This window comes from Rhipicephalus microplus, chromosome 2, assembly GCF_043290135.1.
Source record: "Rhipicephalus microplus isolate Deutch F79 chromosome 2, USDA_Rmic, whole genome shotgun sequence".
NCBI classification, from domain to species: domain Eukaryota; kingdom Metazoa; phylum Arthropoda; class Arachnida; order Ixodida; family Ixodidae; genus Rhipicephalus; species Rhipicephalus microplus.
Genome location: NC_134701.1, coordinates 171,628,655 through 171,772,833, shown reverse-complemented (window position 1 = coordinate 171,772,833; position 144,179 = coordinate 171,628,655). Strand labels below are relative to the sequence as shown.

General features: G+C 44.8%; 1 pseudogene; it reads right to left on the bottom strand.

Annotated features, from left to right (window-relative positions):
- Nucleotides 1-50,598: 50,598 nt before the first annotated feature.
- On the bottom strand, nucleotides 50,599-113,756 carry LOC142792729 (cell adhesion molecule Dscam2-like; annotated as a pseudogene).
- Nucleotides 113,757-144,179: the final 30,423 nt, after the last annotated feature.

Sequence of the window (144,179 nt, the reverse complement as noted above, 5' to 3'; positions counted from 1 at the left end):
CACGCGCTTGGGCTACAGGTGGCTTATAAAATATATTGTCTCTCTGTCCAGTTTAGGCCAAGGGGTTCGTTCTGTGGTCTGCGGTCGTCAGGAGATTTTCAGCATTCGCCGCAATCTGGCCTTGGGTATTTGGAATACATATAACGGAAGGCCATCTTCCTAAAACGATAAAGTTCAGACAAGCACCCTTTTACACCGCATGCACATCTGCATCGTGGCTTTCACGTAATTATAATCAAAAGCGATATTCTTTGCGAACAAAAAGCTGTATGACGATTTATGAAAATACAACCATGTTCACTTGGATACAAAGCAGTTTTGTTATTTACAAGCATTTCATGAAACATAAACAGACATGTATGTTCCCATTAGCTATATACTAAACCCATGAATGAAACTCGCAGTTGGTTTTATAGGGTGCTATTGATACAATTAGCAGGAAAGTGGCAAACATCCATGAGAGTAATGTATATTAAACGCGTTGTGTCTCATCACTCGTTTTAAGCTGTTTTAATCATGAACCAAATCTCTAAATAATCTTTCCTAGATAGGGTGAAGAAACCAAGTTATTGGAACATTTTGTGAATAAATGTCTTCTTCACTGCGGTGCCAATTATAGTTTAGGCCGAACGTATAAAAGAGCATGTGGGGTGTTGGGAGGGAGGGTGAGACAACTTCGATGGCTTAAACGGGGCTGAGGATGCGACACCAGAGTTGGAGATGACAGGACGAACGGAAAACAGTTAGCCTTTTCTGGTATAAGCGAAGACGCCGCCTCCGTCTCTATAGTCATCCTTTGTTTTTCGCTTGTGGCGTTCGCCTCTGCATCCTTAGCCAAGTGATGGCGCACGCGCTATCATTTCCCACGTTCTGTGTTTCTATCGGAGTTCAAATTAGCCAACAGCTGCGTGCGTGCGGACGCTAATGAAAGGCCTTGAACTGCGGCCATTTTTTGGGTCCGGCACTGTGGTTGCGTTTGTGGCACTCATTATGTGAACCAAAATCAATAACGAAGCCAGACAGAGCGAAAATGGTACCAGTTCTTGTAGCTTCGTTCTAATGTTGCACTGTACTGAGTACTGCATTTCACTTCACGTGCGCCTCTCTCGTTTAACTGCTCTCATTATTTAGCAATGTTTCTCACAGCATGAAATAACGAAAAATGATTGGCACGTTGTTTGGTAACGTAGCCCTAAATATAATAACAACATGGTGTTTCCAGCATTTGTGGTTTCAGACTAAATAATTCATAGGCAGGAATAAAATTCTTGTATATTTTTTGGCACTGAAGCCCTTCACACAATGAAAATACATTTCAAGGTCAGCACACTAGAACAAAATGCACAAAAACCATTCTTCTTTTTTCGGTGGTTCATGTGAGTTTCTAAATTTTTAGCTATTAGAAGCTTTAATATTTAACCCAGCTCAGTGGTTCAAGAGATAATGGCAATCTAAACCAAATCTAACCGAAAGGCGGATATGAAACAAGGAGGGAAGCAAATTAACAAAACATTCACAGGCTATTAAAATACTGCCAAAGGCGAATTCTGTGCACAGCCCCTTATTGGGGCTAAGACATGTGTGCTTGAAGTTTTAGCTTTCAGAAAGGTATTGACTACGCAATAAATCATAACATTTGTGAAATATAACAGCGCCTGCAGCGCCAATATTCACCTTTGTACGCATAGCGAAGCACCTGTCAATGTGCTATTTGCTGTGGATGGGATGACGGTGGAGAAATATGGCTGATTATTTTTCACTAGATGGAAAGCATTAAACCACATGATCAATGCACATTAGCTTTGCGTGATAACTGGCTTTTGTTTTGCTCTTCTGTCGCACTCTATTACATAAGTTAACGAGCCCCGCCGTGGTGGACAAGTGGCTAAGGTACTCGGCTGCTGACCCGCAGGTCACGGGATTGAATCGCAGCTACGGCGGCTGCATTTTCGATGGTGGCGAAAATGCTGTAGGCCCGTGTTCTCATATTTGGGTTCACGTTAAACAACACAAGGTGGTAGAAATTTCCGGAGCCCTCCACTACGGCGTCTGTCATAATCAATTGGTGGTTTTGGGACGTGAAACCCCACATATCATATCATAAGTTAACGAGATTTCTTGCCTGACATGACGCTTCCGTAGGGTATTTTCACAAATGTGTTTCAAGCATGCACCATTGTGGTTCTGTGGTAGGATACTCCAGAGCAGTGTGCTCTGGAGTAGTGTAGAGCAGTGTGTGAGCAGTGAGTAGTGTAGAACAGTAGAGCAGTGTGCTCTGCACACTCTTCTGGAATACTCCAGAACAGTGTGCTAAAGTACAACTTCAGTTTCGGATCGGGTATTTTAATAATTTTTTTCTCACTTTATGTCGGCCGGTCACGCCCCCCGGTAATCACGGCAATGGCAAAGAATAACACGCAACATCGGTGCGATCTGTCCCCCAGGATGACAACACTACATGATGTTGAAAAACGACTTCAGGGTCATGGATACCCATGGTTATAGGTGCGGATGCTTCGTTGATGACGGGAAACATCAAGAGTGGCCGATGTCGTGAGGTATAATTTTTTTTGTTTCCTTGCTTCACGCGAGGTCGATGCGCACAGTGCCTTTACTGACGTTGTGATCTGATAAAAGCTTTCTCTTTAAAAGTTGCCCTTGAGTGCCTGTTGGCTTAGGCAGTAATTGATATATTTATGTTAGCTAGCAATGAGGCGCTTATTATCAACGTGATATTGTCCTTGTCTCTTGTACGCGCTGATGTATAGACATGACTGATGCACGTTATTAACGTAAGTAAAATGCCCTTTTCAAAACATAATTGGATGAGCTTTTATCTAAAAATATTAAACCACAGAAAGAATGCATGTGTCACTAGGACGAAGGAGAAAACAGAGAGGTGGCACACTCCCCGTCTAGATAATAGGCCGGTCGCAATTAGGTGATGCGCGCATATTCAAATATATGCAACAACTAGGTACGGAGTGAGTATAAAAGTGGGAATCAACAACCTGTAACATCTCATATCACCTATCTCTATCACAAAGCTGAGGCTGCTGGACACAGCCTTACGTTTCAGTGGATACCTGATCATGCTGGTATTTTGGGAAACAAAGAAGCTGAAAGCTGCCTGAAATGAACTACAATTCAAGAAGTTCATAAGAATATATTTCTACAAAAGCCGGCGCTTGCAACATCACAAAAAGATATGCCTACCAAAAAACAAAAAAGGCCACCTTTGGCATTCGTCATTTCAAAACGATAGCTTTCTCTACTGTATTGGCCCTAAACTGAATGCGGTACTCTCCCACTCATTCCCTCGCCACCAAGAGTCGTTATATGACCGTCTTTGAATGAACGTGGCATACACGAACATTCAAATGTACCGAATAGGGCGTACCACGAGTTCATGTTTTGATAAATGTGGCGGCATAAAGACAGTGCAACACATACTACTAGAATGCCCTGCGTACCCCGATGAGAGGCAACTGTTCGAACAAGACATGAAGATGATCTGCCACAAACAATTAACGTTGCGCAACATATTAGGTCTTGTGCGCTGACCTTCAGAACATCGTCGGGTTGCTCTGCCAATGATCAATTCCTTATCTGAAAATGGCCTTGTCGGAAGGCTCTAATGATACAATATCTCCCACAGAAAAGCCTTGATTCAACTAATACCCTAATTGTCAATAGTTTTATCATGTTCACTCAGTCACAACTTTTACCTATGTTTTTTTTCTCGAGATATGTACCAAAATCTTTCAGCGTCTTTCCCCATTGCTATACAGAGTGACTTGCCAGCGATATATGGACGCCGGCAAAAATCTGTTTTTCCTAATGAAGAGTCTCTCCTTCTCTAAGATGTAAGCAATCTTTAGGCAAACATTAAGAGTCAATATAGTCTCATGCTGCGTGTAGCTTTCAACGTAATTTTCTTATGAATAACAAGACAAAAATCGCAAGAAATTCAGGGAGCTTCGTAATACAAGCTTCGTAATACAAGATTTCGACTTCTTGAACTTGACTGGCCACTTCACGCCAAAAAAACAACAACAAAACAACAACGAATGCTTCTTCACCACCATGAAACTTCAGGCTGGGCGTAGTACAATCCCGCAGTGGTTCCTGATCGTGGAGTTCCTACTGATCTTTTTACCACACCGGTTGTGTGTCAGGTAAGCGTGTATGAATTACCCACCACAAGTCGGCAGTTTTTATAGAAATTCGCAAATTCGAAGCGCAACATGCGCACTGCTATTTTTGTGTTTTTGTCGACTTGACACTTATTTGAGCCCATTGAGATACTCGTCATCTGGAGCACGTTTTGTCTGGTTCCTTTCCGCTTCAGATTTAGCGACCAAGTGCCGGGGCAGTGCAGGCGAGAGTAAAAACGGAGTTTTCAGCGTGGCGCTGATGCCCTCTCTGGCGCGGCGTAGAAGTTAAACACCTGTATCTAAACCAGTTTTAGTAACATAAAGTTAATTATTGCGATGACCTGGAGGTTATAGAAGTTAAATAGAATTTTTGGTCTCATAAGTTTAAGTTAAACTCTTTGTGAACTCTTTTAGCAATATCTGAAGTCTGTATAGAGCACTTCATTGTGAGCATGATCATACCACGTCAGATCTATGGGTGAAACACAAGTGCGGTCCCTGAAGTGTTTTACGCGCTTAAAGTGAGGAACTGGCCGTATGAATATAATGGTGTTTTTCACCCTGTACAGTAGGTACTGAAGAAATCTCAGCGTTAAAAGACTACAGCAAACTCCATGTTGCTTTTAAACTATTAAAGCATGGACTCGTGGTCCAGGCTTCTCCATACGGGAGGGGGTTACAATTCAACATTTTCACTATAGCTTAAGCAAATGAATTTTCGACATTAATTCCACGACAAAAGCGCAAGAAGTGTTTAGAGGTGTAAAAGAAAATTTATTGATCACAGAAATGTCTGTTTTTGTCCTTCAAAAAACACCCGATTGATTATTTTCCTTTTTACAACAAATACTTTCCACTACCAAGCAGTGATAAGCATATTCATGGTTAAAATGCATTAGGTGAATTGACTAGCCTAATGGGCATGTCATGGTCGCACTACTCAGAATTTTGTGATGTATGCCACTGCTCTAAGCGAAAAGATAATACTGTCTGGTGTGCCTTTCACAGAAAACGCTATAAGATTGCCATTTACAAGAAGTTCTTCGATAAGCCATGGTAGCATAGCCGATAAACAGTGGTGCTGCTAATCCCGAGTACGTAGGTTCAATTACCTGAGACAAGGACTACGCTTTTCTTTGAAGCTAAAAGGAAGAACATTCATGTTACACTATTGGGGCTGCACGAACACGTTGGGGATACGGTCAGAATTGTCCGTGGTAGCTCACCATGACCCGCATCATCATCATGTCGTAGTCTTCACGCAAAACATTTGAAATGTTTAAACGTTCTCTAAATTACTTTCACATACCTTAATTTTGTTCTCTTCCAGTTAGTCATCTGAAATATTTCACTGCCTGATGCTGAAAATGCAGACACGTAAAAAACAGACTTGGAAATAGTACAACCACAGCTTCGTACACGGTAACGGGGCCTCCTTAAAATCATGAACCCTCCGAAACCTGACAAGTAAAAAAAAAGTCTAGATGTAAGTGCCCGAAATAAATCGGACATAATGATATCGTATATCGGTAAGAAGGCAACGATCCTAACCGCAATCCCTGGCAGCGAGCTCTTCGCGAACAAGCCATTCTGGAATAGAGTTCTTGCGTGCCTAGCATTCCAGCTGACAATGGAAGAAAATTTTCGGAATGCAAGCGTATCTGGGGCTCCTAGCTATGGAGAGAAAGGCAGCCACGCTCCCAAGGCTCTCACCTTTTCCTGCACGTCGGCTTTTCATCTTCTTGCTGCTTTCTGTGTCTGGGATTGCGTGCGGCACGGAAGCTTCTGACAGAAATGCCATTGAAAATGAAAAAAAAAATGGAAACGAACTTTGGAAATGGCAACTGCGCTGATAGAAACGTGAAAGCCAGGTGCTTAGATTCTCAAGCACGGATTCAGAAAAAACCAAGAAAAATGTCAAAGAAAGTGTACATATCATATTATCTAGTGAAATATTTATCATGGTTGAATCCAGTCTTTCGTGAATAACTATAAGCTCCCTAAAATCAACGCTTAATCTTACAGGAGGAGTAAATGGAACGCCTTGCTTTTCACCTTTGGTTGGAAAGAGAATGCCTAGGCTTGCTTTGTGAAGCATAACCCTTCTTCAATGCACACTTATTGCGAGTCTTGTGTATAGCTAGACCAAAATAGCTTGAGATTTTCAGGTGAGTCTGGTATTGAAAAACGCAAAAGGAATGTCTAATGACATTGCGTAGATTTCTTTTTTCAAATATAGAATACTTTTCCAAAGGAGATCGTGAAGACAAAGCAAAACCTTGATTCGAAAAAATGGTAATGCGAATCTTTGCGAAGTTCTTTATTACTTCAGGTATATTCAGGACGCTAGAATGCTCATAGCAAAAAAAAAAATCTGCCAGATCCCATGAACTGCAGGAATTGACGGTATGCAAAACAGACAGCAAAGAGCTGCGTGCACGCCTTGTTTTGTCTTGGAGGCAAATGAAGTAGTTCAAGTCATGGCATCGAGTTCAGTGTATATTGTATGTTTGTAATGTCGTCATGCGTACAAAATCTGGAATAAGGTGCTAATGAAACGCATAATGTCGTAAATAAGAATGCATTAGCTCTCATTTATGTTCGTCATGCCCTCCCGTCATCCAACAGTTTTTTTTGGTCTGTTCCTAGTTAACAAAAAGGTGGAAATCTCACCAGTACAGTGCCATATGTAAGTTGTGCCATACAGGACATGCAGATCAAAGCATTCATGTTAGCACTTGTCACTTATGTTCATATTGCTCTCACATAGCGCAATGCCAATTTTGGTGTACATTGAGCTAAGCAACCAGGCACGAGCGTATCATGGTCGTAGTATGTAAATCTTGTTGTACATGACATGATTGTCATGAATACCATGTTACTACGTCCTATTTCTGTTCGTAATAGAATCACTTCAAGCAGTAACAATATTGATTTATAACGAGTCAATGAAATGGCTGGGAGTGCATCAGCTGCGTGGCATATAAATTATGTTTCAGAACCTCCCGGCCTCGTTCCAGCAGAAGAATGCGACAAGCACTGCGCCAGCATGTGAGCGAGCGCCTCAACGCGTTTGACCAGGGACTGGAAGCCCGCTTCAACGTTCTGGACTGAAGCCGATGCTAAAGAAGGTCAGTGTGACTTTGAAAGTCGGTGTCGCCTGACCTGTTTGCGAAATAATTCATCACAATGTTGTGAAATAACTGAATCTCATGAGTACTAAGTTACCTCCTGCCCTTCGTGTTCGTCATTCAGTCACGTTACGCAGTGAAATATCTGAAATATTTCACTGCCTGATGCTGAAAATGCAGACACGTAAAAAACAGACTTGGAAATAGTACAACCACAGCTTCGTACATGGTAACGGGGCCTCCTTAAAATCATGAACCCTCCGAAACCTGACAAGTAAAAAAAAAGTCTAGATGTAAGTGCCCGAAATAAATCGGACATAATGATATTGTATATCGGTAAGAAGGCAACGATCCTAACCGCAATCCCTGGCAGCGAGCTCTTCGCGAACAAGCCATTCTGGAATAGAGTTCTTGCGTGCCTTGCATTCCAGCTGACAATGGAAGAAAATTTTCGGAATGCAAGCGTATCTGGGGCTCCTAGCTATGGAGAGAAAGGCAGCCACGCTCCCAAGGCTCTCACCTTTTCCTGCACGTCGGCTTTTCATCTTCTTGCTGCTTTCTGTGTCTGGGATTGCGTGCGGCACGGAAGCTTCTGACAGAAATGCCATTGAAAATGAAAAAAAAATGGAAACGAACTTTGGAAATGGCAACTGCGCTGATAGAAACGTGAAAGCCAGGTGCTTAGATTCTCAAGCACGGATTCAGAAAAAACCAAGAAAAATGTCAAAGAAAGTGTACATATCATATTATCTAGTGAAATATTTATCATGGTTGAATCCAGTCTTTCGTGAATAACTATAAGCTCCCTAAAATCAACGCTTAATCTTACAGGAGGAGTAAATGGAACGCCTTGCTTTTCACCTTTGGTTGGAAAGAGAATGCCTAGGCTTGCTTTGTGAAGCATAACCCTTCTTCAATGCAAACTTATTGCGAGTCTTGTGTATAGCTAGACCAAAATAGCTTGAGATTTTCAGGTGAGTCTGGTATTGAAAAACGCAAAAGGAATGTCTAATGACATTGCGTAGATTTCTTTTTTCAAATATAGAATACTTTTCCAAAGGAGATCGTGAAGACAAAGCAAAACCTTGATTCGAAAAAATGGTAATGCGAATCTTTGCGAAGTTCTTTATTACTTCAGGTATATTCAGGACGCTAGAATGCTCATAGCAAAAAAAAATCTGCCAGATCCCATGAACTGCAGGAATTGATGGTATGCAAAACAGACAGCAAAGAGCTGCGTGCACGCCTTGTTTTGTCTTGGAGGCAAATGAAGTAGTTCAAGTCATGGCATCGAGTTCAGTGTATATTGTATGTTTGTAATGTCGTCATGCGTACAAAATCTGGAATAAGGTGCTAATGAAACGCATAATGTCGTAAATAAGAATGCATTAGCTCTCATTTATGTTCGTCATGCCCTCCCGTCATCCAACAGTTTTTTTTGGTCTGTTCCTAGTTAACAAAAAGGTGGAAATCTCACCAGTACAGTGCCATATGTAAGTTGTGCCATACAAGACATGCAGATCAAAGCATTCATGTTAGCACTTGTCACTTATGTTCATATTGCTCTCACATAGCGCAATGCCAATTTTGGTGTACATTGAGCTAAGCAACCAGGCACGAGCGTATCATGGTCGTAGTATGTAAATCATGTTGTACATGACATGATTGTCATGAATACCATGTTACTACGTCCTATTTCTGTTCGTAATAGAATCACTTCAAGCAGTAACAATATTGATTTATAACGAGTCAATGAAATGGCTGGGAGTGCATCAGCTGCGTGGCATATAAATTATGTTTCAGAACCTCCCGGCCTCGTTCCAGCAGAAGAATGCGACAAGCACTGCGCCAGCATGTGAGCGAGCGGCTCAACGCGTTTGACCAGGGACTGGAAGCCCGCTTCAACGTTCTGGACTGAAGCCGATGCTAAAGAAGGTCAGTGTGACTTTGAAAGTCGGTGTCGCCTGACCTGTTTGCGAAATAATTCATCACAATGTTGTGAAATAACTGAATCTCATGAGTACTAAGTTACCTCCTGCCCTTCGTGTTCGTCATTCAGTCACGTTACGCAGTGCCAACTTTGGTAGATTTCAAGCTAGCGAAACAGCCACGAGCGCATCATGAGCATGACGACAAAAGGCATGCCACATGCCACAATCGTCAGATAGATAGATAGATAGATAGATAGATAGATAGATAGATAGATAGATAGATAGATAGATAGATAGATAGATAGATAGATAGATAGATAGATAGATAGATAGATAGATAGATAGATAGATAGAATTCGTTGGGAACAAGAGAATGGACTATAGCTAACACGAAAAGAATGGTGATGATGATCATGATGATGATAAGTGGAGTTCAACGTCCCAAAACCACCACATGATTATGAGTGACGCCATAGTAAAGGGATCTGGTAATTTCTACCTCCTGGAGTTCTTTTACGTGCACCTAAATCTGAACACACGGCCCTACAGCGTTTGCACCTCCAACACAAAACAATGCGTACTCTGTGTGTTAGTGCGTTCGTGTGTTTGCGTGTACAAGCGCGCGCGCCTGTGTGTGTGTGTGTCTGAGTGTTTGCGTCTGCATTCGCGTTTGTGTCTTTGCACACCATGACACAAACGTAAGTGTGTCATAACAAATAGAGCACCTAAAACTTTCGCAAGTCCCAAAACCAACGGCGACTGAAGGGAGTCGATATTTCGATGTCAGCGCTGTGAAATAAAACTAGGTCCAATGAAACACAGGAACAAAAAATTGCCATAAGTGCACCACGAATGATTGCAAGCGGGAAGGCTATAGACAAGAAAATTGACAAAAAGCAAACGAGGCAGTGGAATCAATAGCACCTTGTCGCACGCAAGCAGAGCGCGAACGAGCAGCGATTCTGAAAAATCGAAGGTTTCTCCCAACGGTTGGCGCTCAGTATCCGGGCGCCGTCACTGAGGCAATGGCAGAGAACAGCGGCAGTGGAAGCCGGAAAGCGAGTTCGAGTGAGACGGCACGTCCTCTACTCCAGTATTGGTCGCGGATCCGGGGGCGTCGTTGTCGGAGCAACCCGTTATTTGGCCTCCACGTTGAAGCCAGCTGCGGGCAGACGTGCGGTTGAGAGAGCTGCCGTCCACTCGAAAATGCACGCTTCGGTGGAGCGGTCTCTTTTGTTTTTGTCTTTCTGCTGCTTCTGTTGCCGATTGTTGTTGTTTTTTTTTTTGTGAACGTATTCTGACTGGCGCGTTCTTTCGCATCTCGGGTATCCGACCGGCTCTGGCCTACTGCGTTGTGTTTATTTGTACAGCGCGGGCAGCGACAAAGGGGGGGGGGGGGGGGGCGACGTGACTGGCCGTTTTGCTCTTGGTGCGAAGGCCAGCCGTTTTCGGCCAACACGGCAATTCTCGCACTTGTTCTTGCCACACCGTCGACGACAGTAGAGCGGCACGGAGAAGTGGCGACTGCTCATTCTGGACGGCGGAGATTGAAACGCATGTTTTCTTTGCGAGCTCAGTCTTCTATTTATGCTTTCTTTTTAGATACGATAGTCTTTCTTGGGGACATTCGACGCGAAAATTTTGGTCTGTCTGTCTGTCTGTCTGTCTGTCTGTCTGTCTGTCTGTCTGTCTGTCTGTCTGTCTGTCTGTCTGTACATCTGTCTGTTTGTCCACTCTTAACAGCACCGGGTACTTGAAACGGCCAACCCCTTCCGCAGCGCCAACCAATGTTGTTCAAGCTTCCGCGTTCATGCTTGTGCAATTGTCAACTAAAAAGCAATTATTGCACATGTCTGGGGCACCATAACAACACGTATATATTCTGCATGTGCGTCTTTTACTAGAAAAGGCATACATAAGTAATTTTAGGGACCGTAGCGCTTATCACGCTGTGCTTACCATGCAACGTTTGCACGAAAAGGCGAGTGTTTTTAACACTTTGCTAAGGTTGTGGCATCTACCCTTCACCTTGCTTTCTACACCTTATCACCTCTGAGATGGGCGCACACACCTGTCTCACAGCCACGCACTTTGTTTTCAAAGAAAACTGCCAGATGGCACTCATGTCTCACATGTGACTAGACTGCATGCGCTCGTTCGCCTCCGCTGCACGCTCCAGGTACTCTAACGCAGGGCCTATGGAATACCATTGATAAATTTTCTTGCGCAGAACATCAAATGAATGTTTTGTTCACTCTCTCCTCCCGCAAGACTATGGTCTTTCGACGACATTTGCAGATTAACATACAGATACGGAGCCAATTTTTTTTACGCGTGACTGCAACACACTGCTTCATAAACAAATTTCTTTCTTGCCTCCTACTGCTTTATGCCTGATCGATCACCTTCGGAATGATTTCATTTTGGTGACAAATTGCTCGATGCCCAGTGAACCATTGAGTTGACCTTGCGGTGGCATGCAATGGTTCTTCTCGTGCGTCTACTCTTAAATATTTTATCACAATAGCATTGTATTAGCACTATTGTCATTAGCACTATTGAAAACACGCAATTCACAGCGCGTCAGTCTACTCAAGTTACGACCCTTTATAGAAGCAGACATCACCCCGCGCACATTAAAGAACGCTAAGAGTGTATGCAACAGCTACTGAGAAGCCTAAAAAGCCTTACGTAACATCACTCTCAGTGAATAATGATGTGAAACAAGTTACTTGAGGTTAGTTCTATCGGCACGCCCAAAAAAGTCGCGTCATGATAGGCCCACGGAGACCCAAGGCCATATTACCCGGGTACTGTTCTCCTTGCGGCGTTGACCCATTTCTGTCAAATGTGCGGACGTCAATGCATCATCGCTTTGTGTTTTATCATGGCGAGGCCATAGCCACCGGGTCGATGAACATAATAGATGCACCACATTGCTTCTGGCGTGAAGGTGTCGCTCAGAGGATGGCTCATACTTCCATGCCTCTGAGAAAATGCCGCGGCGGTCAAAAGCTGATAACTCAAATAGTGCACAGTCCGTGTCTGGCACTGCTGACTAGCCCGGCTGTATAACCAGCTATTCACGTTCTAGATCAAAGTGCACCAAATTTCATCAGAGAAGCTGTTCAGGCAATCGTTCATTGTGGGTAGATTGAAGAAAACTGATATCATCGCCACAGGCATGTAAAACTGTGCAGCCTACCACAAAAATATTATCACAAATGAATATGTGGCACAATAAATGGACTAAATACTACTCCACACTGGTCCACTAAAAATTATGACGGCAACAGTTAGCCCAACAAATGTCTTCGAAGCTGTGGCGACGAACTGAATATCCTCAGAACGTACAACGGCAGTATGCAGGAAAGAGGGAAAGGCAGTGGAGGCTGCGAGAAGGCTCCGAAACAATAGAAAGTCCATGGCAATGACAACGTGCCCAGGGATATATAAGTGGTGTCAACGTCCGGTTTAAGCAAGGGTGTCGGTTTTTGGAGTTCAAACAACCGCATTGTGTGTATGAGACTGCGATATGATTCAAAACTCGCTGCTCCAAAAATAAACGTATAAACAACGTAGCATCACTCATTTAAAACCTCTCAATAACGTAGAAGGAACGTAGAACTTGCATCACCTCTGGCTAGGAGGAGGAGGAAGCGACAAAAAGCAGAAGGCTGGGAGGTTAATCAGAAAGACATCCGGCTGGCTACCCTACACTGGGGGATTAGGAAAGGGGACAAGAAAGATGAGAAAGAGGGACACGAGGGGAAAAAAAACGGGAGAGAGACTGACAGTAATTTAACTGCAGCGTGTAGAACTGCACCGCATGTCAGAGGCGTTCACACAAGCCTGCCTTTCTCAGGAAACACAGCAGGGCTTTCACTGCCTTGTGGGCTGTCGAGGCATGTGGACGTTGCTGTAATAGCACCTGCACAGAAAGAGGCCAAACATCCAGTCGCCGCATTGCGTTGACAAGTACTTGTCTATCTGAGGCAAATCGAAGAAAATGGCACAGCAGGTGTTCGACATTTTCGTCAGTGCCACAAACATCGCACGCCGCACTGTCAGTAATTCCGATTAACGTGGTATAAGATTTCGTGAAAGCAACTCACAGCCAAAGGCGAAAGAGAAGCGAAGCTTCGCGTCGATGTAGGCTGGGTGGAGGCCAGAGTTGTAGTGATTGATTGATATGTGGGGTTTAACGTCCCAAAACCACCATAAGATTATGAGAGACGCCGTAGTGGAGGGCTCCGGAAATTTAGACCACCTGGGGTTCTTTAACGTGCACCCAAATCTGAGCACACGGGCCTACAACATTTCCGCCTCCATCGGAAATGCAACCGCCGCAGCCCGGATTTGAACCCGCGACCTGCGGGTCAGCAGCCGAGTACCTTAGCCACTAGACCACCGCGGCGGGGTGAGTTGTAGTGAAGGGTCAAGCTCGTGAAGTATTGTACGTTATATGCTTGGTGTCTTCTACTCAGTCAGTGAGAGACTTCGAACCAGTTGATGCATCTGTCTCACCACGTCTGCTCTTGAAAGCGGAGTCGGAACGCTGTTTGTTTCTTCATGTGACGTGCGAGCAGCGTTATCTGCATATTCATTTCCGCTTATACCACAATTCCCAGGTAAACATTGAAAGACGATGTCGTGACCCTTTTGTATGAAGAGGTGGTGAAATTTCGCTGTTTGGTAGGTCAACTGGTCGTTGCATCCGCGTCGCAGAACGGACAGCAGGCACTGTAACGCTGGATTTGAGTCAGAAAACACGACCAGTTTACTTGGTCTTTCTTCAGAATTGATGAGTTCCAGTGCACTGCGCAGAGCCTAGAGTTCTGCCATCGTGGACGATCGTGGAAGTCTTAAAACACCGAGTAACCCCTTGTGTTGGTATAACCACTGCTCCACCTGAACTAGACGGCGCAGTCGAGCCATCCGTGCAAATGTGCACGTGGTTACTGTAGTTTTCAGTAGAAATAGACTCAGTTGTTTCAGGGCATGTGTCGGCAAGTTTCATTTTCTACTCATTCCTGAAATCATTAAGTGAACTCGCGGCCGGCTGAAGCTCCAAGGAGGAAGCAGTGGCTTTGATGCAGGTGCGTATGTCTCAGTAAATGATGAACGATGCTTGTAGACAGTGACACCGTATGTCGTGCGGGGCCTCTCAGCAGCCAGGCTTGCCAGGTGGTGAGAAGGGGTCCTGGCATAATGCCTGAGGTGCATGCGCATTGTCTCGGTAATAATATGCGTCTTTATCGAGTGATCTTGAGCGATGGCAATGGTTTCAGCCGTTGAAGTACTGCGGGGTAATCCAAGGAATATCTTAAGTGCTTGGGCTTGAATGCTCTGAATTGCGCACAGGTTGGTCTTGTCAGTGTTAGATATTGCAGGTAAGCTGTACCGTAAGAACCCGATAAACAGCACTATGTACAGTTGTAGCCTGGATGAATAAATCATAAAAACAAGCTAAAAGAAATCAGAGTGGTGTCCGAGATCGTCCAGTGTTCCTGTTGAGCGATGCCTGGCTGTATGTAAACTTTTATATTTTAAATGTGAAGCATTTCTTAGTGAAGTTCGTCAACTTTTAGCGTATCTATCTGTCTATCTATCTACCTATCTATCTCTCTCTCAATCTATCTATCTAGCCGCTTACGTTTGGGTGTTCTCGTGGTCACCTCTTTAGCTTAGCGTGAACCAAAATCAGCATGAGAGGATAAGATGTTTTGGCCGATATGACGCGCTGGTAAAGACTTGAATAATGTCACAATCCCGTCGCGTACGTCGTCAAACATTTCCCGTCAGACAGTGGCTCATACTCACGGGCGGGTACGTGCCGCTAGTAAGTGGGTACGTGCCACAGGTGACGACACTTAGTATCTACCCAAGAATGACAAGAACACACATGTGCAATTTTAACGCGTGAGCGTTAAGCAATACGCGACATCGCTATCATGGACCCAACAAAGGCATAGAATAAACGGAAGACTTGACATAGCGTTGGTCACCCAACGAATGCAAATAATAAATTTTGGGGTCCCAGCAAGAATCGAGCCCAAGCATTCTGCGTGGCGCTCAAGCATTCTACCACAGAGCTACGCGAGGTCTCGGAACTACTTTCCAAATAGACGCTAATCTTCGTGATACGTCAATAGTGGTTGCAGTGCTGCCTACCCAATTTTATAAACATTACATAGTTACACCTTTCACACAGCCATCACGTCGGGTTAACGTCAACTGTGGTGAGGTGCCATGTGCTGAAATAGATTTAGGTAGCGGTGTCAAGGGCCAGCATCTTCGCGAGCATCAGCGCTTCATATCAGCTTCTGGTGTTGCTAAAACACATTTCCAGCTGACCTCGTTGTCCAAGTGGAAAAAATGGTTATATGAACATCTGCAACTTTTCAAAGCATGTCTCGCTGTGCAACATTTGTACATATACTTATCGTCATTTTATGAGGTGTCGCAAAAAACAATACAACACAGTCATCGTCCCTCCACGTACTTCGCATAAAGTTGGTTCCCAGGTACGTGGGATCTGCCGAATTTTTTAGTACTCTTTTTTCTTTCTTTCTGATGTAAGGTGGCTAACCGAGTACAACTTTGTATTCCTACGTAGCTTGAAATCTCTCTTTTACGTTGTTGTTTTTTGTTAGGCTGCTAACCTCGAATAACCAGATGAGCTCGCTTCCCGGCTGCGGTGGACGAATTTCGGCTCAACTTAAATGTCAGAAAACCCTTGCACTGACACTTAGGTGCTCATGGAAGATTCCATTGAGATCCCTATTATTCTCGAATATCCCTTTATCACACAACCCATATTTTTGTCTTGAGTTTTAAATGAGAAGCCCTACAATTGGAATATCAGACTTCACTTTTGTTAAAAAATAATGGTTTACAACATACTACCACTTCACCTAACAACCAGTCTGTGACACACTGTATGAATCTACAACAGTGTTTCAAGTTACATCTTTGTAAAAAAAAGAAATGAAGTTTGACAATATTTCTGAAGCGTTTCGTTTCTTTCTTGCAGACACCATTCTGGTTTCACTGCGATACAGAAATTATTACCACAGATTGGATTAGTCCAAAAAGCAAGTTATCTGTTTATATGCCTGTTTTCAATGCTTCATAGGAGAGCTCGTTCCGAAATTAGGCGAAATATTTGTTGCTGAAAGCTTTTTTTGACACCCCCCCCCCCTCATTTTGTTTATGCCTACCTCCTATGAAAAGTTGGTACCTTCAGCAAAACTTATCGCTATGAAGGACCCGGTAAAGCACGCTAAATAACATATGAGTCATTATTACCACATGAGCGTACAGCGTTATAGTAATCAGACAGTTTTAAGTTTACTCACACAGAGGCAGGAAAACTCAGAAAGAGATCGGAGGCTTTAAGAAAGGGAGGATTGACCACCGAAGATAAACTAAAGAGCACGACAGATTTTGCGCTTGGCAATCTTTTCTTTGCAGCTTTGTTTTCTGGTCCCAATATTTCAGACGGTTATTGGAAGTCCTGCTGTGTTAATTGGGGCCACCGTAATATGTTACGTCCTCATAATCTTTCAAAGAAGAAAGAAACAGACAAAGGAAGGTTGAATGACGGCCATATTTCCCAATAAATTACTCGAAAAGCATGACGGATCTCAGCGGGAGGAAAACGCAGCAAGGCTAAGAAACCGAAATCGCAAAAGAGCTAGCCTATGTTAATAACAGCTACACCCATGCTCTCGGGTGCACTTGCCGGTAAAAAAACAAAAAAAAAACATAGGCACATGCTTGACGTCGATATGAATAGTGCAAATGAAACACTGCTTACGCAGGGTGGTCGCTGCTGCCACCTGCCATAAAGCTGTCGTTATATTTATGAAGGGCCTAGCGGCATGGGCGTGATAATCGTGACTGGGTTGTAGATGCGCTCTTCCCATGTTCTCGCCACCTGGTTCAGCGAGGAGCTAAAGACGCCGTCGCGCGCTAACAGCAATCCTTATTTGCAGTGTAATATTCGAAAGATACATAGAATAATACGATGCCAGTATGTTTTACTCTTATATCAATTAGTCAACGTGGACCATAGCATGGACGTTAGTAAATTTATCTAATTTTCTTCCCGTTATTGAACTCGCGAAAAGCATGGAATAACAACAACTCCTTTTCGTTGTTATAACGAATGTTTCAAGTATTCTTTTTTTTTCGCAAACCTTCAAAGACTGGAATAACCTCAGTAGCTATATTGTACAAGCAGATTATTTGTCCACATTTTATTTCCTTCCTAATCACTAAAACATTCTTAGTTATTTTATTAGTGAATGTGTAAAGCATATCAGTGTCACCGATTGCTGAAGTTTAGTTTGCGCATTTGATAAATGCTTTTTCTAATGGCTGAAGCTACATTCGCGCTTTTTTGTGTTTAGTTTTTGCTGTAGTCTTTTCGTGTATGTTAACATATATTTTGAGTGACATTAGGTTGTGTTTCTTTAATGTACTGTATTTAACCCTGCTAGAACCTCAGGAGGAATTGTAGTACAAATAATTAAATGAAAACGTAAACCTAGTTTTATACCTTGTATTGTCTCGCTGCACGCTACTGCTCAGCATATTCCATACAACATTTTCATGAAAAGCAGTTTGTTTTTCACACAATATATATACAGAAAATACACAATTTCTTTTGTGTTACTGTGTTATAATCACAATAAATGACATAGCAATCCTAATTTCACCGAAAACGCGAAAAATAAATTCAATAGCAATGACTTTTAATGCCACGAAATAAACCTAACAGCTGACTGTTTTGCGTTCGATTTCTCGTAACTCAATAAAGCAGTCGGGTAACGTGATAATCCGCTCCACGCACCGAAGTGGTTCTGTTTGTATAGTACTCCAAACAATAAGCGTTGTGCAGACGGCTAACTTATGAGCCATCTCCTGATGCGTGTCAAGATAAGAGTGTGCGCCAGTGCTCGAAACCATGCACTTATGAGGTACATTCACTGCTGCTGCTCGACCGAACCTTAACACTCCGCAGCAGCGTCCCATCACGCCCCTTTAGCGAGCTCTGCACGATAAGCCATCGACGCCAGGCCTTTCAGGGGGGCAATGTCATCGCATGGGCCATTCGTGCTAAGGAGAGGGCCGGTTGTTTTCATCTCTCATTTAAGCGGCGTTTATCCCCAGCACTGGCGCAATTTTACAAGCTCATAGAACAGAAGGTTTGCGGGGGCATTTAATCAATTTGTAATTTATACGTAACATGACGGCGAGGGCCTAAAGCTACCACAATTGTTCATATAATTCAATCGCAAAAAAAAATCGTCCATATAAAATCTGTGCGATAAATAAAAAAAATGCCAGCATATCCACGGAGTGAATGATGGATCGTTGGGCGAAGCATCCGTCCGTCCATTCATTCTTGCTTCCGTCCATCCATGCGTGCGTCTGTGTGGCCGCCCGTGCGTCCATCCGCCCGTCCGTGCATGCGTCTGTTCGTGCGTCCACACGTTCATCTGTGCGTCCATCCCTGCTTTCGTCCATGCATTCTCTCCTGCGTCCATCCATGCGTACATCCGTTCGTGCAGCCATCCGTGCGTCCGTCCATGCATCTGTCTGTGTGTCCGTTCGTCCACATATTCAACACTACAAGTACCACCCTCTCGCATTATTTCATCATATATTCCTAATATAGAAGCACCGCCATCCAGCGAACATTCCAAGGACTGAATGAGAGGAGGCACACGTGCACTACGGCTTGCACTTCGTGTCTACTTCCCACCTTTAACCAACTTGAATTCAAGGTATATACTAGTTCGCTGTATTCATGGCACTGTGGCCCAACGCTCGCTAAACCTTACTAAAACCTAGGAGGTCACGCCCAGCGAGTATAACCTAGGAGGTTACGCCCAGCGAGTACAACGTAGCAACTTTTTCTTGTCTTCTATGCGTTGTTGAAAAATAAAAAATTCACAGCTTTCGCGTTAACTAAAAGCCGATTTCTCCTGTCTCTCATTCCCTCTTAGCAGCCATTGGCATGTACATCGAGCACTATCGTTTATTGTTCAACAACGCACAGAAGAAATATTTCACTGGCACCACCTTGGAGGTCAAAATGTAATACTTGTTACACACAACTACTACTGCTACGAGGGACGAACGGGTGCCACTAAAAAAGATTAGCAAAACCTCAGCATTGCCATAGCGTTTGCCTTTTCAATTTTCTGAGTCATTGTCTTCGCCGTAGACCTCTGCCCTAGGGTATGCTACCATCGCCCCAGGTAACAAATTTTACGCGTTAGAAAATAACGGTCCTGCGGTCTGGTTCTTAGTTTATCTACCTTGTCTGCAAGAACACTCATGAAAACTGCGAAAATAAATCGGGTGCCGTTTTGATGTGCACTACAATATTGCTCTTAACTGTCAAATAATTATCACATATTTAATCATTATAATTTTTTTGAAACTAATCGGCAGCAGCTCCATTACTTTGTTATGGAACCGAAAGATGCGAAAGCTGAATAACGTTCCTTGCCACTGCACGTTATTCATATTTAAAGCTATACCGCATTGCTTCAGGAAAGAATGCTCAGGTAATTTCAGTTTCTGAATGTTCGATAACAGTTCTTGTGAATGGCGAATCAAACGAGTGCTCCGGCAATCTTTTAGCGACACCAATTTTACTTTTAAGAAATGTAAAGCTTCTCTTACCGCCATGTGGTAAGTTAGTGTTATATTCATATTCCTGGTAGCTCAGAACTATATCAGGCATGGGGCTTATCGTTTGGTACGCTATGGCTGTGGGTAATAAACAGATTAGCTTCTATCATTTTCTTCTTCCCTATGAGGCATTGATAGTGTACGACGGTCCATTGTCGTGCTCTTTTTCTCAAGTTGCTGTATTTAATGTTGTAATACAAAATTCGGGGACCGCTGAAAATACTGATTCATGAATTTGAAAAAAAAATTGTGCCTGTTCTTTTGAAGAAAAAAACTATATTGGAAACCAGTAAGGACACCTAAAAAAAGGGGGGGGGGGGGTTCTAGCCAGAAAATTTCTTTTTTTTTCTTTTCTTTTTGATCTGTGAAGACTTCTTCTGGATATAACTGTATATATTTTTCCCTGGTAGCATCGTGCTCAAAATGGGTGGATTAGAAATATTGCTTTCATCAAATTTTCTGTTCCGCCAAAAAAACTGTGTTCTGGAAAATTTGTTTCAAATATCGCAATAAATACCCAAGATGAGCACCTCCGCAAAAAAGTGCTTGGAGTTTTTGCCTTCGTAGCTTTCGTGAAGCTTGATAGAAAACAAAAAAGAGCGCGACATTTCTCAATAGCGTAAGTGGATCGACACTCTACGAACTATGTCACTCTTTTTTTCGAAAAGGCGATGCAGCGCTGTCAAGTCAGACAGGCTCACCGAACAATGGGATGCTCAATTACGTTCCGTTATCGAAATACGAAGCAGTGTCTGGTATTGGGTGGGGTTGTTTGCCGGTCGTTGCAACTCACTGAAAGTGCACGAAGTGCGTCGCTGTTCAATTTACGTCCCCGTATTGCTGTCAGGAAAAAAAGAACTAGAACTGAAGTAAGAGCGAGCTATTTTTTTTTCTTTTAGTCGATACAAATCCAGGGGCACCTTATTATTTGTGTCACCTTGCCTCAATTTTAGCGAAACAGCAATACTGGGCAGTATCGAACTCGGGGTGAACCTTAGAGAATACTGATGATTGACGATGAGGCGTCAATTGCTTATGAGCGTCGTTCTTGAAACCGCTACTAATAAATGTACCATTAGTAACGTGCACTCACTTCCTCTGTTTTAGCGAATTGTTACTCTCCCCGGCTAGCCCTTACTTGACGCTGGAGCATCCGCTTTCTACAGCGAGCGAAATTCTTTTGTGGCCGAAACGCAGTGTCGTTCGCACTGGATGCGCACCGCACCTCTGAATCAACCGAATTAGGGAGCTCATACAGGCTCCTTACGCTGTGTAGCCATAGCGCGCCATCTGCCGAGAGAAGAATGAACTACAAGGTGAGCACGAGATGGACGTGCTGTTCCCCGGATGTTGTCGGCAGCTCGCAACTTCAGTGTACCCATGAAATGTTGAATCTTTTTGTTTTGTACGTTTAAATGCTCGTTGCAACTCTGACGAGAAATGAGACTGCATCAGAAGGTGCTTGTGATTCACCGAGCAAAGCTACATAGGCACAAAAACTCGTATTTACCTGTCAATCCTAGCTCGTTTGCTATTTTATTCGACAAGTCGTTATTTACCAAGTTGTCCTTGTACTTCGGGTGGCGTTTGTCGCTTAGGACGGGGTGGTTGTGCACCCTTTCAATGAGCGTTTCTGCTGAGCGCATGTTACGTCACTGTGACACTACGAGCGAGTCGGAGATGATTGCCATTTTTCTTCCACAGCTAGCGCTTCACAGCTAGTGCTCCTCTTGGAATTCCACAGCTAGCGCTCCTCTTGGTTCACAGCGAACCAATCTGGCGGAAGACGCCTCAAAAATAGGTCCGAGTAAGATCGGCGTGAAGAGGGCGTTTTCGACGTATTTCGCCGCGGCCGAATCGCATTGTATCTGGCGTGCTTTCGGCGGCCGGAATTCTGTGTGACCAAGTCATAACTGTCCATCTATTCCTGATTCCTGTTTTTTTTTAATGCGAAGCAAAATCGATGCGGAGATCAATGATTTTTGCCGTATCTATCTATCTATCTATCTATCTATCTATCTATCTATCTATCTATCTATCTATCTGTCTATCTATCTATCTATCTATCTATCTATCTATCTATCTATCTATCTATCTATCTATCTATCTATCTATCTATCTATAGCGGCCTACGCTTTTAGCTCTCCTGGCCGTTTCGATAATGGGATCTGTACCAAAGTTGGAACGGCATAACAAAACTGTATGACGAGCAAAGGTGACTAGTCATAACATGATAATCATGACATGTGTGTCATGAATGTCATGATTCACATGTCATGGTCTAGTTGCTTTTTCGGTGGTTCCGTTCACATGACATATTGCAAAACTGGTGAGGTATAAATGACTGCTTGGCGAACATATGTGACAGGCCAAAATGTGAAAATTACGACATGCTGTCATGTGAAAACATGACTACATGCCACGCTCATGATGCGCTCGTGGCCGTTTCACTAGCTTCACATATACCAAATTTGGTATTACGTGACGTGAATGAATGACGAAGGTATATAAGTACGACTGATGCAAACATGATAATCATGACATGCGTGTCATGTAAAAACAAGAGTACACGCCACGCTCATAGTGCACTCGCGGTCGCTTTACTAGCTTCACATATACCGAATTTAGTAGTACAAGTTGTGAATGGATGACGAAGATATATGACTGGTGCAAATATGGTAATCATGACCTTCATGTCATGTAAGAGCATGACTACATACCACGCTTATAGTGCACTTTCAGCCGTTTTTCTAGCGTCATATATACCAAGTTTAGTATTACTTACGTGACGTGAATAGATGACGAAGGTATATGACTAGTGCGAACATCACAATCACGATATGCATTTCATGTAAGAGCAAGGTTACCTGTCCTGCTCATGATGCGCTCACGGCCAGTTCGCTAGCTGCACATATACCGAATTCAGTGTCATGTATGAGACGTGAATAATAACGAAGACATATGACTGATATAAACAAGATAATCATGACATGTGTGTAATGTAAGAAGATGACTACCTGCTACGATCACAGCACACTCACATCCATTTGGCTCGCTTCACTTATAACAAATATTGTGTTACGTGACGTAAATAGAAAACGAACACAAATGCCAGGTGCACAGATGATAGTCATGACATGGTAGTCATGCAAGGCATAATTTACATGCCTACCGCTGCTGGCGCTCGCATTGACAACATACTTGCATCTCATCAAGATACATGAGCGCGCATAACATTTCTACTTGTGTATACTATAATCTACGTCCGTCCGCATCATACCATTGCGCTAATTTTAAAGTGACATATCAACCTTCCTCGTTCGCTCTTCGCACATCATCGATTCCCATTGTACATGGGATCTGCGAACTTTTTCAGCTTGGTTACTCTAGCCAACCAGCTTTTGGTGATGAGGTTATTATACAACACAATAGAATCTCTTCTGCTGTTCATTACTTAATGAACTAATGCTTTTTATGGTTTTGGCATGACTCTCCGCTAATTACAGTGTTAAGGTGCATATGGGGCGGGGGGGACAAGCAGAACGATAATTCCATTTTTACCCTCTCTCTCACTAGCAAACAAAAATTGGTTTATAATGCTTACATGACTTCCGTTATTCGAAGCTGGCCACTTCCATACAATACAGCACACCATGCAGCTTTGCTTTTGATAAGTCAGATGGATCTTGAGTCAGGTGTTTCATCCATACAAATTCAGTGTGAAATCAGGATCAAATGTTGCAGCCGCTTTTTCTGGTGCTCAAGGGCATAACATATCTTAAAAGAAAGGCCATCGCAGTCAAATCGAAGATCGCTGTAATGCGCAGACCTTCCTGAAATTTCTCATTTCAATTGAAACAGCAATATAAGTTGAAAAAAAGGCTTTCATCGTCATGATGTACCATGGCCTTCAAGGAATAACATCACGAGGAAAACTAAATGTCAGAAACCTATACTGAGATGGGAGTTGGGGAGAGACAGAAGTTTCATTATGCTAGAAAACTAGGTATAGATACAAAAAAACTTGAGAGGGACGTTGAGATGACTTTAGATAAAAATTAACGCAGTTCGAAAAATCTGCGGTAAAAACCTGCGAACTTTCACAAGCATGCGCTGTCGAAGGTATTGGTTTTCTAATACTGCCTGTCAAACATAATTTGAGCTGCAGAGAACGTTCGATCGAAGGCGAGGATAAATAGCAGCTCAGAACAGAAGCTGAGAGCGCATTTTCCATTGCTGTCGGGCTCCTTTCAGCGGCATAACGAGGGGCATCGTAATCAATTTTCAGCCCTCACATTCTGTATGGTCATCAAGAAGCAATGGCAAGAACTTGGCGTCTTTACATATCTCGTTTTATTGCGATTGAAGATTTCATCCGCCAATCGTGCTTCCTTTGGAGGAAATGAGGGCTCAGCTGTAGTGGCCGTTCGAGAGTTTGCGGCTAAAGTATTTGGACAGACGCAAATAAGCAAGTAAAGAACACTTCGCTCGTGTAATAACAGTAATGCTTATATTGATAGCGTGCAAGCTGTCGTGCTTGAATATTAATCTTGCTCTCTGTCGGGTACATTCCACTTTAATGGGAGAAAATATAGCGTGTAAAAAAGAAACCAAGCGGCATTGGGCAGGAAGGATCTTCACTCACACACACACTCTTCGGCTATTTATTAAACAAGTGAGCAAGCTGTAATTTCTATGAGGTTTGTAGTCTGTTACTGAAGGCAATATTCTGGCACTAATGGTTGTAATATGTGATAGTAGCATGTGATATACAGGTATCAAAAGGCATTACTAAATGTAATAGCTTGGCAACATGAACTAATACAATTTCAGTTGCCACGTATGAACGATGATGGAAATAATTTTGGATCGTATTTTTGTATCGCTGCATCACCGGTAAATAAACTGAATTCAGTGGTCACACACAGCTTGTGTGCGCTGAATTCTACACAGTCCACATTGCTCCCCCACTGCAAAGTCTTCGAAATCGAAGAATTTCAAAATGGTTAACGCCTCCTTCAACAATCCAATAGCATTAATTCGCTGTGTTGTGTTGAGTGTGCAAACGAAACTATTTGCATATCACTGCCCTCTATGGGCTTGCTGCCTATTATGCATCTGTGTTTTGCGGTAACCTCTTTATTCGTTGTGCTTTTCCGGCAATGATGCAGCCCTAAGAATGCCCCGCCGCAGGGGTCTAGTGGCTAAGGTACTCGGCTTCTGACCCGCAGGTCACGGGATCGAATCGCTGCTGCGGCAGCTGCGTTTCCGATGGAGGCGGAAATGTTGTAGTCCCGTGTGCTCAGATTCGGGTGCACGTTTAAGAATCCTAGGTAGTCGAAATTGCCGGAGCCCTCCACTACAGCGTCTCTCATAATCATATGGTGGCTTTGGGACGTTAAACACCACATATCAATCAGCAACCCGGAGAATGCCTAGAACAAGGTGACTAGAACAAGGTAAATTTATGCCAATTTATCAGATGCCTGAATGAATAAAAGAACGTACCGACGCAAACTCATATCATCAAGATCACTGCCTTGGGCTTTGGTTCAAAAGTTATCGGCAGTCGCAAAATCGCTATTCAACCTCAGTTCTTATCTTCATGCAATTTAGTGATTCACCTGCAAGACAAGCTAGATATGTGGGACAACATATCACTAATTATGCATCTTAAAACAGATGGTTAACGTCGCACACTCGAGGAAGGGGGTGATTAATTAACATCAGCTTGGCACTGTTGCATATTGATGATGGTTTGCGTACGACAGAGCATGCAAGCAGTGCCACTGACGCTGCTCTGCACGTCCGTTGCAGATCGGTGCCATCACACGAGACTCGATCGGCGCACTAAATTTTGACAAGCATCTGTTTGTAAACTTTGGAAGGTTATGTGCACCGAAGTACATAGTCACATTCCACACATGCCCTTCGCTTTACGACCCCTTATCCCTCCCCAATATTTTTCTTTTGCGTTGATCATTCAGCGCACGCTGTGCACGCAGTGCGAAGATGTTCCTAAGCCGTGGAACAGACTGAGCCATTTATTCGGTATAGACGCAATTCCGTGGCTAGTTTTTTCACGCAAAACTAGATAGCGCTACCACATCAAAGCACCACGGCCTTCTCTTCGGCGGCGCGGCTGCGATGTGGCGTGTGGCCGTCGTTGCCCTGCAGCCTACGGCGAGAAACGGGATGCGCAGACTATGCGAGTGTGCGCAAACGTAGCAAAAAAAAATAAGTCTCGTTAGCAGTTTGCCAAGCCCGGTGTGTTGACGAGTGACGATGTGAGAGTATGTGAAACACCGGCACTCACCGCACTGTCTGCCATTTCACCACCTAACCCCATAACCGCTGCGCCCGCTTTGCGGGCCTGCAACCCGGGAGTGGCGGCGGCAAACCGGCCGGCCGTCGGCGAGGATGTAGTGAAAAGGAAAAGCCCATTAGATCGTGTTTTCAAACGTGGAAGCATTCATTAACCGCTGTGAAAAACCATCTATATCATCCTCGCACTCTGCTGATCGCGGCACCGCGTATGTTGGCGAGCCGCTTGTGATCATTGATGCGATAATTTGTGATTATTAACGCGATAGCCTTGTGGAGCTCATATCGCAGAAAACCCGCCGCCGGCGTCGGCTACGTTGGTTGTGAGCGAAAAATCGTCTTTGTCTTTGCGTCTGTGACCAAAAATTCAAGTTACCGAGGTAGCCGCGGGAGGTCGCTGCTTGTCCACGCGTGCGCAATCACCCTGAAAAAGACGTGCATTCGAAGAAAAAAAGAAGTGCTCAAGGTCACGAGGTGCGGTAGTTTCTTTGCCCTGCCACTCTTTCCTGCCTTGCTTCCAGTGGTTTTGTTGGGATGAGAGAAGAGATTATGCAATTGCGGCATGCAACAAACCTTTGTAACTCCACTCGCACTGGACGGATTCTTAAAATTTTGTGGTGTTAAATTTGTGAGGCAATAAGCTTTTCTAATGAATTCATTTCATGGTTGCTTGAAGAAGTGTTTCGGGGTCTTTTTAACGCATTTTGTTTGACAGGTGTAACGCCAAAAACGAGCCCATTCGGCAATAATAGCGCGCGCTGGTCGAATCTACTGTGCGCGTGTTTGTGCACGTGCGTGCGTGTGTATGCAAGAATACATATAAATAAGTATGCACTTAGCGGTTGAAGGGTGCGCTAGGGGACAGATTTCGCTATCGCGTGCAACTCTTAAAGGCGACGCTTAAACATCCCCAATTTTTTCTAAGTCCACTCCTAATTTCCTCCTTGGTTCGGCCACCAATCGCTGTGCCACCGTAGGGAAAAGGGGCATCAGCAGTGGCTGTTTCTAGGAGGTGCACTGAGCGCCATTGCACCATTCACAGCGTCGAAGCCAGTGCCATCGAGCTTGACAGCAATGACTTACCTGACGACGATTTTCCTTGCGTATTAAGGTGCAACATGAAGGCGAAGAAAAAAAAAACACTGAATCCTCCCTCTATTCAGGCAAGTAAACCATGAAATCTTCTCGGAAAAGCAAAGTTAGTATGAATATTACCGTATAAGATCACACTGCTTACAACATCACGTGGCTCGGCGGGAGTCATCAAAGCGGTGGTACTAAATGAAGTGATAGGCGTGAAAGGGAACTCGCAAAAAACACAATGTGGTGGCATCGACGTTGCACATGAGGCTACGCTGCGCCCGACACGTGTGCAGCGAAGGACGGCAAATAACATACTGCTGATCTGAGGACCTATAAAATCAAGTTGAGCGGGCACGTGCTCAATCGACCATTGAAACAATTTTAAAGCATTACATGGGAAATGAAGTAGTGTTTTTAACACCAGTGCTGAAGACTCTATATTTTTACTGATAAAATTCACTTTCGAATATAACCGCATTGATGCCTTTTGGTAGCTTTTTGACATGAATAATAGTAGTGGTTCCGGCACACCGCAGAATCGCTCGTTGAAATGGCATACTGCTGGTGTTCTGTCTTGGGTAAAAACATCCAAAGGCAAAACATCGTAGCGTAAGCAGTTGGAAAGTTCACATTTTGTTGAGTTACGCAGCTAGAAAACTTTGGCCACTAATTTTTAAGAAGGTGGGATCGGACTAATCTTATGTTTGATAGATATGTGGGGTTTAACGTCCTAAAACCACTATATGATTATGAGAGACGCCGTAGTGAAGGGCTCCGGAAATTTCGACCACCTGGGGTTCTTTAACGTGCACCCAAATCTGAGCACACGGGGCTACAACATTTCCGCCTCCATCGGAAATGCAGCCACCGCAGCAGGGATTTGAACCCGCGACCTGCGGGTCAGCAGCCGAGTGCCTTAGCCACTAGACCACCGTGGCGGGGCACTAATCTTATGTTTAATACAGCTACCCTTGTTCGCAAGGAACGTCTTCGTTTTTTGAATAACGCAAGAGCTTAGTTCAAGGTGCCAAATTTATAAACATTCGATGTATTAGGAAATTCGGTAAGCGTCAAATCACATAAAAAAGACTTACAAACGTATAAATGACCAAAGATAACAGAATCAAGAATGAAAATAACAAAGGAAGACATTCAAGTAGGAAAACCAGCTGATGTCATTGCGCACGATTTCTGCCTTATCTCTAGGGTAGCAACAATGCAACAACAAAAATTATTTTTAATATAGCATAATAAGTAGTAATAATGTCACGAGTTCAGGCATACCATGATCATAACGTGGATGAGAGGCATAGTGGCTTCTGTTTCACCGAGAATACTGGTGTGAAAATGAGGTTTTACGTGCCAAAGTTACGCTGATATTGTGAGTCATGCCTGATGATGTGGACTCCGGATTTCATTCAACCACCTCGCGTTATTTGACGAAGCTGCATAACTCTCGAAGCTGCAAAATCCAAGCCTCTCGAGAAACTTCTGTTGAAAGCGGGCGTCAGCTCCGGCAAACTTGTTTTACTTATTGACTCATCGACGCTGCTGTGCTCATATTGTTCTGCTCTCCGTTCGCAGTTGTCACCTGGATTCAATGTTTAAATTTATAGCTGGGCGTGGTGATTAGCAGTACCTGTCCGCCATTTACGCTTGTGTTCTTCGTCATGATTTAGCTCTGCTTGGAAGGCTGCTGTCCTCGGTAGTGTTATGCCGGCGAGTCCACACCGAACGTCCATGCCTCTGAAAACGGCAATCTGTGTCAAGGCCAGCACGCGAGCCCGCCTGACGCGAACAACTCAACGGCGTCATCACGCGTCGGCGCCGTTCTGTCGTGCAACGCACAGCGAGCCCCCTCAGCCCACGAGCCCTTCGAAGCAATCGGCGCGTTCCTGTCGGGCGAGTCTTACGCAATGCGTGGCGAAGTCACTCGTCCTTGGCTGCAACCACGCACAGTGGCTCCAGATTTGGTGAGAATGACGCGGCCCAGCGGCGAGCCCCATTGGAGGATTCTGACCTCACGGCTATCGGCGCTTCTGGTTGGAGATTTGGTTACTCAAATAATCCACCTGGTGCCTATAAAAAAAGCCCTGCGGCGCATTGTGAGCAGTAGACCTATGTATCAGTGACGAGAGCTAGGCTCTTCGAGTCTCTAAGCTGTCTGTCCCAGTGCCAAATTTGTAACACCTCTATTTTTATGCTGTACACAAACCTTGCTTTAGCTCACCGTTCTCTCGTCCGGTCGTCTATCAGGTCTGCGCAGAAGCAGTTGCGAGCTGAATAACCTACGCTACCAAACGGCTGGTGACCTTCCCAGCGGAGTTCGAAGCAGTGGCATCTTCGGGACCATGCTGCCGTCACCGTATTTCGCAACAGTAGGCAGTTGCTGCTTGCGCTAGGCCACCCGGGCCTGCTCTCGAGCCCGGACATCAGCGTAGGCCCGACGAATACTAGTTCTTTAGTTCATGATCAGCTATTGGCACCATTCTTGAAAAGTTGCTTCGTTTTTTTTTCGGTGAGAGCATGGTCGGTGAGAGGCGACCTGCACGCGCGGGCAGGGTGGGGCCCAATCACCTTTTCACATCACTCCTTTAGATGCGAAACATCTTATGCCGGAGGAGTTGTCTCGCAGCCCTGTGGTGTCTACCACCTCCATTGCGCATGCGTGACCCTCCACCTCTTCTCCTACGCTCTCCCTCTTTTCTCCCAATGCCGACGCTTGGAGCATCTGCTAGCCTACACTCACCCACCTCTCTGTCTCCTCTCTGTGCCCACTTGACCCGCGACAAGTATAATAGTGAAGTGCCCTGTAAGCCATAATTCTTTTTGAAAGAAAAAAAAAACAGTGAAGGGCTGATTGAACGTCTCTATGACAGCATGCGAACCTACGCAGCTGCTCGTTTTGTTGATGCTTTTGTTTGTCACAATACGCCTAAGCTGAAATTTGTATGAGGACTTTTAGACGCGATGCTTTTTATAGTCGAGCTCAATCTGGCGTGCGGCGTTACCACCATTACTGCACATGCGTGTCCGCTCACCATATCCTTGACTACGCTCCTTCCCTCTCTCACCTCACTACACTGACACAGGCAGCGTCTCGATAGCAAGTTTCTTGAACAAATAATATTGCTGGGGCTGCACAACCGTTCACTAGTCACCCTGTATAAATAGGCGCTGGGCATTGACCTCCAAGGTAGTGGTGGTGGAAGATTTCTCCTGTGCGGCGTTAAAAGATAAAAATCGCAGCGTGTGCAATAACTAAAACTAAACTGCGGGCCTCTGTGTGCAATCGGCGTCTTCGGTATCTCATTGCCCATTAGCAGTGATTGGCAGCTTCCAATTGGAAACAGAAGTGTGTTACTGCGTCCTCTGCGCCTCGCCAAGTTTCTTTCCTGGGCGACATCACCGCTAGTGTCAGTGTTGGAGGGAGCACAAGCTCTCAATAAAGGACATCGTTTCCCGCTCAAATGAACCACCTCCCCGTTGCTTCACATCCGCAGATGGTTACCTTTACTGGGAAACGGCATAAGTAATTTTTCACCTCCTAGATTATTTTCTTTTCGAGCTAACATTTCACATGAAACTAGAAGGTTTATGATGATGGAGCAACAGTTGCTCGCATACCATGGGAATGGCTGACTTTGGAAGACAGAACATACAAATACCATGAAGGGGCACTCTTAAAGCAAAGGGCATGCTGGGAGAAGGCTCTGCTCAGCCCCTTAATATACCAACGACGGTGTTCTGTCTAGCGAGCCGAGGAAGCCGCCTGAGACCCCGGGCTCATGGCCGATGCCTATAGGCTGAGGCTGAGGCTCACTGCAAGTCAACTTTGCTGGAAAAAAATAAATTTCTTTTTCTTCCCCATCTCTGTGCAGCGCGGTTGAGGTGCCCTCGCCTGACAGATGGCGCTGCACTTTTTAAATGCGAAGCATTTTTTTGCGTACTGCGAGCACTATTGGCGTCTATTTATCTATCAAGCCGCTTATGGCTGGGTTTTGCCGTGATCAGCCTCTTGACTTAGCGCAATCCATAATAAGTGGAGAACGGTGAAGTCGTTTGACGAATATGAAGCGTTGGTCAAGACATTAATATTGTCATAGTACCGTCTCATGCTTCGACACTTTCAGCCGGACAGTGCCACATACGAGGGGGTGGGTATGTTGTGCCACTAGTATTCGGGTATGTGCAACAGGTAATTGACACTTCATATCTATCCAGAAACGGCGAGAACATACATTAGAAGTTATGACGCGTGTGTTAAGAAAAAAACCTGACATTGGCAGCGTTGACCTGACAAATGCAAAAAATAAATTTCAGGGTACCAGCAAGAAATGAATCCAAGCATTCTGCGTAGCAGGCCACTATTCCACCACAGAGCCGAGCCAGGTCTTGCGACTGCTTTTTCAATTGACCCTAATGTTCTTCTAACGTGAATTGTGATTTCAGTGCTCGGGCCTCTCCAACTTTATAAACAATACATATCTACTCCTATATTCAGCCATCACGTCGGGTTAAGGTCAAATGCCCTTAGGTGCCGTGCGCCAACATTGATTTATGTAGCATTGTCCAGGGCTACCATGATTGTGACCACCACTGCTTCGTATCAGTTTATCGCTTCCGGTGCTGCCAGTACTCATGGTTCTGTTGGAATTGCTGCGGAAATACAAGCAAACGGTTATAGAAACATCTGCAACTCTTCAACATATGGCTGCGCGTGAAATATTGGTACATATATTTAGCGCAATTCCATAACGCAGTGCTCACCCGCAGGTCGCGGGTTCGAATCCCGGCTGTGGCGGCTGCATTTCCGATGGAGACGGAAATCGTGTAGGCCCGTGTGCTCAGATTCGGGTGCACGTTAAAGAACCCCAGGTGCTCGAAATTTCCGGAGCCCTCCACTACGGCGTCTCTCATATACATATGGTGGTTTTGGGACGTCGGTAAACCCCACATATCAATCAATTAACGCAGTGCTCAATACAAATACTAAAACACGGTCACCTTCCCTCCACTTGCTTCAGGGAACGTCAATATTTGAGGTACAAGAGATTCGCGGAATTTTCTTCATTTTTTTCTGTTTCATACCACGCCGTTAGAACTGATAAGCGCATTCTCAGTGGCGCGGCTGCGGAGAGATGAACGATGGTGCTCCCAATGGCGTGCATTGTGGGGTGGGTCGTAGAGAACGACGTAAAAGATGGAGCAGCCAATAAAGGCGTTTAGCGTTGCTTGCCACGAACGGCTTTTAATTCGCCTAGCGATATACAGCTTTCACTCTAAAAATGACGCAATTTAATGCACGAGTGCTGCACGTACATCCACCTTCATTCTTCTCCAAAATCAATATGTGGCCGCCATTTCATGGTATCGAACCTATGTCCTCGAGCATGATAGTGCGAGGTCACACTGCATCAGTTATAACAAAAAAGGCAAATTTCCCATGAGCCCTAACAAAGCAGTATAAACGGCTAGCCCTTCCGAATGATAACCACTTTTCCAAAACAGAATAATTATAAGTATGCGAACAGCTATATATGCTACGAAAGTAGACTCGCAGTATAAGTAAGACACTACTCGCGGTTTTATAGCAGAATTCGAATGACCAGCAGTTAAACGAGCCGAAGCAAGAGCAGCCTCGCCATGATTGGTAGACTGCGGCCGCAGGAGAACGCCGAGCAGTTGTAAAACTGTAGCACAGTTTCATTACTTTCCACGGATGTCATTCCGTTGCAGTTGTTTCCTCCTGGCTGATTTCCTATATAGCCTGCACGGGAAAACAGTGCCCGACCACGCTCAAATCAGGCAGGCAGCAGACATTATGCCAACTGTTTCAAACGTCGGAGCAACACACAAACAAGATGAAAGAGGAAGAAGGCTATTTTTTTTTTTTTGTTCGCAACATGTCTCGCATTTAACGGCTCCTAACTTGCTGAATCAGTCATGCGAGTGTTTTCATTTTTTTGTCAATGTACAAACATTTTATTGAACTGTTTTTGCCCCGTTTGGCCTAGCTGCATCCATTCGGTACTTTTCCTTCTATCCCCTTTTCATATGGAAGAAAAAGAGAGCGTGTGGCCGTGCTCATAAATTATGGCTGCCCCAGTGCCCCTCAGAAGTCAATAATTCTTAGCGGGTCTGTAAAGAAGCTGCACAAACAATGTTCCGCTCGTGGAAGAGAGGCTCTAGGAACAAGGAAATGCACTTTGGTTCTCATCAACGTAGTCTCTGGAAGAAACTTACTTAAGCGTGCCAATTTTACGCTCTGTTTTCTTGAAATTTTTGTGGACTTATAAAGAGTACAAGTATTTAGCGTCGCCTTTAGAGCAAGAACAACTTACACGTCAGCGAATGTGCAAGAAACTTCAAGGTCGTTGAAATATTTTTGGACGCAATCTGTCTCACGCTAGAAAAGATAGTGTAGAAGTTTAGGCAAAAATATTTATTTCACTGTTGACTAGCCTTCTTTTTTGCTTAGCAAACAAAAAAAAAACACGAATCAATGTAGGCCTACTAGTTATGGTGAAATATCTAGTGACGTTCAAAAGTAGGAACGTTAAGGTAGGTCAAGATGTGCTCGGCCCTACGCTCCCGTAGAAGCAGCAGAAATCCGCATGCACTGTGGGTCGTCAGTTCAAAGGCAGTTGGTATTCATTGCTGGGGCTTTGCGCGCCACTTCTAAGATGTTATCATGAAGAGGCAAGCTCTGGCGATTCCGACATTTCTGGGGTTTCTAAGATGTTTTGCTGCATTTCTCTTTCATCAAAGTTGGACTGCCGTGATCGAAATCAAACTCAAAACTTTCGAATCCCCATCTGAGCACCGTAGCCTCTGTGCCACCACGGCGGTCGAGTCCAATGTCACAGCCAAATACCTTTTGAAATGCTTCATAAAAGTTATATACCACTGTGAAAACAAGAAGACGAAAGAAACGTCGTTATGTTGTGAAATAAAAAAACGAGAAAAAAAGCCGCTTTCAGGAAAGGACTAAGAGGCAATGCATGAAATTTCTAAAAATAATGTCTTTGGTAACGACCAACAAGTGCGGCTTTCGTCGCAAGCGAAGGCAGCCAAAATTTATTGATAGCACTCGGGGGCTCATAGAACAAACGTTATATATAGACATTTTGGAGACGATTCGTTTGAATGGGAAAGTGGGACAATGTATTGGGAGGTCTTGTGAGACATAGTCCCCGAACAACGCAACTGAAGCCCCAATGGTCGAAGGCAGTCCCACATGATATGTAAAGCAGTTCAACCAGTGTCATTAGCGTTTAATGACCAATATGATGGCTATACCCTGTACGCGTTGAACTTAAGGGACCGAATGAAAAAAAATCCTCGTTATATTGAAGAATACCGGAACTGTTGTCGTATACTTATGTACGCCTTCGTAAGTGTGCATGTTTCACGTTTTCATTCTTTTTTGTTTTGTTTTTAGAAGCGAATGTTTTATAAAGACGTCTACGAATATACCGTAAAAAGCATCTAATTGCGGGTATAGAGAGGCTTTACATAGAGTAATCGTGTATAATATTGCCTGGCAAGCTGTCTTCTATAGCAACATGTAAACAGCCATGTGTTTCTTCGGCCAACAGTTGAAAGCAGCGCGAAGTAAACGCCGACAAAAAATCACACGGAACCAGTGCTATGTCACTTCACACAAAACAGCACTGGTGCCATGTTAATTCTTGTCAATGTTTAGTTCGCGCTGTTTTTAACTATGGATACGTACCAACTGGATAGCATTCACTTTCTTTAAATGATTCTTAGCTAAGCACTACAAGATTTAAGCTGAGCTCCTCCTCCTCCTGGATATTACAAAAGCAAAGATTCTTGCCTTTTTTTAATTAAACGTATATGAGGAGAGGTTGGTGCCAATGCGTGGCGCCGAAACTCCTCCTCTCTTGCTCAAAGGTCAACATCGCATATTTCGTAGCAAACACAAGGCTATACATATGTACATAGCACAACACTTACTCAATGAGTCCAAGTTTTTCAATACTGAGTGTCCACACCACACAGAAATGTGTCCACACTACACAGAAATGTGTCCACACTACACAGAGCTTTCTCCTAACTATATAGTTAGTAGTATACACACGAAGGAGAATTATCAGAAAAGAATCGCTTAATGGCGACAACCATTCGAACAAGATAGGACACGACTGCAGGCATGCAAGACAAGCTTTATTTTTTTCAAAAACTAGTATTGCGGGAAATTGGAGCCTGGAACGTTATACTGATTCCTGAGAGATACGGAACAGTACAATCAGGACGAAAATAAATAAACCTATATATTAATACAAATTATAGCAGACGTTCGTGATGAACTCACTGCGCGAGGCAGGTTTATACCGGGGTGCTGTGGTAACGGGGAACTGAAACACGCGGAGCAAGCGGGAGTCAATAAAGTACGCTAATCTCTTGAGATAACATCTCTTGGGAGAACAGTGACTTTCTGGTTAGGGCGGAAGCATTACATGCCTCATCAAACGCTACAATTGGTCGTCGTTAGCGCCATTACACAGCGTATCTATTTCGAGGGATGCCAAAATCAACATCACGCAATGCTTCATCATATGACGTCACGTAGCGCCAACGTTTGCGAGGCTATGACGTTATTATGACGTCACGTGACGGCATGATCACATATCATCGCAGCTTGGCCCAAAGTGAGCGGATTTTCGAGGCAGCGAAAAGTTACATGAAATGCATCCGAACCCACATGCAGTCCACAAACAAGTTGCAACTGCAGAAGGTTTACGAAAGTGGCTCTACAAGATCATTATTTCGACGAAAAAAATAAAAGCCAAGCATGCTCGGCACGTGCACAACAGTCATAGCGAAAGCATGAACAGTGGTCTTTGAAAGCCTTTTTTAAACATTCTTTGTATCCCTACTACAATCACACTTGCAGGTTACCGGCTACGCCATAAATATTTATCACTTCTGTGTACACACTAGCAAAACATTTCGTTGCAATTTTTGGTGCTCTGGCTGACGACGATGAATAATTATGCCCAAAGCTTTAGTAATTAGTAGTCAGAGCACTTGATGACACACTCGTTACTCGATTCGAATTGTGTGATGCCTGGTTGTGTATTGGTAGGTCTAAAACAATTTATTACGTATATTGAGGCGAATATTTTGCTGACATCAAACCAGCCTAGGATCAGTTTAAAACAGTTTCCAGCGCAGGCTTGGTTCAGTGGTAGAACACTGGGCTGGCCGGCAGCAGACCCGGTTTGAAAGCCATGATGTCCTTGGTGTATTTATATGCTATATAGTTGTTACGGACACCCGAGGCGCTGGCAGCGGCGATGGTGGCGGACAAGTACGGCGCCGTACGTGACCCTTGTTGTGATCTCCTGCCAGCTTTCACTGTTAAACTATCACAGCATCCATCATCCTTTCGCATAAGACGAAACGATGGTGAAAGCCATGTGCTTCTTTACCGCAAAAGCTGTTATGAGATCCCAAGAGTCACGTGTGCCGTAGCTGTCAACCACCGCCTCCGGTGTCTGTACCCACAATCGCAAGAAATTAGAAACAGAAACTCATAAAGAAAAACACCAAGTACACAGCGGGATTCAAACCCCAGTCCCCCGAGTGCCGGGCCAGTATTTTACCACCGAGCCACGCCGATGTTTGAAACTCCGTTATGACCTTGCCTCAGACAGGCTTGGTGTTCTTCTTATGTGATTATTGAAGGAAAAAGAAGAGAAAAGTGAGCCCTGTAACTGTCTGAATCAGAGTGAGACACCTCAACAATAGCTCACAAAAAAATGGGGGTAAGGAGAGAATAAAGGGATAGGATTAAAAGCTGTATGTAGAGAGAGCAAGGAGAGAGCAATGCGCAGGGACAGCGAGTGACGGAAGACGGGATAACAAAGATGGACACGGTCACAGGAGTCCGAGGACAGGGCACCACTCGGCGAGAGCTCTTGTCGGCGTCAGGAGATGGCGTAGGGGGAGCCATGTCGGGTAGAGCTGCACTGTCGTCGGAGATCGTGGCGGCACAACCAGCCAGCACGGAATCCAGAGAGCGAGACGCTTGATGCTGTTAAACGAATCGCGTTAATATGAGTAATGAAGCGTTTTAGATCAACCAAGACGCAATCAGGGGTCACACGATGCGAATTGCGTACGAAGTGCGTTATCAAATGCTCAGACTCACGGTTAATGAGGCTTCAAAAATAATCCTTTCCCTTCATCAGCGTGAGTTTTGAAAGACAGCTGCAAAATTTCTTTCTTGTGTGCACGACGCTTCTTCGCAAAACGATGATGAATTGCATAGTGAATGCCTTCTACTACACTACTACACAAACAGTATTATCATCTATGACGTAGTGGATAATCTGCAAGTGTATTTGTGGTAGTTATACAAAAAATGTTTAAAAAAGACTTCAGAAGACCACTCTTGCAGCTTTCACTGGGACTGCACTGTGCGGTCTACGCTTGCCTGGCGTTTTTGTTCGGACAGAAACATTTTTTTTTAATATTCTAGTTTGCGGTCGCCCGTTGCTTCTGCTTCTATAACATTTTTTCAGCGCATGTAAGCAATGTTGATGAGCTACACGTCTACGACATTCAAAAGAAACAGACGTTTAGGAGGAAGATGAAGCCCGGCGGGGATGACGTGACAAAAACGACACTGAAATAGCCTAAACGTGGGCTGCAGCCACGTCCCGTGTTGAAGAGTTCCCCACCAGGTCGTATGACTAATATAGCCTAGCCACTAACTACACGTGCTTTTATGCTTGAGAGAGTCAGTTCGATTTCAAAGACATAACAGCCACATTCAGGAACAACCGAAATGCAAGAAAATACTCGCTTACCTATATTTCAGTGCACTTTAGTTAAGCCTTGTTGTAAAAAAACAATTTAGACATTCGCTATAATACATGCATTATCACGATATTATAGGTTCTGCGCAAAAAAGGCTGCATTTAAATTCAGTATTTTATCGGCTACTGAAAGCCTGGTTAATGGAAAAAAAAAACGTCGTCAAATAATTTTCCAAAAATCTACAATATTCTAATATCCTCTCTAACAACAAAGTCCGCTGTACGAGACACAATTATCGAAGGCAGGAACACCGCTTGCAGCCTCTTGGGTAATAAGATCGTTTGATTAATGAGGGGAAAAGAGCGAGGACCCCTTGAGTCTCGTCTTTGATTGAGCCCAGGCAACAAAGCAAGCTAAGGCTGAAGACAAGGCTGAAGAGCCGATTATTTTAAGTTCGCGGTGGCTGTTAGATTAGTTAGCCTTCTGGGACAGTGTGGATTGAAGTAGCAAGAAAACGCAGATATGATTAGCCGTGCAGCATCTCTGAGAAAAACATATGCTTTGCTTCGAAGGTTTTATTGTTTAATATGAAGTGCAATGACCACACAAATCTCTTGGGCTTTTGCGCGTATTTCGTCGTATGTGTTCTTTTTTTCTGAACTAAATCCCCACTTAGGAGAATATTTGGTCATGATATACAAAAACATAACACATGTATAGTATTTTATTGCTCTAGAATTTCGAATGTTTTGTACTTATGGTAGATGAGTGAAATTGCACTAGAATTTCTGTTTCTACAGAAATGATTTCATTGATATGTGGGGTTTAACGTCCCAAAACCACCATATGATTATGAGAGACGCCGTAGATGAGGGCTCCGAAAATTTCGACCACCTGGGGTTCTTTAACGTGCACCCAAATCTGAGCACACGGGCCTACAATATTTCCACCTCCATCGGAAATGCAGCCGCCGCAGCCGGGATCCGAACCCGTGACCTGCGGGTCAGCAGCCGAGTACCTTAGCCACTAGACCACCACGGCGGGGCTTTCTACAGAAAATCAAACAATTGTACGCAAATGCGTGGTTCAATTGGGGCACGGCTGGGCAACACGAAAAAAGAGCGTTGCGACAGTGTCTTGATTGTCTTTATTACTGTATCTAGATGCATTTGAAGGATGTATATATATATATATATATATATATATATATATATATATATATATATATATATATATATATATATATATATATATATATATATACCTGATATATATATACCTGATATATATATATATACACCTGATATATATATATACACCTGATATATATATATATATATATATATATATATATATATATATATCAGGTGTGAAATACTTTTGGGATAATCTATTGAACCACGACATTGTGAATGACATGAGTATCTCGTTGATAATTTTGAAGGAAAATAATTTTGACCGGACACTCGTTTTCGGACTGTGCCAAGCCACGGGGCACTGCCGATTGGCAATACAGGGAAGGCAATGAAGGGTTTACAATATGCACAGAGAAGGCTTATAAGAATTGTAGGGAGGTTAACCTGTCTATGTGCAATCAGCTACTTTACAGACGGGTATATGGGAATAAGGAAGGAAAATACTGAAAGAAACAAAGAGAGACACATTGCACACAACACACGCAGTTCATGAGTGCACGGGTGGTTACTCAGTTTAAGTGGCCCATGCGGTAAAACGCCCGACGCTGTTTAAGTTAGGGTTGTGGAGGCAACATTAGCGACATTTGGCGATGAAAGCGGCTGCCTTTTGAGGCTGGTACCCCACCTATATTTTTGTCGGGCGGCCAGCCCAACGGCAGCTTCTGGGTCTTGTACAATTTTTTTAATAAATGTTGTTCGTTAGTCATCCGAGCAACTGATTTGACATAATGGCTTCTATATGCTGCATCATTATTCACAGTATTATTCGGCACTTATTAAAATCCTCACGTAGAATCAGCCTTTCTGAAACAACGATGCATTAGGTATCTGTTTTTCTCTATATCCTATCTCTATATCGGTATCGGTATCGGTATCTCTATACCGGTATCAGTATCGGTATCTCTATATCCCGGGATACATTTTTTGGTTTCGGGTAAATGCATTTTTGTAATATACCGTTACCTGAAATACTTTGAACAAAAGTATTTGTGATTTAGGCTTTCATCACTTGTATTTAGATATCGTATTTCCGGAAGATGTTTTTTGGGTATCACTGCCCAGCCCTGTATTATGCTGATTGCGTGAATGAGACGTGGGGAATGTAGCCTGTATTTAGAATAGCCAATGAAAGCATAGTTGAAGTCAATTGCTGACAGTACTACGGCCTTGGTTCAGTCGAATTTCAGTGTAGCTTTCACAAGTGATATGAGCGCCTGTTACACGAGATAGAAGACATGTCATTTAGTCTTAAGAAAGATGTTTAAAGAACAACACACAATTTTACACTATTCTTCCGTAATGAATAATTTCTTTTCTTTCGTTAAGTTGCACGTCTCAGTTTGTCTTGTCATTTCTTGTCTGGACATTTAAAACAATTTTCTTTTCACTGCTTCAGTAAAGAAAGGCACTTGTGAAATAGTCAGATAATTATTACGGTTAAGCGTCATTCAATGCAGGCATGTAAGCGTCCAATAATCACTTGTTTTAGACCTCTACATTCTTCCTTTTAGTACATTACCATCTGTCATTTGTTCATTGGTGGCACAGTAATGTAGATTTATAGAAACGGGTTACCGCCTCAGTTTTTGTAATCAGCAGGCTTTGTAATTGTACTAGAGAGCACAACTGTACCGCATTTGGAGGACCCTTATGCGAGCGTCAAGTGTATATATGGGAACTCTTCCTGCAACATTTTTAGCATGGCAATTTAAGCCAGGGGAGTAGTAGGCAGGCATAGCTAAAGCAAAGTTTACGGGAATATTCGAAAATTGCTTTAGTAAACTCATAGGCACCCACATGTAGCCTCTGCTTCCTACAAGTAAACATGTCACAACGCAATTTCAATAACGTGCACGCACACACACACACACACACACACACACACACACACACACACACACACACACACACACACACACACGCACACGCACAAATGATCAAACGTGTAAATTCAGAAAGGCAAACTAAAGAAGCCTCACCAACATAAAATGAAGCATTCCCGTTAAAGTGCCTGCTACCAATCGCTCAGATGTTTGCGCAGGTCGAGCAAGTAATATTTTCTCACCCAGTATGATGGTGCCACCGAACCCATTAGGCTACTGCGAAGCACTTATGTATATGGCCGCGCTTTTGCCAGCCGAGAAATTGCATGCTTTCAGCGGCGGCCTCTGCTTTGTCCGCACGCATGCAGGCGAACTGTTTCTGTCTGCCACAATTACCGTTTCGGGCACCTCCACTTTCGGTTCTCTCTTCTAGCCACGTCACTTGGGCCTCAAAGCACACAGTTCTCATGTTTCTGTATTCAGACACAGAACCACCGAAAACGATGTTACTCGCGAACTTATCACGATGACGCTCAGGAATCGGGTTAACGTTCAGTTCTTGTTCAATTGCTTTTCCGTTCTCGCATAATGGCTGGGCAGACATGCCCATTTCGACCTCTTTTTTGAAAACAGAACTACTTTTTTTCATTTCGCTACGCTGCTCAACTACCGTTTGTGTGAGTGCATCAGCGTCCTTATGCTCCACTTCCAGGAAATGTATTTTCCTTGCTTCGTTATGTTGCATGTGTAAATTTTCGCTGTTGAAACATTTGCGCCATGTAGAGTGTCCTTGTTCGTGAAGGTTTATTTGGAAGTATAGTGAAAGCGCACACGTGAATGTACTTCCGTGTGTTTGTTTTTTTTACATCTGCTCCACATTGGTGGTTCCCCAAGGAGCAGGCAGGTTTCATGCAAACAATGAAGGGACTAAGGTTAGTCAACGGTCATTTTGCATGCCGTGTGAGGAGAAATGAACAAAGGAAAAGCGTGGGGAAAATACACATAACATTTGTGACAGAACACCTAAAATAAACATTAAAAACACTGAGGTAGAAAAATGTACGTACAATGCAACAGGGGGAACTAAGCTTGATTTAAAACAAATGACCTATTAGAGTTCAAGAAAAGGCTGGTGCACAAAGGTGACTAGCAGCGGTCGCGCAACCATTTGCTACTGGTCGCAAGCAGTCGCGAACGGTCGCAAATGGTCGCGAAGCGACTGTTTTGGCTAGAAGCTTCCGGACCAATTTTTCAGTCGTGCGACTGCAGTCGCAAAGCTGCTCGAACCAATCAGCGATGCTCAATTTTCGTTATTTGGTTTTTTTATTGCGCTGGCTTCCTGCCACCAGATACAAACGAGTGTGTTCCTCCGGGTATGTGGTACCATGGCCACAACGGAATACTTGGATTGGAGATGGCGGGGAGCAGCAGCTCGAACAAAGTGTCGGATTTACGTGGCGGTAATCGTAAGAACGTAAACACCGTCAAAGTAACGAGAAAATAAATTGTGCACTATCTTTTCTCCGTATTCAGAACCGTTTTATTGTCTTCAACTTCATTGGTCAGCACTTTAGATGCAGCGCGTTTGGAACGCGTTTGTGCTTCATGCCTTGGCAACGGCTTAAGACACCGCTTTCGAGACGCGTTTCTGTTGTATTGTAAGCTGTGGCAAGTCAATTTAAACTCAAGGACCGTGTCTGAATACGTACAACTCTCGGAAATACTCCTCGTCGTCTCAGCGCAGCTCGGGAGGCAGGCGGCTCGCATGGCCGGCCAACTTCCGCGATCGAAAGGATGGTCACACCCACTACCGGCTTTTTAGGGGCGAATCTCATTATGGCGTGGCTTGGGCGTTCCTCGTAGTACGTAACCAAAAGTGGCACATACCCGAAATAAATATAACATTTGACCTCCAAGGTGGTACCGGTGAGAGATTTCTTCTGTGCGTTGTTTAACAATAAAAAATAGTGCTCATTGTACATGCTAATAGCTGCTAATGGGGAATGAGAGGGACGAGCATTCGGCTTTTAGTCAACGCGCATGCTGCGATCCCCATTAGCAGCCAATGACATGTACATTGAGCACTATCGGACAAGAAAAGGTTGCTGCATTATACTAGCTGGGTGTAACCTCCTTAGTTTTAGAAATGTTTAGTGAGCGTTGAGCCGCAGGGCCATGAATACGATGAGCTAGTATATACCATGAATGAATTCGAGGTGGTTAAAGGGGGGAAGCAGATACGAAGCGCAAGCCGTAAGAAATTAAAAGCTGAATCCTCCTGTCTCTCATTTCACATTAGCAGCCATTGGCATGTACATTGAGCACTATCTTACAGGAAAGGTTGCTACGTTATACTCGCTGGGCGTAACCTCCTTGGTTTTAGAAAGGTTTAGCGAGCATTGGGCCGCAGTGCCATGAATACAGTGAACAAGTATGTACCATGAACTCAAGGTGGTAGAAGGTGGGAAGTAGACCCGAAGCGCAAGCCGTAAGAAAGTGTGCGTGTGCCACCTCTCGTTTAGTCCTTGGAATGTCCACTGAGTGGCGGTGCTTCTATATGGGGAATATATGACAAAAAGATGCGAGATGGTGGGACTTGGAGTGTCCAATAGATGGACGAACGGACACACAGACAGATGCATGGATGGACGCATGAACGGACACAGGGGCGGATGCATGAACGAACGCAGGGACGGGCGCACGAACAGACGCATGGACGGTCACAGGGACGGATGCATGGACGGACGAATGCTTCGCCCACTCTCCATCATTCACTCCGTAGATATGCTGCCATTTTTTTTTTCTTTGGCGGCATCTGTGATGCCAGCGCGGACACCATGGCACAGCGCGTCAGCACCATGACAACGTCTTGTTCTTCGCTTGAATCGAACTTGACGCGGTTGGAAACGCTGTGCGAGAACGGACGAAAACAATAAATGTGGCGCGCCCGGTTTGCTCCGCTCACTCAGCTGGCGGCGATTAGCTGATCGGTGCCGGTCTCCAGAGTTCTCGCTGATAACGAGATCCGGACGTGATTCTCCGCTTGTGCAACTTCCGGTCGCTTGAATCTAGCCCACTCCGGTGTGAACATCAGTCGCTTTTTGGTCGCCAGTCACAAATGGTCGCGCAACCGCTGCTAGTCACCGGTATGCACCAGCCTTAAGAACGGTCGAAAACCTGAATACCAGATCGACAGACGCCGATGAGGTGCAGGGCAGGAGGCGGTGGAAAGGTGCTATGAAATGTGTTCACTTCTCGACGTGTGACGCTGTCGTGACGAAAGCGCTTGACGGCGTGGGCGCCACTGTGGAGCAATCAACCCGCATCGGAGCGATGCTCTATGCAGGGAATGGCCAGCCCACCCAGCGAACAGCTTGCGTCGAGACGCGGTGCTCGGCGCAACCGTGACCATTAGGGCGCGTTCACATTCGGGAAGTGAGGAGAAAATGAAAACGCTCGAGCGGCCAGAAGACCACGACCGCCCACATCGAACTTGTTCACATTAGTTTTGCCCCATTTCGCCGCCGCTGCCATCAACACCTTGACAATTAATTCATTTTTTCTGCTTTCTGAAAACTGAAGTTTATGCTAAATTCTAGTTATTCCCGCAAAGTAGTGAAAAGAAACGACTCGCACCTTTTCAATTGTAGTTTGAGGGGGTAAGCAAGCACAAACGACACGAGTGAATACAGCGGCATCGGCGGCGGTGGATTCAGCTGGCTGTACACAAACACGAAACACGCCAGGATGTACCGACTCGCTGCCGCTGCACCGTCTAATTCCAGAGTACTCAGCGATTTTAATCCAAACCAGGCTCTCGATTAACACATCCTCGTTGAGGCCATCACACGTCGTCGTGCTGCACAGGTAGTTTGCGATTCGAGCCGATGCGAGCCACCACTGACGCCATTGCCGCCATGTTGAAGCTGCCGCAGCTGGTTAGGTCACGTGGTTTGATATAGCGCAGCCAAGGCCATGAAGCGGAAACCAGATCAGTTTTCGGAGAATTCGGCTTTTAGTTAACGCGCACGCTGCGAATTTTTTATTGTTCAACAACGCACAGAAGAAATCTCTCACCGGCACCACCTTGGAGGTCAAAATGTAAGACTGTTTACACACTACAACTACTACTATACGACTACGAGGGACGAACGGGTGCCGCTATAAGGAGATTCTCCCCTAAAACACGCTTGCCCACTTCGCCGCTCCACCTGCGGTGTGGCCAAGCCTTTTATCAGATGAAGAATTTTCAACCAACTGGTATTGATATTTCTTTGCTGGGAGATGGGAATGAGGGTACAGTTGGTTGGTCTCTCTCTCTCTCTCTCTCTCTATATATATATATATATATATATATATATATATATATATATATATATACTTATATATATATATATATATATATATATATATATATATATATATATATATATATATATATATATATATATATATATGGGAATGAGGGTACAGTTGGTTGGTCTCTCTCTCTCTCTCTCTCTCTCTCTCTATATATATATATATATATATATATATATATATATATATATATATATATACCCCCAGCCCATTCGTATTTCGCCGGAGCATGCGTGACTCCGACTTGTGCTTTGAGACACAGACGTGGTCGCCCGTTCTCATGCGCTCATATCTTGAAGGGGGAGGTTAGTACGCATTGAGTTTTATTCGCAATGTTGGCGTATAGCTATAAACCATAAAAAGCTTATTCATTATATATGCAGAGGACACGTTTGAAAAAACAGAGTACTACTAGCCGTAAGAGCCAAAGAAGGTGTTAGTTTAAGTGACAACTGGCGGCTGTTGGTGTTCGTCTTATGTGTACCAGTTCCTTTCGTGCCTTTAGTGTTCTTTTTTTTTTCTTTTGCAATCCTGCTTGTTTTACTTGCATTTATCATGTGCCGTTTTTACATCATACCTCTACATTAAAGCGAATGTGAGCGTTGGTATAGAAGCTCCGGCGTTTTCGCCTACGTCGGTCTCCACTTTGTGCTCACCATAAAACGCAGGAGTGTTTTATGCCAAGGTTCTCTACGGCTCCATTGACGTAATTCCATCGCGCATATGAAGCTGTAATAGGTGGCCGGAAAAATCAGCAATCGCAGGGAACTGTATGATATGACGGCTTCCGGTTCGACGCACCGCACAGGCTATAGCAGAGGCACACGCGCACTTTTGTACCCCTTCGTTGAAAAAAGCACGTCTTCGTGCAATGTCAGTGCTTTATAAGTTGTAGAAATTGTTTTTTTTTTGTTTCTGCAACCGTGACTGCGGCAATGACCAGCTACGAAAACCATGAACAGTAAGGGAGCTTTTGATGGTACAAAAATGCTGCGCAATGCTTTTGTGCTGCTCGGAGGTACTGTCTGGCTAGCAGATCAGTCGATACAGAAGACAGTTTTCATTGATGGTACGTTACTGCTGATAAATAAAATCACCATTTTAAAGCTCTCAGGGAATGGGCATAACTGTAGCAGTGTGCTACGAGTTCATTCCAGGATCGCCACTTTGGCCGACATCGTGGGCCGATCGGCTTGAAGCTGAGCATTTATCGAGCGCGTTGAAATATCTTTCTTTTTTTTTTCATCGCATTCAGCGCGCTATCAGATGCATTTCTTGGTCGAAGCCAAATGCTTATAAGCACGCTGATCTTGGTTAAGCTGCGCGGCACGGCGGTAAATAAACAATACATTCAGACATAAACGGCGACGAAGAAGCAAACCTTTGTTTTTGTTTAATGAAGTTACTCCTTTGTGTGCTGTCCTGGCGCACTGTTTGACCCAGATAAACGCAAATGGGCTCGTCCAGTGCTTCTAGTAAACCTAATCTTGAGTGAAGGTTCCCGTGTTTTTTTTTTTTGTCACATATATGGGTGCAATGGCCGGCGCTCATCTCGTATGGCAGGTATAGATTTCACCCACGCGTTTCCATAATATTTTTGCCAGGCGCGCCTGTGCGACAATTTATTTCTTGGTAAACCATTCACATCAATTCATGCGTAAGCTTTTTATTAGTGCGGAATACACGCATACCTGTGATAAAAAGGTCTTCGCACGCTCTGGATTGAACGTTCGGTATTCAAAGGCTACTTGTCGCTGTGGCTCTCTACACAGCTGCGGCCCACCTCATTTTTTTTTCTTCATTCCTTGTGAAGTGATTTATGCGTTAGCCTTTCACGCTCGAGTTGGGGCAGCCAATGGCTGAAAACCTACCATGGTTTAGCAGGACAAAGATAAAGCGGCGACTGCGTGCGTGAATCCTGAATAATTTAAGGCGGGTCGACTACTCTCCTTGAACCGGAAGCCGGTAGCAGATGGTGCACCCCATAATTCCTTGCTCTTTTACTGGTCACCTATTCATAAACTGAAAATTGGAACGAAAAACTTGATGAAATGGTTCCGTCGCCCGAAGTAGAATCTACAACTCTTTCCTCGACCACGTGCTGTGATAACCAACACGGCCACAGAGCGTACAGTCCTGTTTCCAGGCCATGCTTCGAGAAACACTTTTTGATCCCCCAGCCCGTACGTTCTTCAGCTTGCTGACGGTGAGCTAGGCGCTTCAAGTACACAGGTAATCACTGGCGGTACTCATAGATCGGTAATATCAGCGTGTTCTTGTATTCACTAGCGCTATGGCACGAAGAGCGCCGAGGGTTAACTTTAAAGGTCGTCATACCGCGCGTTTCAATGCGCGTGCACCCTAATTGGGCTCATCGCTTGTGCGCGCGCTATCTCGTTGTCGGTGTTGTTTTTACGTCTTTTGCTTCCACCGCAAGTGTGCTTTGATGCTAAAGAGAGCCCGAAGGTCATTTGGCTTGCTGAAGCGGCTGCGTTTGTGACGGAGCATGCTGCTCACATACAAAGTAACTATTGTGAGTGTTCTTAGTTTGCCCTCGTCCTGTGCGTACTTGGGCGTTCGCTCCCTGCCTCCTTCTTGGTGTTTTAACACAGCACTCTAAGTTGATTGATTGAAATGTGGTGTTTACCGTTCGTGTGTGTGTGTGTGTGTGTGTTTGTGTGTGTGTGTGTGTGTGTGTGTGTGTTTGTGTGTGTGTGTGTGTGTGTGTGTGTGTGTGTCAAGTTGTTACAACTGTTATTTCATGCTCGTGCACTGTCAGTTCGTTTCGTGCGTCCTCGATGTTTGAGCACTGCAATTTTCGAGTTCTCAGCTGTTCTTCGTGTGACATTTTGATTTGCTGCTGTCGCATGCATTGCTTCACTTTTTCAGTGAAATTGGGACGATTTCTTTAACCTAATAGAGAATCTTCTATAGATTCTTGGCTTACCTTTAATACTTGGTGTTGCCTCCAAAAGTTCCAGAAAACATCGTTATTTATGTTTCAAAGCGTAAAGCGTTCAAAGCTTTAAAGGAAATACGATAAAGTGTTTTTAAAGCTTACTAGAAATACTTCGTTCAAACCCTTGCAACAATATTTCGGTAATACACGTTGCGACTTGCAATAAACTCATAAGCTGGATTAGTCCGATAATGTTTGTTATATAAGCATCTAAGCACTTTGGTCCGATGGCACTATGCCCCTAAAATATCACAGGCATGATCTCTCACAAGCGCTTTGTATTGCTGGTGTTGCCAGCGGGAAAAGGACATGCTGTACTTTCAAATTTTACCCATAGACACTCCTGTTTTTGCCGAAATGAAATTCTTTAGAGGGGATATGCTACCTTTTTCTTTATACGAGGTATGTGATACTAATAGAAATATGATTTTATAAAAAGGTACAGCTTGTGCAAGTCAGACCCATAGAACATTGCCATCACTCGCGTTCAGTTATTATGACAGCTCCTGGAAGTCCGTTTGTAGTTTTACTAGTCTCATTTTATTTTATAAAATAGGTAATAGCTCATTAAGCCATGCATCTCGCTTATTCTGGCAGCAATCAACTTAGCAAAAACTGTAACGCTAAAGTGACGGTCTTTGCTGTCACATTTGCCTTCGACAAATCTAGCGACAACATAACGTCAAGCTCGCCAAAATAACGTAACCAACTTTGAGCGTACACATGCCAATTTTTTGCTTGCTTCAAGTTTAGGTAAGTCATACCTGATGATTGATTGATTGATATGTGGGGTTTAACGTCCCAAAGCTACCATATATGATTATGAGAGACGCCGTAGTGGAGTGATCCGGAAATTTTGATCACCTGGGGTTCTTTACCGTGCACCCAAATCTGAGCACACGGGCCTACAGCATTTCCGCCTCCTTCGGAAACGCAGTGGCCGCAGCCGAGATTTGATCCCGCGGCCTGGGGGTCAGCAGCCGAGTACCTTAGCCACTAGACCACCGCGGCGGGGTGGTAAGTCATACCTGTACTTTGCTCTTTGTGCTATTCATATATTGCCAGTTCATCTACAGAGCCCTGGTGCTTTAGTCGCCGTCATATGAACAAAACCGCTTTTTTTTTTCATGTGGACCGGGCACTGAAGCAGCACCGCTTGTATTACTTGGACTGCTTCGAGAATTCATACTTCATGCTGCATTCTTCAAGCTGGCATCTTGAAGTCAAAAATATGTAGGAAAGTGAGTGTACACTTTCAGCTTGATTTTTTTTGCGTACTTTATGAGGCTCTGATAATTATTTGTGTATGTGTGCTGCAGACGGTAGAGAAGCGGAGTAGCCGAGGTTCTGTACACTTCAATATCAGTTGAAACAGAACCTTTGCGGTGAGGTAAAGACTGTTTCTACGTTACCACCATTATCCTTATGATGACACGTTCATGCGCATATCTTGTTATGTGCTTGAGTTTCGGGACATTGTACTGTTTGATGCACATTCGGGAGCACTATTTCAATGATGAATTTTAATGCATCTCCACTGTAAATATGTTAATTCTATAGAATAGATGGCACTCTCTTCTTAATTACTTGTACAAAACATGGTACAAGTTTTGCGAGCTTGTGAAAGTTTGTTATGCATTTATGGTACCTTCAAACCATATTAAACAGGAAAAACTGAGCCGTGGGCTTGCTTGAGATGTCCATCAGTGTACTATGCATGATTTATGACAACGCTTCTCCAGTTACCTAAAATGTGTTTGACGCAACATCTGCATAGACCGAAATCTTGTAGTTGAGTGTTCCGTATCTTTCACGTAGCGATGGCATCTAGGACTACACCAATGTTCCTTACGACAAAGAGGCGTGCGTTACGTAGTATGTGGAATAGTGCAATGCTATTTTTCATTGTTAAACTGTTTATAGATTAGGCAATGGTATTTTAAGGCAACTCGTAAATACTGAGCGAAAGTTGCGTACCTATATGGCCTCGTCAATGTAATCGCTAAGTAGCCCCTTGGATAAGTAGTGGAGTCTCATAGAAAATTATCATACCCCTCACGTCATCCTCATCACGTCAACACATCGTCGTCACTTTTCCTTCCAGTCAGGTCAAGTCACACACAAGCCATTTGAAGATCTCCATATTATTGTCTAATCACGGTCACCACAAAGCGGTGCAAAATAAAATCAGCTTCACTGCTTTATAGAAGCTAGTGGAAACACGCTATGTTTAAAGCAAGAGACACGAGATGCAGAGGTTTTTGTTTTAGTTTGACGAAAGATGTCCGTTCTCAGCAAGCTGAGCACAAATGAATGAACCTTAACCGTTCCTGCACTTCAAGGCGTTTTATAACAATCGGTGAACACTAAATGTGGAGGGCAATGACGCTGACAGTTCATAAATTCCCTCTGTTTGGTAATATCTGTTACAAGTACGGCTCCAGGCCGTAAGTGCTGTTCACATCGGCAACAACACACGTTAGAGCAGCCGATTACACTAAACATCTACGAACAGCATCTGTTACGTATTCACCACAATCGGAGCATTCTGTGCCCGACGTGACGCACTTCTTCCCTAACAAAGTCGAGTTTTCGGATTACCTCCGTTATCCCGGTCGCAGGTAACCAGCTAATAAGTGCACTACGTTGCGCCACACAAAGCGTTTGTCATATCACAATAAGACCTGTGCTCAACGGGTCATTTCGGAGCGTCCTTGCTTGAACGTATGGACGACCGGCATGGCATATCGGAAATCCATGCTGTGTTGCAAGCACACTCAGATGACTAGTCGAGCTGTCTTCTCTTGAGAGCATTCCTCAAGTCATGAGTCATGTTCACTCACTACAGCACAAGTACCGTATAACACAAATGACTTCACATCTTTTTTTTTCTTCTTCAGTTTTGCCGTGGCACGTAGGTCAGAGACGCATTCGTCACACACTGACACACAGACACATCGTACACATACACACGAGCACGTATTTATGGTTTTCCGTGTATCCATCAGTGGGCGGCTAGGAGACGTCGAAGGAAAACCCTTGGTTTCAGTATCCTCGAAGAGACGGATTTGCAGAGTAGCCCTCGGTCCCGCGACAATCACGCAGGTTCCCACGCAGTCTGTACTTCCACGCTGAATTAGTTACTATTAGCACCGAAATCCCTGAAAAGAGAATATAATGAGAAGTAAGCGGGAGACAACGCATGGTATTCGTGAATATGAAAGGCGTTGTGCATTGTTACGCTGGGCAAGCCTGCGTGCGTGAATAAAACAATGAAATGCTTCGAAGCAGTGATTGCAATAAATTCAACTGATAAATATAAACTAGCGTCGAATATACTAGCGTACAGCAAAAAAAAAAAAGAAACGAGAAGATGGCGTGATGACATGCAGGCAGCGATATAATATGACAACGTTCAAACAAAAGTGTGGTTTCTAAAACATTTTTTCTAGTTCCTTTCGCAAGTTATGGCTGAAATGGGTATGCCACGGTACACACCTTCATAGTAGTACGGAATGCAGCAGGTTACTTTTTAATGGTAAAGACACATACAAAATTGACGGGCCTCTGTCCTGTTTACAGGATGTGGTGGCCCTCTTTCCCCACGTGGGCTGAGAGATATGAAGCATGCTGAAGGGATTTATATTATATACGAGAAGTAACTAAAAAAAATATCTCGGAGGGGTGTGATCAGTAAACTATTCTGAACGAAGCGAAACTGAGGTGAAGTATATCATACTCAATAAGAAAATTTGGTTTACCAACGTATACCTCTGCTTTTCTCCTGGTCTTAAAACTACCACCTGAGCATCGCACAGGCAGAAATGCTAAACCCAGAGGCACTGTGGTAGGTTGAAGGTGGCTGACCTGTCTCGTACGGATAAGAACTCACGCTTTTGTGTGAGCATTCACCGTTATATATAAAAGAACCTGACTTTTTTTATTGTGTTCTCAAACTCCATATAGCAGTGGTGCCTATTGACCAAGTAATACACCTGACGATTGATTGGTTGATTGATTTGATCGATATGTCCAGTTTAACGTCCCAAAACCACCATATGATAATGAGAGACGATGTAGCACAGGAATCCGAAAATTTTGAGCACCTGCGGTTTTTTAACGTCCACCCAATTCTGAGCACAACAGCATTTTGGCCTCCATCGAAAATGCAGCTGCCGCAGCCGGGCTTCCATCCCGCGAACTGCGGGTCAGCAGCCGTGTACCGGCGACACTAATCCACCGTGGCGAGGCAGCGATAGAGCTGACAAGTTGTTTACTATCTCAAGTGATAAACCTTGAGTGATGGTTCATAAAATGCTACCCATCAAATATTGTCGCCAGTATGCCCACTGGTGCCAACTGAAATATATACTTCATGGGCAGCAAAAAAAGTATTGCAGTTTAGCTTTATCTCTGCCTTACAGAAGCGGGTTCACTTGTTCAGGGAAGTTCACTTGTCCAGAGAAATTCACACTCAAATCATGGTTGACCCTGTCCCACGTAACATCCACCCAATACACAACAAGGGTAGAAGAGTCGCGAAAGCTAAGGTCATACATAAAAAAACTAACCAGCACAAACTAGAACCCCTCTTCATCGATGTTGCCTGGTATCACAGTGGGGGTAAGTTCACTATTTCGGTCGCTGACGCGGAAGGTAGCCTGGTCAATATAGCCTCTGTTTATACAAAAATCGCCCATGTGGCAGAGAAAGTGGCAATCGCTCTGGCTTTTCACAGCGCAAGAGCCCCCACTGTTGTCTTCTCGGACTCGCGTACGGCAGTCAGATCTTTCGCTAACGCCCTTGTGTCTGAATAGGTGAACAGTATTGTGGCGAAAGCACCTCAACAAACCCGGGAGTGCAACGAAGGAGGGTACCACCTAGCGTGGTTTCCAGCCCATCTAGATGGTTCAGTTAACCCGCTCAGATGTAACCCTAACGAGCAAGCTCACCGGACAGCGCGCGATTTCACGTGCATCGCTGTCGTGAATAGCCATGTTTGTGACGAGGTCAAGATTTACATACAAAAATCCCATGTCTACTGCTCATGAAAGTGTTTCGTGCTACCATCTGCGCTGGAAAAACAAAATTTCTAGTCCCCCACCTCGATTTGACCGAGCCCCAGACGAGCACATTCAGACTACTTCAAACCCGTTCATATCCTGCTCCTCGATCCCTTAAGAAGATAGACCATTCGCAGTCGTGTCCCAAATGTGGCCACGAGTCATGTTCTTTTAATCACATGCTCTGGCTGTACCCAGCCCTTAACGCCTCTCCGCCCATCTCGAAAGAGCAATGGGATGCATCCCTGAAGAGCAGCAGCCTTCATGCACAACTCCAGGCCATCCAGAGGGCCCACAACATCGTGATGGAACTCCGACATCCGGTCCCATTGTGGGTGGAGTTACCGACTTGATATGGCGGGATATACCCTAAATATCTGTTCCTCAGGACCTAAATAGCGTTCTTTTCATGTCGTATCATTGCAGTTGAGCTCGCGCTCGTATACGTTTTGTGCCTTAACATTGCTGTGTCCATGTGCGTCGTCACACATACCTACACAAACGTTTCTAGAATCCAGTGTATTGCTTAAAATCAAGCGTAAGCTGTCTAATGTACCTTGAATTACTCAACCGTCTACAAAAAACATTGAGCAATAATTAAACAGTAGTTTAATTAACGATCCAGTAATGTATGACCGCAAGCGCCGTGCTCTCATCTATACTAGGAGTTAGGCAACACGACTTAGGCAGACTAATTCAGCCAATAAATAAATAATGTTCTTGAGCTCTTAGGCGCGTGATGCGTAGCCCTACACGAAGATACAAACGAATTACGTATGTTCACTAAAAGTGTACCAATATCTCCGAGTGGGCTGTCTTAAGCCTCACCAATCTTTATTTATTTGAAGTTAACAATTACCTTGACGCAAATTTGGTCTTTCTTGTTATAAATATATTATGTCCGGTGCTCAAATCTATCCCAAAAAATACCCTTCTGCCTTATTTAGTTTTTTATTTCAGAATATATAACAAACACCATATGTTGGCTAACCTGGCGCGATCTCCAAGGAACGTGTCACAAATTGCTGGTGTTAAATGATTGGCATATGATATGCATAGTGCAGTATAGTGTGAGTGTTTGAACCGCTGCAGAAGGGAAGTGTTATTGTACGCGTAACTGGTAGATACACAATCCAAACGACAAAAACAAGTAAAAAGAGCTTACTTCTTACAAATGAACACTACTTTTTGTTTGTGTATCCGAATGTTAGAAGTTTATTGATATGTGGGGTTTAACGTCCCAAAACCACCATATGATTATGAGAGACGCCGTAGTGGAGGGCTCCGGAAATTTGGACCACCTGGGGTTCTTTAACTTGCACCCAAATCTGAGCACACGGGCCTACAACATTTCCGCCTCCATCGGAAATGCAGCCGCCGCAGCCGGGATTCGAACCTGCGACCTGCGGGTCAGCAGCCGAGTACCTAAGCCACTAGACCACCGCGGCGGGGCCCGAATGTTAGAAGTTAGAGAAGATTTTAAATGAATAGAGTTATACGCAATCGAGAGAACGCCACATATGTATGCGTACTAGAGTACACGCTTGGTTAGTACCAAACCACTGAAAACTCAAGCTTTTCGTTTTGTTTATTGAAATAGTAAATAAACGAAGCAATTGTTGTCACGGTTAATTGCTGGCAAGTACCCCTTACCACTTGATTGTTACTAATAAAGAGTTTTAGAAAAAAAAACTACCATATATGCTTATACAGTCCGACATAGGTGAGTACAACCTCGTTGGAAGCAACTGGACTATATTCATGGCTATAAAACTTTTCTCAGCTAAAAATAATTCCACATACTCACCTCTTTATCTCACAACCGTCATCCATTAGTCTTTCTCCTCCCCTTTTCCCTCCATTACTGCATTGTAGCAAGCTAGAGCAAGCTATAGCTCAGGCCGACCTCTCTGCCTTGCTGTAAATGAATTTTCTCTCTCTTTATCATGTGGGCAGAACAAACACGTAACCACCACATTCATCTATGACTGTCTCTTCCTTACGCTGAAGAAACATGTGTGCCATAGTCGAAGGAAAGCCTCTTCGCCGTGTGTTTCAAGCTGCTCATCGAGATAATTCAACACACTGAGCCGCATTTTCTAGAGTGCGGGATAGGCGCCTCTATGAGGCTTGTGCCGTACATACACCAAACAGCGTCGCCGCCACAGTACGTACAAGATCACTGCAAAGACCAGTCTTTCGAACAGCTCTCTCCATGCGGCTTGTGCGAAAGCCAAAGAGGCGTTGCACCTGTGCCAGACTCTTCTCGCCACCGAAAACTCGAACGTAGCATGCCGTGCCGTCTCTATATTACCGCCGTTTGAAGAGTGGTCATTTGGAACGACTCCCCATTGTGACAACCTATCACGCTTCGGAAACGCCCTCCATCTTTGCAACCAATGAAATTTGCGCACCTTGTCAAGTACACAATTCCAATGCCATTGTGTCCATCTTGTTTGCACGTAATTCTTTTTTCATTCTCTTTCGCTCAGTGCACTACTTGTCACCATATCACTTATTTCTTGTCATGAATCATCTCCCAAGCTTCATTAACCTCTTTATTCAACTGTTCTATTTAAGCCACTAGCAGCTCTGAATAACTTAAGGGGAATTGCTGCTCGTGGTCCAATAAATGGAGTCTCCGTGATAGTTCATTTTAGCGTACTGCTCCACTACATGAAGACCCTTTAGACGGGACAATTTATGTCATCGGAGAGCTTCTGTGCTGTTTTTGCAGCCAGTGCTCTCGTGAACGTTGATATGTCTTGAAGACCAAGGCCTTAATGGCTTAAAGGAAGCTGTAACAATTTGCTTTGAATGTTTGCTGTTTTTTTTCCCCAGAGGTAGGCTCCTGCAATAGAGGCAAGGCGTCCTGTTACACTGTGAGGTAGAAACGCAATGAGGGCGGTGGTGGAAAAATCACAGCATATCCACGGAGTGATTGATGATGAATGGGGCAAAGCGTTCGTGCGTCCGTGTCTGGGTGCGTCCAACCTTCCGTCCATCTGTCTATCTCTATGTCTGTTTTTTGTCTGTTTGGTGAAGAGGACCAGCCACCGCAGTCCTCCGCTCAACTTTGTCCATCCCCCACCAACAAAGCGAGAAGCACAAGTTGCCGCGGCACTCCGCACCTGCCACTGTGCACCGTTCATGCCCCACCAACAATCCGACACGTACGGTGACAATCCAGGAGACTGAGACAGGCACTCGTTCCCCGCTCAACCAGGCACAGCCCGTGCAGCAGCCAATCGGATGGATGGATGGATGGATGCTATGAGCATCCCCTTTATAACGGGGTGGTGACAAGTATGCCACCAGGCTCGACAAAAAAAAACCTTTTTTCTTTTTTTATGTTGGCCTAATGCCTCTACTTCGATAAATTATATCTTAATGGAAAAAAGGTAAATTTTCAGCTTAAGCTCTCTGCCATTTACGGCACACTGTCCATATTTTATTTTTCCAATATTTATTTTTGTCCTTTCTCTCTAATTTTCTGCCACCAATACTCTAACCGTCTCTTACTTATTTCAATCGCGGGTGTGTTCAGCTTTCCATTGTTGTCCCTAAAACCCAAGGCTTCCTGTAGGCTCGTGCCCAAACGTACACCTGGGTGGATATCTCCACATTCAATCAGAACATGCTCCGCCGTTTCCTTATCTTTCCCGCAGCATGTGCATTGTTCTTCTTCTTTACTGAATCTTGCTTTATAACTACGCGTTCTAAGGCAACCCGATCTCGCTTCAAACAGTAAAGCGCTTCCCCTTGAATTATCGTAAAATGCCTCCCTCCTTATTTCATTTTTGCCCTTTCGGTAGTTACTCAAAGCCGGTTTTTTCTCCATAGCTGCCATCCAGTAAATCCTCTCCGCCTCCCTGACTTTTCCCTTAACGCTCTTTGTTGACATATGGCTCACAATACCAGCCGTATATTTACTAGTGAGTCTTCTAGTTCTTTTTCTCCACTGTGTGTCCACGCTCTTCCTATACAAATAACGGAACACCTTCTCTGCCCATCTACTCTCCTTCATATTTCTTAGCCTTTCTTCGAACCTTATTTTGCTCTGCGCTTCCCTCGCCTCAAAACCTGCCCACCCCATATCGCCCTTTACAGCCTCGTTTGTCGTCTTCCCGTGAGCACCCAACGCGAGGCGTCCCACAGTCCTTTGATTTACATCCATTCCCGATTGCACCTCTGCCCTCGTGCACACCACTGAGTTCCCAAAAGTAAGCCCTGGAACCATTACACCCTTCCACAGACCTCGAAGCACCTCATACCTATTGTATCCCCACAACGCTCTGTGCTTCATTATTGCCGCATTCCTCTTTCCTTTTGCTGCCGAGGCTTTTTCCTGTACCTCCATGTATCTATCACTCTCATTTACCCATACTCCAAGGTACTTGTATTCACTTACCCTCGGTATTTCTTGGCCTTGTATGGACACCGTCTGATCACAGGGATCATTGAATACCATCAAACCACACTTCGTTACACTGAATCCTAGTCCAAGAGCTTCACCTTCCCTTCCGCATATATTCGCCAGCTGCTGTATATCATCTCGACTGTCCGCAAATAAGACGATATCGTCCGCATAAAATAAACCTGGAAGCTTCTGCTCAATCATCATGCCGCCCTGTTTGTGTGACAGATTAAAACCAATGTTGCTACCTTCTAGCGCTTTTTCCATACTCACCATGTACAGAATGAATAACAGTGGGGACAAAGGACATCCCTGTCTCAGACCCCTGCTAACCTCAACGTTCTCTTTGCTACGCATTCCTTCCCACTCTATGCAAACTGTATTTTCTCGGTATATCTCCCTCAAAAGCTGTATACAGTCGTCGCCCATGCCCATTCCTTTCAATATATCCCACAAAATTTCCTGATTAACGTTGTCGTATGCCCCAGTGATGTCTAGAAAAGCCACGTACAAGGGCCTATTCTCTATTTTAGATATTTCTATACACTGAGTGAGAACAAACAGGTTATCGTCTAACCGCCTGTCGACTCGAAATCCGTTCTGAAGTTCTCCCAAAATATCGTTATGTTCGGCCCATGTTTCTATTTTCATTTTTACTGCTTGCATCGCCAACCTGTATAGTACCGATGTAATGGTTTGTGGTCTATACGAGCGAATCTTGTCCTTTTCTCCCTTGCCTTTATAGATTAAGTTCATTCTACTTTGTCGCCAACTGTCCGGTATTTGTCCGTCCTTTAAGCTTTTTTCTACTGCTTTTAACAATGCTTCTTTAGTGTTATGTCCTAGTTCGTTAATGAGGCTAACGGGAATCCCATCTAAACCCGCGGCAGTGCGCTTTGGAATTTTTCCTTCGGCCTTTTTCCAGTTGAAATTATCTAGTACTAGCTCTTCCTTTGTTGCTTTCTCCGCCACACTTTTACTCACCGGGGAGATCCCCTGGTCGCTCTTTTGAAACGAATCGGCTGTTACCTTTTGGATGTAATCTAGCGCTTCGTACCCTTCCAATTGATTTCCTCCTTCATCTAGAATATGTTGTTGCATTGTGACAGACTTCCTACCTAGCGCCTTTATGTGGCTCCAAAAAATCCTAGGCGCGGCCTCCTTTTTTTCGTGTATCTCTGTCATCCAGCGTTCACTTTCACCTTTAATTTTTGCCTCTACCAATTTCTGTACAAGGGATTTTTTCTCCAAATATATTTCCCATATTTTTTTGACTTCGTCCTGCGGCCGCTTCTCCTTTTTTGCCTTTCTATGCTCCCGTGATGCTTCGCGTCGCTTCTCGATCGCCTCCCGGATTTCCTTGTTCCACCAACTTTTTGGCTTCCTTTTTCCTTTCCAGCAAACGGTTTTCTTCTCTTTCCCTATCTCCTTCGTCATTAGATGTAACAGCTCCCTATACTCCCAGTCCTTGCCTGGTATTTCGCCTACTTCTTCCTCGACTCTTGCGGCTATATTTATTATTTGTTTGTCATTTAAATACGAGCTGCCAGACTTTGATTCCATGCTCATATTTTTAGTTTCGTATCCCATTTGTAATGTTATTCGTTTATGATCACTACCCAAGCTGTTAATGCCTTCCTCGTCTATCCTCATTTCTGTCAGTTTGTGGTAAATTCCTTCAGTCATGAGACAATAATCAATACTTGATTGCTTGTTTCCGACTTCCCATGTGATCTGGCCGTCACATTTAGGCCCCGTGTTAACTATCTCCAGACTATGTTGCTCGCAAAGATCTAGTAATAATCGGAGGGTAATGGTACAGCGCCATCTAGAATATCCTCACTCAACTGTAGTTTGTATATACTTCTATAAGACAGCGCCACCTATTATATTTATCGAGAGACACTGCCTTCTTTTTTTTTATCGCTTGCTTCTTCTGCCGGGTACGCCTGACGCTGGACAAAGATAGACTAAGGGGTGCTTGGCTCCTAAAAAGTTAACAATTTAGAGTGCTTGGTATTCGACTATGGAAGAGCTTAAAGCCGTCCATGGGCTTCACACTGTTACGACTCGCACCGCCGCCGACACTGTTGCTTAGTGTGCCGAGGTCATGGGCTGGGAAGGTTGTTCAGTAGCGCGTATGGCAGCTCGTGGCTGCTTCTGTGAAGAGATGATAGACGAGCAGACACGACGACGGTGAGTTAAGGCAAGAATTAAGTACAGCATAGAATAGAGGCGTTGTATACTTGGTACTGGGTGACAGCTTAGGACTCGATGAGCCGAGTTGTCTTCGCACACTCTAACGCTGCCGTCTTCTCTCTGACGCATAGGTCAGCTGCTTGGCGACGCACCGCTTGGCTTTTTCATAGGTCACGGGTGATTCTTTACGTCATCAAAGTGCAATCAGAAGCGCCTCTGGCCGTGGTGTCAGAATCCTCCAGTCAGGGACCACCGCTGGGTGGCACCCATAGACGAGTGATGTTGCCACGCATTGCGTAAGACTCGCCAGACTTGATGGCGCCGATTGCATCATCAGGCTGCTATCAGGCCCGTTGGTTTAGGGAGCTCGCCGCGCGTTACGTAAGACAAACCAGTGCCGCCAGGTTAGATGACGTCGTTGAGGTGATGGCTTCAGGCGGGCTCGCTCACTGGCCTTAATACAGATTGCCTTAGCAGAGGTAAGGGCGTTCTGTCAGGACTCCCAGGCGTAACAACAGATGATAAGGCCATGTCGACAAATATTCAAGAACCAAGGAGCGAACGCCGAATATCACTGCGGTGTGCAACAGTCATATACAATGCATTAACTATCGTGTGTTCAGAAAAAGTTGTTATAGATTTAAAGTAGGAAGTACTACACGATGGGAGAGCATAAAGCCGCTTCGTAGGCCTAATTTATTGTCCATGTTGTCATTATCTATATAGCGTTCACAAGCAGAAATTGCAAAGGTTTCTTGTTACAACAAGCCTGCGTGCAAGTTCTGGTTATATTGGTGGTTCTGATAGTATATCTACAAATTACTTCGGTCATACTTCGACAAAACATGTCAATTAAAAGTACTTTTAGCTCACTTCATATCATTTAGACTATCAGCTTTTGTATTAGTATAATTTACCGAATGGTGTCGCGGAGCCTACGAAAACATCCATGCTGCCATACTGCAAACACCTTGGCGTGAAAAAATTGAAAAGCATGCACACCAACACGCAGTGTTCTTAGCGTCTAGAACGCTGCTGGCACAGCGTTTATGGGTTGCTTCGATGGCAGCGTTCCTTTCTACGAAGAACCGGCATAGAGGCTCGCTACCATGCGTGCTACCCATTCTCTAGCTACGCGACGATGCGCTGCGGTGACAACGGTCATGCAGTTTGCCGTAGCATAGTCGTTCATAGCGCTGTGCGGGAGTTTCGTTACCAGTAGAAAAGTATCGATAGACTCTGGCTCTGCAGTGCGCATGTGCAAAAAGCAAAGCAGTTGGTAAGGCTGAAAGGCACAGCTTCGCAATACACAGGGTGTTTCAAGAATGTGTCCAATATTTTTTTTTAGAAAGCACATAAAGGAGTTATCAGTGTGCTACTTGCAGCGTTGCCTTTCCTGTAGTAGAAGGCATCTTGAGATGCATACAAACAATAATTACGGCTCCAATACAGAATATACCACTATCAACTTTTTAACCAGTGTTGACAGGCGGTCGAGTTAAAAGAACGAAATCAAGCCTTTTCTGCGAATAGTCCATAGCCACCTTGAAATTTCCAAAAAGCGACAACTCGTAATCGCTGTGGAGCGATGCAATGAGCCTAATTTATCTGGAGAAATCAAAACCGACACACCGAAATGCGCATCTGCCACTCATCTCGACATTACCCTCAATGAAGTTATTGTTTCCCTCACCGTTATCAACCATCAGTTTAGACACTTCGCTTCTTGGCCGCTTATCGACGCTCGCTTATTCATCTCCACCTATGCTAGGGAAAAAGTGTCGTCGTTGAGGGCGTTGTCAAAAGGAATGGTGGATGCGCAGTTTGGTGCGTCGTTTTCGGTTTCATCAGCTAAATTGACCAGAACAAATTACTCTGAAGTGATTACCTGCAGTGGCTGCCCATCCAAAATTTCAAAGTGGCTGTTGACTATTCGTAGGAAGAACATTAATTCACTGATTGGACTCGATCGGCTATTTGCACTTGTTCACAAGGTGATAGATTCAAATTTGGTAATCGCATCAGTAATTATCTTTGTACCCACTTGAAGATGCACTATGCCACAGGAAGGCAACGCCGCAAATAGCACGCGGATACCTGCTTTCTGTAATTTTAAATGTTATTAGACACATTTCTCAAAACACCCTGTATATTGCGAAGCTGTGCAGAAAAAAATCGATATCTGTAAATCATGTGGCAGAGTGCGTTTTGCGGTGAGTGTGCATATCTTGAGTGCGTTTCGTGGGCGTTGAAACAGGTAATTATTTTTTAATGCGTGAAGAGTGTTTGTGTACCTTTTTGAGCAGTGTGTTGTTTTTTAGTTAGATGCGAGATTCTTTGTCGAAACAATGAACAGGTAATGACTCTAGCCGGATGAAGTGTCGGTGAACGGCGTACTGAAATCTAAATTAAAATAAAGGGAATCGTATGCATTATCGACCACTGCAAAACACACGTTTTTTACAATACGTACCCCAGCGACAATGGTATTAGTAATCATTACCGTCAAGTCGTAGGAGTCAATACAAGTATTGCAAAGAAAAATGATTGATGCATAATTTTGTGAAACTGATTGCATACTTTGCCCCGTGAAAGAGAGTTCAACGAAAGCTGTTTGTCGCTTAGTCATACGCCTGCAATCGTAACATAAACAAGAAACTTTAGTGGTAGTTTGATTTCAAATGAAAATGTCAAACCAAAGTCCCTACAGCTCAAGTATTGTCCATTTATCTTCGTACGTTAGGAAATGAAGATTAATAGGGCACTGCGCATATTAGATACTCACTGTCAAAATCTCGACCAGAGAAACTACAGATGGACGAAGAGAAACTGACTAAAGATGTGCGATGCGACCAAAACCTTCCGATAAACATTCGTATATACTTACGATTATTGTCCCACACAAGGTTTTTGATTGGAACGCAATAAATATTACATCATATTTTGAATGAGTGTCATCGAAATTCTAATTTTCGCGAGCACATAGATGGCTCCTGTGAACAGAGCACACCTCGTCGCTACCCAATGTTTTCATTGCGGTGGCTAGATAGGAAAGTGGCGGCATAGTTCTTGCTAAGGGACTGGCAGCTGCGCGAAAAGGTAGCAGAAGCCGAGATAAGAAAAAAAAAGAGACAGGAACAGGAATGATGTTCCGCTTGGACTACCTGCAACGTTCTTATTCCTCGCCATCTCTTTTTCTGGTTCGAGCAATTACTATGAAACAATTTTTTCCCTTAACTTCAAGGCACTACTTTTTCAAGACTATGATAGTTTTAACTTTTTGTTTTAAAATTCTTGGTTTTTTGCCATGACAAAAATTGCTGTATACTGGATTTTTTTTCCTTGTCTCGGTTTATTCTGCTCCATGTTTTCATTGCGGCCTCTCGTTTTATGCCTCACCACATTTCAAAATGTTAACCTCTGAACGAGTTTTACCTCAGGATACTGCGCAAGTAAACTTGACGGCATCGGGCCGGTCACTACCTTTACAATTATATAACTAATATTCCCGTCTCATTCTTACAAACTTAATGAAAAAAAAGCATGCTAAGATGCTTTTTCTTCTCCGACCAAAGCGAAAAACGCGCTTCTATCAATGATTTCTTTCACTCACCGGCGGCAAAGGCATATCGTAGAATTCCTCGACAATCTCTGCCCTCGTGTGCTGCCGCCTTCCCAGGGTGCCTTCGGTTACGTGTTGCCGCAACCGTCCCGACGAAGTGCCGTACGGGCACGGGGCATACAACTGCTCCTGCTGCAACTGCTGTTGCTGGTGCTGCTGATGGGGCAGTTCGCCGTTGTGCGCTGGCGTTGGTAGCGGCTCCTTTTGCTTGTCCCAGGTGGCCAGCGCGACCTCCTCGCATTTTGAAGCAGGTTTCAAGCGTGGTTCGGCTGCATAAAAAACAGTCGCTTTGTGACGCTAGCTAGACTACACCATGTGATCTAACCTTAATCAAAATTCTATTACAACCACTACATTAAGGTGTTGGAACCATAATTACGAGTTTATATTGACGCACTAACTATATTCGCGTTCTCTCTACATTGCAACGGTATGACTATTTATTAGCTAGCAACAAGAGGGAGAGATCAGCTACAAATAAAAGGTATGTGTATGAAGTATTATAAATCAAACAGTGTAGGCATAGAACCAAGACACAGTAGCCTACTGGCCATATACGAGCGCTATTTGTTTCATAATTAGCAGTAACATTGAATATACAAGACCCCACTAAATTCGGCTGAGATTACTCAAACATCTGTCACATAGCTATTGGCGCCGAAAAAAAAGCCCCGTCAAGGCTTCACCAAACTCGCGTAGCAGCGTAAAGCAGCGTCCACACCGCAGTGTCCCTACAGGTGGTCCGCGCAGCAGCGTATAGTAATGTAATTCCACACATGCACAAGCACATTCAGGCTCTTTTTGGTAACAAAGCCACGAGTACCACAACAGAACAATCAATATAATAACTATAAGGGTAAATACTTAGGTGCATACATACATACATACGTACGTACATACATATATACATAGATACATACATACATACGTACATGCATACATACATACATACGTACGTACATACATACGTACGTACATACATACATACCTACGTACATACATACATACGTACATACATACATACATACATACGTACATACATACATACATACATACGTACGTACTTACATACGTACATACATACATACGTACGTACGTACATACATACATACATACATACGTACGTACGTACATACATACGTACATACATACATACATACGTACACACGTACATACGTACATACATACATACATACGTACATGCGTACATACATACATACATACATACATACATACATACATACATACATACATACATACATACATACATACATACATACATACATACATACATACATACATACATACATACATACATACATACATACATACATACACGGAAATATCTGTGTCGCAAGCTTTTTAGGGGCTGGCAGCATGCCGAGACAGTGGAATGCGATCTTCGGAAAACACACCATATATTTCTGAGGCGGCTGCATCGGTGCGCTCTCTTCTTCTCCTTCTTCCGAGCTCCACGCAGGCGGCTACAATGATGACGATCAGCACAACCACCGAACACACGATGGAAGTTACCACGGCCAGTTTGCGGTGCATCTCTTGCTGAGACGCCGCACTTGTCGAAGTCTCAGACACACCTGCATCCAAATCAGCACCACATGTGATTTGCAGACCGCGTACTACAAACAGCAACGGGCACAATTTAAGCGAAATTGTCGACAATGTTTTGTTTTGTCGTCAAATTTATCGCCATTTTTCGGAGTTAATTCGATCTGTCGATATGGTTGATTGGGCGAGTTGGTGATACATGCCTGTTTCGCAATAAGAGCGCACTACTTAGACACGGACAGAAGGACAGGGACAAGCGCTCATTCGATCGTTGCAACGTTGTGCCCCGCCTCTTTTGACGCCAAAAATGGCATACAAGTAGGAGCGTAACGTATCCTTCTCAGAAGAACAGTAAAGACTAAAAGAAATATTCAGGACGTGTGGGTGAGATTGATGGCCGCAGACATATGAAGACTGCCTCAAACAATGTAAAAAGGCTTCACTCCATAGCGAATAAAGTTTTATTGTTTGTTCTTATTTTCGAAATACGTTTATTTATTTTCATAAACAATGACTGAGCGAGGGACGGTACATAGTGGAACATGTTGACTTAGAGATGTAATGCTGTATAAATAATGAGTATTAACGCGATAGCGTGAAAGAGCTTGTTTCACTGAAATTCCGGTGTCGGCGTCGTAGGTTGTGAGCGGAGAATCATCATCTTGTGCGTGAACAAAAAAAAATAGAGAAAGATGCAAATAAAATTAGAACACCTCGGTCCAAGTGGGGATTGGTCCTAGGTTGTTTGCGTGGCAAGGCGGTGCTCTACCAGACAGCCACTCATCTGCTTGTGATTACAGCGAAAATAACTTCCTCTGCTTGGAAACGCAGTGAAAGTAACTTTGGCTTTACAAACACACGCATCCTGAATACACGCTTCACAATTCGACAATAAATATTGAAGTATTAATGCGTGGTGCGAACATTCATGGCGATCGGGCGTCAGAACAGGTGATTATTGCAATGACTTCGTGGTTTCAAGCCGGTCACCCACTATGCAAGGCGCACACGTTGCTGCGCTTATTCTCTTAAGGCCACGTAGTGGATGCATAACGAGTTCGAAAAGGTTTCATGCACTAAGTCTTGGCAGTACGCACCAGGGACTGGATATCCCTGTCACGTTCAACATTTAAAGGCAAAGTTTAAAAGGTTCCATAGTTTTTTTTCTCGAGCTCTGAGATGTTCAATATCTCATAATCTAGTGCATCAAAAAAGTGCCGTCAAGCTTGAAGCCGCACACGCCAGCTTGAGACATTCAAGGCGTTCATGTGGTCTATCTCTACAAACTCATGGATCTTCTACTCTGGTGCTATCTTAAAGCACAAGTAACCGTTGAAAATATTTTTCGTTTTTACAACACAGTAATCGAGTTCACTTATAGCAATTAAAAAAGCTACCAGTTGGAATTTTTGTAATAATAATAATAATATTAATGATAATAAAAATAATAATGGTATTAGCACCCATATAGCCATATCCAAAGTTTTGAAAATGGGGAAAATGCTCTTGCCTCGCCATAACACTCTCGGCGTCTACTACACGGTGGTTAACAAAATTTCAAAATTCTGTGGTTTTAGTTGTTTAGCAAAACGCATTTCGATAATTGAACGACGCGCTACATTTAACGCACCTTTGCTGGCGGCTGGTGCCACGTGCATGTCGTAGAGGCGCTCGGTGTAGCCCGCTGAGTTGGCCGCACCGAGGAGGAGTTTGTAGCGCCGTCCTCTCTCGAGGTTGTTCAGCGCCACGACGTGACCTTTGCTGCCCTCCTTGGACACGACGGTCCACTCGGCGTCGTCCAGAGCGCGGTACTTGACCACGTAGTGGCCGATCGGGCAGCCTCCGTCCCCGAAGGCTTCCAGGTCTAGAGGCACGTTCTCGCTATTCACCAGCAGCGGCTGTTGGTGTGCGGGTGCCACTGGTATTGTGCAGCGCGTATGAACATCGTTACATTGCCCGCTATTATCCGTTTACAATGCTGTCAGTTAACGTTCTGTAAGCAAACGAGTTCTTCTGAATCGCTCCAGGCTGAATGGATGAGAAATCATAAGTTTGTGTCGCTCAGCGCCAGCTGTTCCTTTCTAGCCAAACTACATTTCCTGCAGTTTATGTATACTTTTTGAATATAGCTCAGAAAAAGTGTTTTGCCTAAGTGAAGGTAGCGTGCTTCATTTAGAAAACCTTTTTAGGTTTGTAAGTCTATTTTACTGTAACGTATGGACGAGGTGACTTAATACAGCGTTGCGAGACAGCCGCTTCACAAACGCTCTTTTTTATAAACACTATCACGTACAGCAGAGCACAAAATCTCCGTGCCCCATTTTCAGAAGATCATGATACAGCTGCTGAAGTGGCTAAACCTGCACAACATTATTTCGTACTAGCCCCATAACACGGCCGTGCCCCCCACTCCTCCTCTATTCTGTTGTTCGTTGCATGAGTTCCTTTTTTTCTTTTAAAGTCATGCATGATGTAGGCTGGCGTACAATCGAGTGAAGCTCAAGCCACTGTTTCTATAACGCCATTGTCGTAGAAAAAGTGCTGCTTGACATTTAAAAACAGGCAGCGTGTGCATATGAATCATGGCCAGTGGGAGTCAAGCAATGGTTATAAGTGATGAGGAGCCGAACACTTACCGGAGCCTTTAGTGCTGGCTGTGATTATGGACGTCATTCGAGGTCTACTCTCACCAAGTGCTTCGACGTAGATTTCATAACGCGTCCCACAGCGCAGGTTGCTGAAAGTGTAGCCATTCGTTGTGCCTGCCACCTTGTATACTTCCCAGTCACTTATATTCGGTCGAATAAAGAGCTTGTAGCCTGCATGTGGACATATTCAAAGGACTAGAAGTTAACGCCTATTGATGGTAACTTACCAGTCACTTGAATAAAAAAGTTGATGAAACAGCAAGTACCGCACAGTCAGTGAAGGAAATTAGTGTTAGAGTGGCATGTCACTACGTGAACGCTAGCGAAGACCGAGCGAATAGATTTTTTTTTCTTGTACATTACCCGTACGATTTATATTTAGGTCAAAAAGCAGGCTTTGTCGTCCTCAATATTTCAACCATCGGCCTCTGAATGACACATTGGCTGCAAATGGGCAATAACCAAGCAATTTGCTTAAACAATATCCCAGGAAAATTTGCCGCTCCGCAGCCGAGGTCAACTTGAACAAATGAGGTGGCTTCGGCAGATACACGAACCCATTGGATATCCAGAATGATGGGACCTGGCAGTTGCTGGAAACGTTGAATCTTGCATTGGCAGACGCGGGAAGCATTCGTTCTAGCATGGAAACCACGCATCTTTCACGGCAAGAATGTCTCCCGGATGCCACACATGCTTACAAACAGGGCAACGAGTGCACCCGTTCGCACCCGTCGCTGTAACGTGACACCATAGTGCAGATGCCTTGTCAGTCTCAACACTTCCACACCCGAGTACAAAGATGAAGAAACTGGTAGGGGGAAGTTCACTGCTAACTTCCTCTAGCAGTTGCGACGGCACCTGCCCACTTGCTGGTCGCCCCAATTCACCCAGGAAAACGTCGTTGTAATTTACACTAATAGCAGTTCTGACCAAATTACTGTCCCTTGGTCCCTTGACCACAGCATTGTGAAAGAAAATGTCCGTGGTCATAGAGTGAGATGTACTCGTCCTCGCGTATGTTTTCCGACACCGCGTTCTTAATTTACCTATTGCACGTATGTCTAGTAATCCTCCCTGACTTTTTTGTATACTTCCTCTCTCTAGTACGCGTACATTTTCTCAGTTTAACCGCATTGCTGCTCTTGACTCGTACGTGCGTCATCCGCGACATTCCATCACTCATTTCATATTCCTTGTCCGTCCTTGATTCGCCTGTAGGTGGCGTTGCTTTGCGCGGACATATTTTACGACACCTACTGCAGAGACGGGGTAGGCATGCTTAGATGCTCAATAAATTCTTACCGTGCCGCGGTCCGATGACGTCATGCCAAATGATGCGTAGTTCTGTTGATGACGTGTAGTTGACAGTCACGCGAAAAAGTGAAGCAATGTCTAGACACGTAAAAAGAAAGAGCTGTATGAACAAATGTGCCGGTAAAACATATACTTGAGCATATCAAACGGCATGAGTGGGTACATGACTGCAATGCATAAGGCCCTGTAAACAACTAATCTTCGAATACAAAAGGAAGAAAACAGGAAATAAACATTATCTCAAAACTTTAGAGAAATAACTCAGCATTAGAAATATTCGTTCATGCAATACGGTGTTCTTCCACTTCTAGTTAGTGTAGACTAGCCAGTAGCATCAACTGCGGAAACGTGAATATGACAGAGGCAATTATAAAGGTTCTTTCTTGTAATCTACGTAACAATGTAGTGTGAGTCTGACCTATAAGATGCAAACAATACTGTTAACCAAGTCAGCATCTCTTGCTTTATTTTTATAGTATAGTTACAACAGAATACCATAGATTAAACCACCTAAATGACTGCTGGTATACTCAATCTTTAGAGGATAAAAAAATATTGGAGGGAAACAGTGCTAACGACGAAGCACCAGGCAAAGAAGGACACATGCAAAAGCACTGACTTAAAACAAATGTTTATTCATCTAACCATGGAATTATATACCTGCGCAGTTAAAACGAGAAGATTTATTAAAGACAGTCAAATAAATGAAATATGAGCATCATCATTAAAAAACATGCTCATTGCTCGTGCAGACAACTTGATAAAAGCACAATATCATTTTCTGACAGAGAAACTGCCATTAAAAATGACTCTTGTACCAATGAACAATTACCTGATGTTGAAGTTTCTCCCACAGTCTCGTCAGACGTTGGCCCTGGTCCCTTTCCGTTGTACGCCTGAACGACTACCGTGTACTTCGTACCAGGACGTAGATCCTTGATGTCGCATTCTTGGGTCTTGCCTGGGCGAGACTCAACTGTCTTGTAGACAAAAGATTCAGCGCGACCATCGGCTTCTGCTTTGTAACCAACATAGTAGCCAGCAATTTTGCTGTCACCTGGCAGCATCTGCGATTGGACATCAAACTAGGTTTAAGGTGGTGTACTTTTCCAGGCAAAAATAAAAATTGCCAGTGGTAAGAGGCACCTAAAATTCAGCGGTTTATAGCCTATTTGGCCCAAAGAAGCTTCTCTTGCCTTTATGTCGGACGGCGGCAGTTTGGCTTGAACAAATGTTTTAGAGATGGCTCACGTTAGTGAAGGCTAGAACAGACCATATGAACACTGTGTAGAGGTGGTAGTGGATATTCCAACATAAGTCTGTAATCTATGAACCTACATGCAGCCATCTCATTTAGCTACACAATGAGCCACGAACTACTGCATATTTTATATATGCCAGGTTAACAGTGGTGTTGAGGCAATGCTGTCGTGCATAAAAAAGCGAACTGAAAAAAATGCTTTATAGAGACTGCCTTAGTGCACAACAGACGTGTTTGCCATTGTAGTACTACTTAAACTGTACATTTAAGATAATAAATGAGCCTGCTGGGTGAGACTAATACTTCAGATTTACAGCAGCACTCGCATTGCTGGCTCACTTCACAAGCACAATTATGATAAGCTCGCTCACCCACGCGTTATCGCTCTTTCTCTCTCTCTCTCTCTTTCTCTCTCGCATATACACAGACAAACTTAGAGGGACCCTCCAACAGTTTTGGCAATTTTGTACAAACACATTGGACCAATAGACGAAGTCTCTGGGGTTATCTAGAGACTAATTTTAGCTCTCTGCGTAAACTGTAAAAGTTGCTACAACGCTTTAAAGCTGCGAAGGGTAGTAGATTGGTGCAGATTGTTGCTACTCGGCCAAACGTATTTTCAACCGCCCATTCACAGAGCGAAATGTTCTTGCCGCTTGGCGGCTCTAGAGCACGTAAGCGGCCATTGCTGCTAATCTGACTGGCTGTGATGCGCTGTAGAATGCGCAAGATCGGCTGGTAGGATGACGTTGCCCCTCGGAGCAGATATGAAGCACTCCACGATCTTCGCCTTTTTAGCCAGACGGCATGCGTACTGCCGGACGCACTACGTGATGAACTCCGAGACGGCGCGCAACCTGTCGGCATGTGGTCTCGGAGGTCTAGACTGGTAAAAGCTCAAAACGATGAGTGCATTCGTGATAACTCTGCGATCGTTAGCGATGGCAGCATGCCTCATGAGTTAAGGAGGCCAGGCAGAAGTGAAAAGGAGGGTATGATATAAATTTCCGTAGCGTGCTTGGTACACGGCATGTCACTAAATTTTTATTGCGAATACTTTGACGATGCTTTAGGTTTAGCCTAAACACTGAGAAATCTTCAAAAACAAGAAAATATTTGTCAAGATCCTCTTAAATGCTAGTGGTTTTTGCTGGAAAGGGTCATCTGCCACACTTCAAGTTTGTGATGTGTTCAGAAGTCTCGTAAATTGATATTGCTCACGTTCAACATTTCCAGGGTCACACGGTCACAGAAGAATTTATGCACTGACCTTCCAAGTAACACGAAGGCTGGTTGCGTTGAGTGGAATGACCTTCAAGTCGACGGGCTTCGCTGATGGTGCTGAAGGAAAGAGAACGAAGAAGCAATGGTGGCTCATCATGTCGGTCCGCTAAAGAGCACGGCTTCCTTTCTACGCTTGTGCCAAGAAAAATTCAGACCTAAAGAAAAAAAAGTACTACACAAAATATAAAGTCATACAGCCTCACAATATACAATTAAGACATTGGGAGCAGATGAGACAAAACGAGTGCTGGTAAGACTCGAAACACAACCTTTCTTATTTCATGCATGGCGAAAGAAAAGCGTCAATATTACCTACCGCATTAAGGGATTGGGATCTAAACTAATTTAGGAATCTCCAGATCATTGCACAAAGCTTAAGTGATAAATTGTACATGTAAAGTTTAGGTGCAACCCCTTCACTTGAACAAGGCACGTTTTACACTTTCTACTTACATGACATTGCCTGAAAAGAAGGAATCCCAAGATAAGTACTGCAGCACACCACAAAAAGCAAGGATAAAAAGATAAAATATAGCTTCTGCTCAAGTACATTATAATGAGAAAATTGCATTGCTAGTAATGGGACATATTGCAGAAAACGGCCATATTTGGACAGATGAAAGAAAATTGTTTCGATGCAAAACATGAACCACACCACAACAAATAGCCGAGACCTTATGAAAGTAATTTTCATTTTATTTGTAGGAAACCATCTGTTGACATACCTTCTGTGTCGGTGGTGAAAAACAGAGGCTCGCTCGGATTGCCAGTCCCAATACCGTTGACAGCGACTACTTCAACCCTGTAGGCAGAGTTTGGGCTCAGGCTGTCCAGTGTCATTTCCAGCTGTGTTCCAGGAATTGGAATCACGCGTGAAGTGCCATCTTCAAGCCCAAAAGGAAACAGAGAAAATATGCTTATACATTTTCTAAGTTTTAGCTATCAGGTTTATTTTCTTTGCTGCGCGCTTAGCGATTTTCAAGTCACAGCCATAATAAGCCCGGTCTCAGAGACAGTTTTTAACATCGTAATACCTAAATACGTCGGAGGCAATTCGGTAAACTGGGATTTTACTGCTCTTGTGTTGCCTACGTATGAACTTGGCCATATAGTTTAAAGAAACATAGATATCTGTCACAAAGATACGCGAAGAATAGTTGGTAAGCATTCACTGAAGGAGAAGAAACACAGAGCTAACATCACTCAGGCTGGTCCACAAATCACCGTAATTTCTCTTCGTAGCAATATTGGTGGTTAACATACATTTGCCCTGAACCGATAGCAAGTAGTTCTCCACGCCGAAGTGGCGCAATAAATCAGACTTTTCTACACAAGATATCCAAATTTTTTATTTACATACACAAAAAAGGTCTGCCAGAAGCGCTTATAAGAAGATTTCACATTCATATTAGGAGCGCTGTTGCTTCTGGCTAACGGGAGTCAGATTATCGAAGCATCAGTTTCGTACTGTATAACTTTTGACTGTTCACTTATAATGACAATGGCTGAACACAACTTAGAACCTGAAATTTATCTTTACCTCTTGAAGAGTGTATCTTGAAGTCGTATTGGGTGATCGGTGAATTTCCATCGAAAGGTACGTTCCAACGTATGGAAACACAGCGGCTCGCTAGGTGGCTCACGTGAACATTTGTTGGTGGTGAGGGTGCCTCTGAAAAGTGTACAAATTGTCACAGAACTTTCAAAGGGCTTCCTTCTTTTGCAACTTCGTGACGGTCATTCTACTCTGGTGACGTAAACTTAGTGCAAATATTTGCCCCAAATAAATGGCTCACATTGAATGAGTGTATGTGAACTAAACTAAGTGCAATTTCGTTTGCAGAAGTGTAATATTCGACTAAATAAAAAATGTCTAATAGAAAGGTGCCCTAGCACAATTCTCAGCATTCATTTATTACTGCAAAATTTTGGTCCGTTATTTCTTGTCTCTATTTAAGCCACAATTTCATTGTTATTCAATAATGCAGTGCCTAGAATGTTAAACGAATAGAATGAGGTGAAAAAATGTTACAGAACATTCTTTTCATAGTCAAGAAACAATTATCTTGAAGTCCTGTGCTGCTGCCCCTTTTACTACTTTGCGTTTCGTGCCAATGAAGTAGGTAGGGAGACATACAAAAACAAACAACCCTTATATATCAGCTGCACATTTATTTGACTCTTCTATAAATGTAAGCCCATCGGCTGAGTGAATTAGTATCACGTTTGTTAAAAAACGGTTTGTTGACTCTCTGATACTCTTTCCCAAATAAACGTTATTAGGAATCTCACATTTGACTAACCAATGAGTATGTGCAATGGCCATCCATCTATATAGACATCAGGGCCGTTCAACTAGCTAATACGAGAAGAACTAGATGAACTATGCGATATTTTGTGAAATGTACAACAACTTGTCCTGCATGATGCACGTGTGCTACACATTTTGCTGAACATTTATTAGTGACCCCCGAACAACTAAATCACGGTGTGTTTAAAAATTTTTAAAATCATTTCCACAGGGCAGTTACTGGTATTACATGTATTCATACCTAGAATACTGAACTAGAGTGAGCATATTCTTCAAAGTAACTATCTAGACGACAGGAATAAAGAATATAAGGTTGTCGCAATACCTTGCACTGTTAGCTTGATGAACATTTCGTCCTTGCCATGGCTACTTTGCATGCATAAGTTCCAGTGTCATTTGTCCTGACATCACGGAGCAATAGCTGAGACGCCATGCCATCCTCCCGTTCATGATCATTCAAGGTGTACCTAGTGGTCGTAGACAAAAATTGGCGAGATAATAATTGCTGAAACAGGTACAATAAACGCCATAAAGTAATACTTTTGAGTTATAATGCAAACCTGACTTAAGGCAATTATGTTCGCAGGCTCAGGATGCACTATTCTGAGAATGCATCTGTAAATCAATCTACTCAAAACAAGTGTGCTCGCGCAACACACGCAAAATGTTTTAAAGGTGCGAAATCTAAATGCTCTTTTTTTGTGATTATTCGTACGCGATAATGAAAGTATCAATGTTGTATCGCGAGTCGATTACACCGGTAATGAAGACCCATTGGAAAAGTGTGCCTTCTTGGGTGATTGCTGAGAAAGTTGGCAGAACTTGACGCCGGAAATGACATCAAATTGTTTAGGTCATAACAAAAGCCAGATATTTTATTCCTGACGTGAATCCAAGCACACTCAGAGCCTGCAGAAAGAATGAAAACAAAACGTTAGACTACCGCACATACAGAAGACACCCAACTACCTTTTCCTTTTTTTTGTTGTTGCATTATCGCAATACAATGTCTGAAACGACACAGCCGATCAGATGCGTCGAGCTACGTCGAGGGCCTTTATTAACGAAGCAGGAACGTGACCAACGCCATCGCTGGCGAATAAGCGGTGACGTCCGACCGTCGCCACTACGTGGGCGTCGTGGAGGGCAAAAGTGGCCTCGCTAATTACCTCGGGTGTCTGTCCATGTCGAGAAGCACGTTGTCACGGTACCACGTGATGGTGAGTGGAGGGTCACCGATGGAGTCACACTGCAGGTGTACTTTGTCTCCCTTACGAGACGTCACCGACATGGAACTGGTGATGAAGGTGGCGGGGACCGTGGTTTAAAGAATGTAGTCAAAAAGATGAAAATTTCTGTCCTATAGACTCACTTATTCAGCGGATATTTTTTTAGTCATGCAATATTGCCGGAAAAATACTTAGCACCTGGCAAGGACACGTGTGAACATGTAAAGAAACGAGAACTCATGCTCTCCAGAAACTTTAGAAGTTGGTGTGATGCGCTAGAATGTCTTGTTTTGACGTGCCTACTATATAACATAAGGGAAAAGTTACAAATTTAAATATCGCAGGACGATCTTACCGCTCAGCTAGCTTAAATGCAGACTCAGCTGATTCTCGGAGTGAACACCATTATGTTAGATGAATTTGATTATGTTTCTAAACATTCAAATGAATCCTTTCAACCTTTGCACACAGTAGTTTTTGCAGACGATATGCTGAATGTTCTATGATCAGTACATTTTTTCTTGTATTAAGTTGAAGAAGTTAAATTAAGTGTTGTGCTTATAAAATTTCTCTTTTTGTAGGCCTCCAGAAATTAAATTTCGTTTGTCATCTTTAATCTATAGAATTATGCTTGTGCCAACAGCACTTTAACTATGATGCTTTTGAAGGAATAAAAGTTAGTACAGTTGAGTTATTGTGTCTTGAGATATACTGTTTGAGCAACTGTATTGTATTAAATAAAGTCTTCTTTTGGTGCACTTAGGCTTGGCCGAGCTGCAACAGTGAACATTCTAAGCTTTAAAGTAGAAACAAAAGAAGAGCGCAGAACAAGAGTTCCGCTTAAACAAGTGTATCGAATTTTTTCTTAGTTACATTTAGGCAAGGTCGAAAAAACGCATGCTTGTTTAGCTGGTATACGAAGTTGTCCAGACGATTGAGCGGCAGTTGGGCCACTCCTTCCGTTTAATCACATCAGTAACGTCACGCATTGTTTGAATAACACGCGTGCCAGTAATCAGTGCAAATCGTATACTTGCAATTTCGAAAATCTATTATTTATGTACAATTTTTATTCTCGCTGACCTAACTGACCGACCGACCGACCGACCGACCGACCGACCGACCGACCGACCGACCGACCGACCGACCGACCGACCGACCGACCGACCGACCGACCGACCGACCGACCGACCGACCGACCGACCGACCGACCGACCGACCGACCGACCGACCGACCGACCGACCGACCGACCGACCGACCGACCGACCGACCGACCGACCGACCGACCGACCGACCGACCGACCGACCGACCGACCGACCGACCGACCGACCGACCGACCGACCGACCGACCGACCGACCGACCGACCGACCGACCGACCGACCGACCGACCGCCAAACCGACTGACTGACTGACCGACTAACGAACTAACTAACTAACTAACTAACTAACTAACGAACGAACTACCTACCTACCTACCTACCTACCTAACTAACTAACCAACATGCCAACGAACAAACAAACAAACAGGTATCACTGTAATCTTCTGTACTCGTATTCCTTTCACGTATTTGTTGTACGAAGGCTGCCTAAGCTTCTGCGTGCCTCACCGGAAATGGTTAATTTCGCCTCGTGCGTGAGCTCAGGACCCACTCCATTAGTGGCTTGACAGAGGTAGATGCCTGCGTCAGAAGCATCCACGTGTTGCAGGACGAGCGAGTCGTTTTCCAGCACTTGCAGCTTGGCGTTGCTCCTTATGGTGACGAAACGGCTGGAGACGCCTCCTGTGATATGAAATAACGTGAAATTCCTCACTTCTTCCTAAAGTCAGAGCTCACATCATAGGGAGAGAGGATGCGATCATGTTTTGTTCTGGAGCTAGCACGCGCGCTGAATGCCACACTGGATGAAAGTGTTCCACGCAGCGTCTTTGTGCGACGTCTGTCAGTAATATTCTGTTCCCGTTTAAGGCAAAGAAGCTCTTCCTTCTTATGCCAAAAATATTCAGGAAAGCTCTTCTTCCATTAAGTAAATGTACGAGTGCCTGTAAAAAATGAAATGCCAACCAAAATGAACCTGCTCCTTTTCCAGACTGCTTAAACCTTACCAAACAAACATTCATTACTTCTTCATTACCGGGCTAGAATACGATAATCGTGACACGTTTCATTTACGGAATAGAGTCGAGCACTTTAGAGCAAGCTAGTGTGTAAAACTTAGGTGTCAGGCACGCTTGAATTCTAATCAATGTTTTACGCCCAGCTATGCGCGAACTTATGCGTCGGCAGTTCAGCACGCCGAGTCTAGGACGCCGACGAGGCGTTATTGTATGCGGCAGCTTGTTTGTGTGGAGTTATGCGGGATGGCGCGCTTTCCATGTCAGCGTGCCAGAGCACGCTGTACTATAGCAGCGTACGCAGAGCGATGCAGCTAAGCGAACAGGGCTGCTGTCACGCAAACGTGCCGTCTCGTTCGCTCGATAAAAGCGGGAGAGAAAGCCTGGTAGGGAGGAAGGAGCTAGAGGAATAGAGGAAGAGACAAAATGCAGACTGGGGCGTCACCCTGGCTGGTCTAGCAGCATGAGCGAACTCTCTACTTCGCTTTCACGTCGCGTGCGTCCCAGCTTGAGCGCCGGCAACTGAGGCTAAAAAAATACGCTCTAAACGCTAACAAGCGAAAATAAAGAACGGCTCTTTATAATGAACAGCTGGTGAAATAATGTGAAAGCCTTTAGGCATTTCATTTCGAATAGTTGAGACCAGCGGTCTCCAAGATGTGGTCCACGAGTCACTATTATGCGGCCCCCCGGCATGATGTCAGAACGCTTCTCTTCCCCCTCTTGACCTCCTATCGGGAAGCGCGACATCGCATTTTGACCTCTGATGGGGTTTGAACGCGTTATTGTATGCCTGTAAGTTGTCATCTGGTGACGTGCGTGCAGCAAATAAGCATGATTTCTGTTCAATGTTTGTACTAAATTGCCAATGCCCCAATATTGGTTCTCTTTTACGTCACCCCTCGCCTTACCCCCCCCCCCTCTCTGTGGCCGTCTGGCACCCACTTAGTCGCTTTCTTGCAGAGTGGCCCATCCTCTGAAATGGTTGCCGAGCACTGGCTCAGGACGTAGAGCACTCAATTATATACCTCAAAGAACTATCAAATGCTATACGGGTTGTGGGCAAGGATGATAATGTAACACCTTCTCTAGCCATATACTCTCGCGGGTATAAACGCTGATTTGTTTATGCCTTTTCGCGTTGGACAAAAAATAACCATAGAGTAAATCTGTTTCTTTGAGTGTTCCGCACGTAATATAGTCTACACCATCTTCTTTTTTTACATCCAAACAAGGCTGCACTGAAGAACGACTGCTCACAAGTGATAACAAAAACTGTTCAAATTTTGCAGCACAGTTTAGATATACTATGCTGTTCAGACTAAGAATAAATCAGTGCAAATATTAAAAAAGTAACTGGTCTGCAGCACGAAAAACTTCCACTATGGTGGCACATGCTTAGAAGTGGCAACATCATTATGTGCTCTGTGTTTCTTTAAGCGAAATTTTCCTCCAACATTCTTTTTCACACCCCCTGCGCAAAAACATTAGCACAAGAAGTATCGAGAAGCCTTGAACCACAGTAATCTCACCACAGATAAATATTTATGATTTCATTTCAAAGACTTCCAAAGCGAACAACTTCTATAAATTTATCACAACTGTGTTGTCAGTGCCTCTTCACTACCCCATCTCTGAGCACGGTGAATTAAGCGTCACTCTTCAGCTGGTCGTTTGTATTTGTATTGAGACGTCGGACAACTATTGAGATCACATGATAGAATCTAACACGAAATAGGAATATCTACATTTATGGATGCACACGCAGTGTTACCTGTTGACATCTTCCAGCGGATCACTGGCGTTGGGAAGCCATCATCCTGGCAGTCAAATCGCATGGTGCTTCCTTTCAGGGCATTGGTGCTAGATGGCGTGTACACCCACTTGGGGGCCACTGTTTAAAGGAAAGTACAGGAAAAGGCAACTAGCTCATGAGTTTCACGGATACCTCTCAAATCCATACGAATTATTACATCAGACAACAGGGGACGCAAAGAGCGCTCAAATTAAGGTGCGCCATGAAGGGATCATCTGCTAACAAACTGTAATAGTTTATCTTTTTTTTTTGCGTCCAAATATAGGGTTTTTTTCAAGCCATTCTGCCTACATTCCAGCTTCCTTCTTTTAACGTCGTCTTGAAAAGTAGAGCAACTGTGATGTGCAGCATGAGAAATTCTGATAGGTTCGACCTTTTGGCAATCGGCTCTGTTGCAATTGGATATCGTAACTCTAAGCCCCTAGTTTGGTATAGTTTGAACTTCTATAAATAGGCAAAGCTGGTTAGCTGTGCTCACCTACCTTCGATATTTGTTTGTAAACAACTACCTTCGGTTGCGAAGGCGAGCAAAGAGCAAAGTATTACCCCGGCCATAAGCGGCGACAGGCACAGTGGGCATAGTTTTTGTTTTAATTTCAAGCTGAAGCTAGTTAAAAAAGATCAAGAAGGGAAGGATAGTACTACGCTGAAACCTTTGTGTACTAAACGGCAAAGACGACTTGAACAGTGGGGCTCTAGACTCATCGAGTGTTGGCAAGAAATGAGAAACGCCATCGAGTGTGGCGGGAAAAAAAAGGTGTTTTGAATGACTTGTTCGAAGAAATAGGGTGGGGTCACCTGACGTAAGGCGGAAAAGAAACATCCATGTACCACTTCATGCATTGCAAATAAATTTGGCAGAAGCATACCTTATCGGGTCATTTGGTTTATCGTAGTTAAATAGCGGAGCAAAACGCACCACACAAAGAAGTGATATGTACAAGGTAAGCGTTCGCTTACAACTGGACTTCACTAGAAAGATTGTAAGAAGGCGGAACGGGCGTGCATCTGTCGCCACGCAGTAAGCTCACGTGTTAATTCTCTGAAAAGTAAGTGGCCTAAGACTTGAGGCATGATCACACCAAACGCAGAGCGCGCAAGCATGCAGAGAGGCAGACTCGTGAGAGTGTACGCGCCTTATTTTAAAAGGTCGGAAACCCGCGGCCGCTTGCATGGACCGCGCCTGGACCAATTTTTTCGTGTGGAAAAGCTGGCTAATTCACCCGCAGCCAATGAGGCACCGACACGCGTGCGCGCAATACCGCGCAGTGCCGCAAGATGGTAGCGCGATCACCATAGATCCATGAATGGCTGCGCCTCGGTGGAGGACCGCTGACAAAGGCAACCCGTAATGAATTCTCGTAGCAGATTCATGTTGACGCCACTGGCACCGTGATGCAATATTATTGCTTCCGAGCCGCGGCTGACATCGACAGGGCGCGCGGACAGAACGGGTGCGCTGTGGCTGCGCACTGGGTCGGTCACGTAGGACGTCGATCCCTGCAAAAGCGTGGGGTGCTTTCGAATTGCGGTTAAATCTCCGCCACTGGTGGTGTAGAGAGCTCTGCTACAAAGAGTGGTTCTGGCGGTGGAGCTGATCCGGATCTGGCAATCCTCCCAATAGACCAGGCTCACTCAACCATGTGAACGGTGCAGAAGTGCCAATGGAAGTGCTCCGATTCTTACCATCCGTGAATCTGATCACCAACGCATGCTCGCTGCCAGTTCTTTGAAAATCCGGCTGCTCCCTTGCGTACAATGCGTTCCGTGTGAACGTGCCTAAACGGCTTACCAGATAGCACACTTTATCCGTCGGCGTGACTGACTGCATAGTAGAACTGGTTGTTTGCGTACGTGGTAAGCCTCAAAAATTTCCCTCGCTGATCTGTCGCTATCTTTTGGTTACCGATTCCAGAAGATTTTCGGAAGCTTCATGCAACCACTTTACAGAGCGTTTACACACCACCTTAGTTGTGAAGACGCATGCGCGCTCAATTTGCCTTTTTTTATTACATTCAATAAACTTGAGTTCTAAACGAGCTTGTATTGAATCTACTCAAGGTTTGTTCCTGCACTGTGTGTGGTTTCGCTCAGTTATTTCGCAATAGATTTTATAAACACGACAGTGTTATAATAAGGGCCATGTAGATGATGTTGGTAGTGGTTGTAGTCATGAGGCTGGGGGTGAAGGTGCAAGGCGGCCTTGCTCACTCACCTTGCACGACCAGCTGAGCAGAGGCGTTTGTGCGAGCATACGGGTTGCTGGCAACGCATGTGTAGGAACCATTGTGCTCTTCGGCGATGCTTTCGAAGTAGAGAACCGAAAGAAACTCGTTCATGAGCTGCGGCTTGACGTCCAGAAGGCCTGGTTGTAAAGGATGGCCATCTTTGAGCCACCACAGCGACACCGGCCGATCGCCCGAAGATACGAAGCAGTGGGCACTCGCTCGCTCACCCTCGCGTACTGAAGAGGGAAACGAGAACGGGGCGATCGTTGGGGGAACTGGAACACCGCATAAAGATAAATAAGAGTGTTGAGGTGACGTTTTGGCAGCGTTCAGGCAACATGGAATATATCTTGATATCACTCGTTTCAAGAAGTCGAGTCATATCTTGAAGGGATAAAGTTGTAGCTACAACGTGGTGAGTCACATTAGCGGGAAACTACACAGACTACCTTTTAAATGAATCAGCAATGAAGAACATAGTCAAGGTGTTACGATGAGTACCGTGGCACAATGAAAAAAAAAGTAGGCCGAATCCGGAATTTGAACATAGCTGATTGTCAAAGCGCGTATGATATATGTTGTTCGTTGGCAAGGGAGCCAACTTAAGGCGGAAGAGTGCGATGACGTGATAACGAACGTTAACGGTTACGGCGATGCGCACAAGAATACGTACAGAAACTGGTCTCCTCACCTGCGACGTGGAGGTTGACTTGTGCTTCAGCTGTGCGACCGTCGGGACTGGTGGCCGAGCACACGACGACACCATCGTCAGTTTTCCGATCAACATCATGGATGGTTAAACGTCCGTGGCTATTCATCCGGTATCGCTGGCCATCGACAAGTGTCCGATTCACTGTAAAAATAATATACGAAGAGAGAAGAAAACGTGTAGAGCAGGCTTTGCTTTTTTCCCACTTTTGCTTTTCGTTTTACGCATTTGTGACGAAATAAGTAGTACGGATAGCCAAGCGGCTCAGCGGGCCAGATGACCCAGCGAAGGAGCGGAAGGGGGGAGCGGAGTGTGACACAAGAAGAATAGGTATAGCTGAGTGGTACCCCCTTATTTCAGCGGAGCGCTTTGCTGTGCCAACTGCAGAACAACAATGAACTTGTGGTCAAACGAGCAGAGGCTTTGCTGGGAAAATGCTATCACGCTTGTCCACAGCACTTGTTTTGCTAAAGAGACGAAATGATCTGGCGAGTGGCTCGACCCATGAAAAAGCAAGAGGCGACAACTATCAAAGCTTTCTGATCGCTAAGCGGCTGCTGATTATGTTTCATGTCCACAGTGTGAACCACCTGAATTAGATCTATGCCACGGCGGCCATACTTTTATGGAGACCATAAGCCAGAGGCCCACGTGCTTTGTCTTGTCTATGCACAGTATAAAGAACACGACATGGCCAAAATGTTTGTTATGCAAATATTATTATTATTATTATTATTACATGAACCACTTTTACTTCACAAAAACCGTACTAGATTTTACGTTCGCACGGGAGAAGAAAGACACAGAAAAGCTGGGGCGAGGGCGCGGCACTACCTTTTTATTTTCTGGTCTTTACAATGTGGTCTTACTGTAAAGAACTAATTGGGAGGATATGAATGGCTGGTACGTGACGTCATGGTCTCAGCTCCTAACTGTTCTGGCATTCCACGATGGCGACCTTGGTGAGAAACAAGTTGCTCTTCATCTCCTACAAAGTGATGTTCATTTGTCAGAAGAGCCTCTGTTCGTGCAGTGTGGACAAGGCTTTTGTTTGAATGGCGAAACGTCATTATTTTCAACAACACATTTTATTATTTCAACCATGTCATTACATACTGAGCAGAGTACATTACCTCCAATTCTCGAATAAAATAACAAAAGAACCTACCTCCTGTGTTGTTTTGATAACGTTAATGTGGCAAACATCACGTGTTCCTATGCTGGTAATACCACCCACCGGCTTCAGTGGCGTCACGCAAGCTTTATATAGGAAAGAGGGGAGGGTGCTGTTGTAATAAAGCTTTGTCTCTCTCCTCCCATAACCAGTGTACAAGCCTGCGCCAGGCACCTATTTTTAATATGTCATGCAAAAAACACCTCCCTTCATCCAAATTTCTGGGAGGGAGAGGAGGGGCACCGCTGGCCCCCTCCCCACGGGCTATACGGACCTGCTTTGTGCACACCTGTAGTTTGCACTCACCGTGTGTTCCTTTGTACCAGGTGAAGGAGGCAAAGGGATGTCCCTTGACGGGGCACGCGAGGCTTAGCGTCTCGCCCGAGAGCACGGTGAGGTTCCGTGGCGGTAGCGGCGTCGGCGGGCCGAGCACGTTCAGCCAGGCAGAGTGAGCGACTCGGCCGTCCTCGTTTTCGGCCTGGCAGGCATACTCTCCGCCATGCGTCACGTTGGCCGACGTCAGATTGACGAAACTGTGCACCACGTGGTCCTCGGTGACGAAGTCTCATGCAGCACGCGCCGCGATGACGGCACGGGCCCGTTATCCAGAGTCCACGTCACGCGTGGCATCGGATGACCTCGCGCTGCGCACTTGAGCGACACGAAGCTGCCCGGGTACGTGTTTTGCTCGGCGAAGGTCACAGTCAGTTCGGGCTTCGTTACTAGGAAGCAAGAATTGCACAATATGCTATAGCACTTTATAATTTCTACCGACTTCTGAGAGCTGTTTCAATTGCAGTCATCAAATGGCGTGTTCGTAATCATGTTCAGAGAGGTGTTGGCATGCCCGCTACCCTCCTAATCGTCGAAGTGGGATGGGAAGACTGCCCGACACTTTTACTGTTGTGTACTTAGTGGGATGCACGTAATGTATTCATCGTCCTGGTAGGGAGCCAATGGAGAATGGTAGTCACTTTTGCGATGATGCCAATAGAAAAGGGCCAAAATCGAAGGACGCAGCTAACGTGCGAAATTTAAATCTGGAGGCGGAATCTTTCTGTAATTCTTGTGTAAACTGGTCAGACAACACGTTAACGCGATTGGTATACATTGCCTAGTTATCGCTCTAATCTGTAATTATGCGACCAATTAAGCGACAAGGTGCAGAAGGATAGCGATGACATCAACAGGTTAATTCTATGACTATTCCTAATCTGCTTGAGCCAAAACAGTAGTAGCAAAGTTTAACATGGAAAAAAATATAAAGCATAGTGTCAAGTAGTTCGTCATTTCTTCTGAGATTTTACTCCTCAATCAGGCACCAAAGTGCAAGAACGCACTTAATTGCACCAAGATGTGTTCTGGGGGCTTGTATGATCCTACGAGAAAAATCCCTTAATTTCAATCAGTCTGAAAAAACTAGGCTTCTTCAAACAATGACTCTACGACGCACTCGAAAAAAGTGGCGAACGTGTGAGGAGAAACAGAAGGGAGCAATCAACGGGTTTCCCAGGTACACGCATGACAAGTGCAGCAACTGCAACGGATGACTTTGTATCACAGCTTACCATAAGTCATTCGAGAGGGCGTCGACAGGTGACGACACAGTTGTACGATGTTCTCTGGCACCACTGCCTTGATCACACAAAGAGCCATATTTCAACCAGAAGGCAACTTACTACTTTATTTAAGAACATCTCAGGGGCGAAGCCAGGGCGTGGCACACTGGGAACGTGCCCCCCCCCCAAATTTTTTTCGCCATGGCATAGAGAGCGAAAAATGGCCCCATCAAGATGGTGCCCCTCCCTAAATCAAAGTGATGCTCCCCCCCCCACCCCCAACCTCAAAGAACATAAAAAAGTCAGGCTACCGTAAAATGACCCTGAATGACTCGAACGTATCATGACTGTTTCAACTGAGTGCAGGGTTACAGCCATACACGTTTTAGAGGCGAAGCTCCTTACGCCATGGGTCGTTCGTCCCGTGTCGTCGTAGTCGCCAGTTTCATTGCATTAAATGCCAATAAAAACGGTGTCACAACTAATTTACGGAGTGAATGATGATGAGTGGGGCGAAGTGTTCGTCAGTTCATCTACGCCTCTGTGCCTCCGTGTGTCTGTCCGTCCATGCGTCCGTCCATGCGTCCACCCGTGCGTCTATCTCGGGCGGTCTGGCCTCGTACTTGTGAACGGTGCTGAGCATCCCTACGTTGGTGAACGAGGCACTGACATTTTCCAATTATCCGTTGGTTCTATGCGCGCGCACTCGTATTACTACGAAAACAGGCCGCGGAGAGCTTCGCCCGACTCGCAATCATTCACCTGGTGGATAGGCTGCGATTTTTTTTACGGTAATGATAGCCGAGTGCACCTGATGTTACTTTCAAAGTACTGTTTCTTTCTCACATCTTATCCATGAAAATTCAGAGACTAAGCTGGGTCGTCATCAGAAGCCCATCATCATTTTCATTTCTTTGGTATATTCATTGCGAGGCTTGTCTTGTTTCCGGGCTCACTTGCACGAGTGGGGGTGCGCTTCTTTAAATTTTCGCCCTGGAGGTTCACCAAAGCCTATGGTAAGCTAACGTTCACTGGAGAGCCCTGAGGAAGCCTACGCTGTTAGCCCTTCAAATATGAAAGCAATGACAGTAGTAGTTCATTAGCTGCCAAAGGAGTTATTGTGAAGGCTTTGAAGAGATTTAGAATGGGGAATGCAAGGCTATGGGTCTCCAAGCTGTGTTGGGAAGGCAACTATTTAGTTCGGTGGAGCAGTGGAATTTCAGATCTGGATAGAACGCAGGCGGCGTAAGGGGAAAGATGACAAACCTAAGAAAATTAATAACATGCGAGACCCGGGCCAAACTGAGTCGGAGTCCGCGCTTTGTCGGTGTCACCTCGCTGGTGACGCAACGCCTTGAGGACACATGTAATAAAATTATTATACGATCTTTTCGGTCATCGGTCAACGCAATCGCGAAAAACACCCAGATATATTCTTGGTTATGCGCATGCGCGCTGGCAACTCCCAAACTTCTTTTGTTCCCGATTTTCATATTTCATATATATTGCTCGAGTGCCGATCTTCACAGGTGTTTCGAAGCAAATTAAACAAAGAAAAACTTATTAAATTGATATGTGGGGTTTAACGTCCCAACACCACCATATGATTATGAGAGACGCCGTAGTAGAGGGCTCCGGAAGTCGCGACCACCTGGGGTTCTTTAACGTGCACCCAAATCTGAGCACATGGGCCTACAACATTTTCGCCTCCATCGGAAACGCAGCCGCTGCAGCCGGAATTCGATTTCGCGACCTGCAGGTCAGCAGCCGAGTACCTTAGCCACAAGACCACCGCGGTGGGGCAAGGAAAGCTTTTAAACTAGTATGCGCAAACATTAGAGGCAACCACTAAAAACTTGAGAATTCCGTCTGTATAGGTTACATGAACACTATAGACGCAATCTGACTCAGACTTCAATAAATATGGGCAGAAAATGTGGTTAAAATTTAGAGTATTATGAACTCTATCATGGGAGAGCATATAGCTGTCCCGTGGGCCTCATACTTAATGAAGCCCAGCCGACTAAGATTATTACCCAAGTTCAGGAGCGCCAGCACATAACTGTGTGTTTAGAAAAAGTGCTTAACCATTTAGAGTACTCGGTACTCTAAATACGAGTTGTTACCATTATATGGTCACTGCATCAGATCTTGCCAAGTACTTCTACATGCTGTACAATGCCTTGGTGTGCACACAGAATGAATACTATTTCATTTTCAGTTTCACCATTAACACTTCCTCACGTTCACTTACAGTTAGCCTGTTTTCTGAAAGGAGTATGCAAGATCCGTAAATTATTCCGTTCTGTGAACTCTACTAATAAATCCCCTCTGCCATTTCTAGAGTCGATGCCATATTACTTCACTGAATGGTCTCCACCCTGTCTAGGGTTTACTTTTTCATAAAATTTGTCCATTAGAATAGTATACTGTCACTTTATTATAACAATGGCTGTCTCTACGTCATCATTGAACCGTTGAACGAAATGATCATCATGGTTCGATGTAGGCGCGTAGGTCTGTCTTATCTTAATCTTGTACCTTTTAATAAATCTGATTACGACGCTTGCTGTCCTCTCACTGATAGTGTGTTTCTTTATGTTTTATAGTGTAGAGAGGAGGAAGATATTTTTATGTAAAATAAACTCGACCCTTAGTTATTCTCTGTCCACTAATCTTCAGGAATACAGAAGTCTTTTTTTTTTTCTTTTCACAACGACTAAACCCTCATGACCTAATTTTGAGACGTGTTTCTGAATATATAGTTACTTGCACCACGGGTTAAATGATTCGTTAGTATTTTACTGAGGCCCCCAGCATTACAAAAACATGTACGAAACACTTCTACGAACAAAATAATTATTTCAGAGCTGAAAAGGTTAAACAGTTCTCCAGTTGTAATGCTAAAAAATACGCCGACGCGACAACAGTCGGTCACAACATAAGAGTAAATTAGGAGCGTGGCTGTTTGGTCTAGTTGGCAGGTCATGACGATTGTTATAGCACAAGCTGATAACAACGGCAAAAAGTGCCCGCCTTTTTATCCTTTCGTCGTCTTTCTGTGTTTGCGCTATAACAATCGTCTTAAATGTAAAGAGAATCTCTTCCCATGAAGCCACATTGACCCTATATTGCATGCCTCTGCGCTACAGAGGAGGTTGTTTTTGAATAATAGCAATAAGTTTCCAACATATGAACATCAGCTTGCAATACTGCAATAATATTGAAAACAAATTGACACACCTTCGTCTCGATGCTTCCGTACAACACCTTTCATCGCGAGTGGTGCCATGTTTCCATTTTTATTGGTTCTTCTTAATCATTCATTATCATCATCATCATCATTATCATCATCAGCATGACTACGTTCACTGCAGGACAAAGGCCTCTCCCATGTTCCGCCAGTTAACCCGGTCCTGTGCTTGCTGCTGCCAATTTATACCCGCAAACTTCTTAATCTCATCTGCCCACCTAACCTTCTGTCTCCCCCTAACCCACTTCCCTTCTCCGGGAATCCAGTTCGTTACCCTTAATGACCAGCGGTTATCCTGTCTACGCGCTACATGCCCGGCCCATGTCCATTTCCTCTTCTTGATTTCAACTATGATATCCTTAACCCCCGTTTGTCCCCTAATCCTGTCTGCTCTCTTCTGGTCTCTTAAGGTTACACCTACCATTTTTCTTTCCATTGCTCGCTGCGTCGTCCTCAGTTTAAGCTGAACCATTTTTGTAAGTCTCAAGGTTTCTGCTCCGTAGCTAAGCACCGGCAAGATACAGCTGTTATATACCTTTCTCTTGAGGGATAGTGGCAATCTACCTGTCATAATTTGAGAGTGCTTGATGAATGTGCTCCACACCATTCTTATTCTTCTAGTTACTTCAATCTCATGGTTAGGCTCTGCGGTTATTACCTGCCCCAAGTACACATAGTCTTTTACAACTTCAAGTGCACTATTACCTATCTCGAAGCGCTGCTCCTTTCCGAGGTTGTTGTACATTACTTTCGTTTTCTGTAGATTAATTTTAAGACCCACCTTTCTGCTCTCCTTCTCTGACTCCGTAATCATGAGTTGCAATTCGTCCCCTGAGTTACTCAGCAATGCAATGTCATCGGCGAAGCGCAGGTTACTAAGGTATTCTCCATTAACTCTTATCCCTAACGGTTCCCATTCTAGGCTTCTGAAAACCTCCTGTAAGCACGCGGTAAATAGCATTCGGGAGATTGTGTCCCCCTGCCTCACACCCTTCTTGATTGGTATTCTGTTGCTTTCTTTATGAAGCACTATGGTAGCAGTTGATTCCCTGTAGATTTCTTCCAGAATGTTTATATATACTTCATCTACGCCCTGATTCCGCAGTGTCTGCATGACGGCTGATATTTCTACTGAATCAAACGCCTTCTCGTAATCTATGAAGGCTATGTATAGTGGTTGGTTATACTCTGAGCATTTTTCTATTACCTGATTGATAGTATGAATGTGGTCAATTGTTGAGTAGCCTGTTCGAAATCCTGCTTGTTCCTTTGGTTGATTCAATTCTAATATTTTCTTTACTCTGTTAGCAATTGCCTTTGTAATTAGCTTGTATACTACAAAGAGCAAGCTGATCGGCCTGTAATTCTTCAAGTCCTTGTCATCTCCTTTCTTATGTATTAAGATGATGTTAGCGTTTTTCCAAGACTCTGGTACCCTTCCCGTCAGGAGACACCTCGTAAACAGGGTGGCTAGTTTTTCTAACACAATCTGTCCTCCATCTTTCAGCAGATCTGTCGTTACCTGATCCTCACCAGCAGCTTTGCCTCTTTGCATGGTCTCCAAAGCTTTTCTGACTTCTTCTATTATTACTGGTGGGGTGTCATCTGGGTTACTGCTAGTTCTTATAGTATTAAGGTCGTGGTTGTCCTGGCTACTGTACAGATCTCTGTAAAACTCCTCCGCTATTTTAACTATCCTTTTCATATTGGTAGTTATTTTGCCTTCTTTGTCCCTTGGTGCATACATCCGACTTTTGCCTATCCCAAGTTTCTTCTTCACTGCTTTGACGCTTCCTCCGTTTTTCAGAGCGTGTTCCATTCTCTCCATGTTATACCTTCTTACATCGCATACTTTACGTCTATTAATCAACTTCGAAAGCTCTGCCAGTTTTATTTTGTCTGTTGTACTTGAAACTTTCATGATTTGACGCTTCTTAATTAGGTTCTTCGTTTCCTGGGAAAGCTTGCCAGTGTCCTGTCTAACTACCCTGCCTCCAACTTCCACTGCACACTCCGTAATGATACTCGTCAGTTTATCATTCGTTGTATCTACGCTGAGGTTGGTTTCCTCACTAAGAGCCGAGTACCTGTTCTGCAGCGACACTCTGAATTCCTGTACTTTCCCTCTCAGTGCTAGCTCATTGATTGGCTTCTTGCGTATCAGTTTCTGTCGTTCCTTCTTCAAGTCTAGGCGAATTCGAGACCGTACCATTCTATGGTCACTGCATCGTACCTTGCCAACCACTTCCACATCCTGCACGATTCCTGGGTGTGCAGTCATTATAAAGTCTATTTCGTTCTTATTTTCGCCATTAGGGCTCCTCCATGTCCACTTGCGGTTTTCTCGTTTTCGGTAGAAGGTATTCAAAATCCGCAAATTATTGCGTTCTGCGAATTCTACTAGTAGCTCTCCTCTGGCGTTTCTAGTGCCGATGCCATAATCTCCTACTGCCTAGTCTCCAGCCTGCTTCTTCCCTACCTTCGCATTAAAGTCGCCCATCACTATAGTATTGTGTGTTTTTACCTTACTCATTGCCGATTCCACGTCTTCGTAGAAGCTTTCAACTGAGGCGTCATCATGGCTGGATGTAGGCGTGTAAGCCTGTGCTACCTTCATCTTGTATCTTTTATTCAGTTTAATTACAATACCTACCACCCTTTCATTAATGCTATAGTATTCCTCTATGCTGCCAGCTATGTTTCTGCGAATTAGGAACCCCACTCCAAGTTCTCTTCTGTCTGCCTAGCCCCGATAGCAAAGGACGTGCCCATTCTGTAGCACAGTATAGGCCTCATCTGTCTTCCTAACCTCACTGAGCCCTATTATATCCCATTTAACACCTTCTAGCTCCTCGAATAGTACAGCTAGACTTCCCTCACTAGATAAGGTTCTAGCGTTAAACGTTGCCAAGTTCAGGTTCCAAAGGCGGCCTGTAGTCCAGAGATTCTTGGCACCCTCTGCTGCGTTGCAGATCTGACCGGCGCCGTGGTCAGTTGCATCGCAACTACTGGGGACTGAGGGCCGTGAGTTATTAGACGTATTCATGTGGGAGGTAGTGGCCAGATACTGCACCAGGGTGGCCAATCCTTCTCCGGTGAGGGAGTGCGTTCCCGGCGGTGGTTACCGGTGAGGCCGCACCCCAGGCCTCTTAATGAAGTTCCATCAACACGCGGATTTTGTTTTTCCGGTTGGGAACTGCGCGGCACCGGGATTTGAACCACGGACCTCTTGCAAGCAAGGCGGATGCCCTAACCACTGGGCCATCGCCGCACCCGGATTGTTATGTTCTAAATATAGGTTTAAGCGGTGTTTCAGTCAAGTTTGTGGTTATTTTTATAAAGATGTTTTAATGAAATGAGATTTCTGCTGATTACCCCGTTAATTAAGAGTCTAGAGAGTACGGAGTTGGGCCTCCAATGAGCCTATGGGGTGCTGTTTAATAATATATTAAGCGGACAAAACTTAATATTGTTTGTGAGGTGATGTTACCAAATTAATCTTTATAGTGATTAGGCTTAATTTTGGTCACGAACTAGTTCCGGTACTATTACTCCTGTCCTGATGAAACCTGAGCGGTGACAGGTCTACAACTAAGGCTTTGCACTGTATGAGTTAGAAGTTTCCCGGTAGGTTATTAGCAAAGTTAAAAGCCGATCGTAAGAGGAAAAAAAAACACGTGCTTCTAGACTTTGATCTGACGGGCGTATCTTTCTCCCGAGCAGTGAGCCACCCTCCTCCTCTGAGCGAGGGAAGACGTGGGCGCCACACGTTCACTAGCGGTTCTCGTTATATTTTTTCTAACTCTGTATCTTCCGGTTACCTTAAGCTATCAAAATTATTTTTACACGGAAAAAACCGGACTGTTGTGTTCTAAAAGAAGATATTAGCTATTTTTCGGTGGCGTTTGTAGCTCCTTTTGAAAATTTGTTTTATGGAAATGAGCTTTTTGCTGATTACCACCTTAATTAGGGCCTAGAGTGTACGGAATTGGGCCTCCTGGTAGCCTATAGGGGGCGGTTTATTATTATATTAAGCGGACAAAATTTAAATGCGTTTGCGAGGTGATATTACCAATTTAATCTTTTTAGTTATTACGCTTAATTTTGATTGCGGAATAACTCTGGAACTATTAAACTTAGCCTGATCAAACTTCAGTAGCGTCAGGTCTACCCTAAGGACTTTCAACTTTATAAGTAAGAAGTTTCCCGGTAGAATATTAACGAAGCAACAAGCAATCGTAAAAAAAAAAACATGTGGTCCGACTGTTGTTGTTTTCACAGATTCACACTGTTTTCCGCTGCTAAAATTTAAAATTTTCGTTTGTAATAGCAGTATTTGTTGCGGTTGAACTCCTTGTATCTTCACGAACAGATAGACACCACTTTGACCCTCCTAGAACCAAAATTGCTAAAGGTATAGGTAGATATGTGCAGAGCTCACTTACCCGTGATGCTGACGCGGCCGCTCCCCGATAGATCTATACTTAACCATTACATCATGGTAAATAGCGACTCTTTCTGTCTCTCTCAGCGGAGAGCAGTGCACTCAATTTTTCAATCTTTGCTTTTCACGGACAGTGCTTTGAAGAGATAATAGAATTGTGGTGCATACCCAGGAGTAAGACGAACGCAGACGTCTGTGCTGACTCCCGCGAGCTGTCAAGCAGGCACTGGTAGTCCTTCCTGTCCGTCTTTGACCGAGCTCAGCTGTAGCACTGAGGAGCCCAACAAGCGCACCCTGTCCGCAGCTGATGGCTGGACGGGCACCAGGTTGCGGTACCAGTGAAGCTCTCGCGCCAACACGCCAGCGCCGCCACCGCTGGCGTTGCAAATCAACGTCACGGATGCTCCCAGAGGAACTCGCTGAAATCGGGGCTGCACACTCACGAGTGGTGAGCCTGCACGGGCCAAAGCAACAAGGACATGATAATTGTAAAATTATTGAAGAAGGTGTTTAGAAAGTAGTGTATTTCTGACGATATCCCGAGTAACGGAGCTAGATAGTCAAGTAGTGCAGACGATAAGGCTACAAGTGGGTTACTAGCTGGTACGTAAAACGCAGCTATATAATAATAAAGGTGAAGTTTACGTTTTGTTATATATCGTTCATCTACAATATACAAGTATTCGGAGTGGCATGTGTTACTTCTACAGCTTCGTTGATTGTTACACAAAGCTTCTTGTGTGATAATTCAGTAAGCTGAAGTTCCTTCTAATGAAAACCTATCACCCGCGGAGAAACACTACAATGCAAAAGAAGAACGTTCATTTTTCTCAGTCCTGTAATTATTTGGTTGTCCTGCTAATAAAGTACTGGAGCAGCTCAATAGTTTCACGTTTGTAAGATCTCCGACGAGAGTCTGAAACATGAGGCCTGAAAGCGCGCCCTACTGCGCGTATTGGTGTTGACAATAGGTTTCAATAGTCAGAAGCCCGTAGTTATGGCAATGTAGAGTACACTAACCTCTGACGGTAACAGTCACGTACACTCGGTCCTCGCCGTAGGTGTTGTTCACAAGGCACACGTAGCGACCCGCGTCTTGAACGTGTGCAGGCCCGAGTGACAGGGTGCCTCTAGACGACGACGCATGTCCCTGCTGGTGACTGGCACCTGTGGACGATGATTGAGATCCGCGCGTTGGCGCACCCAGCAGGGGCCTCATGTCTGCGCCGGACTGCCGAAACCAGTGGTAAGCTGGCAGTGGCATCCCACGTGCCGCGCAGCTGAGCGTCACTAGCTGGCCTTCTTCCACCGTCACTTCCTTCGTCCAAGAAATCACGCGTAGAGCCTCTGACTTTCGGGGACCTAGGATGAAATATGTAGAACGGCCTGAGGCTTGATTGCATCTGAGCGTTTCGACAGAAATCTGTCTAGCTTAGTAAAAGGTTTCCTAAGCGGAGATGGCTCCAGCCACAATTTAAAGCGAGAATAATGTTTTGGGACCTATTCGATCTCTTTCTCTAGGGTGACTGTGTGGGGTGATGCAAACATTGCCGTCTCTTGTCCGTTTCCTTGAGAAAGGCACCGTTTTTGTCCCGAAACGTCGCGTTTTCTCTAAGCTATTACTAGAGCCATTACAACTTGGTAAGGCTTGATTGCAGTAATTATGCTCTGATAAAAGAACAAGAAAACAACAGACCTGCACGGAACGCGCCGCACAACCACAGCGAAAGCTGGAACAGCGACCATTCTAGAGCCTCTTTTAGCACTTGGGCTTCTAATACAGGCGCTCTCAAATGGTACCCACTACATCATGCATCATGATATATTTTGCGTTGCGAGGAAGAATTCACTATCACATCAATTATACTTTTTCAAAAATTCGTGGTACCCGCTACGTTATGTACGCTTTGTTGATGCCGAGGCTGACGACGATGGGAAATTACGCCTGATGCTGTTGCAATGAGTTGGATCATTCAAAAACCCACTGGTGCCGCGATTCGCATTTCGTTACGCCTGGTTGTTACTTGACTGATCTAAAACACTTCATCACACATGTTAAAATGATTCCTCATCGCAAGGATCCCTGAATAGGTCATCACCGGCAAGGGTTAGTGGTAGAGTACTAGGCAGCCACACAGAAGGTCCAGGTTTCATTGCCATCCTGCTCTTGGTGTATAGTTTTTTATTTATTTTTTATTTCAAGCGATTATTTTTGTGGACACTGGTGGTGGCGGCAGGCAAATACGGGGCCGAAATCGGCCCTTCTTATGATCCTAAAATAGCTTTCGCCATAAAAAAACAAAGAAAAGCTATCTTTGTCAGCTTTTAAACGTGCTATAGAGAAAGAAATCCTCTATATAATAAATAAGTAGGTAAACAACAAATTATGCATATCTAAGGCTCCATTTACATAAGGCCATAAGAAGACATGCTTCCCTAAAACAAATAAATACACCCTATGGTGCGATCAACATTCGGCAGTGGCCTTTTGTAGTGTATCCAAGAAATGTCATTTTCGGCGAATCAGTATTGCGCGCAAGTGATTTGTGCCAGAAAGAATGCTACATGGTCTTTAAATATTGCACGTTTTATGTCGTAGTTACCAGTACAGCTCCAGCAGAAACTCCCAGGGTTACACTGGAGACGGAGATGACGCAGAAACTGTGCAGAAAAAGACTGCTGCCATAGTTCGGTCCATGAAATGGATATTGCGGGTGGGTACCCACTAGCTGTTTGTTGTACTTTATCTATACTAATTAGTTTTACTGTCATCATAAATACTAACCTTGCATCAAAACTACAAATGACACCTCTGTTTTGGCTTGACATTACTGCGTTTGACAAAAAAGAATGGAACGGGGTTGTGGTGGCTTTAGTGTTGCAGCAAGCGGGGCCTACCAAACAAACAAATAAATAAAAAACGCGTGCGTAAACCAGAAACAAAACAAAAACAACAACTCTTCAGCCTATATATCATTTCTTTTTCGTGACATCAATAACACACATTTTGATATAGTGTTTGTAGAATTCAAAAAGTTTGCAACCAGTCGTACCCGTACCACTGCATGTCAACGGTATGTTCTGTTGACAAACACTTAGCGCCTGTGTGTGGCCCATCTTTCTCAGTCCGTGTTTTTTTCATAACCTATAAAACTTCAGTGTAGCCACGGAAGTGTTTTGTTCAGGAATGGTGAAGTTCTATGCCACGTGCCGTAAAACGCCATGCCCAAATAATTCCCGAAGAACCCGAAGTTAAGTACCTACACAGACCCTGTCGTTGGAATCTCATCTATAGGCCCTATAATATACAGGTAGGCGTAGAATCACCTACATCTACGCCTCTCATACTTTACCTTTTTAGTGCCGCAACAATGACAGCCCCGCAAGGCAAGCCACACAGAAGCGGAAAACGCAAGATTCTATAGCACGCCTCCCCGTTGCCTGCATGGGGAGGACCAGAAATACGGGCGTAATTTAATTACGGACAGCATAGCAGTGCGGCTATTCGCGACAGCGCGGAAAACATCTCGCAAAACTAATTAACGAGCGCACTGCTGTGTGTCGATTCCGGTGTAAACGCCCATTCTCGTAAACAAGAAGAACAAAAGAAATCAAGTGCCAGGGTGCCCCTATGCATCAAGAGCAGGAAAGCGTAGTTATTGTCGTCAAGCGAAAGGGCGTTAGGAAATTCGGCACAATACATGTATTGGAAGGATGTATGTTTATAGAGCAGTGCACGAGATGATTAAGGGGAGAACCTTTTGCGGCGTTGAACGCGGTTCCAGCTCGTTGGGAAGGACCCTTACAGGCGCATGCACTAATTACGAGAAAATTTCGTATCCTTCAATAATCCGATAATACCCTAGAGCCCCCCCTCCTCACTCGACGGCCACGTTTGCGCTTGACCCATCAGGCAGTGCCCCAGACGTATATTTGTTGCCGAAATTACCCTTCGTTATCTTCTTGTTACAAAGAGTGGGGCGCGGAAGCGTAATATAAGGTCAAGGAAGTTGTGCGTGCATGGGCTAATCATGTATTAGTAGTCCCATTACTGTACAAAAAAAAAGTGCGGTTCGTAGGAGAAATTTGAAATAGGGAGACGTCTCGCGTTTGCTGTAATCACACACATGAACTCGTCCCGCAAAAAGAAGCATTATGGGAAGGACTAAGCTGTATGGAAGACAGCAGAGATGAAAAGAAAATGGTAAAAAACTGAGAATGGAGGGAATCAAGAATTGGGAAGAATCCCCTGTAGTTAGCTGCAGGGCGAATCCGATGGGAAGAGGGATGGCGAGTGACTGCGTTTCGCTCGATTGCCTCGGGAAAACGCGACCTGCGATGCGAGCAACAGGAAAAGAGAAAGGAAATAATGAAGAAGGAAATGCTTACAGGAAGCGTCGCAGAAACGAACCACCATCAAAGGGTCGTAACGCTCGAGCCCCTTTTTCCGCGACACCGGACAGTGAACCGTGAACCGCAGCGTCCCCAAGAAAAGTTTCAGGAAGCGCTGGCCGGAAAGGAGACGTGAGAAATGAGGAAAAAGAGGAAGAGAAAACGGTTTGATAAAAAAGAAGAGGTGACGAAAGCTGGAGTGCGATGGAACGAGGGTGAATGTCGTCGTTGTCACCCGTGTCATTCGATTCTCTCTCGCATCTGACCACCCACGTTTAGAATAATCTTTTTTTTTTGTTTTTATAGCTTTGGCTTAACTCATCTTCAGCTATAGCGAGCTTCGCACAGGCAGTGATGTTTTTGGCAGTGGCATCGAAAGAGAGAACAGCGCGATCCGCGTTGGATTCGATGCGATTTCACTGCGGCTGTGGCGTCGAGTTTCAGCGCCGAGAGCAGCGATGGCAGAACAAACGGGGAAGCGTAAAAAATCAGAAAAAATAGGTCACGTGAGGCAGATGGGAAACGGGGAGAGCGAGCGGGATTTCAATGGTTCGCCAGAACCCACATATACTAGTACAAAGCCAGTGAACGCGGTGTATAACTGAAGGTGGATGCGTGACAGACAGTGATCAGCGTAGTCTTTTTCTCCCCCTTTCCCTTTCACTCGCCTCCACAGCCCGGAAACATTTGCGGCTGAAAGAGCACCGGCGCCCGGCGCCTATACAGCCTCGATCGCTGTCCTCCGGCTCAGAAACGCCGTCTCTCTTGGCGCGGTCTACGAGTCGTTGGCTGGTCGATCGGTGCTGCGACGCGCAACGCCTCCCTCTCCGCTTTCTAACGCCTCTTTTTGTTACACGTATAAAAAAATACCTGCGATATACTTTCGGTGTCTTTTGCTCTTCGGAACCACGAGGCAGGTCGTACATCAATCGCCGGACCGGGGTGCAATCATGTAGACCGCTCTTTCAATTTCTTCACTCGCCGCCTATTGTGAAGAAATGCTTGACGATGACGCTATCATCTTCCATGTCGGCGAAAGTTTCCAAGTTTGGAGGTCCTCGGACAAGCACTTATTACTGCGGAGCAGAGCTGTGATCTGTTATTTCTTTAAAGAACTTTATCCGCGCCGCGTTTCAAAAATAGTACCGGTTATGACTGTGCTCCTGGAATTAAGATGGGGTGCACTGGGACCAGTCTGAAATTAAATTGCGTTGACGATGGGGTCAACTCAGTATCAAAATTTCATAGACCACTAGGCATGATAAAATATTGAATTTCCTAGGTGAATACATACGCCCGAACTTCACCATTTCAATTCTTAGCGCAGTTTGAAACCAGTTGGAGATCTAACTCAGGCTTGCCTGCCGAAGCAACAAGAGCATTCATCTTTTTCCTAAGGTCCCATGGCCTGCAAAGTTCTTAGTTTAACTCTGCGCTTATCTGTGAAGTAAGCACCCGGGGTGAACCAATAAAAACGGGACATATATTCACACCAACCAAATAAAATAGCTTAGTCCCTGTCACAGAACGAGCGCTAAAAATGGGCGCGCCGCCAAATTCTTACGATAACGCGCCGGAGTGACGCCCCGAGGCCAACGAAAAAAAAGAAAACAAACATCTAAAGGCTCCCCGGGCGCGTGACGCTCTCCCCTCGGAAGCGTGGCTTCGCTACGAACCTCCTCACCCCGCATCGGCGGCCGAGCAAGCACTGGAAATTTCTAGAACGAAAGAGGCGTGTTATGCCGGGTTGAGTCATTTGTCGGGGATGGCCCTCGTACCGTCTCGCGCCTCTCCCCAGCCTTCGCTGCGTATCGCGCCGACGAAATGACGAGAACTTTCTGGAATGTCGCGCGGAAGGTATTTAATCGAGCAGCGGAGATGAGAGATTAGGAGAAGACGGAAGTTAGCGCCAGAGCGCGTAGGGATTCTGCCGAGTAGTCGGCAAAGGTTTTGTCCGTAGCGAGAAAGCAGGAGAAGAAGAGGATTTCCACCTGATGGGTGAAGGCTCGAGCTACAGGCAAGAGCGTGAGTTTACCACTATCGAGCGAAGACGCGTGGCAACAGCTGCGTGTGTGAAGCCGACGTGTTTCCGGCGAAGAAGTTTGAAGCTTGGAGAGTGGCCATTTGAAGACGCGAGGTTTCCTGGAAGAGAAACTTCGGCGAGGTACCCTGGAAGAGAAACTTCAGGGGGCAGCGAAACGACAACAACGCTGGACTTTGAGTGAGTGATTCTCGGAAGAGTATCATCCACACTTTTGTTCCAAGAACTTTGGACTGAATAGGTTTTCTATCTCTTTAGTCTTTAAGTGTCTTGGTTGTTCAATGCATGCGACTGCATTGTAGTGTGTATTGTTGTCTGTGCCCGTTGTTTCGAGTGTGGCTAATTGTACTGTGTAGTACGTTGTTTGATTGGTGACATATTGTACTCAGCTATTGTGGAGTGAGCATATTTGTGTATTGTCTTTCTGATCTGCCATTATAGAGAATATAATTTTGTTGGTTTATCAACTCTCGGCTCTGACTTGTTCTTTGGGCCACAGCCGGCGTCCGCTGGCGCGCCAAAAAGGACCACTTCTAAATTGTCCACGCTTTCGTGGTGCGGTTCGGAGGGCCGATACTTCGGCCCTTGGAATTAGCCCGGCGATCGCCTCCCTAATTAACGGGACCTGTGTGACAATTATTCTGGCGTCCGCGACACAGGACCTTTTGGTGCACAGTGTGTTCTAAGTAGTGAGAAAGAGCCTCGAGTTGTTGATAGTGCTATCGGAACGGTTTTGTGTGTTGCTCAGTGTTCTCGTTAACGAGTGCAGGAGAGTGTTCCGATAGACTGATTTAGGCAGATACTTTTTGCACGCGGCAAGGTTTTATTTGCGAGTTGCGAGACACCATGGATCTCGAAAAGTTAGTCGCTCTTGGTGAGAAGATGGGTCTTTCTGGCGCCGAACTATGGAAGTGGGTCACCCAGAAGGAAAAAAAAGAAAAAGAGAGGGCCAAGGAAGAAAAAGCGGCTGAGTTGGAACGAGAGAGGTTGGCAGTTGAGAAAGCCAAGGAAGAAAAAGCAGCTGAGTTGGAACGAGAGAGGTTGGCAGCTGAAAGGGCAAAAGAAGAAAGAGAGGCAGAGGAGCGACAGCTGAACGAAGAAAGAGAGCAGCAATTGAAGTTGGAGCTGGAGAGAGAGAAGTTGGCAGCCGAAAGGGCGAGAGAAGAAAGAGAAGCGAGGGAGCGACAGCTGAAAGAAGAAAGAGAGGAAAGGGAACGGCAGTGGCAGCACGAGATGGAACTCGAGCGGCTCCGTTTGCTACAGCGAAGTGAAACTCCCGTCCAAGCTAGAGTTGACAGCAGCGAACGGGAAGATCATGGCGTCCGCTTGAACCCGAGCAAGCTGCTCGTAGCGTTTGATGAAAGGAAGGACGACCTTGACGCGTACCTTCACCGATTTCAGACAATTGCAAGGAGCTAGAATTGGCCGGAACATCAATGGGCAACTGCTTTGAGTACCTGCTTGAGTGGCGAAGCGCTCAGTGTGTACGGTAGGCTGACGCCGACCGATGCAGCCAACTATGCCAAGGTGAAAGCTGCTTTGCTGAAGCGACTTAGATTTACTGTGGAAGGATTCCGGGACATATTTCGGACAGGAAAGCCAGCTGATGGTGAAACGGCTACGCAGTACGCCGCCCGACTTAGCCATTATTTCGACAGATGGATTGAACTTTCAGGGACAGCGCAGGAGTACGATGAACTTAGAGAGCTCCTAATTAGAGAACAATTTCCTACTAGTTGCCATCCAAGCCTGTCGCTGTACTTGAAAGAGAGGAGAGCTAAGTCTTTTGAAGACATGCTTGAATTAGCTGATCAATTCTTGGAAGCGCAAGGTGGCACAAATTTGGCCAAGGTCAAGAAAGAGTGTCTTGAAGATTCGAAAAATTCGGCACCCGAACAAAAGAAGCGTGCACCGGAGAGTGTTCCGCGATGTTTTCTGTGTAACCGAGTGGGGCATCGCGTGAGCAACTGTCGTACTAACTTCACGAGCCCTACGGTATTAAAATGTTTTAAGTGTGGTCAGACTGGGCACAAAGCAGACGCATGTCGAAACGGAGCGAGTCAAACTCACCAGGTATCCTGTGTGCAAGCGCCACCGAAATCCGGTAATAATGCCGTCACCGATGGATTCGTAGAGTTGAAAAATGGGGAGAAAATTCTTATTGTGGGTGCTGTAATGTCAAAACAGCCAACCGGTGTTACGAAGGGAATGGCAACGCTGCCTGGAAAAGTTGCGGGCAAAAAGGTTACGGTGTTAAGAGACACCGGTAGCTCCACGGTTATTGTGCGGAGAAATTTGGTACGGGAAAGAAAGTTAACAGGCAAAACGAAACCGCTTTGCCTAATTGACCGTACAGTTCGGATGCTTCCCGAAGCAGAGATTGAGGTTGAAACCCCGTACTTCAGCGGGAAGGTTACCGCTCTATGTATGGCGACCCCCCTTTACGACCTTGTTATCGGAAACATCGACGGGGCGCGAGGACCGAATGATCCGGAATGTTTGGGAGAAGACCCTAAGATAGAGCCCTCGCCAACCCAGCGACCACGAGATACAGTGGAGGAGCATCCCGTGACGGACCTCACTAGAGCCCAAGGTGAAGCCGTGGCGCAAGAGACAGCGAATGAGATGATGATCGAGTTGAGTGACTTCACGGGGTGCGCAGCTGTACGTACGTCGGCACGACCCCAACCGACTGAGAGTGTAAAAATGACGGAGTTGGCCAGCCAGGCCAAATGTCGGGACGTGAACAAGCGGGTGAATAACCGGGCAGGATCGGTTGAGCGTCATGACCCGTTAGCAGTGACAATGAGGGCGGAGACGCCGCCTCAGATACCGTCATTGGAAGGGGCTCGCCGGAACAAAACGAGCAAAAACAATAAGAAGAGATCGAGCGAGCACCGCAAGAAAGGGCGCAAGCGCCGCTCAAAGTACACAGGATAAGTGCTGAGGTCGAATCAGATTGTGCTTGGCAGTGCTGAGTGCCATATGTTGTGTTAATGTTGTGTTATCCTGTGTCACAAGTGTCGAAGTGTTTGTGCTGTGATGTATAGTATTGTACAAATTGTTGTAATGAGAGAACTTTGTACATTTGTATCGTTGGGAATGTGTGGTGGAGTGTTGTACTCATGTGTCTGTGGTTATATTTCATGTGTTGTGTAATTGAGTTACAATGTACAATTGTATTGAGTGATCTATTGTGAATGTGACGTGTTGTGACAACGGACTATGTTACAGTCTTTCAGAGTGTGTGGTGACTGTTCGCGCTCGTTGTGTGATTTTGAATATTATGAGATAATATTCTTAAAGTGGGGGGCAGTGTCACAGAACGAGCGCTAAAAATGGGCGCGCCGCCAAATTCTTGCGATAACGCCCCGGAGTGACGCCGCGAGGTCAAAGGAAAAAAAGAAAACAAACATCTAAATGCTCCCCGGGCGCGTGACGCTCTCCCCTCGGAAGCGTGGCTTCGCTACGAACCTCCTCACCCCACATCGGTGGCCGAGCAAGCACTGAAAATTTCTAGAACGAAAGAGGCGTGTTATGCCGAGTTGCGTCATCTGTTGGGGACGGCCCTCGTACCGTCTCGCGCCTCTCCCCAGCCTTCGCTGCGTATCGCGCCGACGAAATGACGAGAACTTTCTGAATGTCGCGCGGAAGGTATTTAACCGAGCAGCGGAGATGAGAGATCAGGAGAAGACGGAAGTTAACGCCAGAGCGCGTAGGGATTCCGCCGAGTAGTCGGCGAAGGTTTTGTCTGTAGCGACAAAGCAGGAGAAGAAGAGGATTTCCACCTGAGGGGTGAAGGCTCGAGCTACAGGCAAGGGCGTGAGTTTACCACTATCGAGCGAAGACGCGTGGCAACAGCTGCGTGTGTGAAGCCAACGTGTTTCCGGCGAAGAAGTTTGAAGATTGGAGAGTGGCCATTTGAAGACGCGAGGTTTCCTGGAAGAGAAACTTCGGCGAGGTACCCTGGAAGAGAAACTTCAGGGGGCAGCGGAACGACAACAACGCTGGACTTTGAGTGAGTGATTCTCGGAAGAGTATCATCCAGACTTTTGTTCCAAGAACTTTGGACTGAATACGTTTTCTATCTCTTTAGTCTTTAAGTGTCTTGGTTGTTCAATGCATGCGGCTGCATTGTAGTGTGTATTGTTGTCTGTGCCCGTTGTTTCGAGTGTGGCTGATTGTCCTGTGTAGTACGTTGTTTGATTGGTGACATATTGTACTCAGCTATTGTGGAGTGAGCTTATTTGTGTATTGTCTTTCTGATCTGCCATTATTGAGAATATAATTTTGTTGGTTTATCAACTCTCGGCTCTGACTTGTTCTTTGGGCCACAGCCGGCGTCCGCTGGCGCGCCAAAAAGGACCACTTCTAAATTGTCCACGCTTTCGTAGTGTGGTTTGGAGGGCCGATACTTCGGCCCTTGGAATCAGCCCGGCGATCGCCTCCCTAATTAACGGGACCTGTGTGACAGTCCCTCCCAAGAAAAACGTGTGGGGTTTCATTCGTGTTGTTAGGACCATATTATGTCCATTAAATATCGGTACTCTTGTTCTTACATAGCTGACTGCTTTTTGATCAGAGAAATTGTCCCGGAGGAAGAATTTACAAAGCCTCTTATTCGAGAACGCTTTTTGCCATAACTAGCCCGACTTTGCTAATCATAGGCCGACAGTCAAGATTGGGTTGAATTTTCTTTTGGAAGAACTCAACAAAGCCCGATTTTTTGTGTCAATACACGTGTTAATGGACAAAACGAATGTGGAGCAGGGCATCGACTTTGTAATCAAAGAATTGTCTTTTCATCCTCCATACTTCATTTAATTTTTCGCTTTCTATTGATTGTGGCTAGCACAATGGTTTTACTTATATTCAAAGCTTAGCAAAAATCTCGCCACACTAACCAGGAATTCTTAATGATGAGCTAGGTTTTATTATCGGCATTGCTTTAGTGAAGGTACTATTGCACTTAATGAGTTGAATGTCAAAGCAGCCGGCTTGAAGGCTGAGTTTTTTTACCAGTATCATGACCCAAACGTATTCCTGACTGGTGCAATTTACCCTACGAACGCACAACTGGCTGTAAAGATTAAACCCGCTGCACTCTTACCACGTAGTAAAGACCTCCACGTGCACTCACGACGGTCGGAACCTGATTTGTTGAATGAATAGGTTTCTTATGATTAAGCCAGTTGACAAGCACCATAGGCGCAAGGTAAAGGCCGGGTGTGCAAGAGCGAAGTGTCGCCACCTCTCTTGTCGCTTGCGTCTGCTGAACTGCTTTCACCATGCGTCACAAGGCGTCGTCCGTTTATTACCAGTAATCGCGCAACTTTCGCGCACTTTCGACTTAGTGAAAGATCACTCACCTTGAAGTATGATTCTGGCAGGCCTCGTGTTTGCTTTTGTAGCGTTCGTAGTGTGGTCCAGTACTTGGCGCCGATAGGAGCGCTCAGCGTCCCTTTCATTCACGTCATGGATGTAAAGTTCGCCGCTCGGGTATAGCGCATACTTCCCTGCAAAGTGGTGACAATAAGATGGTTGCTGTAATGAATCCCGTGCAAGTTAACCACTGAAGAAGATACTAAGCTGCGAGAAATCGCACAGCTTCAAGCTAGGACACGTTATTGTATGCTCAAGTTTGATTCCTCGCATTGCCTGCGACAGCTCTAGGTGCGCGGGCGGTCACAAAATAAATAGAACGCCGAAGAGGTGAGTGCTCCTCAGTGGCGAGCGCCTGTGAAAAAGTAGTTCTAGGATGCGTGCATGCGTGGTATTCCTAGTCATCTCGCCTCCTCGCTCCCCACTGCGTCTAATATGTGTTGCCTTCTTCCAAAGAACAGAGAACAGAGCAGGAGTTGAGAGATTATGCTTAATAGAGCGGAAGCACGCCTTAGCCTTCAGGCCCCGATCCCACGGACATGTTTGGGGCAGCATAAAAAGGGCAGCAAATTTTTGAACGCAAGCAAACGTTTGTCTAGACACATGAGGGAGCGAGGCTTGCTTGCTTGCTGTGGTGATTCAACGCAGGAGCAGATCATGGCTGTGTTTTTACGCAGTTGTCCGTGGCATAGTCAGGGGTAACATACCGAGCCCGAGCCCTTCGCCTCTCCTCATCCCCCTCTCCTCCCCAAAATTGTCTTGGCACGCAGACTACAAATGACACTAGACTATATACACCTATCTGGAACCTATTTCGAATCAAATTGGTGCTTTCCACTCCATAACACGAAAACATTTCTGCCTATGCCCCTTGCGGATGCACTCCACCGACCAGCGGCGAACTGTCCGATGTTCTTAATCATCTTGAGGACACCTGTACACTCATAACACTTCATAAAATTGGCTGGTAATAACATTTAGTGAGAGATTACAGCGAAAAACGTAAAGCCATATCGCTATCTCTCTATACAACTATTGCCTAAACCCACGCTTACTGTTTCGATGTCCTCTATCCAGCGTTGCAGGGAAACTATATTTAGGTGTTGCGTAAACAATCCTTGTACATATCATTCACTCTTTGTAGCTCGTTGGTGCGGAGCAGGGTATACAGCTGAACGTGCAAAGCCGATTCAGTGTCGCGATCACGTTCTCGGATGGTTAGAGCTTATAATTGTTGCTCCGACATTGAGACAGGGGACGTTAAAACAGGCTTCCCCTTTCTTCGGTTGATTTGCCGCGTGACAAAAATACAGACTACGCTAGCACCGTAAAGAGTTCAATGTTGTAGTTATCACGCCATCATCACATGTCAAGGCAGTGTGCTGCGCATGGCTTTTCATGATAGCACAGCGTAAAAACACGTGAATATGAATGTAAGGACGGCTGCTTGAGAGCTTGGCTGCCAAAGCATAACAAAATAGTTACTTACTTAAGTTAAGCCTTAGTTGTACGAAGTATTACATGGTCGTGTTGTGCCAGCAACATTGTAGAAATAATGGGCAGCCTTTTTTCCAAAAGATCAGCCTTATATGAAGATTTTCGAGCGCTATATTGCAATAAATGAGAGATTAAGGTTACTACCATAGAAAGAGGGCCCTGAGTACATGACTCCTTCCATAAATTCAGAAATTTCTTAGAAGTTACACGCACTCTTCTGCACATGTTCACAAAAAGAAACCAACTGAACTAAGAAGACAACGTACTATAAATATTCACAGAGCGCGGTACCAGCTTCTGTAATAAATTACTTTCAATTATATGGCAAGAGCATCGATTTCTCTTGAGCTTCCTCTGCAGCTTGTTTCACATTGTTGCTCAACATTATAGACTTTATAGTTTAATTTAGCCATCGTTGTACGGCTTACGGCAAGACGATCAATTGTGCACTCACAACTTCTATATAAGTTTATAGCGCAACTTACGAAATGGGCTCTGAGTGGCATCACTTCAGTGTTACGTGTGCAATGTCACCGCTTTAAGTGTGTATGCTTCAACCACGTATCTGCGGTACACCATACAGGCTCAGACATGTGACGAAATGTCTTCGAAGCTGCATCTACCAAGGCAATACATCATCTAATGGAGGAACGTCACAAGAAGAGCAGCTGTGCAGCCTACTTCTCCTCAGCGCAAGCCAGTTTCCTAATAAATGAAGTAAGTGGTGACATCGTGTCATGCTTCAACTCGACGGTCACATTTCTTGAAAGTCTTCTCTGCCAAAAGCTTCATGACCTTTGAGTTTGATCCGACTGGTTGTTCTTCTAGGTCAGCCCTTTTGTACACGCTTTAGTAGGGCAAGTTAACATCGTCGCTATGCTGAAGATACTCAATAATCACGCATGCATAGTATATATAGCTGTGCACAATTGTATTTTTTCTTCCAGTGTGACAGGGTTCCACCGGTGGACGCTGGTAGACGTGCTGTAACGCGGCGCAAGCCGCACGTAGATTGAGGAGGACCTTTCCGAATACTTTAACGCTACACTCTAATCAGATGACACGCGGAAAGCGAATAGTTGAGTGCATTCCGGGAACTACGCGAAAAGCACAGCTTGCATGTGCTGTAACTCAAGTCCAAATAACCATCTCATTATATACGCCAACAAGATTTCGATGACTGAGCTGTGAACTTGCCGCAATTGTACTATGAGTACTCTCTCTTGTAGGGTATATAGTTGTCCAAACATTTAAATATTGTGCACTAGTGGCAGTTCTCTCTGTAGGCCTTCGCCTTACGGCAAGCACGCACCCACATTGTAATTTTTTGGAACTTCGTTTCATCATATAACACTTTCGGACACTAAAGTCGCCACTTTGAACGCTAGTTGAACACTTGGGTGGCTTTACAGGTTTACTCAATAATCAGGTAACTGGTTCGGCTGATGCATTTTTGACAGTCAAAGTTACGTGGAGACATCAACTATAGTTATAGGCAGCAGGCTCTTTAACTGACTAAGATGCAACAGTTTCACCGAAATGGGGAAGCATTGCTTGGGTGCTGATAAGTTGCGATTTTATTCGGAGTAAGTCTAGCGACTGACTACTTCAGCATCCGATTGGGCGTAAGTCAACAAAACGCTGATTTAAGGAAGCGTAGCTGGTGCAGCAAGCGAAACAACCCCAATGTTGTTTATGAATTCAACGTGCACTGAGAGGTGAGAACACAGCACGGACGAATATGAGCAGTCCGAAAATTCCTGTCAAATAGGCAGTGTGAGACCACGCTCGGCTGTTCAAAGAACGCATTTAAGAAGCAGGGGGGGAAGTATTGTGTGCCATGGTGAGAGTACTATTGTAAGGGTGCTAAGATATAAGTCGTATACATGCGTCGTATTGGTACCACATGAGCCGACCGCTATCGAACGCGCACCCTATAACCTTAAGCTGTGCCCTATACAGATTTTTCGGGGAAGAGATCAATAGCGGTAGTACGTAGGCACGATATTAAGCTGTGTAAGTGTTACCCTCCGCTGCCTGGTCGGCACGCTATTTCGCCATTTCGAATGTCGGTGACATTTTTTTTCTTTGGCCGAAGATGGATGAACTGACAGACCAGGTTTAGAACCGATTCGCTAACTAATGCAACATAATAAAACAATACCTCCATTTGTGCTCTAACGTAAGGTCATTGACGCACGTTCACTTTGGTTACTGCTCCCCATTTGTAACTTGCGGGTTTTGTCGGTATACACTTGTTTGTATGTAGCAGCGCATGAAATAGTTTACTTATGTGCATCCCGTGACATCATTGCTACGGTGTTTCAATCATCACATTTCAACAAAAGCTGAACGCAAGATCCCTCGTTTACTGTGCGATTCCAGCGCACAATGAAAAAAAACAAACACACAAGCCGGTTAAAGTTACACACAGTACACCAGTGTTGTGTGCGTCATACACACACTATAATTTTTTTTCAGGTGAACCTCCGATATTATAAGATGTTTTGTGCATGTTCAATCTGCAGATTCTGGCCTGGTATTCAGTGGCACGTTAACCCAAATATATAAACCAAAGTTTTATGTTTATGCGTGCATCTGTGTCAGTGTATAGCAGTTTCTATGCGCAGTAGCTGCAATGCACGCGCTAAAAGGTAGTAAGAAAGAGCACTAGCGTATGTTCTTGTTTGTAACCTTGTTGTTATTGTGGAAGCCGTCGAATCAGAGCATAAGATTCTGAAACAACGTTGACTGCTTTATGAAGTTTTTATTCTAGGCAAGCAGTTTCTTTTTTTTTTCGAACCTCCCGGCGATCCCCTGGCCATCACTGCTACTTCTCTCTAGCATTATTGTCTGATCAGTCCCTGTCTCATCCGAAAACTGAACATGAGCATATGACGTTTCTGAACGCAGGAAGCCAGCTTGTCTCTGCCAATCCTTGTAAGCTTTTTTTTTTGCCTTCGAATTTGAGGTACGGTTTTCTAAAACATAGTATCTAAACAATACCGGAAGGAACAGAAGAAGCAATAGGGGAAAGGTGTCACACTGAGCAATACTATTTATTTATGCTTCAAAATAAAGCTTCATCATATGTAGGTTCCCGCAGGACGCGTTCGTTTATGGCCTTTGCTATTTTTTTGTTGAGCGTAAGGAAGTGTTCTTCAATAAAGCTTATTGCTAGTTCTAATTCTATATCTCCAAAGGCTGACAACGATGAATTCTGAATCAAAGACCTCACTAGGACGCGATTTTTTGTCACGAACACACAAAAAAAATGTTTTAATTGTGACAACTTTATGTGCACGTTCTCGTTCGCACTTTTCTGATAAAAAAAGACGGATGCAAATTTTCCCTATCATAACCCTCCCTGCACTTCGCGGTATTTTGCGAAGCTGGTAGATCCGATAATGAGCCTCTTCAACTTAGTATAAAATTTATTTCCGAGACACTGTTCCATTTCTATGTATCTTGCTGTCTTTTGTATCCTTGCAGCTGTTTCCCTGCAGTGATCACAACATTTCATACTCAAAGAACTTCATGTAATATGACGAAAGATGGGTCGCGTGTGAAGTAGTTCAATTACCCGTAGTCAGTGGCGCACATTATATTCAGTAAGTTGCATGACAGGTTGAAAAGTAATGTTAGACAACTTTCTTTGTACTTCTCCTCATGTAAATGCCACAGAGGAAAAAAATAAAGATAGTTCGTTACCAGCTACTGAGAACTGGTTCCTTGATTTATCATTACAAGGAACAGCTTTCAGGACAGGCGCCGTTGTACTACTAGCCTTTTGTAAGCTTGGGAGCGATAAAATAGGTAAATGTCTAAAGGAGCGCATACGTCGAGTACAACGCGGAAGGTGTTCTTTAGAGCTTTCTATATTTCTTTGTTGGTAAAAGGTGATTCGAAAGGAAAAATTCCCTGTACGAAACACAATGGTCGCAAAGTCCGTTGTAACGCGAATAAAGCGCTCGCGTGAACACGCTTCGCACCTTTAATTTTCGTGAGCCGAAAGAAATGTAGACAAATCGCTGAACATTGCGCATTATCTACCACCCTTTTAAATTATTCTACTTTCTCGACTCGCTTTAACTCTTTCACCTGCTCTCACTCTCTTCCGCTGTCACACCCACAAATACACTCACAAAAACGTAAATTTATCTCTATATCACACATTGCTTTTCCTTTGCTACTTTCATTTTTAAACACGCGTCACGTACACACCCCACCGTGTTTCCGCTTAAGTGGCTTCAGGCTTTCGCCGCTTCGGCGAAGACCAAGTGAAGCACGATGAGAGAGCTAAGCGGTGCGAGGCGGGGCTAATCTCTTTTCTCCCTTTTTCGCGCATGCCTCAATTTCCCGGCGTGCTACTTTTAACCCTTCATCAACGCTGCCATTCCCATTCCCTCTTTCTTTTCACCTGTTTACTTTGTTCGTTTCATTGTCTGTTAAATTCACAAGCTTTATTCGTGCCTGCTTCGCATTGTTCCTCTTCTTTTTTTGATAGTTTTTTTTTCATTTTAATTTCAATGAGTTTTGCCGACGACGTGTGCATTTGCGAGGCTCAACTGCGGTGCGAACATCTGCACCGGGCAGCACGTTTTCTCCTCTCGTTTCATTTTAGGTTTCTCGGTCCACGCAAAACGTTTTTTTCTTTATTCGTTGCTACTTTGCACATGATTAATGCTCTTGCAGTAACGTTTTCGAAGATGTCTTTTGTTCATTTCATTTTTTTAAACACAGGAACCAGGGAGCGAAACTACAGGAGGATTCTAACGTGTTAAGCTTAGTCTTTCGGGCTCTTCATTACGGTGAGCTTATCAAGGCGCGCTTCGGCGCTAACTCATGTATGGTTGTGCATTAAATTTATTCTTTGAACAAGAGTGATGAGTATCTCGAGTCTAAAATAAGTACGCGGCTAATGGCGAAGGTTCATCGCAGAATTTCGTGACAGCAAAGCCGGTGCTATACAGCACATATTCTTAAGACACGTGGAGATTAAGAGTATGTATTTTCAATACCCAGTGGCGCTGAAAACAGCACCGTTATCAAATCACCAAGAGCCACAATGTGCACCGCGACCAAAGGTCATTACACTATATAGGGTCAGCATAACCACGAGCATAACATATTGAATTGACCGCCACGCGTAAAGGGCGGAATGAAATAAAGGTTATGCCCGGCTCTTCAATTCTCCTGAACAAAGACAGTGCTCGAGAAATCTAAAATATATTTGGCTAAATTGCTTAATCGAAGGTTTCGTGGTTTAGGTGTGCGCCGTAAACACCATGTGGTTGAAATATCCGAATCCCTGCGTTTCGGCATTCATCATAATCATAAATGTTCTTGTGGGACGTGAAGTTGTTCTTGACAAATTATTCTTCACCTATGCGTGAACTTTAAAACGCCACGAGAGTCTAGTGGCTAAGATACAAAAAATGCTGACCCAATCAAATATCTGCCGTCATGTTGCATTAAGGTGAAGGTGAAATGCTTAGACGTACGTGCAGTTAATAAAACCCGCGTGGTGAAAAGATCTGGAGCACTCTATTATCCGGCGTGCCCAATATTCATATCGTGTTTCTGAGACGCCAAACCTCACAAACTATGGTTGTTAGCTAACTACATAATCCTGTGGATTGCATGAGTTGCCCTGTTGGATAAAAAGTAAAGGTGGTTATACACCTCGCCGTACATGACTATATGAGGATGTAGTGTTCAAAGGACGCCTGAAAAACATACGGCTCTTGTTCATTCTGTGTCCATGCGGTAAAACATGCAGCGGAAGTGCGACATCGAAAGGGCATCTGTTATACTGTTCAGAAAAGGTATTGCTAGAAGGGATGTTAGCGATACTTAAGGTAAAGTTTCATCATACCCATATCGTCCTTTCGTTTGTGGACAACACTTTCATTAGTGTTTTAATTTGCGATCATATTTACTCAAGGTATACTCTAATGTAGTTTCGTTGCTATATCGGTCCGGTGTTGTGCGTGTCGTGGCTGCTTCGATTGCGACAGTGGTGGCCTCAATATGGTGAGGAATCAATGCAGATCTCTCGTGCACTGTGTATTGGGCACAAGCTAATGAAATCCCGGGGCCCATAGTTACCCCAGAGTACACCTTCCTATGACGTGCTTCGTGATCAGATTGAGGGTAGCCTACCTAAACCCATTCAGCTTCGTGCATATTTTCAATTAAGTTAAGCATGTCGTGAAAAGTTCCGTCCATTGCCCATTGAGAACATCTTGCGATATAGACAAGATACATTATTTTGGCTCATTGAGATCCAATCATCTTAACTTGTAACCGTTACCAAGAAAACATCAGACGTTCTTCTGTATATGAACGTGTTAGATAACTAACAGAAGTTAACTGCTCTAAGCCACACGAGTATAAAAACACAGGAAAGGAAACTTTTAACGTGTTCTAGCTCACATGTTCCTGTTAGCTATCGATTGCACAGCACGTTCTCACATTACCGTAACACTAATATTTTCTATAAGGAACTCATGGTAAGCAAGAACACACGCTTTACCAAAGCGCCAATGGCGACCCCTGAAGGATATCACGTGTAACTGCTGTGACATGATAAATTTTGACAGCCACTGCGGTGACCTGCATAATCATTTATAAGTTATTAAAAATCTATAATAAGTTTCAGGTAAGAACATATCTAATATGGAAAGCTTCGTGAAAATTAGCCGAGTCGATGTAGCTAAAAGGGAAAAAAACACCTTCACATTTTTTACCTCACAATGCCGTCTGTGCGATGGGTCGCAGTTTCTGTGCGAAATTCACGCACGGAAATTTGGTCTCAACTTCCTTTTGTGCCAACGAGCCCATGATTGTGAAACTACCACCAAGCAGTAAACAATGATTTATCAACCTACGCGGATATGCTGCTTCATTTTATTGCATTTCTCTAAGGACGCTTTACTCAGAGTGATCTTAGTGCTGTGGGAAACTTTTGGGTAGCATCGATAATAAAAGAAACTTCATGGTTTTTATTTGATTCTCACCTTGCGTCTGACTTTCGGAAGTGATGAGGTACTTGTCATCTCTGAGCCATGATAGCACACTCGTGTAGTCCTCGGCCGCCGCTGGCTGAATCTGGCATGTCAGCACGGCCGTGCTCCCTCTTGTGGCGAAGCCGTCGTGCACGTTCACCTCATATTCTTGCTGGATCACTGCGCAGACAAGCGAAATCTATTTAGAAATATGCTTGACACTTTAATTGCATTTTTTAAAATCCTGCACCCACTCTTGTAGGAGCAAAGTGGTTCTTTGGAGGAATGCATACCATGCTAGGACTATATATACAGTATAGAGATGGGACAGCCACTCGCATGGCATCTGTACGGTCGGGACAGCAGGTGTTTACGGCGCAAGCTACCAATTGTAGATCACATGCTACAATCCCTCATGGTTAGTCTGGTTTAATTTTGCACCACCTTCAATTATTTCTCGTGCACTCAAAAAATGAGAACAGGGACATGTTAACTATAACTGGATTCACATCAACAGTTGCTAGGCTGTTCCAAGTACAATTCACATCAACTGGCTACCAGGTTAGACCCTCCGTTTGCTGAACTCAGAGATAACTTTTGCATTAGCGAATATAGTAAAGTCGGACGAAATATAGGAAGTCGGGAAAGGCACTAACTACACGATCGATGCATGCTGGCTGATCGAATTCACGACTAAAGAAATAGCCTCGCGCATGCACGTGTTTTTTCAAGGTGGCTCACCCGCCATCCTGCTCATAACGACAGGCTATAGCGTGCAACTATTGGAGCAGACAATGCGTACATGTGTCTGTGGGGCAGAAATGCCGAGGAATTATAAAATTGTATCCGACTATATAGACCATGACCATCATTGGAAACGCGCCTACACATATAGTCTTTAGGACACCAATATTTGTGACGTGCATTCAGTGAAATACATCGATAGTTTGCACCATGTTTATATTTCAGCCACAACAAGAACTTTTCAAGTCACAAAATGCAGAACTGTACATGTGTGTATATATATTCACTGTCTTCCATGTTTTTTTGTCTTTATTACACCAGCCTCGTGGAAAAAAGCGGCCGTCACCAAAAAAATTACTAGACCTGCTTTGCATGCATTAGTTATTTCAATATTAGTAAAAAAAAGAAAAGAAGTTCACTGCATGGTGCTTTTTTCGCTCTAGCTGCTTTTCATCCGCAATAAAATGTTGGCATCCGTGTTCAGGAATTCAACCCACGTCCTCGATCTTAGACGCTAATCTACGATGGCAGGTCTAAGTCAAAACTTGGTTATATGTTTCTTTCACGGATTGCTGTAGTCATTTTTTTCTCTAAGGTCCTCAGAGATTGACGCTATCACGCTGCCCTTATAATTGCCACTGTTTTCTGTTTTACACGTGTGTGGCAGCTATGCGCATGAAAACGAGGACAATTCTAAATGAAAATTTATACAAATGTTCCACAACAATGCTAATATTGCCTACGTGACCATTTACTGACTTACAAATACGCGCAGTGTTGGTCCATATTGACCACTAAGGTTCAATAAATGTTAAGCAGTGGTGAGTATGATGAATACCTAATTTCTATACCTTGGCTAAGGCAAAGCGTATACGCACGTTTAGGTCTACAAAAGCTGCAACAATGAAAAGAAAGCAAAAAAGAGGTGTGACCTTTTCTTTCAGGGAATGTTTCATAACCAGCAGTGCCTAAAAGAATACTGACCCAAGAAGTTAGGCCTCACGTTTTTTTTTCGGCATTGTGCTCCTGAGGACCTGTTAGACATAACCCTACACATCGTTTTCTGCAGCCCGCTACAGATAATTATTTACAGACTTGTTATTACCAAGCAGTGTTAGTTTCGCTTTCAAAAATGACAATGCACCAGCTGCCACTATCACCTCCCAGCGAGTGCAACCCTCGACTATGTCACCACACAGAACTGTGACGCACTTTCACGCTGATCTCATCAAGAAGTTTTTTTTTTTCTTCCGAACAAAAAACGGGTCAGCAATGCTATCGAGCACAAAACTTTCAACTCGTGCGCTGTGGCCATGGACTCGCGAGCAGCTGCCGCGTAATAGTCTGCTAGAGCAAACGTGACCAAAGAAAAGTGGAGGCGATTCGTCCTCACCACTTGCTGCAGCATGGTCACGTGAGGGACCATGCTGCAGCATAGGGACCATGCTGCAGCATAGGGAAGTATAGGTGGCCCCCAAGGGTTTCATTTAGGGTGTCAATAGCGCGATAAAGTCAATCACTCACACAAGCTTCAAAATTACTTTAAAATTTCTTTTAAGCTATATTCGCTAGTGATATCCTGAATGTGATTAGCCATGTTATGAAAAAGTGATGTTTCAGGCTGTCTCGGCCACAACATTTTGTGTCAGTACCTCTTTAAAGGCCAACTCCGGCGATTTTTGACCACCTCAGGGTAGTGGAGCTTATATATATGTTCAGAGACACTCTTGTCACCAGCCCGACAGCTGAAATGCTCAGCAAATTTTAAAATAGTTTTTAATAAGCATAAAAGGCACAACAGCAAAAGTGAAACCCAATCGACACAGTGTCCACGTACGACGTACTGCTTCTCCAGAACTGGAAGTCGTATACTGGTCCCGTGGGCGCGGGTTAGGAAAACTGCGAAAGACGGGACGAGCAGGCACTTGCACTGTAGGCGAGTGCGCCAAGCTGAGTCGGCCAAACACCACAAAGAAAGGAAGGAATTTTTTGCGTGCCAAACACCGCCGCCGTCACCCCGTGGCCAGCCTTAATGCTGGCGGCCAAAATTAGCGACGACATAAGCTATGTCACATCCGTTGACATGCCAAACCTGACGCTACACAGACAGTGTAGCCAATACTTTTGGCAAGTCAGGTGATCGGTCCGATGCAGGCTTTGCAATTATTTGCAAACAATCAGCGCATCACTTGAGCATGTCATTTGGCGTAAATGACGGAATTGTGCAAACGAACGTACCCAGCGAACTTCATTGAGATCCACTGACCTAAGAAAACCGCTGGAGTTGGTGGCTTAATGGACACAAGAGCTCCTTTGGGAATAATATGAGGAATGCGCGAGCGTACAGTTGTATTAGGGTGAAATACTCAGGTACTTCAAAAAAGGCAATATTTGATCGTCACTGTCCCACTGCGGCGGGGACGAGAAATACTAAGTCTCATTATTCTCAGATGACGTCACAGAATGACGCCACGATGACGCACAAAAATCAGTGACGGCTATATGGCCCCATCATGAGCTTACTCTGACGTCACGTGTCGTGACGACGCATAATCCCATCATCATATTACATCCTAATTTGGGGAAAGCCGGCTCAATCACGGAGGGTGTGCAGAACCAGGTTAGGTGCCTCCAATCATTGAGGCACTGCAAAACCATGTTAGCCATCCGGGATCTTTTGGGGCAGTATTGGCATTCAGATTCTGCATTGCTCGTCAGTATCTTAGCGGGGGTATTCTCGCCTACACTATGAAATTCCACCATATAGTCGAATTTCTAAAGCCGATATTATAAACCATACGGAAAGGCCATGAGAGCACTAAGGGCCAATGACACTTCACCTATGGCGAAATTCGACAACATGGTGAAATTTGAAAATTTACAGAGTTGCACCATCATAACACATGGTGAAATATATGTTTGGTGCAAATCCGGAAGTTTTCCAATATGCGCAATTTATCGTGTTTCCTCTGCATGCTGTGCTGCAGAAGGATTTAGTTATGTTTGAAGCAAGCGAAGGATCGCCAGTCGGCAGACAGCGCCTCACGAACATGGAAGATAACGAAAAGTGGCTGTGCAGAAGGGGTACAAAGCCGTTCGCCTCTACACGCGCCTTTGTTGCCAAACCCCGTGAGCTTTTAAAGACGAAGCCAAAAGTCTGGTCTATCTGTCTGTCTGTCTGTACATTTGTCTGTTTGACCAAGTTTAACGGTTTTGGGTATTTGAAACAACACCACGTGATACCCCAAACGGCCAACCCCATCTGCAGCGCCCACCAATGTTGGTCAAGATTGAGCGTTCATACTTGTGCGATTGTCAATTAAACAACAATTATTGCGCATATCTCAGGCACCATAACAGCACGTATATATTCTGTATGGGGGTATTTTACTAGAAAAGGCATACATAAGTAATTATAAGGACCATAGCTTTTATCACGCTGTGCTGAGCATGCAACGCTTGCACGAAAAGGCAAGTGTTTCTAAAGCTTTGCTAAGACGACAAAGTGGTGGCACCTACCCGTGCCTTGCGTTCTACACCTTATCAAACGCCCGTTTCAGAGCCGCGCGTTTCGTTTTCCAGGAAAACTGCCAGATAGTGCTCATGTCCCACGTGTGACGTGACTTCATGCACTCGTTCGCCTACGCTGCACGCTCGGGGCACTCTAACGCAGCGCCTGGAGATCGCTAGGTGGCGTCGAGGAGCGCGAACGTGAAAACGTCGGCTCCCGCTTTTCTAAATGTTTTCGGTCGTTTCTATGCTTCAAGATCACTTGGCTTTGTGCTCATTCGAACAAGCAAGCTCTGCGGTTTCAGTGGAGACGCCATTTTTGGCGGTGAGTGAGCTCTTAGACATATTTTTGGACTTAAAAGTTGCGACGCGGCGAGCGTCCCCGCTAACCCTAACCACACCTAGGGTTAGCGAGGAGTACGGCCGTTACACGTAGCCAAGGGCTCGGCCAGACGCGGCAGCTACTGGATCAACCTCTGTACGTCGCAGCCGACAACCAGGCACTGAAAATGCCTTCCACCATAGCCGTGGAGGGAATGGAAGTAAGCGCGGAGATCTTCGACGGACCGGGATGGGCCACCGCCATGGGACGCCGAAGACAGACGACTCCGCCGAACGAGGAGCTGGCCGCTGGGACGGTCGAGCACAGCAACCAGCCGAAGCACCCCAGGGGCTTTAAAAAAAGTCAATCGGCACTACACCGTGTGGTATCCGCTTCCAGGCTACCCCGCCTACCCAAAGACCAGATCAGGGTAATTATGAGACCCAGAGGTAGATTGGACGTAGCCCGAGTCGACCTCGTTCTGCTGGCAAGAGCCGTCATCATGGCCGCCCAGATCACCAACGAACAAGCACGGGAGGACATGATCTGCCCCAACAATATGCAAAACATCATTGTTATTTCTACGCCGTACCAAAATAATGCCACATCATACGTGAACGTGCAGAAACTGCACACAAACCAAGGCTCGTTCGAAGTTGCCGCATACGTGGCCGCACCTGATAATACATGCAAGGGCGTCATCAAGAACGTTGACCTCTCCCTTGACGACGCAACTCTCAAACGCCTGATTGTGCACGACCGAAATCCCACTGCCATCGAGGCAAGACGCATTAAAAAGTCCAAAGTCGTCGCAATCTTATTTGACGGGTTGCGCGTTCCAAGCATAGTGATATGCGGAACCGCCATGGTTCCCTGCTCGCTCTACAAGCGACAAGTCGATGTTTGCAGAACGTGCGGAGGAGTCGGCCATCGCGCCGATGTTTGCCGGCACACAAACGCAACGAGCAAGAAATGTCACAACTGCGGTGAGACGCTACAAGAAGACGGCGTGCATCACTGCGAGCCGAAATGCAAGCTTTGCGATGGCAATCACCCCACCGGAGATCGCGAATGCAAAAGACGCTTCCACATTTCATACATAGTGAGAAGGAGAAGAAGACGCAGAAAGCAAGAGTGGCAAGCACAACAACGTCAAGACGTACCAACATGTGTCACGTTTAAGGAACCCTGCCACAACCAGGTGCCGGGACGGGAGAACGCCTCGAGCGTCCATCACCGTTCTTCATCCAGGGGGAGATCCCGATCCAGAGGGCGTTCCCGATCCAGAAGGCGTTTTCGATCCAGCGGCCGTTCTCGTTCCGGAGGGCGTCCCTCGACCCTGTCGGGATCCGACAACCGCCTGTCATCTCGGGAATGCTCCAGATCTCGATCGAGAACGAGGCCAACAGCCACGCAGCAGCAGCAGCAGCCGAACAATGGCTCCTGGGCCAGCAGGGTTGCAGGTGAATCACGAAGCACAAGTAGCCAGCCCAAAGGTAAGGCACAGCCAGAGCATGCTCCGATTCTCGTATTGTAGCGCTTGAACAAGAAAACAGGGCCCTCAAGAAGGAGCTTGAACAGCTCCGGGCCTCAATAGCTAGAATAGAGAGCTGCCACGGAATTAATCTGTCGAGCTCACCGGCACCACCGATAACACGCTCACAACAAACGATCCACAACACACACAAACGCAAAGCCGTAGACAGCGACACGACGGAGAAGATCGAGATGGTCTCTATAGAAAAAGAAGCCCTACTGAAAAATGTCGAGTTCGTGACAACTAAGCTCAACGACAAAATTGATACGTTGGCGAACACGCTTGCCAAGTTTATGGAAACCTTTAAGACTTACACTGACAAAGCTGACCAGAGGCTCGTGAGCCTGGAGAAGATGGCAGCCAACCCACCTGGGGCAGGTGCTCCTCAGAGCCTAAGCGCGGACAAACCAGTGGTTACGGCCAGCGTGCCGAGCATACCTTCTAGTGCTTAAGTCCGACCAGTCAATGCGCGTAATCTCGCGGAAATAACGAGCCGCGACGCACACAAGCTACCAAGCCAAAATGGCTGCTGACCGTAATGAGATTAAGATCTGGCAGTGGAACTGTAACTCACTTCAGAAACGCAAAGCAGCACTAACACAACTATTGCTAGCCTGTAAAAAAAGCCGCATATAATATTGCTACAGGAACGTGGAGAAAGCAAAACTGCTAAAAGCATTGGCATACAGGGGTACAGGGTAGCCAGGCCGACCCTGCACCCCGAGCAGAACAAAACGCGAGGAGTGGCTACCTTCATCGGGAAGGACATAATGTTCACCGAAAGGGACGCCCCCGTATACAAAAAAGGCCTGGAAACAGTCCTGGTGGAAATCTTACCACATAGGGCTGTTAAAAGAAGCATCTTCGTGCTCAATGTTTACAGTTCTCCATCAGATAAGAAAAGAGATTTCAACAGACTGCTTACCTCGGCGGTAAAAATGGCGGGTGACAATCCGCTCATAGTAGCGGGCGATTTTAACGCCAGGAGTACCGAATGGGGATACTTAAAAAGGGAGGGCAAAGGCACCAAGCTAGCAGAAAGCGCGAATGCGCTGGACCTGCAGCTGATAAACAACCTTGCCCTCCCTTCAAGAAGAGGTGATTCGGTACAGCGGGACACAATGCCAGGCTTAACCTTCTCCAAGAACGTCAGAGCTACCTGGGATAACCTCGCCGAAGACCTAGGTAGCGACAACTGCATCCTAGAAATTACCGTTGAGAACGAGGCGAAAGCGCCAAGAAAATTCAAAATCACAGACTGGGACCAGTTCCGTAAAATACGGGAGCAGAAGGGCAATACAGAACTATCATATGAAGCTCTCTTAAATGAATTAAAAATAACAGCGAATGAGCCCACCAAAGAAGTCGAGACTGATGAATCCATCCAGGCAATGGACTCTCACCTGGCCAGTTTGCTGCAGAAAAGGCATGACCTAAAAGAAGCATGGCGTAAAAACAAGCTCAACAGACACTTACGCACAAAAATCGCGGATCTTGGCCGTGAAATCGAATCTCACGCCGAGACAATCTGCGCCCAGCAGTGGAACAACACATGTGACAAAGCAGATGGCAAAATGAGGAAGGGAAGCAAATGGGGGCTGCTCAAACACCTTATGGCGGACAGCGGCAAACCCACCAGAGGCGGCACCTAGCTGCAAATTGAACGATTGGTGCACAAGCACGCCCAGGATAGTGGTGGATCCCAAGCTCTCCTCAAAATGCTAGGCCAAAAATATCTCCCACTGGAAAGCAAATCAGTAGCCTGGGAAAACAAAAATCCCTCATATGGAGGTCGACCGCAAGGAAAGCTAGACGAACCATTCAGTGAAGCTGAAATACGGTACGCTCTACAACAACTCAATGGCAGATCGGCGCCAGGGCCAGATGGAATCGACAATAAACTGCTACGGAATCTAGACGATAAAGCAATCGTAATCATTACTAAGAAGATAAATGAGGCATGGGAAACGGGTACCGTGCCTAAAGAATGGCGTAGTGCCAAGGTTTCGCTCATCCCAAAACATGGAAAACCACTGAGCATCGATAACTTAAGGCCCATATCACTCACATCTTGCGTTGGAAAAGTAGCTGAGCATGCAATACTCAACCGTATCACAGACCACATTCAGAGCAATGGGCTCTTTCGACACAACATTATTGGCTTCCGCAGGGCACTGTCCATACAGGACGCCATGTTGATGTTAAGAGAACACATATGTTACGGCCTCCTCCACACGCCCAAAGCCATATTAGCCCTGGACCTCGCCAAGGCCTTTGACACCGTGAAACATGAACACATACTGGGTGAAATATCACACATGAACCTAGGCGAGAAATTCTACAACTACATTAAAGGCTTTCTGGCGAACCGAACCGCCACCATACGCATAGGAGAGCAATGCGGCGAACCCGAACGACTCGGAAATATCGGCACCCCACAAGGGTCAGTGCTCTCGCCATTGATCTTTAATGTGGCGATGCACAAGTTGTTGGAGAAGCTCGCTCAAATCCCATCCGTGCACCGTGCCATATACGCGGATGATTTTACCATATGGGTCCCATGTGCCCACTCATATGGTGCCTTGGAAGGAACCCTTCAACAAGCACTGACTACAACTGAAGAATTTCTTAAGCCAACTGGACTCGCACTGTCCCCCACTAAATCTACTCTAACGCTCTTTCACCCTCGACGGAATTCGGGCGAAGAGGAGCCGCAAGTAGTGCTCAAAGCTGAGAATAACCAAACGGTACCGCAAGTATATACGGTCAAAGTACTAGGGCTAACGTTAAGCGCCAAGGAGGGCCACAACAAAGAAGCACTCAAGCGCCTTGAAAAAAGCACGAACAATATTTCAAGAGGTATTGCTAGAATCGCCAACAAGAGAGCAGGCCTCCTAGAAGACATCATGAAGGCGTATCACGCCTTTCTTGTAAGTCACGTAGCATACGCGTTCCTGTTTCTGAAACTTACGAAGGCTGAAATCAAAAAGGTCGACTCCATGCTCCGCAAGGGACTGAAAACGGCACTCGGCTTGCACAATAGCCCTAGCAACGAGAAACTCGAGCAACTTGGTCTGCACAACACAGCCGAAGAAATTTTCGAGGCTCAGAGAGTGGCACAGATCACACGCCTGTCGTTGACGCAGGCAGGCCATGTCATCCTACGAGACGCAGGCATTTGCCCAATTTTTCAACCAGAGAAAAGAACACAACTTGGTAAGGACGTGAGGAAACACATTAGGGTTGAGCCAATCCCCCGCAACGTTCACCCTACGTTCAACAAAGGGCGAAGGAAGGACAGAGTGATGGCGCTCATAAACAAGGCAAAAAAACACAACACGCCCGCGCTATTCGTATATGCCGCCCGCTACTATGGCAGGGAGGCGTTTGCCATAGCGGTCGTTGATATAGACGGAAACCTCATAAACGCGGCAACCGTCCAAACAAGCCATGTCCACGAAGCAGAGGAAACGGCGATCGCGCTAGCCTTGCAAAGCTGCCAAGCCTACTCCACAATATACACAGACTCTAAGACGGCGGCACGAACGTTCGCGGCTGGCCTAGTAGCTAGAAGCACGGGAAAACTCACCGTCAGCGCAATAAGAGAGTACGAGAGCAAAGAAACCCTTGTTAAGGAAGAGAAAGCTCAAATCTACGTATCCTGGTTCCCAGCCCACATGGGACAGTTAACGGGACTCGACCACTGCAATCCCAACGAAGAGTTCAACCGCCTGGCGCGTGAGCTCACACGCCGCGCCGCGGACAACGACCCCTCGATGAGTGAGCGGTACGAGAATCTCTGCAGCCAGGACAAAGCACTCACATACCACGAGATCACTTCACATTGCCGGGGACAAAGACGTGCCTTCCCAGCACCGCACGCAAAACTTAACAAAGCACAAGCTCTAACTCTCAGAAGATTGCAAACACGTACGTACATAACACCATCCACCTTACACAGAGTCGACCCCGACACACCGCCCACATGCTCCCTTTGCAACCATCTTTATTGCAATTTTGAACACATGCTCTGGCTGTGCCCTACCCATAGCGCAGCACAACTGAATACCCAAGAGGCTTGGCAGGAAGCTCTCAAGAGCAATCAATACAAGCTGCAACTACCGGCGGTCCAGAGGGCCCGGGACATCGCTACAAGCCTTCGGCTGCCAGCGCCATCCTGGGCGGAGCCTCCAGGCTGAATTAAGGGTTGGAATGGCCCTTTCTCAGCCTCCTCAGGATATGTTTCAATAAAGTCAATCTCTCTCTCTCTAACGCAGCGCCTCCGGAATACCATTCACTGATATTCTTGCGCATAACATGAAATAAATGTTTTGTTCAGTCTCTCCACACGCAAGACTATCGTCTTTCGGCGACATTTGCAGATTATCATGCAGATACAGAGCCAATTTTTTTCCGCCGCTTTCCTTGCGCTGGTGAGTCAGTCACACGCATGGCGGAAGCGCTCTCACGGTGAGCCAGTCTAAGAAGCAAGTGGTGCCTGTAATGAAACCGCTCCCGACCGGATAATGTGGCTGTGTGCTGCTACAGTAAGTGTGAAAATACATTCAGCGGCATCTTGTGTACTAACTCCAGACGACCGACCAGCTCTCTAGTCAGACTTGTTGTTGCGCGAAAGTATTTTTAAGCTGTACGTTGACCGGAAATGACTGAGTTCTTCAGCTGATTTCTTGGAAGATGAGGACAGCAAAGTTTGAGAACGCAGAGGTGGAGGCAGGTCTCTGAGGAATGGAGAGTTGCTTGCTGCATTGGTGGAGCCTCAAGAAGGGGTTCCTCCTACGAGACGGTCTCAGATGGGACGGAAGGTATTTATTGGAGAGAAATGGAGAGGAGGGGAGCTTAGTTCTCGAGGACGAGATCGGGAAGCGTGGACAGAGGTTGCGCTAGGCGCCGAGTCTGATCCAGCGTTTGGTACTACATTGAGAAGCAGGTATCGATGTCTGCAGTATAATAAGGGCTCGGCAAGTAACGACGACGTTACTACAGCCCAGTGCTTACTGTGCGGTCAGTTAAGTGATAACCTTGGCCTCTAATTATTATTAGGTGTCAGTGTGTAAATAAACTGAAGTTTGCCAGGATCCAAGCAACCACATCTGTACAGTCCTTCAACGTGTCATTGCGGCTATCTAAATCATAGGGATTACCTCAATCATCCAAATCTTAACTGCTTTCATTCTGTGAACATTCCACCGCCTCAAGAAAACGGCCAGCAGCCGCGACAGGAGCGCCGTCACAGATGCCACTGGCGAGATAGCAGTCGCTGTTGGGTTTAATCCAAGCTCTATTCAAATAGGTTACGAAACTTTGGGCGAAAGGTGGTTCAGAAATTACTGCCAGCGACATCATCATGGCGAGTTATGGGTGTGCTGCGATTGACGCCCGACTATGCTTGGGAGCAACAAATACTAATAGTGAAAAACCTAGTTTTGTTCAAAGGCGAACCAATCGCTAAGTTTAACAAATGAAATTTCTTTGCCCAACAATATGTAGGTGTAATGAACAAAGAATTTATGGTTGTGTTTTGCTACTACGAAAAATATTTTTTCTAGCGCCCTCTGTACCCTCGTCATTATTACCCAGTTGCGGCTCTTGCGCTGCATGGAAAGGCAAGCTCGAAAAATTCGTCCGTGATGACACACCCCCTGGAGTGCTTTATTTTTCCGCACTTGCTTGCGCTCTTTGTGCGCGAAGTTGCGAGGTGCAGTTTATGATTTATTGAAGGTCTTTAGTGCAGTGTCAAACTGGCAGTAGAACGATGCGGATAACATTTAACGCTGAGTGCTGGCCTCTGTACCTGCGGGAATAATTTGCTGCGCAATGATGCAGAAGCAAGAAGCATTTGCCTGGCGACCCATGTCTCCTACATAAGAAACAAGGGCAACCGTTCGGGATACGGTGCTCGCTGAAATTTCCTGCATCAGTGTGCCTGCAGCCCGGTTTTCTCTTTCAACCCACAGTGCTTTATTCATATTATTGGTGAGTAGATCTTCAAGGTAATCATCACGCTTCAAGTCGCATGCCTACATTCGCATGCGCGAAAGCAATTTGTCGGACAAGAGCGCAAATGATAGCGCATGTTATACCGCAAACTTTTTAGCCTTGATGATTGATTGATATCTGTGGTTTAACGTCCCAAAACCACCATATGGTTATAAGAGACGCCGTAGTGGAGGGCTCCGGAAACTTCGACCGCCAGAGGTTCTTCAACCTGCACCCAAATCTCAGCACATGGGCCTACAACGTTTTCGCCTCTACTGAAAATGCAGCCGCCGCAACCATGATTCGATCTCGCGGCCTGCGGGTCAGCAGCCGAGTACCTTAGCCACTACACCACCACGGCAACTTTTTAGCCTATTACCGTTGTCTGTAGGATTATAAAATTGGATAATTGTGACCATTAAAAAACAAAGACCTAATAATGGGGTGACCAGGCGTCATTTCTTGCTGTTACAATAGAAGCACACAAGCATTGTGCACTCTGATAGATCTTTGTATGTGCGAAGCCAATAAGCAGCACTGCAGGTTGACGGTACGCTGTTGCTTGCTTTAATCCACCTACGAATGGTGCCACGAACGCCGAATAAAAGTTCCAAGAGTAAGTTTCCCCGTGCAACCGAGGCAAACTGGACGGTAATGCACTTAAACAACGCTATCTAGTTATGAATGGATGATGGATTAGCTGGTGTTGACTTTAAGCGCACTCGTGGAGGACAGGATGGTGATCGCGTCAGCCTAAATCAATAACAATCAGGAGCCTAGAGAAGCATCTTGAAATCAAATTTCGCGCTCATGGCAACAAAATAACGTCTCTTGTTTACCGGCATTGCGTCACAATCACCTTATTTTTATTGTTCCGCCGAAAGTGTTCCCTCATCACATAGATAACGCTGAGCCCCATGAGCAGTTGATGATCCACCATTTACTGAACGTATGGGCTTTTATGGGAGCTTCAGTACCAGTGATATCACACGCAATGAGATTGCTGGTAACTAGCGCATAGCAGCTACACTGTAAAGAAGCAACGTTCAAACATGGCTCAACAGAAGGCAGTAGCTGTTGTCGGCTTTTTTTTTTGCATAGACCCTAAAAAAGAAATAAGAGGAAAAGGATGGCATGCCTCTTGCAAGATGTCGCTGTGCAGTTCGAAAACGATCGCTTTGCGCGGGAACGCGGCAAAATGGGACAGCGTGCCTGAGCCAGCAACATTCCGCAAAATAAACAAGCTCAAGCGGTCACTCAAAACACGGCTGTCAAATTTTGTTGCTTTACTTCTTTCGGTGTAGCGTTCACACTTTCTTGGAATAGCGTCCCCATACTTTCTCGTTGTGGCCTTCACCTGCCGGAAGCAGCTGAATGCCGAAATCGCCGGGTGGGTAACACCTTCCCGAACGAAAAATGGCGAAAAGCTAATGCTACAGAAAAGACAGTGAAATAAATGTGAACAGGACATTTCCCAGAATAGCCAAAACTCCTAAGACAACAAAGCACCAAAGGTGGTGGCGGTATAAGCGTTCAGAGAACAAGGGTCGACGAATGCGAACATTGTGTTGCAGTAGCGTTTCTTTTTAAATACCATTTTTATATACAAGTCACGTGTACAAAAATGACTTTTCAAAGCTAACGCGTCGTCATAACGCTACGATTCTGACGCAACAGAGACATTATTTTGCAGAGATGTGTTTGATTTGGGGCGTCTCTTCAAACATATTGGTTTATTGTAATATTGGGCACGGCCGACCCATTCAACAGATGCCGCTCTTTGCTATGTCTGTTTATCATATTATTTGTTTATCATACATGTTTATCATATTATTTCCTTCCTTTCCTCTAAACAAATAATTACATAGTGCTGCACTGTTTCCCGTCTCAAACATCTTTACAATCAGGGATATAATGTCAAGCTCACATTTAACAAGTTAGGTACAAGCCAACAGTGCCAGTTCCACCTATTAAAAAGTGGAGTTGGGTCTTTTTTTTTCAATGATTCACTTATACAACTTTAGGTTTCTTGTTGCATTTTCTTGCGGGGAGGGGGGAGGCTATTTTGATTTCACAGTTAGTATCAATTTTTAGTGGTGATTACGATTACCATTTGATCATCTGTAGACCTTAATTAGAGCATTTAGCGCTCACATTGAGTAGATGAGTACTGAAATAAGATATACACTGATGGAATCAACAAGTGACGCTAATCATGCACTAAGAAATGTGCATTCAATGAAACAGGCTACACTGAAAAATAGTGTAAAATTGAATATAAATGTTCAGGTTCGTAGTCGCGCATATGTTGAGTGGGCAAACTAATTAAAACAATTTTTTTAACTGACCTTCGCAAATGAGAGGCATTTCTGATAAAAAGCAATTTTTTTTTCTTGAATTGGAAAACTCAATATGTTTCCGGTTCTATCGAGCTTCTGTTGCGCAGATTGATTGCTTGTTATCTCAGTAGCATTGGCCAAATCTGGTAAAAGCACACCTAAATTGTCTTCCTTTGGCTGCAGTCTATTCTATTGATAGCAAGCCATTCTTATTCTATGCAGCTTTCAAATTATACGTTGCACCGAACAGACAAAAAAAGAAATAAAAAGAATCTCTCTGTGGAGGCGCTGGAAAGCATGTATTGCACGAAAGAGACTTGCACTGCGCACGAATCTACAGGCTGTTAACCCGCCCCTCCTTCAGATATCGCGTGGTCGTGACCTTCAAGACCGAGGCACCCAGTAGGTTCAGGACGAAATTTCATTTCTATGAACTCATGCTTGGTAGACGAAAGTTCATACAGGGAATGCTCGTTACACTGATGGCGGCGAACAGAGCATTGGTCATCGCTCTTTTGCCAATTAAAGTGGGTCGGCTTTTAAGCATGTATTCTCCAAGATTTCAGAGTTATCACTGGTGGTTGTATGAGCTCTCGAATGATCTAGACGATTCGCGTCAAACACGCAATCTTAAGACAATGATTTCCAACAACCTGGAAGCTTTATAAAGGACCCCACACCTACCACCCCACGTTCTAAGACGAGAAAAGGTTGCCTTCCGGCCTTCACTACCCTTCCGACTGGCAATGTCTCCTCATGACCACCTATTTCTTAAAAGCACGTGTAAAATGTCAACACTAATCATAGAGCCAATCAGGAAGCTACGCTTCTCAGCTACACGCTGATAGCTCCACTTGCGCAGTCAGAAACGCACAAAATGTGGCGAAATCAGTTCATCACCCACGATAGGCATGCGAGACAAAGAACAAGTGGGCCACAACATGTCAAATCAGGGTATAGGGCACTATTCACAACTGATGTAACGATTGATTTGTAAGGTTTAACGTTCCATAACCACCATATGAATATGAAAGACGCCGTAGTGGAGGGCTCCGGAAATTTCGGCCAACTGGGGGTTCTCCAACATGCGCCCAACTTAAGCACACTGGCCTGCAGCACTTTCTCTTCCATCGAAAATGCAGCCGTTGCAGCAGGGCTTCGATCACGTGGCCTGCGGGTCAGCAGCCGAATACTTTAGCCACTAGACCACCACGGCGGGGCGCGATTGATATTTATATAGACCAGTCGTGAGTCTCTACTGTGATCACATCACCTAAACACTTCATCACATCTACTGTGATCACATCTCATGCGTTACGAATCGCGCCATAAAGACGAGGAACGTAAGGAATTAATAAGGCCCTCATTTTGTTGTTTTCAGAACCTGGTTTTGGTATTTTCAGATTTCTTTTAAAACTGGAGACACGGTTCGCGCCGATCGTTGCTAACAGTCTCCTAGATAGCTGCTGAGACATAAAAAAAAGACACTCGTGACATATTATATTTGAATGCAAACGGACAAGACTCAAAGAGAGAAGAGGACTAGACGAGTGCCTTGTGTCCTGTCCGTTTAAGCTCAATTATAATACACAATGAACCAATGCGTCCAACAAAAGCATTTTATTTTGAGAAATTATCCCTGCAAAAACAAATTGGGCTAACGTGATAAGTCAAGTAACCTACATAAAAGACCACATTGCCATTTTATTAAAAACAGATCGTGGACAAGCGACTCGTCAAGGTATAACCAATTATTGGAAAGTGGCGAACAGAGAAATGCAGGTGACCTGTGTACTTTCAGCGGTTCTATCTATCTATCTATCTATCTATCTATCTATCTATCTATCTATCTATCTATCTATCTATCTATCTATCTATCTATCTATCTATCTATCTATCTATCTATCTATCTATCTAGTCGCCTATGACTTTTAGCTCTCATGTCCGTTTCGATTACGGTTTAGATACCAAAATTCGTACGGCATAACATTACTGTATGGCGAGCATTATGACAAGTAATTACATAAAAATCACATCTATGTCAATAATGTCATGATTTATTTTCAATGGTCATGATTTATTTTCAGTGGCCGTTTCACTAGCTTCGCATATACCAAACTTGGCATTACAGGACGTGAATGAACGACGAAGGCATGTGAATGGTGCAAACATGATAATAATTAGATGCGTGTCACGAAACAACATGACTACATGCCACGTTCACGATGCGCTCGCGGCCGTTTCGCTAGCTTCACATATACCAAATTTCGTATTATGGGATGTGAATGGATTACGAAGGTATGTGACTGGTGCAAACATGATAATCACGAGGTGCGTGTCATGTAAGAAAATGACTACAAGCCACGCTCAAGGCGTCAATACCCTTCGACGTGAACGAGCGCCAGCGTTCCTTTCGTCGCGTCACGCTGGTAGTGCCGCACCAGGCACCGATCTGCCTGTCATATGCTCATAGATGCTGCGTTGCTTTGACGCATGCGCGCTTGAGTGCACCCGGCGTCCCTCCGTCGCAAAGAGAGGCAGACGCAGTGCTCTCAGGGTAGAGCTGGGAAACGTCATGGGTGCGAAACGCAGCATGTTGCATTTTGCGCCGGTTGCTGCCGGACCGCACCGACGGACTCTGGTCGCGCCTGCCGTCATATTATAAAGTGCTCGCGTTTTGCTAGCGTAGCGCCGCTGCTCCCAGCATGAGCGCGCGTCAACGTTACGTCGTACTATGATGAGCCCTTCATGATGCACTCGGGGCCGTTTCGCCAGCTCCACATAAACCAAATGTTGTATCACGTGACTTGAATAGATGACGAAGGTCAATGACACGTCCGAACATGTTAATCGTGACGTGGAAGTTATGGACGGCTTTATTTACCTTCGCCTAGTTACCTTGTGCTGATTTTATTGTGACATCAACCTTCCTCATTCGTGCTTCGCATATCATTTCTTGTCACTGTACGAAGGATCTGCCAATTTTTTTCTAAATACATAAATCAAAAGTGCCACACTATGGAATAAGGTTATTGTAAAGGCCAGATTCCCTTCAAGTTACGCCATGCTGGGACCGCAAGACGTTGGAGGTATGCGCAGGGGCAGTTAACTACAACACTCAACAACAACGTAAGACCTTCTCTCAGAGGAAGAAAACAGAGGATTGACCAAAGTAAAAATATCCTCTTAAGAAGACGTTTGCGCCCCGACATAGGACCCTTGTTTATGGAGCATTGCGAAGAAAGATCCCTGTAGAAACGAAAGTGACTTTTTATAAATATATTTTTAATTTGTTCAGTGCTGTGTTTTCTTCGTCCATGTCATTCCGCGGCTAGGTGGGATTCCGCTGAGCTCGCGACTTTAAAAAACTTCTCTCGCATAGCAATTTGTGTCATAAAGTTGGTAATAACAATAAAGTAATGAAAAAATCACTTCTGAAAGTGCGTATTCAAAGAAGCATCATTGCTCGTCATAAACAACAACCACGCATGAGAAAGGTTCGCTCTTTACAGAAGAGTTCATATTACAGTTCCTTACAAATGGTCAGTTTACTCCACCCTGACTTGGCAAATGCCTAAGCTTTAAACACAGGTGTCTTAAAACAACAGAATTCGGGTATCTGGAGCCCTACCTAGGCACCGTCCTCATCCTAATCGTAAATAATACTGTAAACAAAAGCATAAAATTCACCGAATACAGGTGTTTAGGCATGCTATGTATAAAGCATAAATGTGAATCACACGAGTTAAATTTTTTGCTTCTTTTTTGACGTGCCCAAAATCGTCCAGCCAGTGTTAACCAGAAAAATCTGGAGAGACAACTTTTGCATTATCTGTGGCACTTTAAAGCATTTTAAAGGATTGAAAAAAAAGAATTTTTCTCCGAAGCAATCTATCATATTTCTAGAGCGCATATTTCTACGTATTTCTACAGTACTTTAAGTGAAGCCTCCAGCTGCATGCCATACACGTCCCGCTAAACAGAATATTACGAAAAAGATTATGTCGACCAATGTTTTCCGTCATCCTTAATGGTTCTAAACACCGAAATAAGCAGATTTTAACCAAAAATACCTAAATAACTGTGCCTTCACTTTGCTTCTGAGATGCCAAGATTACGTTCTTCGCGAGGCTTTTCCGAGAATTAAGTGAAAAACATCGTCAAACCTACACCAGTAAGGAACGTCAAACACGATTTTGCCATCAACGCAATTATGCAGAGTGCCACCCATCAATATCTGTGCAACTTCATCGAGAGGCTAAGCTGTCGTCTGCATTAGCCTATCGATCCCTCGAATGTGCACCAGTGCACTAGCCTTTAATTTCCTTTTTTTATATTATCGTTTACCTCGACCAGCGTTTCAATCTTGAAGGGACTCATGAAAGAAGCAAATAATGTGGATCACATGCTATAGTGGTGAGTCCGAATAATGAAGTGCTCACGCTTCGCCATGCGAAGTCTTTTTTGTTAATATATATATTTTTGACTGTCAAGCGAGAGTGGGCGGAGCCAACAGAGTCGAGGACAGCTTGATTCAGCACACGGATCATCGTGACGTTGATTATAGGCGGCGCACTCGCTTCACGGAAAAGGCGTCGACACGTTGAGAGTACAATTCTTCGTTAAAGTTTGCTCAGTGTCGTACTGCTCTCGAGCTAGCACCGGCATAAAGAGTTTAGTTAATATTTATGACTTTGCGGAGCGCGATCGTTTTCGTTTCGGTTGTTTCAACCGGGCGAGTGAAAGAGTGCTGCTCGAAAGCGATTTCAAAAAAGAAAAACTTGTGTAGTTGAAGAGAGATTTTTTTTTCTTTGTCGGCGTAAATTCGGAAGTTCAAAGAGCTGTTAAAAGATAGAGTGAGTGCTCACGGTGGAGTGACGTGCAGTTCGAAGGGGAAGGATGACAGGGCATTAACTAAGAACGCTTTCGATGGAAAGGGAAGAATAAAATTGGAGCGCAACGAAGCACAGGCTTTATTGATCACGTGTAAGACGAGTTCAGCTAAGCACAGCTGCTGAAACAAAAAAGAACAATGCGCAATAAAAACTTTTGTGAGTAATGTATTGCACAGTTAAGACGAGCCATCATGCTGGAGGCAAAATTTGCCTAATTACTTAGCAAGTAATCATTCTACTTTTCCGTATGACCTAATAGGAGCAGGACTTCGTTAATTTTTTTCAAACTTGCATATACGACTCATTAAAGGAGGCATAATTTTTATCGTGTCTTATTATTGATATGCAGCGTTATTCATTTCAAAGAACCCGGTACATTACCTTGTTGAATAAAGCACATTTTACTGAAGGTGTTCGTTTACTCTCCAACGACCACGCTGCTCGTACAAGGAATTCAGTGCACTTAACCACGAAGTATTATGAAATTCACGGACCTACAAAAAATTAAAGCTTCATTGGAATAAGTTTGACGAATAGGGAAATATTTTTCTGATTTTTTATGAGTCGCATCAGGGCGGAGACAGCTAGCACGAATTAAGCACGCCGGAATGAAGTCAATTGTCGTGACCAAGGGCAAATTGTAAAACGGAAGCCATAAAAACCTGCGTACGTGGTTTGAGTTTCAATGGAAAGATGGTTTGCACTATTCATTGTTGAAAGGAACTCACTCAGAAGCCTAGATAGTCGCAAGAAACGTGCACGTACTTTAGCTGTCAACTTTCACCTACTTATAAGAAACATTTGCCAGAGAAAAAGAATAAATAAAGGTAAGGATGTTAACTAGGGTTGAGTCCGAATGCCTATTATGCACTTGGAAGAAAAGTTAGAAGAGAGAAGCATCCCTATTGTCGTCACCGATGTGAAGACAGTTCTGCGCTTTAAATCGGAGGCTGTGAACAAATTTGCTTAAATTCATGGCCTTAAAACTTCGGTGCCGGCGTTGTTGTATGCAACATGGATGTGAAGTCCCATGGATCCAAAATTTAGTCGACTCAAGCAATATACTTTTGAAAGATTGCGAGAAGCACTCGGAATGACAGTTTTTGGAAGATATGGGTTGAGAATTTGCGAGACAGATGCATCTGAAAAGCTTCTGAAGGTGGACCGAAGTGTCACACTGGCATGTGTCAAAAAAGACAAAGCGTGTTCCAGAAATTTGAAACACAAGTCTGACATTTACAATAAAGAGGTATAGACACAAAGCGCAGGATATAAATGTGCAGTGAAACTTAGGCATGCGGGTACTGTGCAGGAAAACTTTCAAAGGTAATGAAAGGAAAGTTACTGAAGAAGTACGCGTTGATAAACCGTAATATGCTTGCAGTAGCTACACCAGAGAAGGTTTTCTTTCATGGAAGGCTTTGGGAGAGTTGAGTTTCACAATGATGAGCATCTCTTCTTAAATTGATTGAAAAATGATGAATCCGAAGATGCTTTATGAAATAAAGAAAAACAGAAAGCTCGCCTTTATGACGGTCGAATGCGCTTCCGATGCGCGCAAGCGGAAGTTTCTTGCGTCACTCCATTTACGTTTTTTGTTCTATGTAGACGAAGAAACGTAACTGTCAAGAATGAACAAAAAAATAAAAGGAATACGGGTTAGAGCACGGTGCTTGCGATCTGCAGTCTGAACATAAACATGACCGCATAGTGGACATGAAGGATTACGGAGAACAATAGCTGCTTAGACAGGCGGATGCCTTTGTCAGCAGTGCGAAGAAACCTATGAGCCAATGGGGCGAGAGGTTGAGCGTGAATTCGGGAGGGTCAAAAATAAGAGAGCCGAAAGCTATAAAAGACAGAGAAGTGGTGTGAAGATGCCGATATAAAGGAAGGAAGCAAGTGAGCCGTATGCACTTCGTATGTACACAGCGCCTGGCGCGTCCTAGATAGGGGAGCAGTTCGTCTGGCAGCCTTAAGCCGAACGGCAAGCGTGCCCTGAAAGTTTAAGGTGAGCTACGGCTGCTGTAGTGTTCATTGTGAGCCGAGAATCAGCAATCGTAGCAGCCAGGAAAAAAACAGAATACGAAAGCAAACTCCTACCTTGTTAGGAGGGATATCCGCGAAAACAAAAAACGATCGAAAACTTTTCGAAAAAGAAAGAGAGTGGGCGTAGGAACATAAAGGAGCTTTTGGCGTATGTCGGAAGGCAGGCCTACAAGCACTTGTTATGAACCTCTAGCAAATGGCAAGTTTCACGAAATACTAAACATACTAGTGGGGCAACAACAGAAAAGCAGGAACGTGAGGCAGCATTTCCTCATAGTGTGTCAGAAGCATGCAGTGGGCGGCTTCGGGGATACTACTTAGAAACATAGAGGGCGGTTATGATGTGTGGCGGTTTCGTCCCTAAGCCTCTTAACTGGATCATGGGCAAAGCGCCAACTCATCTCAAATATTGTGTAGCAGGGACGAAGCACTATAGTGCCGTGGTAGAGACAAACATGACATTAATGAAGGTTAGGAAGGGAGTGCATACTTCGAAACGAAGATTTAACAAACGTTTCAAGTGTCCCGTTAAGGCTCCAACAACCATTACTTATATCGCATATTTTTTTATGGCTATGGGGGGGGGGGTAAACAACAAGAGGGAAAGCAGGGAGGTTAACCAGGCACATGCCCGGTTTGCTACCCTACGCTGGGGGAATAGGAAGGGGGCATAAAGAAGAGAGAGAGAGGAAAGAGAAGAGAAAGAGAGAGAGAAAAAAAAAGAAAAAAAAGGAGGATTGTCAGTTAATCGGCTGGCACGTATGCGGCGGTGGCACTACACAAACGTTAAAGATGGTCACATAGGCCTGTAGTCCTCAAAAAGCACAAGACAGCTTTGACTGCTTTTTGAGCCGACGAAAGGCGATTACGGTGTTCCAATAGCATCTGCACAGAGAGTGGCCGATCGTCCAATTGTCGCAATGCGTCCCAAAGCTTCTGTCTTTCAGAGGAAAATCGAGGGCAATGGCATATCAGATGGTCGATGTCTTCTTTGGTGCAGCAGACGTCACATTCCGCATTGTCGGTCAATCCGATGAGGGCTATATATGCTTTTGTGAAGGCAACCCCCAAACAAAAGCGACAAATAAGTGAAGCTTCACGTCGACGAAGTCCGGATGGAGGTCGAAGTTCCAGTCGAGGGTTTATTTGGTATAGTCTCGTATGTCTTATGCTTGGGGTGTTCCACTCCTGCAGACTCAGACTATGTGCCAGGTGACGAAGTTGTTTTGCAGCGTCAGTCCTTGACAAAGGAATCGGAAGGATGTGTTCTTCTTGGTTCGATGTGCGAGCCGCGTTGTCTGCGGAATCATTGCCACTGATCCCACAATGGCCAGGAAGCCACTGAAACTTGACCTCGTGGCCTGTTTCTGTGACGTGGTGAACGAGCTTGACAACTTCGTAAGTTAATTGTTCATGGCAACCTCGTCGAAGGACTGACTGCATGCTCTGTAGGGCTGGTTTTGAGTCGGAAAACACAGCCCATTTACTCGGTCTTTGGGATTTGATGTACTCTATGGCGCCACGCAAAGCCGCAAGTTCTGCCGCTGTGGACGTAGTGACATGTGACAGTTTGATTCGCAGAGTGATTCCTCTAGCTGGAATCACCACCGCACCACCAGAACCAGACGCTAAGGTTGAACCATCGGTGTATATTTGCACGTGGTTGTTATACATTTCGTGCTGATGGCTCAAGCTCAATTGTTTTAGGGCTGATGAAGGCAAATTTGATTATTTCTGTATTCCTTGAATTGAAACACGTACTTGTGGAAGTGTCAGGCACCACGGAGGATACACCAGTTTCTCAGCAGGCGTAAAATCTGACGTAAACGACGCACGATGAGCACAGACAATCGCACTAAATTTCGTGCGGGGCCTCTCAGTAGCGAGGGTTGCCAAGTGGTGGGAAGGATTCCTAGCATGTTGCCTGAGGTACGTACGCATCGTTTCAATTGTGATGTGCGTCATGATCAAGTAGTCTTGTGCAATGGCAATTGTTTCAGCTGTCGATGCGCAGCGGGGTAAACCAAGGCATATCCTAAGCGCTTGGGCTTGAATATTTTGGATTGTGCGCAGGTTCGTTTTGCACGTGTTAGATATAACAGGTAGGCTATATCGCTGGAATCCAGTAAATAATACCTTGTACAGCTGTAACATAGACTCGACAGACATTCCACAACTTTTCCAAGCAAGAAACCTGAATAAGTGACAAATGGCAGTCAGCCGCTTTTTCACGTAGTTTACGTGGGGTGTCCAAGACAGGTTTCGGTCGATTACGACTCCCAAGAACCTGTTACTCCGGCTGCATGACACCAACTGCCCGTTAATTGATATGCCGTAAGCGGACATTGGTTTTCTTGTGAAAGCCACGACTGCAAACTTCTCACTTGCGATTTCGAGCCCTTGTTTGCGTAAGTGGCGCGATGTCACTGATGCTGCCTTCTGAAGTCGAGCGCCAAGTTGAAGTCGAGTCACACCTGATGTCCACACACAGATGTCATCAGCATAAATGGAAAGTCGTACACTGCTTGGTTGCTTGCCAACTAGTTCAATGAGTGTTAGGTTGAACAGCGTCGGGCTTAGCACTCCGCCTTGCGGGACTCCTCGGCTGCAGTAATACTCGGGTGTCGGGCCATTCTATGTCTGCACGTGAAATGATCTGTTCTGTAGGTAGCTCTGAACCCACGTATATATCCTGCCACCGAGTCCCACTCCTTCTAGTGCTTTATGGCTATGGAGTGCGAAAATAAGTGTATGGAAGAAAAGCTTGCAATAGTCATTTAGGCTTTCAGAAGCGCTTGCTTTGTCGCGGGTTTCCGCCCAACAGAAAATCAGATGATCACTGGGAACACATGGGCGTTTAAGGTTCTGTTCCCTCAATCTCTCTCTTAGCCAGTTGTGCTAGTATTAACTTTGCCAATTTGTATTGAGATCGCATGCGTATTGTGATTTCATTTCTGTTACAGAAAAATTATTGCTCATATTTGTTTTAAGGCTTTTTAAGGTGTTCACTTATTTGGGTCTGTGTTGGCTGACATGACAGGCAGGTGCATAGCCAAAAAGTTTGTCGAGGGTAAGGGGAGGGGGGCGCCACTTTGATTTTGGGAAGAATAACCTCTTAAAACAGCCATTTTATGCTCTCTATGCCATGGCGAAAAAGTACGGTGGGGGGGGGGGGGGCACGCACGTGACTGGTGTGCCACCTCCTGTCTACACCCCTGATGACAGGTATCACAGTGTCCTCATCAGGAGTGTTCCGCTGCCCACCGAAATGTATTATTAAGCTTGGAATATTACTTAGAAGAAAATTGTAATTGATTCTAAGACAAATCGCTCAAAAGAATTCCGTAGTGATTCATTATCCAAAGGTGAGAACATAAACTATAATGAGAAGGGTCATTTGTGTATAATATTAGTTCTGAGCTAGTCACTAACTAGAATACCAAAAATAAGACTGGGCAAATTGGGTGGTTGATTCAAGGCTGTTTGCCGGAAAAAAATACATTCATTAGTTCATTGGGAATACGGATAACTACAAGTTACTTACTTGTATCTTTTTATTTTTGTAGCAAAAGCACTGCGTTAACTAAATGATGTTAGTTTCTTGTACATGCGACGCAGAATGGATTTAAATGAGCAGTGACGTATGACGCGAAATCAGTTCGTCGAAGAAGACATATCGCTCCAAGAAAGTCGGAACACAAAATTAGGTAAAATAATAAAGGTCAGGTAGTGCACCTCTCACTTAAATACATGCGGCGCATAGCGCTTACTGTGAATGACATCGTTACCAAAAACTAAAAATATTAATCACCTAATAAATTTGGTGGTTTGACGACAAACTGTCTTGTCGCAGAGAGCCATGATGTTAAAGCGAAAAGAATAAAAGCTGACCAGTTTTAAAGGTTTCAAACACTAAATACTTATTATACGTATTCCTTACGGAATTCTTGTTGAAATTGGTGCCCAAAGTTTTATTGAGACAAACACAGAAAACCAACTTAATAAATACAACCAACCAAAGAAAAAAATAAGCAACACGCATTCGCGTTTTCTTTTTGAGGGCGAAGCTCCCTAAGCTGTGAGTGGTAAGTCCGCGATGTATGTAGTAGTAGTAGTAGTCGCAGTAGTTGTCCTTCGTCGTAGTAGTAGTAGGCAGCCAGCTCCATGGCCGGAGTAGGGGAGCGGCACGTTGACACCCTTTTCAATTGAGGAGGAAACCAGCCCATGTAAATCATAATTAAAAAGATAGTTGTTTCTAATAAAACAACTTACAAAGACGAGTAGCGAGAACTTAATCTCTAAAAAAATTTGATTTTGATGCATACTAAAAAAAAAAACTAGTGTCAAAAGGACGCACTTTGAGCACTATCTAACCAGAGAGGGTTGCTACGTTACACTCGCTGAGCGTAACCTCCTTGGTTTTAGCAAGCTTTAGCGAGGGTTGGGCTGCAGTAACAAGAATATAGTGAACCAGTATGTAGCAAGGATGGTTTTGTATATAGCGATGAACTAGAGGCGGTGAAAGGTAGGAAGCAGACAAGATGAGAAAGCTGTCAGAAAGTGCGCGAGTGCCATGCCTTGTTTAATGCTTGGAATGTCCTCTGGATAGTTGTACTTCTATATGCTGAATATAAGATGAAAATATGAGAGATGGCGGTACTTGAAGTGTTCACTATATGTACGGATGGATAGACGAATGGACACAGAGAGACAGACGGACGGACGGACAGACAGACACAGATAGACACACAAATAGACAGACAGACGGACGGATGGACAGCCGGATGGACGAACGGACATACGCACAAGTGGATGGACGGGCGCACAGATGCATGGACAGGTGCACGAATGGATTGATGGATGCACAGACGAACGCACCGACGGGTGGATGCGCGGACTGAACCACGGATGGACGAATGGACGCACGAACGCACGGACGGATGCATGGACCGTCGCAGAGGTGGTCGCACGAACGCTTCGCCTCACTCATCAGCATGCACTCCATGGATATGCTGTGATGTTTTTTTGTTTTGCATGGCCAGAAGTATCGTAATAAACTAATCATGGACGCGGCTGTATGGGCTGCGCTTCATATGGAGTCAACTATTTCTGTGCTACAAGCAGTGTGCGAACATATATTGGACGCCGCTCTGACTACACGCACTTCCATCAACTAAGGCGCTTGAAGCCCTTTGTGCACGCTTGTAGCACAGTTATGTTGGATAGGGGAGCGAGCGCAAACACCGATACAGTCACAGACCCGAAATGCGCAGGCATTTGTTCAACTATGCAGGACAACCTATCCTAACAGTTTCTTCTGCTGAACAGATCGGGGGCACAGATATTGTTTTTTTTAGGCAAAACCTGTTATGAGATCACAGCTCGGGTTAAGTGCAGTTGCATGTTGTCCGCCACCGCCGCCGTCGGTGTTCATAACCACATCGCGCGAAATTAGACAGTGGGGCTTGAACTCGGGTCCGCTGGGTACCAGCCCAATATTCTACCACTGAGTAACGCTGGTGCTTGTAACTTTTTGTCAAACTTGCCTTAGACAGGCTTGATGCCAGGAAATCAATCGCGTTAATACGACTAATAAAGCGTTTTACAACAGCGAAAGAACAACCAGTCGTTGCACAATGCGATTAGCGTAACGAGCGGGCCGTCCAATGCTCCAACTCATTACAAAATCTTGTTCTTGTTTCCCTGTTAACTATGGCGCATACCCACTGCAGCCATAATTCTTCATTGTCTTCAGCCACTGCATAGACAATTGGCACAAAATTCTTAGCAAGTGTTTAGCGGATACCACGCTTCTCAAAAGAATGACGAAAAACAGCATAGCGACTGCCGGCCTACTACCCAAAAGTTTATTAATAATGCCGTAGTGGGTACTCAGCAAGTGCGCTTGCAATAGTTACCCAATGAGTGTTTGGAAAAGGCTCTGAAAGGCGGCTCCTCTAGCTTTCGCTGTGACTGCTGCGCCTGCCGCGCAGGCCTGGTGTTTTTTTAATTGTTCCATCATTTTCTAAGATGCCTTTCCCACTGTGGACAACCTCAGCTCACGTCCCTATATAGCTCCCTCATGGCCTTATGCGGTATATGCTGCATATTCGGTCGTTCACCTTCAGCATTAGTGATTAGCTGTCAATTTTATAGATGCGAAGCAGCTTATGGTCGAGTTCAATCATGTGTGTGTGCACCCTTACTTCGCATGCACAAAAGCCGCCCGTTGTAGGGCTGTGTATGATGCTGTGGACTCTCTCCCTAACACTCGCTCAGCAATCATGTGATGGCATCATGGAAAAGGATTGGGACTCCCTCTCTGGATTTAGTGCTGACCAGTTGTACCCCGCGATCTCCGACGACAGCGCAGCTCTGGCCGACTGGCTCGCTCTACGCCATCTCCTGACGCTGACAAGAGCATTCGCTGAGTGGTGCCCCATCCTCAGACTCCTGTGACCGTGTCCATCTTTCCTATCTAATCTTCTTTACTTCTGTCGTTTTCTGTCGTTCGGTGTACCTGCGCCTTGCTCTCTCCTTCCTCTCTCCATCTCCATACTTTTAATCCTATCCTTTTATTCCCTCCTTACCCCATCCCTTATGAGCTACTGTTGAGGTGTCGCACTCCTGATGCAGACAGTTACGGGGCTCACTTTTCTTTTTTTTTAGGGGCGAATATCCTTATGGCATGGCTTGGGCGTCCCTCGTATGTAACCACCAGTGGCACATACCCGAAATAGGTATAACACTTGACCTCCAAGGTGGTGCCAGTGAGAGATTTCTTCTGTGCGTTGTTTAACAATAAAAAATAGTGCTCAATGTACATGCCAATGGCTGCTAATGGGGAATGAGAGACATGAGCATTCGGCTTTTAGTCAACGCGCACGCTGCGATCCCCATTAGCAGCCATTCGCATGTACATTGAGCACTATCGGACAAGAAAGGGATGCTACAATATACTCGCTGGGTGTAACCTCCTTAGCTTTAGAAAGGTTTAGCGAGCGTTGAGCCGCGCTGCCATGAATACATGAACTTGTATATACCATGAATGAACTCAAGGTGGTTAAAAATGAGAAGTAGATACGAAGCGCAAGCCGTAAGAAAGTAAAAGCCGAATTCTCCTGTCTCTCATTTCTCATTAGCAGCCATTGGCATGTAAATTGAGCCCTATCTGGCAGGGAAAGGTTGCTACGTTATACTCGCTGGGCGTAACCTCCTTGGTTTTCGAAAGGTTTAGCGAGCGTTTGGTCGGTGTGCCATGAATACAGTGAACTAGAATATACCATGAACACGAGGTGGTTAAAGGTAGGAAGTGGACCCAAAGCGCAGGCCGTAAGAAAGTGTGCGTGTGCCACCTCCCGTTTAGTCCTTGGAATATCCGCTGGATGGCGGTGCTTCTATATGGGGAATATATGATAAAAAGACGCGATATGGTGGGACTTGGAGTGTTGAATAGATGAACGAACGGACACACAAACAGAGGTATAGATGGACGCATGAACGGACGCAGGGGCGGATGCACGAAAGAACGCAGGGACGGGCGCACAAACAGACGCATGGACGGTCACACAGACGGACGAATGGACGGACGAATGCTTCGCCCCACTCTCCATCATTCACTCCGTGGATATGCTGCCATTTTTTCTCTCTTTAAGAATCACATAAGGGAACAAGATTCTGCAGACGCGCGATAAACGCACGTGCTCCACTGTGGCGTAGCATGCTCCAACCTGAGTTAGAGACGAGCAACAGTGAATTCATAGTGTGCTCCACTTGCAAGTACGGGTTAACATCTGGCAAAGTATCCGTGATGAACTAAACACCAAGTCGGCCCATGTGCCGCTTCGCATGTTACTCACTGTTCTCTTTAGTTGGAGATGGTGTAATATCTTAATGTAAAGAATATCTTAAGGTATAAAGAATTAAAATTCTTGATACCTGTACACTGTAAAAAAAGCGCTGTTTTGTCTGTTCTTGTTAACACTTTCAATCAATCAATCAGTTTATTATCATGTCATAAAAGGATGTTACAGGGAGTAAAATATACAGAGGAGGGTCCCAAAGTACACGACTGCAACGGGACCCTCGTGCCATTTATTTTCAACTGTCAGAATGATTCAGCACTAAATAAATGTTAACGACTGATTTATTTTTTCGACAGATCCGTTTCACCGTTACTTTGGCCATTACTTTCACCAGAGACGGTGTTTCGGTCATACTATTCGTCTTTACAGTTGTTGCTGCAACACAGCATTGGCAGTGCTGTTGTGTTTATTGGTAGTTACGGCATGACAACTCAATTACGCAACGTTTAGCAAAATTGAGCTTACGGCTTGCGAACACGCAATAACAAGAAGGGAAAAGGAATGTGTGATTTGATTACGAGTGCAATAAAGTAGATGTATGAATATCTAGCACGAATCTTTTAATAACTGTTCCCGCCAGATATATTTGACCATTGTGCCGTGTTATTGAGATTTAAGTGCTCTGATTCCGGCATAGGCAGCAGCAATCATATGTATAAAAGATGGAAAAATGATAAAAAAAAATTATTAAACGTACTCCCACAATGCAAAAAAAAAAACTGTGGATACAATTGATTCTCTGGCTGTGAAAATCAAATCCCTATTCATTTGCGATTCTTCACTCATATCTTACTGCCTGAATATTTTCTTTCGTGTACTTGTTGCTGCTTTTTCAATGTTGCATAACCAGATTTATATTGTTCGCAAATTTCGCATATTATCACCCCACAATAGAGTGGACAGTTCAGCACAAGGTCAACTTCGAACGAGGCCAGCAATCACAGTCTTCTACTCCTGTCTTTATCGAGCCGCGTTTTGCCTTGATCCAAATTTATGTTGCTTAAAATGTACTTGCGGGCTAGCTGGTTAGTCATATTTGTGACCGCTTGAGTGTAGTTTTTTTTGTGTGTGTTTCTTAACTCGGTGTCCACTGCCGTTTATTGTAAACAATACATCTGTCTTGGTACACGAAGCGGTATACAAATTACGTAATACTTTCTATAGCCGATTATGAGCCGAAGTACGCATGTTCAACCGTACTCAGGCAGTCATATTTTGGAGGCAAAGTGCTGGAGGCTTGTGTTCATGTGCGTCCATGTGTTTGACATTTTTGAAAGCCTTCCTAACACGTAATCACATTACGCTTATGACATGTAAAAATGCAGCAAATATTGGCGCTACAGTGCTAAAGAGCTTCTTTAGTGAATATTCTGGTGTTGGCGTTGTTGGTTGGGAGCAAAAAATCAGCATTTTCCGTTGTCGAAGAATCAAGAAAGATACAAATTAAATTCTGAAAGCATTCGGTTCGAGAAAAAAAAAATCAACTTGGGCCTTCTGCATGGCTATCCGGTGTTGTACCACTGATCCACGTAATTGCTTAAAACTGCTCCAGAAAGAAGCACTGCATGACTGTGGGAGGAGCTTTTTTCTCGTATTTCTCGTATGTAGATATAATAGTGCGTGGCGAAAGCATGAAATCACGCAAAGTGTTGAAACAAGTGAACTGCGCTATGCGCGGGTGTTTTGAACACCCTCGCGTTACAATGTGCAGAGAGATCTTTCAGCTCAGAGGTATCACCCCAAGCAAAAACATAAAGACGAGCACGTGCGCAGGTTTACGTGTTGACACGGAGACGTACAGTGGGCCCTTCGCTGGTTCGCAAAAGGAATAAATATGGCGATGGTACTTGTGGCAGAAATTTTAGCAAAGTTGGCGACGGCTAATGTCACGTGCACAGCCCTTGGCTTTTTTG